The sequence below is a fragment of the Melanotaenia boesemani genome, chromosome 16 (assembly GCF_017639745.1).
Source record: "Melanotaenia boesemani isolate fMelBoe1 chromosome 16, fMelBoe1.pri, whole genome shotgun sequence".
Classification (NCBI taxonomy): domain Eukaryota; kingdom Metazoa; phylum Chordata; class Actinopteri; order Atheriniformes; family Melanotaeniidae; genus Melanotaenia; species Melanotaenia boesemani.
The window spans coordinates 21,127,513-21,257,581 of NC_055697.1; the positions used below are offsets into that span (position 1 = coordinate 21,127,513).

The window sequence follows — 130,069 nt, forward strand, 5'->3', positions numbered from 1 at the left end:
GAAATAAAAAAGTGGACTCACAATGGTGTTTCAGAGAAAACACTTTGCCAAGTTTATAACCTCTGTCTCCACAATGTCTGGAGTCTCCACCCATCCTATGCATGCAAGGTTATAACATTCTCCGCCCACACTCTTTTAATCAAGCTCTTAGCCCTGCGCACTCATACACACACCTCTACTGTATGTCATTATGTTGTAATCAGTGGTGTAATGATCATATTTATGGTTTTCTTTTGATATCTTGCCTCTGGAGGTTGGTGTTGGGTCACGAGGCATCACCTATAGATTGTTGCCATGTTGTGCAGAAGCATCCTTTTTTGGAAAGATTGAAATCAGAAAAACACTTTAATCAACGCGTCACTTTTTTTTAGGGGTCGGGGGGGGTGGGGGTACATATTTATTTGTCAAGAAAAATGAGCTGATTCCAGATGATTTAGAATGATTAACCACAGACTTTGTGTGTCTTTTTTTTTCCTCTCACCCTGGCTGCTGCCCTGTTGCAACACTGCTACATGTGCCTGGAAGGGAATTGTTTAAAAAATGTCAACCACTTATTTTGAAATGAAATATGATATCACCAACGAGGTCATTGGGCCTAAAGAGAGAGGCCTGGACAGATAAGGCTGCTGGACTTTTGACACAGACTAATTAGGCCTTTCTAATAACGTTCTTCTTTGCACAAAGGTGTTGAGAAACTCTCTGCTGGCTGCATGTAGTCGTTTTCCAGTCAGGTGGCATGAGTGTGTGTGAGGGGATCTCACAGTTAGCTGTCATATTTCCTGCTTGCTCCCTTATGACTCACTACGTCTTCTTTTTGCAAGTTCATTTTTATAGATAGATGTTTTTTCATTGAAACAATGGCGCCCAGCTGTAGTGCGTTTTATGTGTGTTTGTGTGGGTATGTGTGTGCTGAGGGAGCCTCTTTTCTCCCACTCAGGTCACATTTAAACAACAGAACAGGGTCAAGACTGTACAGATTAAACCATTATGATGTTAGTAGGACTACAGGGTGGAATCATGAGCAACAGTTATGAACACCAGGTTTCACTGAAAATACTTCAAATGACGCACAGCTGCCAAAGAAGAAAAAGAAGAGAAAAAGAGGGTAAGAGGGGGCTGAGAGGTAGAGGATGTGTGATTTTCAGCTTCTCCACACAAGTGTGTGAGTGTGTGTGTGTCTGAGCCATATGTTCAGAGACTGTGTGTAGGTGTTAGGGGATATTTAGGCAGCAGCAGGGGGATTTAAGCATGTGAGAGGCCCTCATCATATAATGGGATAATCTTTTATCACATCGGAAGTAAGAAGGGGGAAGAGGGTAATGAGAGGGGCTGCAGTTGTCCACCCACAGACCTTAATAACCTTTGTGGATGTGTCTACTGCTCACACACTTATACATGCACATTATGCCGACAGGGTAGTATCTGGTCAGACAGGTTAAGACAAGCTATAGAAACGTCTTTTCATTACGTAACAACAATTCACATAGAGAATTATGAGCTTATCCTTTAGCTGCACGAAACTGCATGTCTGTGTGTGTGTGTTGAGCATGCTACCACTTACACACTTTTGAACAATGTTTGTATAATTTTAGCTTAATTGACTTCATAAAACTGAGTTAAACATTTGTACTATTTTGCACCAGTACATTCTCTTCCTGGACCAATGGTCCCAGTAGAACACTGGACACACCCTCTCATAGCAAACACTTTGGGCCAAGACTGAAAATAATTGTGGGTAAACTGGTCTAGTTAATGAAAGCCTTTTAAAGGTAGGTTTAGTTAATAGAAAACATGTTTGTATTAAATCCTCTTTTGTGTGTTTATCCTATAACAAACATTGCCAAATTTTTCTGGTTTTACACGTGACACCAACAAATGCTGTGCAGTCAAAACAACAACAAAAAAGAGAGGAGATTAAAAAAGTATTTAACCGAACACAAAAACATTTAATGAAACACAGAAACAACAAATGAAAAAATTAGGATTTCTTAAGAAAACACATTTTTACTGTTATGCTTTCTGTTATGACAGAAAATCATTTTCTGTTTTTTTTTTTTTTTTTGTGACAGTTTAAAATATTTTCTGTTTACTTGTTTATGTTGTGTTGTATTGTACACTTGTAGAAGAGATGCATATAGACAGACCTGAATTAGGTAACGTTGTCCATAACAGTAGTGGTAATAGCAGATGGTAAGATGGAAAAAAATATGGCCGAGAGGTGAAATTAACTGTGAAAGTGTTAAAGAAGTGCAGGTTTCAGCACTACTGTCAATACAACTTTTGCCCTTCGGTGGAAACAACCGTTCTCTCCTTGTGCCATGACTACATTTCCTGAGCAGCTCAAATGGATTAACATTTCTTATCATGGAGGTTATCATAGAGCTAACGACATAGAACAATTACATCAACTCCTACATGTATTTGAATAGTGGGAGGAAACCAGTCAGAATATTTCCGGAGTAAAAACTTACAAAACCTCCATATGATTTAAGTTTTTTAGTGTATTTCTATCATGCATTAAGGTTTTAGTAATATCTTGCAAGCACAAGTAAAGCTAAAAAAGAGATTAAAATGTCATGTAATTTTTTTTTTTAAATCATCATAAAACCTAAAGTTTGTGGCATTTAAAGTAAACTAAAGCAGTTTTCCCACCAAGAGCAAATTATTTGATGAAACAGCCTGCATCAATTCCTTTAAATTGTCACAACTTTCTGCTTCTCATGGTTGAAGCCTCTCATCAGTTTTCCCATTTATCTCGTAAGTGCACCATCAGGAATAACAGTTGATTTGTTCTCTGCCTGAGCATATGTTTTAAGTAAAATTCATCAAATTATAAATGTCAAGTACTCTCAACAATACTCCCTTGTAGAGGCTTTAAATTTTGAAATTGAGTTAGTCTAAGATGAAAGGTGTTTTTCTAAAGACTTAAGAATGGCAGTATTTCTTACTGTCTGATTGTTATTATGATAAAAACTTGGTGCCTCCTTTCCAGATTTACGGTGAAAGAGGACCAATTATTTCTGGACTCTGAAACCATAAGCACAATAATGTGCTTAAAATGCAGAATTATATCATCTTCAAACATAATTATGATCATGCTGACAAGTCACTGACCTTTTATTTTACTTACACCCTTATGAATAATCTTTTAAGCATTGAGTACCTGAAATATATGATTACATGTTCATGACTAATCAGATACAAAGCATACACCGCATGCGCTGTAAAGGTTCAAATTAGTTTAAATTCTCAGATTGAGATAATTTGGTATAAACTGCGGAAAATCATTATTTTATTCTTACTGATCACCTTAAATGGTAACTAGATTTTACACTTGTGTTTCTACCACTTAAATTTGAAGTGGCTGAAAAGATCTCTTTACAGTGTTAGCGTTACTTTCAAGTTGAACAGACAGCTGTTTGGGACTTTTTTCAAGATAAAAACTAAAAATGAAATCTTATCATGTCAGAATGGAAAAGTTGGAAAACCTTTCAAGATTTTTCAAGATATTTTTATCCACATTTATTTTGTCTGCCATTAGGTCATCTTGTCACATATTGTCTGATATATCCACATAGCATGGGATTCTAACTCTTTTAAAACTCAGTCATGCAACATGAAACTCCCACCTCCATGCTTTACTATCTATATGCTGCTATTTTTTTTTTCTAACATATGGAATGCAAATATTGATATTCCTTTTCACTGTCTGAGCTGTCACACAAATTAAATTTCCATTGACAACCTCTGTGCTGTGTCTAGGGCAGCTGCCTTGTCTGATTTTCAGAACCAGACTGTAGAATCAGTACACTGAAGTCATTTTGGAAGGGGTAATTACTTATTCCTTGTTTACTAAAGTGTTTTGTACTTCTGCAGCTGTGGAACAATTTATTTTTAACTGGTTACAATCTTTCTTTTGTAATTTTCTGACTGTAAGTCTCACAATATTTTTTGTCACACATGCAAATAGACACTGTATCTATGGCCTGAAAAAGGAGAATGCCAACTATCAAGGTTAAATGATATATTACAGCAGTCATTTTAGCCATCTTATAAGCTCCTAAAGCTGGATTAATACTCGTGTGGTGTCTTACTGGAGATGCGTAGTTCCTCTACTATTTCTTTCCATGTCGTGTCCATCTGGACACAGTTATGGAATGAGCTGGAGGACACATTGGACACAACTTATGCCGCCACAAACTTAACCAAATGTTCATCTTTGTTTGAATCCCAAGTGACATGTTTAACTCATTTTGGCTTTTACACTTTTTATGTTTGTAAAGTCCTCCCATTGATCATCATGTCCTTCTATGCTATCTTCCCATTGGTTGGCTAAGGACAGCATTCACACAGAAATTTCACACTAGTTATTTTTGGTCACAAAACTATGACAATAGTAGTCCTGTAGTCCCTGAAACTCTCTCACTGTTTGATGTAGAAGAACAGTTTTTAACCACAATCTGTTATTTCACTATGATTCTATCATATTAGCCATCTTAAATCTGAAATGAAGAATTGCAGTGTGTATGGGCTTTACACAAGAATGTCTGAGTATTTATTCTTATTGTGAAGATTAGCAATTGTAAGAAGCTTACGAAATCTGAAAATAGAAACTATGTTTATAGCCATAGCTGTAAAGACAAATTTGTCTTATTTCCTGTTTTATTTTGTAGAGTTTTTTTTGTTTTGTTTTGTTCCTGTTGCCTGCTCTGGTCATCATTTTTACACCTGCTTCTCGTTTTTTGTAATCAGTCCCTCAGTGTATAAATGCTCCAGGTTTTCCTTTGTCCTGTGCCTGTGTGTGTTAGTTGTAGGTGTGTTGGTGGTTACAGGGTCAGTTTTCCTAGTTTGTCCTTTGGTTAGTTTTGTTCCTGCCTCTGCAGTGTTATATATTTTGTTAGATCATTTGAACTAATTTCAACATCCACCTGTGTCTCTGCGAGTCCTGCATGAGTCCTTCCTCTTCGTCTCCTGTTTCTATGATCCATGACACCAACAAGTAAAACTAGTCAGTTCACTGTCATTTTTTAGTGTAATCTTCTTGGCGTCCTTTGGTAACACTTCCTCTGTTCTTTTAGCATTTGTCGTGATGCATTGAAGAAAATGCATCTAGTTTGGTTTTAGTGCTAGGTATAAGCGCTACTTTTGTTCAGCAAGATAATGTACCCCTCCACCAAAACTGCCATCAGAATTACTTTGAATCTATTTTTACCATGCAAAATGTCCAAGTACCTATTGTGCAGTATATGGATTACTTCACAGTACTATGCTTTCATTTATTTTAAATTGACTGTTTACATAACGATATTTGTATCTGCCAAGTGACTAGAAACCAAGACTATCAAATATGTTGTGAAGCTATATTTTTCTATTGGATTAGGAGGAACAAAAGTAAAAAAAAAAAAATCTAAGTAGTTACATTCCACTATTGAAGCTGATCTGACATTTTGAACTAAACCAATGAGCTTTCAGCTATGTAAAAGTATGACTAACCAAATGGTGACCACATGTGCTTCATCATCTAAATCTATGAAGACATAAAGCATGTGAGAAAACAAGAGGCTGCCATTAGTTGTTTAGTCAGGGAGGTGTTCAGTACAGTTCAACAGTTTACAGTGAGCAAACAGCTATGATTAAGATGTAGACCTCGTAGACACCTTTCTTTCTTCATGAATCATTAGAAGAACTCACAGAAAGGCCTTTGCATCCGCACATGAAGTGTGAAAGAAAAAGGTTTTTGTTGTATCCACTGAAGGCCCACTCATGTCACCATGAGTGCTTTCCAGGCACAAAATTATTTCTGCGTGATACAAAGAAACTGTTTTGTCCTCTGATGCAATTTATATGTAATGGGGAGTATCTGTAATGTTGTGACTCAATGTTGTGATAAATCTATCTGAACAGATAAGTCACCAGAATTTTTTGACCGGACAATCATTTACAAGAAACTGTGATCCATGAGTATCATGCTGATTTATGGTATCTAGATTTGTCATCTTATTCTTATTATGATGAATTATGTTAGAACTCCCTGACAACTGATACAACACTTATGTTTATATATCAAACAGAGAGACATGGGGGGCAAATACAAAACTGAAGAACTAAATCAAAAAAACTGTGCGAATGAAGCAAGTCTTCAGCAGCAGCTGAAACATCTTTGAATAATTTGCTCGTGAGGTATTTTATTTCAGAATGAGAGATTATAAAGTTACTACAGTCATAAAAAATAACTGCTTTGCCAAGAATATATTTCATTTACTGTACAGTCTGCTGACCCATGTTATCCTATATAATATGGTTAATGTCAGAGATAGATAAATCCTTCTCTGACATAAAAAAAAGGGAAAAAAAGAGTTTACAAAGTGCTATAGACCCCTTCTGTGAGGTCTAAATTGCAATTTGGATTCACTGCTTTGTCCAGCCGTACTGTGCCTTTTATGTTTGGCCGGGTTGTTCGTTTGTCCTAATCGATCTCTAACAACTCTCACGTTCATCCTGGCATATACACACCGTTTACACTCAATGCTGGAGAGGTAAGTGCTAGGAGCAATTTCTCATGTAATTGAAGGGAGTATGCACTTTAGAGAATTCTTTCTGTATCTTTGAATACAGCAAACTAGTTCTTTTAATCATTTTTTTATCTCCCAGCCTTTTCATCTATATCGTTTTTTTTTTTTTTTTTGTGGAAAAAATCTGTTAAAACACTGAGGTTAAGATCCAGGAAAACTTCCCATCCCAGCATATCCTGTTGCTTTAAAGTGCCCATCAGGTACAGAGCACATTGTAGACTTCAGCACAGTGCAGCTTCTTTTTAGTTTGCCTTTAGCGTCACAGATCAAACAGTTATGCCCTGGTAGAGTTTAACTTGGCCGAGTGAGGACTGCTTTGTGGTCATTCCAATACAAATATAGTAATATGAACCATGTGAGGACAACAACAGGTAGGAAAATACACTTTTGTCTTATTGCTGCTCTGATGTTGGCAAAATCTGCTCATTCCACCCTTTCTGACAGTATCAAGATTAAAGCTTAATAAATACATGATAACAGTTTGGTCTCATTGCATAAACAGGCAAAGTAAAATGTTCCCATCTTGCAATTTCTGCTCCTGTGTTGTGACACTACATTTTTTTTTTTTACGTGAGCAGCAGTGTCCCTCTTACATGGTTTCTTGTAACCCTGGGCTGTTCTAAGAAAATGTCATGGGTTGGGTGCCTGACCTTGCCATTAAAATGACAATAATTTTCTTTCTTTTATTTCCCCACTGAATGACGTATATGTGAAATCGCCAACAGTTTCACAGAACTGGTGTTGTCCTCATTGACATCTGGGGCAGAACTCATTAACATTGTAGCCAGCACGTTGGAGGAGGAGCCTGTTTACCTTTTGCAGTGGTAGCTGGTAATTTTAACGCAACACACGCCTCCCGAACAGAACAGCGAGAAACTCAACAGCAAGGAAAAATGCACAACTCGACAAGGCTCAAATGTGTCATTTAACATGACGTGTAACAACTGTGGATCTCCTCCTAAATTAAAAAGTTGTGTGATGTGAATCAAACAATCACAATAAATTATCCAGCTTGGAAAAAAAGGAAAGCAAACAGCTTAAGTTTGTCATGAATAGTCCAGTCCTGGTTCTGGCCTCAATAGGAATTTGGTAGGATGGCCCGTTTTAAAAGATGAGGCAAAACCTCAGAAGCCATTGTGGAGAATTTATCATTTTACTACATCTACTGTCTAACTTAAGACTAATCAACTCTGGTCCTTGATGGCCCCGTATCTAGCCGGTTTTTGATGTTTCTCTGATTCAACATACTTGACTCAAATTAATGGGTCATTGTGTAGAACTTGACAAAGCTGGTGGATCCAGTTCACTTTAATTAGGTGTGTTGAAGCAGGGAAGCATCTAAAACCTGCAGAACAGTGGCCTCGGTGGCCTTAACAAGCCCTGGTCTAACAAATCAATAGGATCCAAGGCTGGGATCCAGGTCTCCTTGCCTGTAGATGAACCTAATGCTTCCCACACAGACAAGCATTGATGGCAGGGAGGCACCATGCAAGATGCTGGGCAGTACTGGCAGTTTTGATCTTGGAGCTCAGGCTGCACCTTCAGAATGACAGCTACTCTCCAAAAATGGTTTCCTGTGTGGGGCATAGAGTAGTCCTCATCCAAAGAACCACTACAGCTTATATTAGTAGCCACGGCGATGCTCTGATATTTGATTTCAAACCTCTAACATTTTTAAACTACTGAGTAGTTCACCTGAGGCAACATATTTTAAAACAAATGTAATATCTTGCAGTGAAATCCTCCTCACTTTCTGATATTATCTTTGAGTCAGCATGTCAGCTGTTACGGTATCTTTTCAATCTCTGATAACAACATGTTCTATTCTGAGAATATTGGGAAGAGTTGATTTTGGATGGAGCTGCATATATGTGTTTAAGTGTGTGCGTGTGTGTGTGTGTATCTGGTCTCCCCGTGGTCACTCTATTGGTCTTCTGAGTGGGTGGTCTGTTCCAAGAGAGGTGCACTGGAAACGTTATACCAACATGCACAAACATACTTGCACACACACAAAGGGAAACTGGGAATCACACCAGCGCAGCACAGCAGAGGGTGGAGCAGGCAGCAGCCTTCTTCCAGATGTGTGACATTAATTTAGTTGATCCAAAACATGAACCGGTAGCTCCCACTCACTCATCACCACTGTGTATGTGTAAGTATGTGTGTCTGTATATGTGACAGTGATTCTACTATTTTTAATCCTGCAGACTCAAAAAAACACCCATAAGTCTTCATTTTCTGTACACTCAAAAGACTTAGCAAAACAAGGAACAAAGAAGAAGACAACTGAAATCAAATTTCTTCTCATGAGTTTTAGTTCAAGGTAAAGAAGAGGCCTTAAGATAAAAAAAAAGGTGCATGATTTAAAAGGGGGGAAACAATGAGGAGTGGAGCAGGTTATGAGAACAGTCTTCTCTCTGACCTACAGAGCAGCGCCCCTGGACTTTCATACAATACTTTCCACCGGGAATCAGAGGGGGATACGGTGCATGGAAAGACTAAGAAAGAAAAAAATTAAATCAAATAAGAAGAGCGGAGGAGGAGACGGAGAAGAGATGTAGGAGGACGGAAGTGGTTGATTGGTTCCCCCAAGAGATTCTTTTGTTTAGATTGTTCTGCATTTCACTTCTTTCACTCTCTTCCCTCCGCCTCCTTCTTTTCTGACATCTGAGGTAGATTACAACAGAGACCCCAGGTCACATTTATGACTTAAACCAAGAACATATGGTGTTGTGTGCATGTTTGAACGTCCATTTCAGTACAGTGGGATTCCCCTCCGGTCCCCGAGTGGTGGTCAGATTTATTTTCTTGTCCATTGTCTCTTGCTGGGATATCAAAGGACCATTGTTTGTTGATCAGCAAGGGTGCTGCAGGTTACTTGCAGATCCTGGATGAGAACTCTTTGCCTCTCCTCCACATCTTTCCCTCTTATCTCTCATTACTTGTACTGACTTTTTAGTTATGTCAGCTCTATCACAGAAAATCCCCGACACAGGATATACACTTCAATGGAAAACTTGTTTTGATTTTAAAAGAATTAAGTGTGGTTATGTGTCGTTTGTTTTACCTAAGCCTTGACAAGGCTTGTTTTAATGTCCCTGAGGCTCCTCACTTTCTATCTGCACAGTATGCCTTCACTTTGATGTGAAAACTTGTCAAAAAAACCACTAATGGTAGCATGTTTGCATCACTGTTGCATGTTAGCAGGTGAAAGAAGGAATCTCATCTCGCAGTCATTTCAGTATAAACGCACATCTGTAAAAGTGTCAATTGATTTTATTAGCATCAGCTTCACTCAGTTGAAGAAAAACAACTTTTGTCTTTGGAACGTTTATCATGGAAGAAAAAAAATCTACAAAAGAAGTAGGAAGAACAATATATAAAACAATGGCATCAAAATAGTCTTGACAAAAAAAAAAGGCTCAAATATTTTTGGATGCAGGGCGCACTCTCATTTTTTGCCCTTTTGTTTACAAAATAACAAAGGGGGGGGGGGGGGGGGGGGGTATTTACAGTGCATATATTTACATTAAGGCTTTTTTGCTGAGGGAAAAAGACAATTGATCTGATACAACCCCCGCTTCTACACAATCAAATAAATAGTCAGATTTACCATGTTACATTACAGTGCTATATTGTCTTTATGCTACCTGCAGTGAATGAACAAACACAGTAAGAATAGCAGGGTAAAGGAAAAAAAAAAAATCACACCATCAAATGGACACCTTATGTATTAAAAGACAGGTACACACTTTTTTCCCCTCATGGCACTCATATTCTGTATGCAACATAAACCAATTAAGACCAGTGGTAACAAAGGTTGTAGGTCACATTCAATCTTGATGAGGTGTGAGCACCTTTAAAGGGCACAAGGGAAGCCAAATATACAGAAATGAGGGCTGGTGCTAGACTTCTGCACACTATTGTAAACCCTTGGATGGATTTGAATGGAAGTGATAGGATAGGGAACAGAATTCATGTTCTGTGTAAAAACAAACTTTGAGTTAAACTAAAGTTACAAAAAGCTAATGATAAAACCACGTGTACCTCCAATTTATTTATTTTCTAAAGGTGAACCTGTCCTTTAACAGAGAAAGTTTGACTGATAAAGCCAAGTGGCAAGTTACCTGTGTACAGTCAGAGAATTAAACACCCTTGGAGAAAGGACTGTCACTCTTGGACAAAAGCTCCACACAATGTCAGGATGTCTAGAGTGGCTGTTTCATTACAATGATGAGAAACATCAGAATTTAGTAAATTAAAACAGCACCATATATATTTAAAAGAACCACCCACATCCATCACAGCTGTTACCACAAAACAGAAACATATGAACCAGAGGCACTTAATAAAGGTATCAGTGATGATGATGAAGATACTTTGGTTAAAACATTTAAAAAAGTAAATCGTTTAATGGCACATCTGTTCAGAAATATTATTTTGATCAAATCAGTTGCTTTTGTTTTAACTGAGATTTCTAAAATGGGTCCTGCTTACATTTGTCTGGTTGGAAATCCATCAAAAAGAGAACGTAAATAATTAATCACCTAATTGCTGCTCTTTAGTATCCATCCACGTCCCTCCATCAGTCTATAAAATCAGAAATCTTTCTCTCTCCATCTCCATCTTTTTTTTCCTGCTCTATCATCCACATCTCCAGAGAACAAAGTCTTCAATTTTTAATATCTGATCGCTACACAAGTCCTTGCTGTTCGAAGATCCAGTCCAGTAGTGATAATGATTGTTCCAGTGGTGTTTGAGAGACATAAAGGCTGAGAGATAATCACGTCTAGTGCAAACCTAAGGAATTGGACTGAAAAAATTAAAAAATAAAATACAAATCAAATCTGGATATTCCAGTTATATAAACAAACCACCGAGTAAACAAAGATTTTGCTTGGCTAGCTTTCATAAACTTATATATTACAATAAAGACAATATTTTAATGTTTTTGTTTTTGTTTTTTCCAGTCACAAAAATAAAGAGTCCAAATGGACTGGAAACACATTTAGGAGCTACCATTTTCTTTTTGTTTTCAGGTGTCTTCTTCGTCATTGTCCAGATAAATCTAAACCAAGTAGATGTGGAGGCTGGAGTAGTGGCATGTGGCCACTTTCTTCCTACTTTAAAGCCTCCTACTTGTCCTGCTCCAGGTCAAGAGCATGTTTGTTTGCTATCGTACTGTTGTGACACAGGACTGCAGCACCAGGAGGAAAAGTGATGTCAGTGAAACCGCTCCGCAACACACGGCGTGTAACGCTGCAGCTGTGGGAGACGGAGTGAGTGCTTTACGTGTTATGATAGTGCTTGTACAGTATAACTTTTAGTGTGTGTGCAAATGCTGCTAGTTCTGGTGTCTCTTCATGTGAAGGGCGAGGTGGTCGGAGCGAGAGAAGGAGCGGGAGCAGACGGCACACTGGAAGGGTTTGGCGCCCGTGTGTTTCCGGTAGTGACGTGTCAGCTCGTCGGAACGAGCAAAGCGCCAGTCACAGCTGTCCCACGTGCACCTGTATGGCTTCTCACCTGCAGGACAGGAGACAGGAGTCAGTCTTCGTAAGTACAGCTAAGAAAACAGTGAGACTACTTTGAATGTCTTGCATAATCACAACACCTTCAACACTTGATGACAGTTGGCTCATTATACACATCTTAATGACAGCTATTTTCGTGAAAATACAAGATAATTCCCTGACTTAAAAGAGTCATACAGTTGGGTGGAGAAACTGGGAAAACAGGCTTTACTGAAAACTCCAGTTGTCTGGCTGCATATATAGTCACAACGCTGTCACTCACAGGCATTCATCAAGCACTCCAACTTTAACACTGCACAAGTTTCTCACAGCGTTATCGTCTGTATTGTCTGCCTTTGCTTCTGGCATGACTCTTTGATTGGTTTATCCTGTTACACAATCATACCACGCCTACAGCTGCTGGCATCTTCTGGCATTTTCTGGATGACTACTGTCTAACTTAACAGTGCATCTTTCTAGAAACATCACTTTGGGAAGAGGAATTGGGAAAGCTAAACAAAAGTAAGAACAGGTTGTTTCCAACTAAATCCAATTAATAAAAAAATTCTTACCCGACCTTTGGTAAAAAAAACCCAGCAGGGCTTAACATTGCTAAATGCAAAACCAAACAGAGAAAAGAAGCCTGTTACGCATTAAGGTCGGATAAGGTGAACAAAAACATATTTAGTTCTGATGTGGTCCAGCAGGTTTATGGTGAACCTACCCAAAACAACTGCCAAGAGTGCACTGGTCTGACAGTAAAGCAAGGAGGTGGGAGTGTGATAATGTGGAGCTGCATAAATCTACAAGTTGGTGCAGAGTGGATTGATATTTGTAGCTAGCACGATAAGGGCTTTGTCTCTTTTGTAAAATAGCATGCTGGTTGACAAGATTATTCGTAGGATGCCAAAACCACAGAGGACCTACTTTACATAGCAAAAGTGTGAGTATGTCACCTAACTTGAATATAACAGGCGCCTTGGTGGCATTTTACAAAGAGAGAGAAAGAGCAACACAACCCCTCCCGCAAAAGAACAGCTAAACAAATTAAAGAAAAACCTCTGAAGAATGACAGAACCTGTCTTCATGAGTTTACGCAAAACTGATATCTTCCTTCCAAGAAGGATTGAATTTGTCGTGAAAAATGAGCTCTGCAACGCTGCTACAACAGCTGAAATAAAGCTGTTATAAATTAATAAATTTATAAATTAAACTAAGAAACACAAACACCTAAAACTGAACACAATAAGAAAAGACAATGAAAGGACACTGAGGGGACTAAATAAAAAAAATAAAAAAAAAGAGGGAACTGAATACACTTTCAAACACATCCACACACATACCAACCAACACACTTACAATCAGGGTAATGGATGTTGATGGAGATTAGAGTGGGAACTCCCACTGGGACCCAAACGCATTAAGAATCATCTCATACAGATTACTGACAGGTGTGTGAGTGAGGACGCACGTTTGTGTGTGTGCTCAGCGCGAGTGTGTCAGCGTGCATTCAAGCAGCTGAATAAGAGAAGCAGAATGAGTAACAGGCAAAGATAGAAATAAATGAGAGGAGGGGCATCCAAGGGAGGGTTGAAGGTGGCAGCATAGCACAAAAACAGAGAGGATGATTAGATGAATGAAAGGGAGTAAAAAAGAAAAAAAGATAACTGAGCAAGGAAGACAAAAACAGAGAGGACATGTAGTTGCCGCTACACAACCATTTACGTGTTGTGTTCTCATCTTGTGGTCTATAATAACTGCAATAACTACGATCAGCCTGCAGCATGAATGACGCCAGATCTAATTGTCGTGTCATGTTCCCAGTATAAAATGCAAGGCACTCACACCCACAACGATGTTCTGAACAAGTAGTCCAGATTCATAAACGGAACACATTCTGCGTGAGAGTGAGTTTTGTTCGTGCTTCCAGATGAGCGAGGAATGTGTAGATATCAACAGAAGCTTTGTTTTGTTAGCTGGAGTAAGGTGGGGCCCAACACCTAAGCACTTGTTTGGTGACTTTACTCATCCAAAACTAAATGGTTCAAAAGTAAATGTGAAAGAAAGAGATTGACCAAAATAAAGGCAGGGAAACTATGGATAGGTTGAGAAAAATGGTCTGTAACGTGCACAGATGAGCAGATTAAACAGATACGTTCATATACTTTTTGTATCTGGACATACACATCTTGTATGTGTTTATAGTGGAAAAGAAAAAGACAAACTAGTTTCATAAAAGTGAATTTGAAAAATTTCTGATTTGGTAACATGAATCTGAAAAAGATGGCACCAAATGTCTAGCACTGAGCACATATTATGAGAGTCATCCACTGGCAGAAGTGTGTCACTTCCACCTGTTTTGATGGAATAGTATATTGGGCAGAGGATGGGAATGGGGAAGGATACATTTACACACACATGCCAAGAACACAACACTCTGCCTAGCAACTCAGTGCCAGTGCAGATACTGAAATCTGATTCCTGTTGGCTGATTCATTTTTTGATGGGTCTCTTTTTTTTTAAAACGCTAATTTAATTTGAGGAACATCTTACCCGTGTGAGTCCTGAGGTGGGCTTTGAGGTGGGATGACTTGGTGTAGACCTTCTTGCAACCTGACGACAGACACGGAGATAAACACAGACTGTTTAGGCCAAATAATCTGCATGTGTCTGATATGTATTTACCCAATAAACTGAGCTGTGGTATGCAAGAAATTTAAACTAATGAAGAGCAGAAGCTGTTTGGAATGAAATATGGTGCATATTTCGCAGAAACTCAAAACAGGACTTTCCTATATCTTGCTCAAAAACATGTGCGTTCCCCTGGTTTAGTATTAAAACTTTTAAAGTCACTTCTCAACAGAATACTGTAACAAAATTTAATTGATTTTTTTTTTACATTACATGAATTAAACTGAGCAGCTGCAGCAATGTAACTACTAGGAACTTGAAATGCGGGTCTGTGGAAATGATGGATTTGCTTCATCTGACTTTTAAAGAAGTTAGGCGTGTGCCGACATGCTCAGTGGAGCTCTGCTTAAGCTTATTTTACATGCTACCACAGGCCAGTTGACAATGATTGTCCTACAAGTACCTGCACATCTTACAGCCCGAGTTTGTGCATTTTATATACTACGTGCAAGCCAGTTAGAAAAAAATACTTTAACCTGAGTGAGCAATCTCAAGTATGCATGCAAATGTGTGTGTGGGAAAAAAGTTCAAATGACTAAAGAACAACATCTATGTAATTAACACACCCACACACACAGGCTCTTTCCACAATCATTCCTGTGATGATTTAGAAGCCGCAACAGTGTGGGAGCCCCTGGTTGACACTGACACAATAGTTTAAGGTGCAATAAAAATGCAAAGTACTTCTCAGACCTTACACTTAAGTGAAAGGCATTGACATATCATCTATTTTGCCGTAATATTTGTTATTTCAGTAGAGTGCGAAGAGGGCACCATGACCAAAAGGGAAAGTCAACATATAATTTAAAAAAAATGCATGGTAGTCTTAAAATGAATTTGGTTGCCATAATGCTGACCTTTGTGAGTGACCTCACATTTACCTGACCACACTGCAGCACAAAAACAAAAACACACACACACACCACAGAAGTAACAATCAGAATGTGTATACAGTGGTGGGCATGTGCTATTTTTCTAACCTGGGTAATCACAATGGTGGATCCGTCTTTTCTCCAAGTCTGGATTGTTCCTCCGGTTGTAGCGGACAGGCATGGGGTTCTGTGTTGGGGTTGGAGTTGCTGTGGGGACTTGGGGAAGGACTGCACCCGGGCCTTGGACTGGTGTGGGACCTGCAGTCAGGGACAAGGCTAGACTACCGGGTCCCGGGCCAGGTCCAAGTCCAGGACTGCCTCCTGCAAGCTTGGAGGCAATAGTGGCTGCATATGAAGGAGGAGGGGACATAGTGTGGAGCAGCTCCTTCTGCCTGTCAGGGCTACCCGGTTCTGAGTTTGGCGGGGAGGGCGGCAGGTAGAGCACCTGCTGCTGCAGGAAATGGGGGTGTGCCTGAGTGTGAGGGTGTGTGTATACACTGCCGCCCAGGCTATGGTAGGCAGGCTTGGCAGTTTGATCTTGTTGGGTGGCAGAAGCAACTGGCAAATCGTGGAAAGGCGTGTGGATTGTGGTGGTGGAATTGTGTTGCATCTGCTGCTGCTGATGATGCTGCTGAGCCTCCATACCATTGCCGTGGTGATGATCCAAGCCAGAGTTTAGGAGCTGGAACAGCGAGCTGCTGCCATCATGGTGGAGTCCATGCTGCTCAAACTGTGATGTCATTTCCTGTTTGACAAACACTTCTGGCAAAGAATCACCCCCGCGGTTGCCTCCCGACTGGTTGAAAACACTGAAATCTGGTAACCCTGTTAATGTCATACTTATGGCTGAGGTTTCCATGGCAATATTGCCGGGGCCATGCCCAGATGTGCTGCAGCTACTTGTGGGTGTAGTGTTGGGGCAGTGAGGCTGTAGGTTAGAGGAAAAACACGAAGAGGCAGTTTCAGTTTTGATTTGTGTGAGACCTTGATGGTTCTGGTGCTGAGGGAGCCGCAGATGCTGACTCGAGCCCATTCTCAGGTAAGTCACATCAGGCAGGTAAAGATTCATGTTGAGGGTGTAGGGAGCCCCAGTGTCATCATCAGTGAAGAACTGATCCACTGCAGATGTACTGTCTCTGTGTGACTTCTGCTGGCTGTCTGTGTGAGTTGGGAAGGGTAGGGGCTGAGGGGAGAGATATCGGTCCATCTCACATGTTGCCTGTGGATAGAAAGGTAAACACACACATAAAAAAGGTGGTCTTACAAATTGTAAATTTATATTTATATACCAGGACTATCCAGCCCAAACTTTAGCAAATGCTTCTCATGTACTTCCATTAACTATTCTGAGGCACTATTTTGAGAAAACAAAGGTTTGATAGGACAGTCACTGCTAAAACATTTATCAAGTAGTCATCAATAGGTGGCTGCAACATTCCCCCTCTGCCTGCAAAGCTGAACTCAAAAACCTACCTACCCTCTGTGAGGCCAACAATTAAGGATCTCACCATCTAAAGAATCAGATATTTTATATAAACAGCAAAAAAATCTGCACATGTGCACTTATGATAGGTTTAAAGAAGCAGCCAAACTAGAACTTTAGGTGAGCAACTTCAGGTCTCCTTTAGACTGTGCCTTATGGTCTAACTCCTGTGGATCTGATCTGAATAAAACTTAGCTTTGCAGCAGAGGATGAAACAGCAACATGAAAGGGAATGGGGAAACACCCATGCCTCCCTGTCCGCTGCAGCAGCAGCAGCAGTCTGGGGATGGGCTGCTATTTGAGGCTCCTGATCCAACCAGCTGTTATATAGACTTCTCGCTCCTGCTGCACAAGTTTCCTACTATGTGGGGACAGACTTGCGGGGACATTTCTGCCGAAGCTGGAGTCAGTTGTCAGCGTGGTATGATGGTGTGAGCGGGCGCCAAGGGGAGACCAACAACTGGTGACCAACTGGCTGGCTGGCATAGAAAACATGCGGTGAATGCGTTTGCAGACGGAGCGCTTCTGTCGCACGCTCAGCTGGTCGCTTACTCCCGAAAATAGTGCAAAATAAAGTGATGATTAACACAAACCAGCGAGGCCCAGTTAAAATTTACAGGCTAGCACAGAAACAACCTGAGCTCACAACCCCTCTGCCACGCCCATTCAAAGACACATAACATTTAAAGTCGGTGGGATTTCTAACCGGTTTACCTGTGCGAAGTCATTTTGTGCAGCCTTGTCCGTTCCGGGGATTTTGCAGTCCAAGCCGAACAACGCCGAGTCCTCAAGAGGGAATCCAGCGGGTAGAGTCGCCTTCTGCAGCGTATAGAAAGGGTCCTCCTGCACGCCGCCGCTCATCGTGAGTGTTGCGGCCATGAAGCTCCGACGCAGCAGCGCAAAATGCTCGTTCGTCCTGTTACGCAGAAAAGAGGATGCTACCGCGTACAGAGAAAGGAGCTGAACCGACTAGGTGTAGTGCGTGAGGTGGAGTAATTACTGTGTGCCTGTCGGCAACATCTCCTTCCACTTGTTCCATCCCTCCGGCCCACAGACAGTTTTCTATGTTTCTCGCTGCAGGGCGGAGCGGCGCAGAGTAAATACAGAGCACGCACCGCCCACTAAGCCCCTTGAAAACGCTTTGATCATCCATTCACCAGCCACCGCCCTACGCTCCATCTAAATGCATTAACAACCGCGTCGTAAAGTGTGCGGGACCGGCCAGACAGCAGAAAGGTGGGGAAGGATAAACTCCAGCCTTATTAAAATACATTTTTTTAAATCTTTTTATTCAGCTATTGTTTTTCCCCTTCTTCTGTTGTTTAAAGCTACTGCAGCCTCAAAACCAACTAATAAATATTTCTATTTGATTATAGGGACACCTTCATGTGCATTTTTAATTGCAGCTTGTAAATGTTAATTGTGGGTACGTGATGTACCCGTGTGTTGCATAATCCAAAAACTACATAAAATATTTATGAATTGTGTTTTCATTATAAAATAAGACGGAAATAAGTAGAATTAAACTGTATATATTAAAGCCTCAGCTCAGGCGACATACCCTTAGTAAAATCACACACTTGTGAAAGTGCAACAAATTCTGTTCAACTTTCAGAGGTTTATGATGAAACTTTGCTAGTGTCGATTTTTAAGAATGTTCAAAGTTTGCTTCTTCTAGTGACAAGTCAGCTAAACTCAATATGTGCAAGTGGTTAAATTCAGTTTTACTTTAATAGTCAGTGGTTTTAAATCAACATGACATCATCATACTCAGTTTGATTGTGATTAAAACTGGGCACATAAGTAAAAAAGAGGAAAGGGATAAAATACCATTCATGTATTTATTATGTTTTTAGCTGCAAAAAAATGATCAGAAAAAAAGGGACAACCCAACTTTGCAGCAGCCGTGTGGCTGAGTTTAATATGACACCAATAAGAACATGGTCTGAAATAATAAAGGTATGCCTACTATGTCTATATTTAAAGCCAAAGGAGCTTCAGCTCATGCAAATCAAAGGCTAAGGTTCCTGCAGTGTTGTTTGTCTGTAGCAACGGTATGTTCAAGCCAAGAACAGATGAGGAAATAATGATAGACAGACCTAATAAAATAGAGCTCTGCCAAGAATTTTTGGGCATTCAGTTAGCAAGGAATGTGTACCTTCTGGAAGGTAATACCTCTGATTTTAGACCAACTTGCAAGGAATTTATCTTCTGAACAATATTCAAGTGAGGATGGGAAAAAAAAAACCATTCAGACAATGGAAACAGTTTGTGCTTTTGTATTTGAAAAATTGTTGAGACATGAAAATAAGTGTAATTTGCAAGTTTAAAATACACAAGCCTGAATTAAACTTACATTTAAATCATTTAAAACCTGAGTAAGCACCAGTAGTAAATATTTATTTTGGTTTCTGCTTCAGCTTTTGGTACCAACCAGGAACTTCTTTATTGGTCTGCCAATGAGAAAGAGAAGAAACGTGTGAGTTGCAGACAGCAGAAGCATTTGTTTGTTGTTTTGTGAGATATCCACACCTGATTGATTTGCCATGAATTAACATATTCTGCTGTATATCTGCGCTCTGCTGACTCCAGTAAAAAGCTCAGATAAAACTAAATGGTGAAAAGGCAATAATTTCTCTTCAATGTCTTATGTTTTTTTTTTTATCTTAACCTCTGTCCGAGCAGGTTGAGGTGGTGTGACTCAGAAAAGGGTGTTGCCAAATCAGACACTCACAAACACAGTGGGTTTGGGCTTGGTTGGCGACTCTTCTTCTGTGGTCTTGTTGATATGTTTGGACTGAAGTTTTCTTGAACCAGCAGTCCTGAAAGTAGATTTATCAGTTTCCAACAGGTTCAGAGCGTCACCCTGTCTGGACCGCATGCTGATCAGGACCTGCTTCATCATCGCCAACTCCTGGTGAATCCCACATTTCATAAAAATGAAGATGTAAAAACAAGGATAAAACAATAAATAGCCAAGTATAAGAAATAACTTAGTTTAGTGTCCAAATTCTGTTGTAAGAGTTTAAACAAGATACTTATAAATTCGTATAATAAATAAATCTGCACTGTTATGAGATTTTCTTTTTCAACAAGCTGAAAGGTTTACAGGGGTGGCAGCAGCAGCAGGACAGAGGGGAGGACTGTGGGTCATTTCATGGTTCTATTTATCACCTCTGAGGACATGAGCCCTGGCATGTCACACACACACACGAGCACACACTCACACACACAAATACACACGCAACCTAATGGAATCCCAAACAGCCGAGCTGAGGAACAGCTGTCTATGACAGCGCACATACTTCATATGGGGACATGTTTCTACAACCCCTGGCAAAAATGATGGAATCACCACTTTCAGGATGTTCATTCAGTCTTTCATTTAAAAATAAAATAAAATAAATATGACAAAAAAAATCACGTAACAACTAATATTATTTATTATTTATATATTTATTATGTGTAAATTACATACTTGGTTCACATATACTGATGAATGAAATGAATAATGTTTGAGGCACATACATCACTTATAAAAATATTCCAGGTCATTTCTGTTACAGCTTTCTCATACAGCATCTAACAGATCAGCTTTGCAGTATTGAGGCTTTTCATGGAATAGATTTTTTAAATTTCCATCCTAAATCTGAACTAAGATTGATACATAGACTGTTTACTGGCTATGTCCTCAAATTGAAGTATCTTTCCTGAAGAAAAGTTTTAATGTGCTTTGCTTGCTGAGAAGCTGCATGATCATTCTAAAAAATTACCACACCTACATGCAATCGTACGGAAGCCGAGGGCGGCCGGGCTCACATGTTTATTTTTAATACTGTTATCTCGTTATCTCGAGAGAAGGATCATTCAAATGCAGGGTCACAAGGGGACTGGAGCTGTTCCTAGTCCATCACAGAACCAACACAGAGAGACAAACATTCAGTTAGAAACGTGCTCACCTCTAGCTCACTCCAGACTCCTCTAGTGACTCAAATCAGCCTAACATGGATGTCTTTGAACATTAATAGATTATATTGGTTTTCATTGAGTGTGTTTGTGGTCTACTGGGAGCAGTGCTGGTTTCCATGCTTTGGGTGCAGCAGTCTGTCACTGAAGGAGCTCTGCAGGGCTGTCAGTGTTCGGAAGGGGTGTGAGGAGAGGGAATGTCCAAATGGATAAGACTTAAGGCTGTTACTTACTCCACGAGAAGCAAGAACATTTTTCTTGTGACATAATTTTTCTCTCGCGGAAGAGACTGGGAACAGCTTGCGGCTTGTACTTGACACATCAGCTTAAGCAGAACTTTTGTCTGGTGGAGCTCCGAGAAGTATTGTGGGATTGGTCGGACATATGAGGTGGGCGTGGTTAACGTGGAAAAGAATGAAGAGGAAAGCTGTGGCTTCCGCATTTCCCCTGATGCGAGGCTGAACAGATAGTTTTAATAAACAGGGGATTTAATACAACACGTGGAATTTAAAGACACAGGCACTGCCGCATGGTCAACATCGCCCTGTTTCTTGTTACATATTAAATAACCCGGTCAGTTGTTTATTGCACCTAAAAACACAGACACCCCAAGAGAGTTTTTGTCTGTTGGAGACCCCACACATGAAGATAAAAAAAATCAGGCATTGGTGTGCTCCAATAATCTCAGCACAGAACAACACCCACATAATGATTCTGTCCCGCAACCGATCTAGAATCTAGTCCTCCAAGCCAGAAATCTTGTGTGTTCAAATGTGATCAAACAAAAATGAAGAAGAAAAACCATGGCAACAACCAGAAAACACAACACCCAGCATGGAAAAGGACATTCATGACGAAGTAATGATGGTGATCTTGCAACTATTGTTAACAGAAAAATCCAGAACTGAAAAAAATCTAAAAACCAACCGACTGGAGACAGCGTGAACTCAGACTTTATATCCTTTCTTGCTCCTCAGTCAGCTCACTCTCTGATTGGCTACATTCTGTGTCATAATTCAGGAGTTGTCGGCTTTCCACACAAGTGAAGATTTTATAAGAAAATGCTTGCAGTTTGGTAACAAACATCGCTTCCTATTTCCACCCATTTGTTTTTGTTTTTTATTTTGTTGTGCATTCAATTTTTAAGGCATACTGATTTGTGTACATTGTGCTGATTTCTTTGTGTAACTGTATGTTCAGTAACTTCCTGTTTTGTTTGCACTTGTTCCAAGTTTTAGACACAGTTAACTGGAAACAACTAACATGTTTTGACGCACTCCGAGTTGAATTACCCTCCAAAAGGAGTTTTATAATCCCTTCTAATTGTTTTAACTGAACTGGTTTTGTTGGGGCTGTGAACACAGCTCTCTCAACTACGTTTCACCTTTGGTGTTAATATCAAATAGCTAGTATTAATACAGCTTCCATAAGTAGTCACTAAATTAATTAATGGATGCTTTGTTAAGTAATATATCATTTAAGACTATTAAAAAATAAATACTTACTATTGTAGCTTATCAAATGTGACCAATTTGTATTTTTCTTCTTGTCTGATGTTAGGTTAAAGGAAGTTTACCTGCTGCCCAATACTAATTAAGGAAATAATCAACAGATTATTTCCACATCATCATCACACATACCTCTCTGTGGTTGAGAAGTCGCTCCAAGTCAGCAGCCATGTCATTCTTTACATGTTGTAGAGAATCACGTTCTTTCCTGAGGGAGCTGGAGTCACATTACAAAACACATCATCAGAGAAAAAAAATTACATGAATACACTTTCAAGTTTTTTATGCAGTTTTATATGTATTTAAAGAAAGCTGATGTTCTGAATGGCTGCTCAATGGTTTCCATGATTATTTAAGTTATGTGCTTGATGCAGTGGATGTCCACTATTAATCAACAAACTGTATTTCAATAAGTCAGGTCTTTCTTTTGTTATAGTATTGACTATAAATTACTTGTAGACATTTATCAACAGCTAATAATAAATTAAAAACACTTAAGTCATGATTTTCTAAAACATACAGCAGAATTGTTAAAATTAACTATCCCTGTGACTGTGAAACACACAAGTTGGAACCTGTAATATGGGACCTAAAATCATCCTGAATTGATCTTAAAATAACAGCTTCAACATGGTTCAATGAGAAATCTGGGGGGAAATTTTTTTTACTTATTTTAACATGAAGACGAAACCTCCTGTGAACTGTGTCTCTTGCTGCTAAAACAGCTCTGCACAGCCGCAGGGAAACTTCAGTTTATCTGACAGACAGAAGAGGGAGGCTAGAGAGAAGCTTGACAGCATTTTAAAAGGATTTTTCCCATTCTGCTTGCCCCAGGTGAGCGCTCAGTGGTAGTTAGCAGCAAGAGAAAACCTGCAGTCTGTCAGTATGCATATTTGTCAAACTGAAATACAGGGGGTGACAACAAGGATTTAGGTCAGTGCCAGGTAGCTGTAGATGTGTTGATGTGAGCCAGTTACTGGGAATACATATGCTCCTGCACAGGTGCACAGACAGGATAAGAGAGAGACGGAAGATGACAAGGATAAAGGATACGCCCAAGAGTACAGATATATGGCGAGTAGACGACAAGAGATAAAACAAATGATATTAACAGGAAGAGACTGATAAGCAAGATTGTGTGTGTACCTGACATCATCCTCAAGAGAGGAGACACGTTCCTTCAGCATGTTGATCTGTGCATCCCTTTGTCTCACTGTCTCAATCAGGTAGCTATACGGCTGCTGCGTCTGCTGCAACAGTTGGTTGGCTGCAGACAACTAAGGACCAAAACACATGTCATGTAAAAGAAAATAAATCTACACTGAATTCTCGTGTTATATTTAGCAGGACACAAGGAGAGAAAAAAACCCCACCTGATCCTTATTAGAGAGGCACATCACAAGTTTTATTACGATACAGCTTTATATCTACTGAATGGACAATGAATTCAAAGCCATCAACTGATATGAGAAAATACCACATGTTTTGTCTTTAGGTGCCTTGTAAGGTTTCTCTGAGCACTGCTTGATCTGACCTTGGGATGAATATACTGGTGCATCCTCACCAAGGAAAGACTGGAGGCAGTCTTGAATGCTTTCAACTTGTGAATGTTTCTCACTGTAGAATGATAGAAATGCCCAAAAAGTAAGGACATTTCTGTTTGGTCAGCTATGTCTTTGTTGCAACAGTGCTTCTTGGCAATAAATCTCATACCATCGAAAAGTCTGTTTTTTTCTTCTCTTTAATGGTGCCACAATTAAAAGAAAAATGCACTTGTGGGATGAGCAACAGGACTCAGTATGTGGGTTGCACCCATGAAAAAATGACCAAATCTCTGTAGCTTATTCTGCTATTAGCTTTAACTTATTGTTGGTTTTGGATGATTGGAGTCAGAATAAGTGAGACATAGTTAATATTTATTATTTTATGGTAGAGCTTTAGTCAGGTCTATGAGACAGGAAACTGGTGGTCTGTTCCAGACTGTCTGGACAGAGAGCTTTCAGCCCTATTGTCCTGCAAGAGATGTCAGTGTGAGGAAATGGTCTTCTTGTGGCCTGTCTGACTCTCCTCATTGTATTGGACATGGCCTTTAATTTGGAGATACAACAGGTGCTCACTCCATATAATGCTCCAGCTTGGTTTTGTGGAACTGAAGACCTGCTTGAAGTTGCCCTATCCAGATCAGTCAAAGGTGCATGGTTGAAGCAGACACCATCGACTGCTGTCGCAGAGTACATGCTTACAGGTGATAAACACCTTATTATCAACAGTCAGCTACCAGAGGCACAAAACAAGAGTCAATAGCAGACCAAGTTCTTTGGCTTTGATGAAAACATTTTGCACATTTTTCATGCCCACATACTCAACTCTGCTGATGCTGTTGCTCATCCCACAAATATATTTTTCTTACAAATGTGGCACCACTTAAAATAGAAAATAAAGTCTTTCCAACAACATATTGCCAATGAGCATTGTTATAACAAAGAAATTACATTTTTGTGACAAGTTTATATTGTTTTGTTTGGTTTTAATTGTCCTAATAGATAAAACGTCTAAATTGAAATAGGTGCATTTTCATTTTTTTACATGACTACATGTTGAGGAATCAAGCTACTCAATATTAATGTGGATAAAACTTTTGGCATTCACTGCAGTTAAGTAATACTAAGTTAAAACTAGTTTTACATGCAGATAATACTGCATTAAATATCTAAATCTGTTGAACATTTGTAGATGACCCCCTTCTTCAACAACTGTAGCCTGTGAATCCTTATCTTTGATGTCATCAAGGGTATTTTGAGGGCCTATAAATGTGAGTTTCTATTGAAGGCATATCTCAGTTGGATCTTTTTATTAAAACGCAGTACAGCATTGCTCAGCCAGTATCATGCTTAAAATCAGCCAACAATAGATAAAGTTAGGGTGTTACACATTAAACTAGTTTTACTGCCAGCCAGTAGTGAGTAGAACTGGGTGGGAGGGTATGGACAATAGTGAGTTAGTCAGGTCGTTTGTGTGGGTGGTTAAGTGGTTAACACCCAAGCTCTTTCTAGTGAGAAGGAAGCATAATTTTTCACTCTTTTCTTTCACACCTGTTGAATCATGAGGAATTCCAGACAAATGCCAGTCAATCACAACTGACAGCTGAAAGGCTGGTTTATTTAGTCTCAAATCTGCCTACCCACTTTATTCTGTCTTGCACAAGTTCTCCTCTCAATGAGATTATAATAAACAGTGGAGAAAAGACAAGCACACAGGCCGCCTGAGATGTCACTCGTGTGATTTCAAGTTTTAGACAGTGCACGAGTGGTGGACATGTGACTTAGCACAGTCACATATAGACAAAATAAACACACCCAATATTAAAGTCTCATTGTTGCACGCACATGCACATGCTGTGCTAAACACAACAAAAAACTCAGTGATTGGTGTCGAGCGTTGTTTGGAGAGTGAGCAGCATGGCCGTCATGGTTTTTGGCTCCACTACTCACTGTGTCAACAAGTATGACAGATAACAAGACTAACTTTGTGCTCTTCTCACACAAATTCGGTGGTGTCTACTGTCTGCTGTTAAATAACCTGTCATTTTTCTGGCATGACTTTCAAAGTAGAATCAGAGATTTTGCAGAGCCTTTGTTAGAGACAAATGGCTAGAGAAACTTTTAGTTTCTTAAGATGAGTAATGGCATCCAGGGCTATGTATGGGAATACCTTTTGAAAGATAAGCCGTGAGTAGTTTTTATTTCTGCTGAGTTTAAACAAACTGAAAAATCTGTTCCAATGGCTGTTCCAATGATCTTGGAGAATTAGCCACAGTTCTGTGAATTTACATTTTTTTTATTGCTTTTGCCCCTTCATGTAATTCCAGACTGACACGTGGAAAATATGACAGTGGCTTTGTTGTAGACATACCATCTGTTGCAGGATTTGCTGTTCTTCTGGTCTCTCAAGATGTTTGGGGTCACTGTCATACTACAAGTTGTAAAGTGCATAAAACTTTAGTAAACTCCTGTTTGGCATTATTATTATTTTTATTTATTTAGTTCTTAATATTATTATTATAGGCATGGTTTAGTTTCACAGGTGCGTCAGCAGTTTGTCACAGAGTGATTAGAAGAGCATCGTTATGAGACAAGAAGGTAGATTGTGGGCAATGAGAAAGGAGCCATCGAGCTTTGCTCTGTGATAAAGAATTTCGTGAGTGAGGTAAAGGCTGGTTGTAATAAATCATTTTGACTTTGATAGAAGCTGAGGAACAACAATAATTTGAATTGCTGTGGGGGATTTGAGGTGGTGGGAAAACAAGCATTTGCATGTAGAGACCTGCAGTGTTTTTCTGAAAATTAACATTAAATTAAACTTCATTCAATTAATGAGGATCTCCAGGCAAACACACAGCTGATTACTGTGTGTTAATGTGTGTGTACCTCCTCTGATATCTGTCCTGTTTGTGACTGGTGTCTCTCCAGCTCTCTCCTCAGTGATGTGTTCTGCCTCTCAAGCTGCAGCACCCTGCGGGCCAAGTGAACGCTACACAACAGCCAAATAAAAAATGTTATGGAAAAGCAAAAACATGACAACACTGACAAGATTGCACATGTGTGTATTGCCAGTTTATGTAACCATAACAGTGGGATTGGGGATTTTGGCTGCACACACAAGTTTCAAACTAAAGATTTGGCATTAGCCTGATGTCACAGATTTAAAAGAAAAAAAACAAAACAAACACACACACACAAATATATATTTATTTAGTTATAAATATTATTATTCTAGGCATGCTACATATATATATATATATATATATATATATATATATATATATATATATATATATATATATATATATATATATATATATATATATATATATATATATATATAATGTGGGATGAGGTTTAGAAATGTCTTGCTGAAATATGCAAAGCCCAATTGAGACATATTGTAAAAACTTTTTGTGATCCCAGAATAATTTGTTTGGTGACATCACTCAGTGTTTTATGTACTCTACCTCTGTTTTAGTCTTCTTTTGGCTGTTGTAGGAACATTGGCTCCATAGCCGTATGAGAACAGAACTCTCTCTGCCTCCTCCTCATTCTCAACTGGCATCAAATAGAAACAAACATGCATCAATATCCTGAGGTCTATTATTACAAAAGCATGATGGAGTTTACTTTATCTGCTCATATCTCTTGGAAAAACATAGTAAATTTCTGTCATTTTCTTTATTTAATTAAACTCTTTACATCTTAATTCAATAAAATGACCCATAATTTTAGAAACTCTGGTCCCAGGCTTCAGTTCAGTGCACTTGAAATTTGTCAGTGTCAACTTGTTTATCTCTTTCTGACTTCACAGTCATGTGCATAAGTTACTGGCTAGCACAGAACTAATGCTATGATCTTACTTTCAGCAGCCTGCATGGTGACCTGGTCCAACTCTTGCTCGAGCTTCTCATACGTCTCCAGTCGAGATGCCTGCTCGGCATTCTGAGCTTGCAGCTCCGCCAGCCGCTTCTCAGATGACGTTTGTAGCCTGTAAAACTCCTGAGTGAGGAGCTGAGGGACGGGCAAAGTGGAGTTAGACTTGAAAATTAAAACTTTGACCAGCCGTGTAATTTCCAATTAAATGAGTATAAAACCCAATGTAATAATGTTTCATCACTGTGATTAAAAAAGGGACTGTCGATGGGTTTTTTTCTATACTAACTTCCAAAACATGATTACATTCATTTTATTTGTGTACGTTATTTACCAGAAATTCAGCATTTTTTTCTACATTTGTTGGTTAAAAGGTAAAAATGTCAGAAAGAGAAAAAAGGTTTAAAGAACTCCATCAAAATGGAAACTTAACTATTTCTTTCTATGTTTTTTTTTTTTTATATATTATGGTTCAGGTTTCAGACAGACTTTTTAACAGAGCCTTAGGTCTCACTTAATTTATTCACTAAATATATGCAATCTTTTATTGATTTTTTTAATGAGTAAAAATTGCTTCCTGAGTAACTGTGAATATCTGCAGTGTTGTGCTAGTTACTGAAAAAAGTAACTAGTTACTAAAAGTAACATTCCAAAAGTAACTTAGTTACTTTGATCAGTTACATCAAAAAGTAATGCGTTACTTTTAAAAGTAACTTTTTAGATATTTTTGTAAAACATTCCTAAAAATTCTCCCATTAATATCTTTACAACTTAATTACAATGTCATACGAATTATAATAAAACCTCAAACACAAATTTTTCAACACTAATTTACCTTAGACCAGCAGAAACAGGGCTGTGGACACTATATCCTGCAATAAAAGACTTTTGAGTTCATTTTTCCGCAAACAGAGGAACCCTCAACCCGTGAATGATGGTATTTACAAGCAACTTCACAGAAAAACAAGCACAACAAGCGGTCTTTGCAACACTGTCCATGTTGTGCTGCACCACTGCTGTAAACAGGAAGAAGCTCATACCTGCTGGCCAAAATGTGCTGGTTTAGATAGTAACGGAAAAATGCACCATAAGGTAACGGTAACTAAGTTACTTCATTTAAAGAGTAATGCATTAGAGTATTAGTTACTGACAAAAGTAACGCTGTGACAGTATCGCGGTACTAGAAAATGCATTACGACCCAACACTGCCAGTCAGTGCATAAAGAAGGAAAGAAAGATAATCTACAAATGGACATATGATTATCTTTTTAAAACAAAGACAAAAATTCTTTCCACGCATCTCTCATACACACTTTCCACTACAGTATATGCATGTATGAAAATGGTATATTTTAAGTAAAAAATAACAAGTTAATGGCAGTAACTAATTTATGTAATTAATTGCATTAAAATTTTTAACATCGCCAACACTTTTCATAGTGAGGGGGTTCAATAACAATTTTAATGCATCAAAAAAAAGGTTTCCTACAGTTTTTTTACAAACACCGCTGCTCTAGTCTTCTGTGTCTGTGCTGCCTCCTCCTTTCCTGTTATTCCATGAATCATCACACCAGCTGTCGGTGATCAGCTGATCAGCTTTTCTGACGCAAGTGCCGTCTCTCCTGTTTCGTTCGTTAATAGTTCAGCTGAGAAGTAGAAAACTAGCAATTCATGGTTCACACTGCCACATATTTAACCCAAAGTATTGTTTTTAGACATGCTGGCTAAAGTAGGTAACATTTATTAGTCTCATGTCAATCAGATCCATGTCACTACCACGTGAAACGAAAGGATGAAAGATGTTGGTAAAAACAGCCTATATCAATTAGATATTGTTTGCATTTATTGCATATTATTTTTCAGTATTGATGTTTGCTAGTGACATCTGTAAAATCTATTAGTCATAGCACAGCCATGCATACATCTATGAAGATAGATCAGGTTCAGATATGTAGTGAGAGTGAACCCCAGTTATAGTCAGTTAACACTGGATATTTGTAAGCATTGGCTTGCTCTTTCTGTTGATACAATATAGTAAAAATGGGCATATTTGCATAGTTATGAATTAATTTGTAAACTGTGATTAATATGATTTAAAATCTTAATAATTTTTATTTTTTAGCCTTTTCAGTAGACACCAGTGAGACATCAATACACTGTTACTCACTCTAAAATATTACTATAAATAAAGAGTAAAATGGGACTTACAAAATAAAAAAGCATCATTGTACATGTGTGTAGAAGTAAAACATTACATCTAAAAATCATGTAATTTTTTTTTAAAAGGGCTAAATCAAATGGAACATAAATGATGTCTAAAGCAGATATACATGATTGCCATCAACTCCACTTGTAGAATCTCGTCCAATCACACTGCTATTCACAATACTGTGCTATTTTCTCTAATACATGAATGTGCAATCAACAGCAGGTCACAGTATGATTGGAGACAAAACCTGATCATGTTGCAACTGTTTTTTTTTCTTCTTTTTAAATTATACTGACTACATCTGGCTGATTTAAGAGAAGTTAAGGATGGATTTCTCTATCAACAGAACATATGAGTAAAATATGTTTTATCTCTTGTTATCTAATAAATTATCTTAATGCTGTATCATGCAACCTTCAAACTAAGGAGTAATGCTAACTCACAGAGGAGCATACACAAGGAATTTCTCTTTTTCATAGTACCTCCAGTTTCTTCTGCTGTTTCTCACACTCCACCTGGCATTGGGCCAGGGCCTTAGCCGTCTCTTCCTTGAGCATCTGAGCACGCTCAGCTTCGAAGGAGTGTAGCTTGGCCTGGTTGGACAGTTCTGCTACCCGGTTATCAGTGCCCAGCTGGAGCTGACGAAACCTAAAAGATAAATGGATGTGGAAACGCATGTATTCAAATTTCCCAAATATGTGGATTGAAAAAGTGAGATCATATGTCTTTCTGCAGAAACGTTATGTGGACATAGCTGAGTAATAAAGCAACCTAATATGCAGTGGAGGCCAAACAAATTTCAGGCTACGGTGGTTTCAAATAGATGCTGCAATGTTTTCCTTCATATAATTTGAATAAACTATTTTTGGAGATTGTTTGATGTTTGTTTGGAAATTGGAAAGCAATCAATTATTTCATGTCCCTTGCTCAATGAGTAGTTCATGGGAACTGTTGAAGAGTCATTTAACAGTTTGGCAACTGTGATTTTACAGCAAATCAACAAAGCAGGAGAGCCAAGTCTTTAATTAGTCTAGTATTTCTCAACAGCACTCAAAACAATGGTTAATGTAATATTATTTTCAGTCTTTCAAGTTGGCTGCAACATAAGTATTTTTCTGAGGAAAAAGATTGAAGATATCCTTGCTTTCAGTTTTGAAATCATGCATAAATAATATAAAGACAGCTGGAGACACCCTGCATTCACGAAAAAAAAAACAAAAACAATTCTTCTCTAACCTTTTATACACATATTACAACCCCAATGCCAAAAAAGGTGGGACATTGAATCACAATTTTAAATTCTTTTTGAAAACCATGGATGTAATAATAATAATAATCCAGTCAAGGCACCCAAAGCGCTTTACATTGTATCCGTTAGTTATTCACTCCTCATTCATACTTGGCGATGGTGAGCTACGTGTGTCGCCACAGCTACTCTTGGGCAGACTCTACCACCTGAGCCACTGCCAAATAAAGGGTAATAAAGGGTTACTAAAGAGAGAGACCATTCAGATTATCAATAGACCATTTAAAAGTCTGCATCTGTAAAGGAATTATCAATGCTGAAAAGTACATAGAGGTTTTAGAGCAACGTCTGCTGATGATCCACTCAACATTTTCATATTTCAGCAAGACATTGCTAAACTACATCCTGCACCATCATTAGATCTTTTGTTTATCTACAAATTACAAGCACCCCGACTTTCAGTTATTAGAGACAAAAAGTCTTCACCTTCTAAAATGAGAAAATATTCTTTTTTGTTGGGTTTCATAACCTCCTAAAACTGAATTGCTGTATTTTGGTTTATTTGTCTGATTGACAAGACAGTCTGAAGATTTCACAAACAATAAATGTTATATGTTTCTTCCTTTTTTTGTATATTTTTATAAACAGAACAATTAACTAATATAAAACAGAATGCACTGATTAACATAAAAGAACTTAAAAAATGGAATAATCTGCTATAGTTTTAAAAACAAAAGATCATAAAATTATTTTTAAGCTCGATGCTCCTCCTTAGGCAGTTTTCAAGCATGCACACACAAGCTACATCAAGCCATGGAGGTTGGCTGGATAATATTAATAACTCTCGATTACAGCTGACCTGATAAGATTTCATCATCCATAGTGTGCAGGCCTGAGCTATGCACTCACAGTGACAGACATGTACACATGGTTGACATTTTATGCCTTCTTTTATAAATGGCAGCTACCACCTAGAAGCAAGGAGGCAACGTTTTTCTTAAGAAAAGAAAAAGAAAACCTACTTCTAAAGGGGTGTAGTCGGCTGTGTTTCTTCTGTCCTTTTAAAATTTAATGACAGTATTTGCAGATATATTTTTGCCTGAAGCGATTTTGTTATACTAACTTTCAGTTTGCTCTGATTGTGAAAGCAAAAACCACACTCAACATTTTGCTTTGTTTGGACAATCTTATCACATTAAACGGTTTGTTAGCCTGCAGTCTGAAATAAGAGCGCAGAGATTCAAGCTGGCCCTCGATGCCTCAATCATCCGATGCCATTTCAAGCTTGTCCCCCTCATTCTTTACCCCAAATATAGGGGCATTCATGGGGTTAGGGGTTAAGGGCTTGAGGCAAGCATCTGTCATTGCTGGCTTGCGATGTGACGCAGAAATGGAATGTGATCGCGGCAGAGAGAGTGTGTAAGGGGGAGAGTAAAGTGTGTGAGTGGGTATGGAAAGACTAACAGCTGGTGGTTTGGATTTAGAGAAATGATGGGTATGTAGTAGTAACCCAGCACAGGACCAGTGCTGCTGCTCCTGCTGCTGCTGTGTGTTTGCATGTGTGCGTATGCCTCTCTGGTTCAGCTAGTAACCCTATAAATTAATTTAAGGTTTAAATGAAAACTGTTCATAATGACAGAATATAAGATGTCATGGAGGGATTTTTTTTAATAATTAATTTCTACAGTTAAATCATTCCTTTTGAAAAAGATGTGTGCAAGAAATAAAAAAAAGAAACAGGAAGCTGGCTGATATCCCTAAAATGTTAAAGTAAAGGCTTAAAATATTTGGGTGCTTCTGTTGGTGAGTGTAGGGGGGATCATGGTATATGTTGCAATGTCTGTGCAAGATCTGAAACTTCCTTAACGGCCACCACCAGAGGCCCCTTTCAAAGCTCTACCGACATGGACATTGCTGCCTGAAGCAGTGATAGACATAAATCACTTTCACTGCAATATCAACTTTAAATGCTGGATTTGAAAAATTTTTAAACATTAAAATTATATTTTAAAAAATTGCATTAGCTCTAAAATAATCATTTAAAATGATAAGCCACCGTTTAAGAGGTATCCAGTCTGTTTTGTTTTCAACCAGCAGTAAAGATATTTAACTTCTAAACGGTAGACACTCCTGTCAGGGATACCCGTTGCTAAGCAGTCTTTCAGTAAACTCTGACTTCAGTGTGACCTTCTGATCCGCCGGTTACAACAAAGTGTTCATGTCATCTTCAGAAAGACACGGAAAACCACAGCAACCTCTGCGCTACCGCGCCTACAGCTTTCACTGGTGACAGACTGCAGCAGGCTCACACTTTAACGTCGGAGCAAGAACAAGCTCGCAGCTTACAGGGAAACAGTGGAATTCAAGCTGAATGCAAGCTTGCATTAGTAATGATGCACATCTATCAATCACACTAGTTTGATGATTATGAGAAATGCGATAGTTAGCTGGCCCCATATGCCCTTAGGTTTATTTTCTTTGCTTTCCTTAAGGGGGGATGCTACATTTAATTGCAGTACTTATAGTTGGAATTTTATCCTCCCAGGCTAGTAGAGTTGTTCAAAATAGATAAATGCAACACAGTCTTATTCACTTCATGACATAATCTTTCTCTTAAAAATAAATGCAATAACTAATATACAGTAAATAAATAGGAGTTCTCATTAGTTGAACACAGTCATACTTCAGTCATAACTCCTTCAGGCTTAGGCAGTTCCAGGGATGGCTGGAGCCAGCAAACCAGCTCTCAGCCAGGGAAACTGGTTCCAGAGTTGCACCAAAGCTTTGCTGGCCTACAACCATTACTTCATATGTCAAACCAACTAAAATATCGTAACCACTTAACAGAGTTCATATGGACTTGTAATCGAAGCAGGAGCATAAAGCTGATTGCTGCACTGACTGCTGTTTATGAGACCATAAATGCAGACTTGTGAAATTAAAACATATGAACAATGTAAAAACTGGGCCTGTGAATGCTGCTGTGTTGGAAAATAACAGTGACCTCAACAGCTGTCTGTGTCAATTATTACATAATCAAATCACAGTCATTTGCAATAATCATGCTCATTTCAGATGATCATAAAAGTTTAGTTTATTTCACCAATGTGTATAAAACACATTGTGAAACTAACAGAAACTCCATATTTGCAACATGTTTTGAACTGTTTCAAAACTATTTTTTGCCCATGCACCAATATAAAGACACTGAGAACTTTCATTCAGCATGAATAAAACCTCATTTATCTGCATGGCTGTACCTTTCATATCAAGGTTATGATGTAAAGAAAATATGCACCTGTTGTTTTATTTTTTTCTACACGACTAATGTTAAAACTTACTGTTCCAGCAGTTGGTCATATCTGGACTGAGCGTCTCTCTCAGCAGACACTGCTCTGTCTCTCTCCAGCACAGCATTGTCTCTGGCCTCACGCAAGTTCCTGGTTGAACACACACATACAAACACACTTAGAAGAAGTCACGCTATTATATTTTATTTAACAAAAAATACTTTAGTCCTTAAAAATATCTATATATTTTATGAAGTTTGTATTGTATGTATTTTATCTTGAGTCTGTTATGAAGTAGTACAACGTTATATTGTGCATGTGCATTATTACGTTCCTTAGATGACTTGTATTGTGATTTTGACTAGATGAGTGAATGAATACAGCTTGGAAAAATCATGCCAACCCATTCAAAACACATCATTTAAAAAAGTGTTTGAGCCTAGTCTGAAAAGTCAGGTTGATAATCTTTAAAAAATAATAATAATAAAAACTTTGTGTTTGAATGGCACCCATTATATTTTTTCATAGTTTTTCTAGACACATATTTAAAAAAAGACTGATACCTGTTCTCTCTCTCGTACATCTCTCTGGAGCTTCTCTGTAGGTTCTCTATCTCCTGACTGGTTTTCAGTCTGATGTTCTCCAACTCTTCTCTCAACCTCTTTTCATACTCTGATTTATAGTGGTCTCTGAAGAAAAAAGAAGATGACAAAATATGGAAAAAAATCGTGGAAATTTCATTTTCTTAAAAGTGTCTGCCTATAGGTCAGATCAGAGCAGGATTATGATCAGAACTAAGAAATTGGTATGTATATTTCAAAGTCACAATTTAGTCATTTTACTGGTGTTGTTTAGTATCTCAGTGATGAACATTTGGTGACTGTTCAAGCAGAAACGCACCTGGATGCTACATATTTTTCATAAGTATCCTCCCTGGCTTTCTTTGTGTCTTCTAGTTGTATCTGGAAAACAAAACAAGAAGTACCAACTTATCATGTGACTTCATGTTACTTAATGGATGACGTATTAAATGAGCTGCTTCCACAAAGTCTAAGGACCTGCAGCCTCTCCAGGCGGTCTTCCTGATGTGCATAGCGGACACTGAGCTCCATGTTTTGCCTGTGTAGGTAGTCCTTGTCCTTCTGCAGGAGAGTTACTGATTGCTGCAATGTTGCCACCTGCAGGGCAAGAAGGACACAGTTAACCCAGGAAAATTCACTGAGTATCAAAAGAATAAAATAAGTGGGTAAGGAGGTGGGTATCTGAGATGAACCTCATTGCTGAGAGTGTCCTTTTCTCTGATCAGTGCAGCGTGAGCAAAGTCCACTGTTTCAAATCTCCTCTTTAACTCCTTCAACTCTGCTTCTAAGTTGTCCCGCTCACTACAAACCACAGTAAAAAAAAAAAAAATAATAATATACATTTAGACTTCGAAGTTATAAATGCAGTATTGAAATATAAGGGAAAATTATTCGAGTTTTTCTCATGTACTGTTCAATACTCATGTTTCTGCCTTCTTCAGATCACTTAACTGCAGTCTACAAGAAAAGGCTCAGAAGTCAACCGTCTTTTTCTATCACACGTGCACAAACCATTTGATGTTTGGGTAATTTTCTCGACGATAGTCTCCTTCCTGGATCTGCTGTTTGGTATCAGCCAGCTCTAGCGTCAGTCTCTGGCTCCTCAGCTCTAGCTCCGTACGTATCCGGCGCTCCTCCTCATAGCTCTGTGGATACACATGCCCATTAGGTACAGAGAATAATATCAGATGCTGCACATATAGCTTAAACATTTATGAGTCATTCATTAAGTTTCACTAAGTAGATCTCTTGGTGCTTGTGGTTTTTCAAGAGCCATAAAGCACCTCCACATTCTCACATGGGAAAATCCTGCCTTATTTCAGCATCTTACTGTGGTTGCTGGGCAACCTTCACCAGTTCATCATCAAAGTTTACATGTTCTGGGTATTCAGAAAACGAGGTTACAACATTTATTAAATGACTGTGTTTTTCACTGTGTTTTTATGTGACTTATTTGTTTAAAGATAAATTTTAGGAGAAGGCCGTTTTGGCAAATATCTCCACTCTACAGTGTCCATAACCTAAAAAAGTTTGAGTGCCTTGACTTTGTGGCATTTAAACAACACTCATTTAGTCTCAAAGTATCTTCCACTGGGAAAATATTCCCTTTTTTGATACACTAGCAGCAGCCTTCTTTGTAATTCACACTATTATCATTCTAAACACAACATGCTGTGAAAATGACCATTTCAGAAAGGCTGCAGCAGACATGTTTTTGATGGCTTAAATAATCCAACCTACTTCACGATGTTACCTATAGTTTTAAAGTAAGTGAATCTCTTGACCCTGGCTTGACGCTGTATTCTCCATGTCCCGGCATTTAAATATATTATTCAGTAAAGAGTGTTTGTTCATGTGTGTTTGGAGTGATAGCTGCGTTTCTCCCATTTAGCCAGTATCTATGTGTGTTTATAACACAGGGAAGTGTTTAGTAGTGCCATTTTCATACGTTACACAAACATGTTTTAACTTTGAACACTTTAACAAGAAATAAACAGAGATGAATGTGGAAATACAAAAAAAGGTGGTAAAAGATGAATATTGTGAAATAAAAAGTGACATTACTGTGAAAAATCAATGATAATAACATGGAGGTGTAAAAAAAAACTTGTGTAAGTGTTGTACCTCCATCAAAGCTTTAATCTTGCTTCTGTGCAAGTCCAGCTCTTCAGTCAAATATTCTTTCTGCACACTGTGTTGAGTCAGTTGTGTCCGTAGAGGGGTCACAGTCTCATAGAAACGCATCTAAAAACCCAACACAAAGACAAAAAAGTCAGCATGTTCCTTGACAGTTTCAACATGCAAATACCTTGTCTTTGTGGTGGCCATCAGCAGGATGGATAACAGAGGAGTGTAGACATTAGAGAGTGCTCCGACATACTCACAGCTACATATTCCTGTATAGAGATGTTGTCCTCAGGGAGGCTGCAGAGCTCCTGGTACCGTTCCTGGGAGATCTCCAGATCCCTAAGAGACCTCCGTAGCTCTCCAGCCTTCTGACAGAGCTGTCGGTTTGTCTCCTCCAGCTGCTGCTGTCTGAGCAGGATGGTCTCCATCTCCTGTTTACGCAGAGTCTGCTGCTTCCTGAAGAGGATAATCTTAATTTATAGTTTTATACTATAGTCTAGCACATTTATAGCATTTAAAACTTTTTTTTCAGTATTTCTTGTAAGCTCACTTTTACACTCCTTTTACTTTTAGATTTTCAAAAGGAAGAAAAGAAAGGGTGTGGACTTCAAGCTAAAATGTGGGCACCCTGCAAGGTCAGTAGTTATTATTTAGTTGTAACCTTCACAGCCTTTAAACACATTTTTTCATAGCCAGACTGTAAAAATTCAGCCGGTGGTTACACAGGTGACAAATGTTACCATCTACATCACAAGACTGTGAAGCTCGAGTCCATCCATCTGGTGACAGACTCACTGCATGAGCAGTAGAAAGACAGCAACCCAGTGGCTTCTTCTTTTAACCAATGCCAGCATGGTGGATAAAGAATATTGGATTTTGGACAAACACCTTAAAAAAAGCTGCAAATCTTATTTGTGATCAGAACATTTTGGGGGGAAAACTCAAAGCAAAAGCAGATACTAAAGATTTATGAGTTTGGCTTTTAGCTTTTAGTTAAAGTAACGGGATTTGTATCCAAGCAGCCATATGAACAAGTCCTGTCATAAGAATTCAACTAAATCCGTGGGGAGAGTGTGATAAAAACTTTTGGTCTGGTCACCCAAAACTGGTTGCAATATTTTCTTCCAGAGATAGTTGGTATTTAATTGAATCCATTCTTCTTTCTAAAATTTTACTCATTCTTGACTGGGAAGCAGTCTAAATCCATTGGTCCAAAAGAATTGTTTTAAAAATCCTTCAGGCTTGTTTAGATGTTATTATGCAAACTTTTGGCATTTACTTTTATAGAGCAGGAAAGGGGAGGGGTTCATCTTAAAACTGCAGATTTTGCTGCACAGTAGAAAATTACACCACCACTCCAGAGTCTGCCAAATCATCCTGGAGGTCTTTTGAGTTCAAATGGGATTTTGATATACCTTTCTACAAACATCAACATGTTGATGTAAGCAGGGGTGTTATTCATTGCATTTTGTGTTCAGCTGCATGTACTAATAGTTGCAGACAAAAAGGATGAAAAATTTTAAAAAATAAAAAATATTTCCAGTAACGGATTAGTATTTGTTGTTCAATTTGTGCACACAACAATCCTATGAAGACCTATTATGGGATAGGAATAATAAATTTATCTAGTTTATTTTTCACCTGTGCTCCTCCTGAGCAAGTTTCAACTGGCTGTCCAGTCTCAGGTTCAGTACTTGTTTTTGATGCAGGGTGTCATTCAGCTTCTCCTCCAGTTCCTCGACCTGAAACATGACATAATCCATATTAACATGCACACTGACAGAAACGGTTATGAATGTTGGAACAATGGTTTTACTGAAGATGACTGTCTTATCCTCTACATCTAACAGACACAACCTAGGTGTAAATTAAAGCCACATATCCACAACAACACTTTTCATAATCACTCATAGATGTTGGAGCATCCCTTCAATGTACCTTTGACATGTGGTCGGCTTTCATGTTGTCTATGATGAGATTTTTTTGAGAAAGCTCGATTTTCAGCAGCTGGACCGCATGCAGCAGCTCCTTCCTCTCGATGAGCTGACGGGTCACCTTCTGAGAGCCACCCCGCTGCTCGTCAGACGAAGAAACATCCTCAGTGGTGGGCACCGTCGTCTCCAGACTGATGTCCTCAGACTCCAGGTCCAATGAACTGGAGACGTTGGCTGTTGTTGGCTTTTGGTGCTGCTTTTTCGGAGGCATTTTGTAGTGTTTTTGGTAACGACTTTCAGTCTCTTTGTTGACTTTTAACGTACGCTGTCCAGTCACCGACTGAGATTATTGCGATTAGAACGTTAATTTAGATTTCAAAGACATCGCGATAACTGTGGAACGTTAGTTTCCAGCAAGAACCTATACCCAACCATGCACTATCCTAGCTACATTGTTAAAATCAGATTACCTACGTACGTATTTTATAACAAATATAATATAAAATATGAACGATATCCCGGGGCTGACAAGACCACACGGTTTCTTGTTTCTATTTTCAAGGGTCCCGCCCCGAGCCGCCTGCTAACCGCCAATAGCTTGACTATTATGTTGCGTCAACAACAACGCCCTCTGTGGTAAAGCACGTGCAGTACAGTAAACGCTCATTCGTCTGCTGCTGGTTACGCCGCACAGCTAATGCAGTACCCACTCCAAACACGTGAGTCGCTATAACATTCAGTTCTCAACCAATCAGTCTCTCTTGTGTCTTCCTCGGCTTTATTTTCATTGATTAACACAATGTACAACAAAAATGTTACCGGAGATATTATTATTATTTTAGCCAACACGTGAAAATATCACCCAGCTTTTAAGCATACGCTGTTAAATTCTTTTGTTTTTTTTAATAGCTTCTAAATCTGAGCTATAGGAAAATGATAATTTAAGAACACCTTAAATAGGACTTCTGAGGTTTATCATAGTCCTTGGAAAGTTTTGTCGGCCCACTGTGTTAGTTTACACATGGATAGCAAAACCCTTGGCAACATCTGGTGGTGCGATAATTACATTAGGATTTAACATTCTTTAGGATACTATCATCATCATGTTGAAGTCCAAAACCTTCGTTAAGAAGACCCGGTCGGGTGGGGTGATGAAGGTTGTGCGTGAACATTACTTGAGGGATGATATTTGGTGCGGAAGTGAAATTTGCGCAGAATGCAAACAGGACTCCACGGTACTGCAGAAAGACGCGTGCATAGAGAGCGGTCTGTGCTCTTATTCGCACTATGTGGTCCCTGACACGAATGTGGTGCTCCATCAGGTAAATTCACAAGTCATACAATTGGACTGTTTGTATTGACAGCAGTTTCGTGGCACTTTTTCCGATCGTTTTGACTGAATGTATTTCCATTCAGATTTGTCATACCAGTTTTTGCCTTAAATAGTGATATTTCAGGGTAATGTGTCATGTAGAACTATTGTTACATCACACAAACAGCAAAGTGTTGGTGCTTGCAAAGAAAGGCTGTTTGTGTAACCTATATTTGAATGCACGTATTTGGTTCCTTTCGCATATCTACATATTCTGCTTTGTGTTATTTTTTTCCTTCTTTTGTGACTAGTATTCTGTTTATTGTTTATTTGCTTGAGACAAATACCTTAACATGAAAATACATACTTATTCAATGCAGTGCATCACAGCAGATGATGATGATGATCCTTGATTCATGGAACTTTTCCATTAAATCAAATGCAATTGTGTACACTTTGAACCTCATCCTCATGTTTACACTTCGTCCTGCAGATTGATGTGTTGGAAGACCCTGTGATACGTAATGTGATCATCCTTCAGACTGTTCTGCAGGAGGTACGCCACCGCAGTGCACCAGTCTATAAACGCCTGAAGGACATCATACATGAGAAAGAAAAACATTTCTACACTTTTACCAATGAACACCACAGGTATGTGCGTCTTAGAATGCTACTTGCACAATACTGATATGTAAAAGATAAATGAAAAAAAAAACACTAAAATCTGGCAACTTAGAACATAAATAGAGACTATATAGCTGTGTCACAAAATTCTGCCTCATTTCCCAAAAAGTTAGGTAGCCACATAAAATGCAATGAGTCTTTTAGAATGAAAGAAAGTGAGTAGTCATCTCCTCTGAAAGAATATGGGCAAGTAGTTCAACAATTTGAAGGCTATGTGTCTAAATTGGTGATTCCATTGTCTGTCACAAATTATGAAAATATTCAGGGAAATCTTCGTATCCAATGGTTAAATTCAAAAAGCAATTCTGAATGATGTGGTTTTTTTTTACTGGAAATCACTGCATGGGCTCATGAAGGCTTCTGGAAACAGTTTGTGAGTATAACTGTAGATTGCATCGACACATGCAAGTTAAATTCCAGAAACAGCTGCTTTCTCTGGACTTGGGTTCTTTTAAGATACAATGAGGAGTACTGGAAATTTTAAGTATGTAATCTGTCATGTTTTCAAAATTCAAAAGTTTTGAAAACATGGATTACATAGAGATGACACCTGCAAAGGCACCCTCAATGCTGAACACTATAGTCAGGCTTTGGAGCATTACATGTTGCCATTCTCATGGGAGCTTATGAGCTCCTGTACATACAGTAACATAAGGATGTTTGGAGCATCGTGATATCAAAAGAGCAAAGCCTGCTGAGCAGCCGTAGTCCTAGATCAAATAAGAATAGAAAAACATTTTGCTCATGGCAAAACAACAGCTGGTCAAAATTATATTATGAAAAACATGTAGAAATATTTAGTTTTAATGCCTATCCTTATGATTTCTGTTCTTCCAGGGAGACATTCATAGAACGTGAACCAGGGGAGAGCGCCAATGACCGTAATGATCGCGCAATCCGCGTGGCAGTTAAATGGTACAGCCAGCATCTGAAAACATCCGAATCCGACTCAGATGGCGTCAAAGTGGTCCTCCTCACCAATGATCAAGGGAACAAGCAGAAGGCACAAGAGAATGGCTTAGTGGTGTACAAATGTAATGCTTTCTTCAAGTAAATGAATACAAGCTTGCTTTTAAATGGCATAATATAATCTCTGTTACATGCATTTATTCTTTTATATTCCAGTTGAGGAATACGTCAAGAGTCTCATAGCAAACCCTGAGCTTGTGGATCGTCTAGCTTTGTCCAACGATGATAAGGTAAAAACTTTTGTTGTAGCTGTGAAGAAATATCCTATTCTTTCCTTTTGATTGTTGGGTTATAACTATCATTTCTTCTTTCTTCCTTGATTTTTTTCTTTCAGAATGAGATCACAAGCAGTAAAGTGTTATTTCCAGAGCACCTTCCTCTGTCCAGGATCCAAGCTGGAATTAAGAGTGGCTCCTTTCTTCAGGGCACCTTCAGAGCCAGCAGAGACAACTATCTGGAGGCCACAGTCTTTGTCCAGGGAGAAGGTGAAGACAGCACAGAGGTGTGTGAGGGTGATGAGGTGTTTTAAGTTTTCTGTTTGAAGAATTACAGCAAGTAAATCAACATGTGTTACAATTTCTGTATTGTGATTTTTTTAAAACTTCCTGCTAGATCCTACTCCAGGGTCTTCAGAATATTAACAGAGCGGTCCACCAGGATGTGGTTGCCGTGCAGCTGCTTCCACGGAATCAGTGGGTGGCACCCTCTTCGGTTGTGCTGCAGGATGACGGTGCAGCAAAGGATGATAATGTTGAGGAGGATGAAGATGAAGAAGAGAAAGTGGTGAGCTTTGCTTTTACATCACAGAAGAGCACTTGGCAGCTTTTATTAATACTTAAAATTTAAAGGAAATTCAGCAGGATGGTTACTGATTACAGTGTATAATGTGTATCTTTAGTCTGTGACACAGAGAAAGCTTGCACTTTTAAAAAACAGTATAACTAAATCGCAACCTGTGTAGTTACAGTGGAATAAAGACTTAAATGTTCCTGTCTATCTGAGTAGTTGAAGATATCAGCAGCCGAAGCAGCTAAAAAACCCACAGGGAAAGTGTTGGGAATCATCAAAAGGAACTGGAGGCCCTTCTGCGGCATGCTGAATATCTCTCAAATCAAAGAGGTGAGTCTAGATTACCCAGTATTATTAATGTGACTGTATAAAGCTGAAGATGTATACTTTACACAGCTTGTGTTATAAGCAATTACAGTCCCTTTCCTCTTCTTTTTCCTTTCATCCAGTCAACCCGCCATCTTTTTACCCCAGCAGACCGTCGAATCCCACGCATTCGCGTTGAAACGCGACAGGCCTCCACACTGGCAGGTCAGAGGATCATGGTGGCCATTGATGGATGGCCCAAACATTCCAGATATCCAAATGTGAGTTTGAATCTGTTCAGACTAACTTTACAAATTTTAGCAAGAAATAAATTTACTCATGTTTCCCAAATTTGTCTTTGATGTTAGGGTCACTTTGTCCGCAGTCTGGGAAGTGCAGGGGAAAAGAACACAGAGGAGGAAGTGCTGCTGCTGGAGCACGATGTTCCACATCAGGCCTTCTCTCAGGCTGTGCTTAGTTTCCTCCCCAAGATGCCATGGGCCATCACACCAGAGGTCACTTTTTCTTGAGACAGACTAAATGCTGTTATAGTTTGGCTTTGTATTTATGAATGAGTGTTTGTATTTGAATGTGGATGTGTTGTGCAGGACATGGAGAAGAGAGAGGACCTGAGGCATTTGACTGTGTGCAGTGTGGATCCTCCAGGATGCACAGATATAGATGATGCCTTACACTGCAGAGAGCTCGAAAATGGGAATCTTGAGGTGAGCGTGCTGTACACAGACACCATCAGTAACAGCAGTGAGTTCTTTGTGTTAGTTGTATATGTGAGTTTCTTTCTATCTGTAATAGGTTGGGGTCCACATTGCTGATGTCAGTCACTTCATCAGACCCGGCAATGCACTCGACAAAGAGGCAGCAAGCCGTGGTACAACTGTGTACTTGTGTGGAAAGGTAAGATCAGATTTCCACAGTTATAACCTTATGGATTTAAGTTTGAAATTCACAGATTAACAGCATTATGAGAAAACACTCTTGGCTGCAAAATGCATATAAAGGCTCTGATACTTGTCAAAATTGACTTAATGCACTAATCAAACGTAGGCTTTAGCCTCTTTCTGATTTTTTTCCTCTTTTAAAAACGGAAAGAAAGTTATTATACCAAGAATACATCTTGGTATAATAACAGAGACATTTTACAGCTTCAAAATAATGTCTTTTGAAAAGTTGTCTTCACTGTTGTATTTATTGAATGTAGTATTAATTCTAACTCAAACTTCTAAATATGTAATGATCTAACCCTTGGCAACCGTTTTAACTTTTCATATTATTAATATTAGTAATGAATGTTTACATTTTTAACTTGGTGTCCAACAGAGGATAGACATGGTTCCTGAACTGCTCAGCTCCAATCTTTGCTCTTTGCGCTCCAATGTGGAGAGGTGAGAACTGAAAATACACCCCCCACACACACCTTCTTAATAGTCAACTTTGTCATTTGTTTCTACTGAATGAACAGAACAGTTATTTGTGTTTGTATTATACTTCAACATCTGGGTAAACAATCTATGGCCAGCCAGAATGCTTCTTTTTTTCTGTTCTAGGAGATGAGATTGACACAGACTTTGTCTCTCATTTGGTTTGCTTTTCCCTTAACAGGTTGGCGTTTTCATGTGTTTGGGAAATGAACCACAAAGCAGAAATTCTAAAGACCCGGTTCACCAAAAGTGTCATCAACTCCAAGGTAAAGTACAACACACAAGCACAAAAACACTAATAGTTTTCTTTGTTTTTTTGTTTTTTTTAAATCAGTATAAATTAACATTGTGGGGTCCAGATATTTTAAAGCATGATTTCTCCCGTTTTCTTCTTTGCTTTTGCTTTTGTTCCAGGCATCTCTGACTTATGCTGAGGCTCAGCTGAGGATCGACGACACCAGCAAGAATGATGATATCACCAAGAGCTTGCGAGGTCTTAACAAGCTGGCCAAAATCCTCAAGAGGCAGAGGATAGAGAAAGGGTAAGGAGTAGTAATTAGTGAGTAATAGAGGATTAGATTTGCAAAATGCTGGACAAAAGATTGGAACACAACTGAAAAAGCAGATGAAAGGTAGGAGTATGGCTGGGCAATATATTGAGATTTTCAAATATATCAAGACTTTATCAGACGCAATATAGAAGGAGGGAATCGTTTATATCGAGTTAGCTCGTTTTGAGTTAAAAGCATCTTTTCTTTTGCATTTTGCACAGCTGTATTTTTATAATGGTCATTGAAAAGTATTTTTATTTTGTTTTAGGAGTATTTCATTTAATATAAAGCTACTTTAATTTCAGTCAGCTTTAATGCACATGTGCTGCTGATCCTTAATAAAAATGTTTTTAGCACTGAAGGCTGTAAATTAGAATTGTCTCTTTGGTTACTTGACAAAATGATATATAAATATCGAGATATATATCGCATATCGTGATTCAGGTAAAAAATATCAAGATATAAGATTTGGTTCATATCGCCCAGCCCTAGGTAGGAGGGAGAAAATGATCAAGAATGATGTTAGAAACCTTTTTTATTCTATTAGTGACATGGATTGTGTTTTTGTGACACCCTTCAGGGCATTGACGCTGTCATCCTTAGAGGTTCGGTTCCACATGGACAGTGAAACCCATGACCCCATAGATCTCCAAACCAAAGAGCTCAAGTGAGTAACTTCAGCAGATACATAAAAATGGTATTATTTTTTTCAGTGTATGTGTGCTATACTGTCTTCCTAGTTTTATAAAAGTGTCTGTTTGTATTTTTAGGGAGACCAACTCTATGGTGGAGGAGTTCATGTTACTGGCTAATATTTCAGTTGCACAGAAGATTTATGATGAATTTTCAGAGTGTGCGCTGCTGAGGAAACATCCAGCACCACCCCCCTCTAACTATGACATCCTGCTCAAAGCTGCAAAATCCAAGGTGAATTCTGATTTTCATGCTTTGTTGATGTGGACTTTTATGCTGAGCCCATTTACTTATTTATTCGTTTAATAACTAGAGATATTGTGCTTATTAATAAGCAGTAACTCCATATATCTTAAGTTGTAGTTGTAGGGTGTGATGTACCTGTTTTCATATTCTTTAAACTGCTCCTTAAAAACACTAGTACCATAAAATGTTTTTTTTTTTTTTTTTTTTTAAGAGAGATAACCATACTCTAGTTTTTCACTTAAATTTTTTGTTTCCATCTTTTATCAGCATGTGGAGATCCACACAGATACAGCCAAGGCACTGGCTGACTCTCTTGATGTAGCTAAAGTGGATGACTTCCCATACTTTAACACGCTGCTGCGCATCTTGGCCACTCGCTGCATGATGCAAGCAGTCTATTTTTGTTCCGGCATGGACAGTGATTTCCACCATTACGGTCTTGCCTCACCCATTTATACCCACTTCACATCCCCAATTAGGAGGTATGAAAAGAGATACTCTACATATTTTGCCTAAATAGGTTGAATCTGGCTTTAATAAAGGGAATGTGCACAAGTGACCATGTTGATCCTTTTTAAATCCTTATATAAACCTACTTCCTGCTCTCCTTTCTTCACAGGTATGCAGATATCATAGTGCACCGTCTCTTGGCAGTGGCTATAGGAGCAGACAGCACCTACCCAGATTTGATGGACAAACATAAACAGTCGGCCCTCTGCAACAACCTCAACTACAGACACAAAATGGCTCAATATGCACAAAGGGCTTCTGTAGCCTTCCACACACAGGTAAAGATGTATCAGACACACTACTCTACACTGACTACTGTAGATAATCACTTAAAAAACAAAACAAACATTTTATAATCATATACCATTTAAGTGTTGAATTTTATAATTCTGAGAATGCCTGAATCATGCTTTCTAAACATATTGTGTCTTTCAGTTGTTCTTTAGGAGCCGAGGCATCCTGAACGAAGATGGATTTGTGCTGTTTGTGAGGAAGAACGCCATCATTGTTCTCATCCCAAAGTTTGGTCTGGAGGGAACAGTCTTCTTTGACACCAAAAACAAAGTTTCCCCCAACATTGTTTTTGATGAAGAGGTATAAACACTTTTATTTTCCATTTTACTAGTTTTTAATTGGAGTCTCACAAATATCAGTTTTTGCATTTTCATTATTTGTGAAGGCACAACTGCTTTTAAATATCTACTCTGCATGTGTGTAGGGTCCCTCTTTGAAGGTGGAGCAGCACACATTCCACATATTTGATCGGGTGAAGGTCACCATCAGCCTGGATGACTCCAACATTCAGCACCAGAAGATCCGCATGGCTTTAACTGAACCTGTGGTACGGAGAGACTAGACTTTGAGTTCATCCAAAATGAATTTCCTTAATGTTCTTTAACTCTAGATGTGCAGTATTTAGATTTAGAAATATTACCATATTAATGTTATTAGGTTCTGATAAGAAAACTAGTTTATTTTACTTAAATATAGCAGCATTGTCCTGAAATAAATGTACTTTATTTCAGATCCCTGGTGTTAGTGTTCCTGCTTCTGATGCTGAACCACAGGCCAAGAAACCAAAACTGGACCGCTGACACAAAAGGAGCTCTGGAAATGACCCAGACCACATGAGTGTTCCAGTTCTCAAACCAGATTGGATTATTTGAACTCATGAAAGTGTTAATGTTTGGAGCAACAGTAAGAGTAATTTTTCTAAATCTGCCACAGCAAAGACTTGCTCGTACTGGTCTTATAGTTATTTTATTATTTGAAACATATGTTAGTGCAAACTATGAATGCAATATAACTAAAATTTGTAACAGTTATTAAACAATTTTAACCTCACAGCTCTGAATTATTTTGATAAAATTTTAATTTGAGCAGTTGGGAACCACAACATGACTGACAAATGGTACTAGTAATGGACCCACAACTCTGAACAGGAAAAGCAAGTACAGACAATGGCTGTGGGCCATGCCAGAATAATCAGCACAAGTAAACATAGAACAGAGTAACTCAAATGTCTCAGACCAAAGACAAAGAATTCAAGTTAATTTAATGTGACAAAGAGCCAGTCAATGTTTAATGTATATATGTTTAAAAAAAAGTATATGCTCAGCTTTTAATTAATTAGTGGCATTATTTAGTGTGTATTGTAGAACTTAATTCCTATAACACAGATGAAACCTGAATTGGAAATATTCTTCCTCATTCAATAAAAAAAAAGCTTAAAGAAAACATGATACAGTTTCATAAAAACTTAAATACAGTGCAGATCTGATGCAAACATCAGAATCTATCAGGTCAGTTGTGTCTGCACAAAATTCACTTTTAAATACAGCAAATTTAAGTCAAGAAAGTTGCTGTTGTGCAAATTTTATACAGAATTGTTTATCTTCCCTTTTTCTCACACCAATATATGGGATCTAAAATTATAGCCGACAACAGAATTGTCGTGTTACAGTAGGGGTAAGTGAGACTTACCTTTTGATAAAATATACAATAAAGATTTTGATTTAGTCAGGAAACTACCCTTAAAAGATCAAATAACCAGCTTTACTTCTTTGCACACCAACTTAAACAGATGACTTTTCAGTCTTACTTTATCATAAAAGTGTCAAACGTGTAAACGTTTTTTTTGTATTTGATTGCAAAGTAATCATCTTGAGCTTTCACTGGAAGAGGGGTCCCTTTTAAATCAGGTGGGTCAGTGGTGAGGATAAAATCCCTGGAAGAACAAAAAGAAAGACTTGCAGTTAGTAAAATATCAAGCCTTACAGCACACAGTGTTCATATAGTCTCCAAAGCCACATTTTAACCAAGAGACTTCAACTTCAGGAACTGTTTTTCATTCAACTAAAACATTACTTCAAGTTGCCATTCTCGATGGAGAACTCAACTAAAAGCGACGTTTAACATGGCCCAAAAATAGCTGTTGTTGAGAGTAAAGTATCTCCCTGGCTTTTTATATAAAAACTGGTGCTAGTATTGGTAATGCAACAGACCAGAGAAAGGAGACTCCAAATGTTCCTGGGGAGATTTCCTAGCATTAAAATACCTTCAGTAATGCATCTTAATTATTACATTTTCTTATTTTCTTAGCTCAAAACGCAAAAGTTAAAACTAAAACCTTGTTATGCATGTTAAGGGTTGACCTTACCTTAACTTTAATGTGTCGAGTGAAGGGGAAGGCATCTTCAAGGTTAGAGCTGAGGGACTCTTTGCTTTGACTATCTATCCCGAGGGCATCGATTAGGCTAGCAGTGCCCGCTGAGGTAGTGTTATAGCCGCTATCCACCTGAAGACACAAACAGTTTCACATAATTAGGTAGAAAAATGTATGGATGTAAAATTACCATAGAGGAGACATTCATACAAAAAAATGCAATGAAATACAAAATCAAAATAGCTTTTAGTTGGGGTGAAATTTCTTTCACCAACCTGCATGCTGGAGTCATATCGGATGCTGCTTCCCTCTGTTAGAAGAGACAGAAACATCTGAGAGCTTTCTGCTGCTGACACATTGCCCATACGAGAGCTGGTCATCCGTTCTGAAGGTCCTCCACTTTCCTCCAACACCTCCTCTTCCTCAACATCCAGCCTGTTTTCTATTGCCTTCTCCTTGCCCTCTTCCATTTTCACAGGATCCAGGCTAACTCGCTCAGTGACAGCAGGGTGAATGACCAGGGCCAAAGGAGATGATGGGTCAAGTTCCATAGAGGGGGGAGAAGAAGATGTGGAGGCAGAAGGGGGGTCTTCCTCAGCCACCTGATTTTCTTGGAGTTTGGGGTTAAGGATTGGGGAAATGAGGGGAGGTGAAGCCCAACAGTGGAATTTAGATCTGGGCTTGTGTCTAGAGATGTGCTGGGGCTCATTTGGGTGATGTGCTTGGTGGGGAGAGCAGCTACGAATGGGAGAGCAACCTTCAACAAATGGGCTGTCGTTGCAAGAAGTGACATCTGTGTCTAGCGGACCACCATAAGGGGTCAAACTGTTTGGCTGCTTCCTCTCTGCCAAGAGACAAACACATGCAGGTTAAAGATAAAAATGTTACATGTTGTATAAAGTGTTGTATGAGTTAACCAGCAAATGGCATACCGGAGCCTATGGGAGACCGTATCGCATGAGCTAGAATAGGAGAAATAGTAGGAGAAACACGTCCAGCAGGCGATGACCTATCAGGAAACAGAGGACTGTTGATGCTGCCAAGGCTACAGTCTCTGAAGCAGCCATGCTGGATGGGACTGGATGAGAATTGACCCTATGATTAAGAGAATTGTAAATTATTTTTTAATTATTGCTATACTGCTAATCTTACAACAATATAACTACAAAAGTCCTGTAATCCTTTGGCTAAAATAACTTTAGAAGGATTAAAATTTTGCACTGCACTCGTGCTTACAACTAACTCGTTACTCAACACTTTATTGCTCACCGTAGAGGGAGTCTTGGCTGACATGCCACAGGACAAAGGGGATGAAAAGACAGGTGATGTAGCTTCTCCCTCAGCAGGTTCGCCTCTCACTACAGCTCCTTTTCCGTTGGGAAACAGCCTCTCCTGTGTGCCATGGACTCTCTCTGGACTTGGTGGGGTAGAGCTGTCAGAACTGCTATAACTGAACTGGCCATCAAGGAAGAGTTTTCGTCTCAAGGACGATGAACTAAGGCTCTCCGTCACTGCATCACATGCTTCCTCGCAGCGGTAATATTCTCCTGAGATGGACAAACATGGTGACTTGAAAATAAAATACTCTGGCATAAGAGATTATCTCACTTTCATTTTGCTGTCTTTCAATGGAGGCTTACCTAGTATTTTCTCCAAATCAAAAGCCAAAGGTAGTGAAAGGGTTGTTTGGCAACCAACTGTAAATAAAAGAAAAACTAATCAGAACATGTACAAGTGTTAAAGTAACTGGGAAATGTTCAAACCAATTCAGTTAATACATCAGAGGGCCTCCCAAGTTATATCAGGCTGGCATTTGAGACATTTGAGCTGTTAGGAGCACATGGGTCAAGCTGTGAATGGTGACAAATGGTGTACTGGATCATCTGCTCTGTTTTTTTTGAGTGATGGCAACTCCATCTTTGTGTTTCTTTATATTCTCTTTCAAATGAATAAGCTATGGGGCATAATCTATATAGTATGATTAGTGGATGTTTCATAATATGAAGTTGAATGTTACTGAATATTATTCAACTTCACACCATTTGTTCTACACACTGCACATGTAGACCAAGTTATATGAAGCTTTGTTGGACATGTTGTGTGGAGCATGTACAAGCTTTTTGAAGACAGGTCTCCCTCTGGGATGATAGAGATTTTCTATATATATTTTGTAACATTGTCTCACACTAACCTGATATTTTTTCAGTTTCCTCTGCAATCATTGGACCTACAAGTTGAAATACAATCAAATGAAGATACAAAGCTTAAAAGTGAAGATAACATGTGAACCTTTGGAGACTTAAAAGTAATACAAACAATGAAATCGCCTACTTTTTTTATAGAGCTGAGGGGCTCTGCGGGTTTCTGGCGCTGCCCACGGGGAAGGTACAATAGCTCCTTTGGTGAAAAACTTTACAGGGAAAGACAAAAGACATAAATAAACACAAAATAAAGCAGCAAATCATCAATGGAGTGACTTCTCTGTGATTATACTGTAAACACAGACCTGATTCCTTACCTGTTCAATAGCATTCTGACATTTTTCCTCAACATCTGAATCCATCCTAAAATAAAGAATAAACAAAAGGTGGGTCACTTAAATTATATACAATCATAAATTTAACCCCACACATTTGAGATGGCCTTACTTTAGTCAGCCAACTGGTTTCCCTCTAGAAATTTTCAGTCAGCCTTTCGTGTTTTCTGTTTACTATCTGCAGTTTGTTAGTACACACCTTGTTTGACTTAAGTAAAAAGACTGTAGCTGGATTTCCTCTGCGTCTATGTGTACTGGTAGAAGACTAGCCATTTCATCAATTGACCAGTTAAACTTAGATGGAGTCTGGGGAAAAGACAAGTAAGGAAGTGCATAAAGAACAGCACGTACCATTCTCTTCATTATACATGCCATTACAAAATATCATATTTTGGTTAATCAAGAAGTTATAAGGGGGATAGGTGTAAGGTGTGTTCAGACTTACAGCTTTACATGGCTTGGATTTGAACACTGATGGGCTCGGAACCAGGGGCTCACGCAAGTGGTGATGGTCATTAGGACTCTCGAATGGGTTTCTTATGGAAGGCCTGCCTGGAGTTTCTGGAGTGATTTGTAGCTCGATATGATCCTCCATCTAAGTTCAGAGTAAAAAAAAACAGTCAGGATAAAAGAAAGTTACATGTTACTAGAAAAGGCTAGAGGCAACGGAATTGTGGTTTTAATGTCGTTGTTAGATGTTTTCTAATTCGGTACGTTAGCGACATTACATTCCCCTGTAGCACTGAAAAGACTTCGAAGCAAACAGCAAAGAAATAAATAGAATCTGTTACATTACACACATGATAAAACATACATTTTACCGTTTATACTTACAACTGTTAATCGGCCAGGACTTTGACCTCGACGCCAAACAGCAATCTTTTTAAAGAGTCAGCAGCACAAAACCAGATCAGGAACAGTTAACGTTCATTTCAATTTCGCCGACAAGCCCATCCAGCCAATAGAAATCTACCGGAAAATCACGGACACCAATCAAGACATTCGTGTCGTCACTTCCTCCGCCAGTTTCAGTGGCTACTTCTAGAGGCACTGTATTTATCTAGCCGTAACTGTTATTTGTCGGTTATTGTGCAAAGTTAACTATGTAATTGTCTGTTTAAAAACAATTCGACACTCTCAAAGTATTACTAAAATCTCATAAAAACGTATTACGATCAATTTATTATCGTGGCATCAAAGACTTCTTCTAGTCAGTTAGCCAGCCCCTAGCAAGCTTTGGCTAACTACATTCATTGATCACTATGGCCAGTGCACCAAATGCAAACCTAAACGCAGTCCGCGAGACAATGGACGGTGAATATTTGTTTGATAAACTTAAGCAGTTTGATTTTTACACTTGTAGTTTCTTCAGACTTATTTTTCAATGGCTGTAATTTTCTGCTAACTGTAGTGTGTTATTAGTATGAAATTAACTTAGTCATTTTCCTCCTTCAACAGTCCTGCTGGAGATCTCAAGGTTGCTAAACACTGGTTTGGATATGGAGTCTCTGTCCATATGTGTGAGACTGTGTGAGCAAGGCATCAACCCTGAAGCTTTGTCTGCTGTAATCAAAGAGCTTCGTAAAGCTTCCGAGTCCCTCAAGGTATGTGAACAAGTGTTTTTTGTTGTTGTTTTGTTTTAAGGATTGTAATGGAAAGTAAGTCGTTGCATTGCCCCCAGCACTGTTTACTGTTTATTAGTTGTTGCTATCAGAAACTAAGCACTAAGAATGTAGAATAAAAAAGAAAATTAAATCTTAAAATGTAATTACCTGCAGGATAATCAGTAAACAATAATGTAATCATCCTTCTTTTGTACTGACATAATGAAGCTTTTGGATTTAGATTTGGAAGTTCTCACCATTATAACGACAACTGTTTTGCGATGCAATTCATACAGAATACACAGTTTAAATTTGATTACAGACCACTCAAACGTTTGGACATACATATTCATTAAATGTCAGTGAGTAGATATGTCTGAACCTTTGATTAGTGCTGTACATGTTTTTGTCAGCAAATCCATTAACCGGCTGTCCGAAAGCTTATGATCTTATTCCATGAATAGCTTATACAATCACTGAGAATTGGAAGTGTTAGATTGTAAGGTGAGATGCCTGCAGCCACAATTGTTTTGAAATCTAAAATCTATTAACAAAGGCTCTATTATCAAAGTTGTGTGGATGAGCTCTGAGTGTTTACAGTGTACTAGTTTGAGGTTGAGTCTTTTAGTAATATACTGTATTCAACAAGATGGGCAAACAGTGAGACTTACTATTGTCTTCCTTAAGTACTGAGTACAAAGTTTTATGTTTTTGCACATATTTGATGAACTACATTGACAAGTATAAAAAATTGGTCTGGTATTAATTATGCACTTGAATATTGTTTGGGGGAAAAAACATACTCTGGTCCATCTACCCAATTATTGGAAACCATATTTAAAACAGCCCATGTCATAAGCAGCTACAGAAAATTAATTTATCAGCGCAGGCCTTGGTATATTATGTTACCATAGCCTCCTGTAAAGACTATATGTACTGTAATATGTACACTGTTCCACCTCAGCCACTGCTACCCTGATCCAAATAAATTATAAATTGTAAAAGAAAAAATCTTCTTTGTCTTCTATCAGGTTACTGAGAATTGCACAAACTGAAGATGGAGTCAGATCACCTCAGTTCAGGACCTGTAATGGGATCGTTCACATTTCCTGTGTCTGTACCTGTCATTCGGTTTCCAGCCCAGATTTGTTTGGGCGCTCCACCTTCTGTGCCTCCTCTGTGACTACTGTGCTTCTGCTTTGTCTTCTTCTGCACTTTGATTTGTGATTGGGTTTCTGTAAAAGAGTACCAGCATCTGTTTTTTTTTTTTTTTTTTTATGCAACTCTTCTCCTGAAGTTTGGGCATACACACCAACTCTGTGTCAAGTTTCATGTTGAACTTTTTCTGAGTTTTACCTTCTGAAACAGTAGATTCAACTTATGTTGCACTTGTCATGTGAAAAGATTTTTATGCTTCATGTGTTATTTGTCATGCATTGTTGAATTTTATATTTAGGTCATCTTTCTTTCATTGTTTTTTTTTTTTTTTTTTACAAACAACCCATTTGCCATTTCACTTGTTCTTGTGACTGTCAAGAATGGCATAGTTTAAAATAAAAAGTTACCATGAGTGACCACAAGGTGGTGGTGTGTCTTTCTTATTTCAAACTGAGGTATACTTCTTAAATAACAGGAAATTTGCAAAGTTAAAATGATTTAGTTTTCCTGATGAATTACAAATTGTCATTTAAATCAGATATGTTGTTCTCTCATTTAGTTTTGTTTATATATCTAAGCCCAAGTTTTTCAGTTTCAGTTTCACAGGTCCCACTTTATTATTAAATCTTTCCAAAGGATTTTACCAAGGAAACCATCTTTCCTGTCAGACTAGGTGAAAGGGACAACAGACCGTTAGAACATTGCACAATACAATAGAAAATCAGACAATAGAGAGGGGATTGCATCCACAGCCAACAACATACTTCACAACAAAGAAGACATGAGTAAAGGTCAGTCTTTACAGCAGGATGTCCTGTTGATCTGAAGTCCTTGCTCCTTTATGTCTGTAATCCATCCACAAAAAGTATTTCAGACATTTTGCAAACTTGACAAAAATATGTCTTTGATCTACCAGAAATGAAGCCCCTACATCACACATCTAACCATACAGCATTGTTTTGTTTCTCCGCTGTCTGTAAAATAACTCTATTCATCTTCTAGACGAGGGAAAATGCTGAGAGCACAGAACATTTTTCCACAGGCCAAAATACCGGGCTAGGAGCAACTTCTTATCCACACAGGCTTGTATCAGTTTCTTGAGTGTGTGTGTGTGTGTGTGTGTGTGTGTGTTCCTCAATGTGTGAGAGTTAAGTTGTTCCTGCAGCGCTGTAGATGTCTACAAATGAGCAGCCCCTAAGCCATCTGACAGTAATGCCTCACCCCTGACAAACACACCATGGAAAGCCAGCAAGTGTGCAGGAGTGTGTGTGTAAGCATTTCTGTCTTCTTCTGCTTTGTCTCGCCATCTTGAGTGACAGGCTGCGAATTTAAATCTCTGCACTGCTGCTTTGATCTCTTGACACAGTATCTCTCAGTTCCTCAATACCAGCATCATGTCAGCCAAGCATGAGAGACATACAGATTTTGTGCAGTGGTTCTTCTTAATAGTCCATAAGCCCAAGCAACCCCTGGTCTCAGCAGGGGGTGAGGTGCATGAGATGTTGATGGAAGTAGATGCACAACAAGAATGCTTTTCTTTTAGGAAAAGTTATGCATGGCTTGATTGGCTACTAAGGGCGTGGGATTTAGGATGCATTGCCGCCTGTTTGATCTGTTTGGAGGGTTTCTCCTTATCCAGGCAAGTTACTTTGATCTCTGTTAAACAAAATATTCCCAAATCCCACAGTCCTAACAGAGATTAGCGTCCACATATGCATAAACATCTAAGAGGTGTTCAACTAGGGCACTGGTCAGGTCACATGACTGTATCAACTTAACAGGCAAGCAGGTCTTTACATCTAAACTTCTAAAGGTGTTTATATTTGTGTGTCTGATAATTATCCAGGCCGAGGATTCTTTTTCTGATAAACGAGGGCAGTCTCATTTAAGAGTGAAAGATCTATGTGCAGCAATTACAGTTCAGGTGTGTGCAGTGGATATTAGGGTAATAATTAGACTGGACTGATTAGTGGTCCCTTATGTATAAGAAAAGATGTGTGTTTATGTTTTTCCAAACACAAATTACAACCATATTGTCTCATCAAAACAAATACAGTGTAGGGCTTAATTTGAGGCAGCATTAAACCAAAAGTCAAAGATCTCCGTGTGTACACGTACGTACAGGTCACTAATTAGTTAGTTAGCAATAAACAGGTAGTTGTAATGGTCTCCCTGCAGAGATGAGGCTTTGTTTGTCCATTTCATGTTTTGTATCTCATTATTTGATCATTTCAGGGGTAGACTTTGTGGGTTTGATGAGTTCTTCTAGTTATATTATCATTAAAAAAAAAATTAAAAAGTATATGCATGCTGTGAAGAGAGGAAATTTTTTTCATGTTATAATGTTTTTCAACCAGACACAAAGTTTATTCTAAGTTAGTTATCATAAATATAAGTGTATTCATAAGTATTTGATACAAGTGTTAGTAGAAAGTAAGAGGATATTTTCTTCCAGTTAATTTTATCAGTGTTATTCAGTCCTGTTCAAAATATAAATGTAATTTGATTCAATCTTTTGGTTTCCTTAGCTTGGCTATTACTTTTTTTATGAATTGGCTTGTATGAATACTGATTAGATCACAATGAATTGGCTTGAACTGATTTGTCAGTAAAGTGCTTTGAGATGACTTTGTTCTGAACTGGTGCTACACAAATAAAGTTGAATTAAATTAAAAATAGAGTCACTATAAGATGTAACTGAACCAATTAAACTAAAAACTTGTATTGTAAACAGCTGTTTTTGTCATTAACTCATATTTGGTCTCACAACTTGGCAACAATTTCAGCCTCTGAAAGTTTCTTTCATCTGCTGTTAGTTTCAACCACGTCTTCAGTATTATATTCAACTCATTTGATTCTTTTGAAATCCTTTATACAACAGAAGATTTCTACTTTCTTCAACTTTTTCCAGAGGGATTAAGTTTTGAATTTGTTGCTACCTGGTGGAAAACACTCCATCTTTTCATGTTAAAACATTCTTCTTTGCTTATCTGTGCATTAGCTCGTTGATAGGGAAGAACCTTTGCGACAAACTTTCAAACCAACAAAATATGCCATCTAGCGTTTCAAACACTGGATTACATGATTTCAGTAAACCCCTCTGTAATCGGATTTCATCATTCATGTGACTCATTTAACACCTTCAGCACCCGGAATAGTAAAAGAGACCTACTGCTAGACATACTCTTTATTATGTTTTATTGTAGGTGAGCTGTTTTTTATAAAAATATGGGTTTCATTTATGATAAATACAGAGAATGATGCATTGAACTTCTTAAGGATTCCATGTTTAGTTTATCAGTCCATAGAACATTATCCCAAAAACGTCATTTCTGTGGAATTCATTGGAAACTTCTGTTCCACTACACTTACCTGATGGTCACAGTTTTTATTAGTTTTTGAAAACTAATAAGTGCACACAGGCAATAATCAGTTAGTAGACATGTTTATCCTTAGTTGCTTCCAAGTGCCCATTGGGTGGCATAACCAGGCTCATTATCTTGCTCAAGGAAACTTCCACATGTAGACTGGAAACAATGGGGATCAAACTAGCAATCTTCTAAAAGACCACTGGTGAGCTGTTATTCTTGAGTATTTATTGCTAAAACATTTTAAAGATAAAAGTACTGCTAAAATAAGTAAAAATAATCATCAACACACCAAAGGATTCAAAATATTTTCATACACAATTATTTATTACAACTAGTGTTACAGTACCTGCTGTCACTGTGAGTTAAAATGTTTCCATCACCCAGAGCTAAAGGCACAGACAATTACTTTCCTCATTACTGTCTGGCAATGGCTGAATGAATAAAACCAGTATATTAGTTTACATTAACCACGCTTTTGAGCTACTAGTAATACTAGTGAGGTAGAGCTTTAAGTTTTAATGGAATTAATATTTAATTTCTAAATCAAAAATTGAGTATTGTTTGAACTAATATGACAAAAGCTATAATTTCTCTTTTATCTGTTTTTTTATTCTTATAAATGGGAAAGAAAAGCAGCAACTCTTCCACCATTGTGAAAAATGACTTAAATCACATCTTAGAAAGCAATAGGTTGTTAATCCCTGACATTCAATTATTGAAAAGCTACAGCAGTGTATATTATGGGGGGCTGTGTTTAAAGGTGTGCCTCTTACCAGTTAAATGATTGATCTATTGCATTCCTGTAACTGCTCAAGCCTCTCTGACCCTCATTCTTCAAAAACGTGAAGCTTCAGGGTCTGTTTTTGCCCTACGAAGAGTTCTGTGACCTTGTTAGAGTCTTCCCCAATACATCACTGCTGATTAAATACGGGCACACTTTTACTCAGTAAGATTCTATTTAGGTCTCAATTAAATTCATAGCAAGGAAATTGGATCATAAACTCCTAAAAGGATCGTTAACAATCATTAGACAGGATAATAGAATGGCAATCAAAATATGTAAAAAGAAAAAGAAACTTTCAAAGTCTTTTAGTGACTTTGTTGTTTTTGGACATTTTCCAACCTGATTAATGTGGAATTGATTGATTTACAGTTGCAATTAGCTGCACTCTGCATAGATGCATAATAATCATATATGTCCCTGCTTGTTTTTAATGTATTAATTGGTTTCATTAACAAAAGCAGTTAATTGAATAACAATTAAAAAAAAGTTGATAATGGTATCAACACAGCGTATGCAAACTCCCTTGTGTTTTCCCCTATGATAATAAACAAACCACCTTTTTATCAGATTGAAAATTTGTGTGTTGGACTATGTAATGACTAATATGATATTAGGCTGGCTTATTAGTTTATTTGAGTGACTCACTGAGGCGTTAAGCTGCTTCTGAACACACTGTGTTTAACAGGTAGGCACCATATGCTGCCTTAATCAGACATTGGAATCACATTTGGTTGTTAAATTGTGTCCTAATAAAAGCAGGTAGTAAAACAACTTGAGCTAATTCAATTCCAGGCGAGTTTGGGTGAAGTGAACAGCTGTTCATATTTGTGGAAATGTTTTAACAATCCCCCTTCTGCTCACTCTTTTTTTTTCTTTTTCTTCTTATTTTTAAAGGTTTAACTTCAACGGCCTGTTCAACTTTTCTCGAAGAAAATAGAGATGGAGGGTGGACGAGCTGTCCACTCTCCTTAAAAGAAGACAATACCAAACATATTGTAATGACAGCTCACATTGTGTGTGAGAGAGTGTGTGTGTGTGCATCTAAGAGTGAAAAGAGAAGGAAGAAAGAAGATATGTGTATGTTAGGAAAACAGAAAAATAGAGAGGATGCGTGTGCATGAGAATGTCTGTGCATGTGTGTTACACTGACAGCTTGTATTCTCCGTGATTAATGATGTGCTGTGTGACTTGATAAGTGCTTCGGAGGACCAACGCTTGTTTCAATTAGACCTTGTGAAGGTCGCGACGCCGCGCCGGCCTCTCATTATCATATCCATAATCAATCCACATTATCATAGGGGAATACAGGATGGATGTGTGATATCTTGGTCATGCACACACACACACACATGCAGACACCTAATCACATACCAAAACACAATGACACACTCTCTCAGTCAGACGAGCACACACACACACCCTTCACTCCAAGTTGATTTGAATCATAACAGAGGCTGTCGGAACGGATTGTCTGTTCAGATTAAGAGTTTGTTTCTGAGAATTAAGCAGCATTGATGGTGGTGGCATTTCAGATCCCCACAGCAGACACAAATGCCAAAACATCATTTTGCCACCACTACCCCCCTCCCCCCAATTCTCTTTCACACAATCACATATATGAGCACACTCGCGTGCATACACAGACACACACACTTAACTAGGACCCTGGGGCATTCTTAATAGAGGCGAAGTGATTCGTATGTTTTTGCTCCTCTAATGAGAACAGATTGAGTGGTATTTACACTTCATCGCCTGATCTAACCACCTACACATTTCCCTCATGCTGCTCTTCTTTGGCCAAAACAGACATGTGGAAAGGACCAAAGCTTGGCTTTCAAACACTTACACAACATGAGCATTTTCTTTGTCTCTTTGGCTCATGATGCCACCACGGCAACATAAATATGAACAGTTAAAAAGAGAGAAAACTGCAGCCAGTTTTATTTTCTTTAAGCATGCCGCAGTTGGTTATCTTTTGGACAGTTGAATAAAAAGTTTTCTGAATCCAGATTTCGATGCCTGGCGGGCACGCTTGCGGTAAGAATCTGACTGATGCTTCTTTGTTATCAATAAGGCTACCTGAAATCAGAACATGCAAAAAGATGCTAAAAGATGGTAACCACAGGTCACCTATTTCCTCCAGATACCTTTAAACAACCCGCTAATTAGGACAATCATACTTATCCGTGGAAAAAAAAAAGAAACAAAAGGAAAGGAAAGGAAAGGAAAGGAAAGGGGAAAAAAAGAGGAAGAAACAAGGCAAATGTTGGAGGTTAAAACTTAATCTTACAGTACTAGAGCAATCAGAGGAATCGAAGGAGATATAAAACATTAATTAACTCAGTGAAAGGGGAATCTTCCGGCGGTAAAGATAGATAGGCTTGCACTGTCTCAGGAACTTAAAGCACTTCAAAGACAGAATATTCCACCAATTTAGAACTGAACTCCAATGGCAAGATGATAAAGGAAGATAAAAAAATCAATGCAGCAAAGTTGTTCCCCTTTATTCCACACATTTCTGCCTGTCAAAGCTGGTGCCTGCATACATGTAGGCCACAACACAGCACTTGTCTGGATATTTATGCCAACAAGGCCTTAAACAAACTTGAGAAGAGATGACAAGACCTCAAAGCCAGCATTCAATTTGATTCAAATTTAGATGAATTATCAGTTTTTTCTCTTCTTTATTTTTTTTTTTTACCTGTCCAACTGAAGACATTTTGCATTAGTCCATTGTTTTCTGTTGGAGGAGTGGTTGCTGTTTAAATTCCACCTGTGACCTTCCTGTGGTGATGCGAAGTCATTTCCCATCAGGGCACCTTACAACCCACCAGTAGCAGTAATCTCCTCAAGACTGGGCTTGCTTGAAAGATTGTGGATGGATGACCTAAAGTGCAAAATATAATTAAGTAAAGACCTAACATTCAAGGTTATAAACGCAGTTTTCTTTAAGGTGGCATATTATTCATCATCTCCTTGTTATGCCACTGTTGTTAAGTTAACTGAGTTCATCGTATATCATTATCAGAAAGTGCCACAAGCCTTAAAAGTTACAAAGCGCTGGCCTGAGAGGTTAAAACTGAACATTTTACCACTTATTAAAGACTTTAAGGTGGGAATTTACAACATGAATCAACTCTGCTTAACACTGACGGCTTTATCTGTGTGTTTTCTACAGATGGAGAAAGAGAGTCTTGACATTTCTTTTTGGCGAGGAAAAGGCCATACTCAGCAGGAGTTATCAAAGGCAAAAAGTAAAAAGTTCGCGTTAGCTATCTCTCTCTCTGTCTCCCCCTCTCTCTTCCCCTGGAGATACTCATGTTAAGCATAATTAAGCAGATTTGATTAGCATCAAGCCTGGCTTCCTCTCTTGACTTTTAATGAATGTAAATCTACCATCTACATCCTAAAGATTAATTTCTGCCAATTAAAAAACACAAGAGGGCTTATTCGAGAGAGAGGGGGGGTTGGGAGGTAAAAGAGTGTTAGAGTCCTTTGAGTTGGAGTACAGCTGGAGTTTTATCCTCTCCCCCTTGTCTTTTGGTGAGATGGTCTCTGGAGATCTGTGTCCCTCTCCCTCAAGATCATTATCAACACAATGTTCCGTGAAAGCCACTTTGAAAGGACTGCAAGCTCTATGTAAATGATGGGAGCCTGTGTGTGTATGAGTACAAGCGGAGTGGATGAGGAAGCGGTGCAGGGAGCAGGTAAAGGGGTCAATTTGTCAAAACAAGGTTAGTGGCCCTCGTTTGAGCTTGTGTGACGTCTCATTCTTCAGAATCAGATTTAAAAACAAAGCAATATAACAGACAGCAGGTGCAACATAAATTTAATGTAAAATATTTCTTTAAAAAAAAGCACCTGCTGTAAATGTTGTGATTTTTGCACCTGTAATGATAGAATTGGACGTAGGCTATAATTTCCCTATAATTCATTATAGTATTGCTGCTCTCAGGCAAAAAAAACAAAAAAAACAACAGTCATTTGGAAAAAAAATGCCGACTCCTCTATTATTGCAAAAACCTTTATTAATAACATTCAGTTTACATAAAGGTCAAACACTAATTGGAAACTCAGATCCATTGCTTATAAACTGATGAATATCATCATAACCTCGGTGGTATTTCCCCCCCGCCCTTAGCTCAAAGATCTATGTCCAAGACTGTTCCTGTTTTTTCGGGCTGTAATAAAAAGCCTTGTTGGCATTTATCCCTGATTATATCCTTGGCAACTAATGTGTAAAAATGGAAACTATTTGCTCTCAGGAAAAACACCTCAGCAATCAAATCATAATTTGACTTCAAAGGATAATACATTTATTAATCCCTAACAATGATTAAAGTAATATGGAGATTTAGAAACGCTGTAAATACCCCCAGATTGCGTGCAACAGACATGCGATCAGAGGCGTTGATGTGAAGGTGTCTTTACGTAAAGCGTTAATAAATAAGCTTATCCAAACTTTATGTAGGCTAATCTTTGCTCTCTCCCCCACTCGCCTCGTGTCTCAATCTCTAAGAATATGCCCAGGCTCCTCCTCTTTATGATAATGTGACAGTAGCATCTCCTCTCCGAGACAAGACTCCGCTCATTCTGATTCAACTATGTGATCTGTTTTTCCATGCACGGACCCTGTCTCCCGTCCTCTCTTCTTGCATCCCCCTCTCCTCCTCCGCAAACTCAATGCGTACTTTTCACACTTGCAAAGCATTCGCGCGTGTTCTGCGAAGTTACTTTCTAAAAATAGTTTGACTTCGAAGTTTACTTTCGCACTTATATCCTCCGACATGACCACTATGGCAACCCCTGCTACTCCGACTCTGCTCCCGGCCGCTCCACTCGGACACCACCCGACACCGAGTTCCGTCTCTCCGGTCACCAACTCTCCGCCACCTGCGGCCACCTCTGCCGCTTCTTCCCCGGCTCCTCCGGTGGCGCACCCGGCTCTGCTTCACCAGTTCAGGGCGGATCTCTTACTATCCAACGGGACCCCGCTGAAGAGCGGAGGAGCTCCAGTGTCCAGCAGCGCTAAGCCAGTGTATGCCACCGCGTCGCCCGTGGAAAGCACGCCGCAGAACAACGAGTGCAAACTGGTGGATGTGAAAGGTGCCAAGCTGGCCTCGTTCACGGTGAAAGACACGGAGCTCATCTGCCTGCCCCAGGCTTTCGACGTGTTTCTTAAGCACTTGGTCGGCGGGCTTCACACTGTCTACACCAAGCTGAAACGCCTGGACATTGCTCCAGTGGTGTGCAACGTGGAGCAGGTCCGGGTGCTGCGGGGTTTGGGGGCCATCCAGCCCGGTGTGAACCGGTGCAAACTTATCTCCAGGCAGGACTTTGAGACGCTTTACAACGACTGTACCAATGCGAGGTGAGTCGGGTGTTAGGAAGATGGTAGGCAGGGGTGACAGTGTGGCCGATGGGGGGGGGGGGTTGCCAGGTAATGTTTGATTGAGGGGTGGGGGGCTGGTGCAGCAGGTGGGGTTGCCAGGTAAGTTACAAAAAGAGCCAGTACAAAACACAGGGATTTGTTTTTCTCTCTTCTTTTTAAATTACTTGCAGGTCTAGCATTCATACTTTTAACTTGAGTATCAGTCAGCAGATCCTGATGAAGGAATATTCTAATCTCAATAATCACCTGTTAATGATGACCTCATCTCTCCTACTAAATTAAATTAACATAGCCCTCTGAAAACTACTGAAAGCAAAAAATATTCCATAGTCTAATTAAAACTTTCAGATAACATGATTTGTTTTTGTTTATATCACAGATAAATTTGATCATGGCTGACTGTTGGGCCAGTTAACCTCCTTTTACTTAACCACATTACTGCTGGTAGGCCTGTAACTAATTACCATTTTAATGGATGATAAACGTTATGATGGTGTTGATGATAATGAATTTTAGTAATCCTAATAGAGAAACACTCTTAAAAGTTTGTCATATTATCATGGGCTATAATCTCTGTCTCCCTCTGATGTGCATACACACACACACCCACACACACATCGTCTCATCGTCTCTGACACACTCACACTTGCACACATTGAATCTGACACTGTCATTCTGAGAAATTGATTCTTCACAGAAATTAATTAATTTTCATTTGGCCCCAAGCGGCAGCTTAAATCAGGACAAGCTCACTCACTCACTTGCTGATCCCTTTGCTTTCTCTCCTTCTCCGTTCCTCCCTGCCTCCCTCTTGCTCCTTAATAACTTGCTGTCTTATCATATCAACACTCTTTAGCCCTAAGCATCAGAACAGAGGAGATGATTAAATGAATTCTCGCTATTTATGATGCGATTATGTAAATTAGCTGTTTTGCAGAACTCCGATGGTGACCAACTGCATGGGTCATCAATCCAGTGCAGCGCAGAGATGTTAGGATAAAGGAGCTAAATTGGCTGGGATTTGTGGTTTCCTAGTGCCTCAGTATGCTGTTGTGCAGACCACATGCTCATAACAGCATGAGTTGAATCCAGAGGAGTGTGGATTAGCTTGAGATTTGGGAATTTATATTGTTTGATGGTTAATCCGTGCTTCTTGGAGCATAAATGATCCAATTTACACCTGCCATTAACTGCAGATACAGGATACATCAAGATGTGCACAGATAAACCACCACAAAAACAGATTTTGCAATGTGTGAACAACTTCTTAGCACTTCTCCTTGTGTCTGAAATCACTGCTTTTCTTGAATATTCACCTGTTTACTTATCTTTATTTACTTTTTGCACACATTTTAGCAGCATTTTGTTTTTAATGCCCATTGAGAGGTTTTAAGATGAGCTTTGACTTGTTGAGCAGACCCAGAAAACACCCCAAAACAACACAAACTGCTGTGAGAATCACCTTCCAGCTCCATGTGCATGGATTAACACCTGCGCTTAAGCTTTTGCGGCCCTCCAACCAAGACAAAATCCAGATGCATCTTCTGGCTGCTTTGGGATTTCTCCTATGTCTGGTGTTAATGGGAACGAGGTTATACAACCCTTGAAAATACACAGCCTCTGTCGTCTCTAATTATCCACACAACACTCAAACAGCCTTTAGTTAATGAGATCTGAAAACATCACCCGTCTGAAATCTTCAAACAACTTGCCCGATTCTTTGTCTGAGGGCTTCAAATGTGCTGCGGTAGCCATTAGTATCAGCCCCCTGCATTAGAAGTTTTTAAGTAATCCCTTGTGTAGATGAAGCAGCGTACAGTAGCTGGTAAAAAAAAATGGGACTAAAGATGGTTCTTGTTATAGCAGGAAGGCTGGTTGACTTAACCTAAAAGTTTTAAGAACATCTCCAAAGAAAATGATGATGTGGCTTTCTGACAATGTCAAGGCTCACTAAGGTTTCTGTTACTGATTAAGACAGCCATCACTTATTATTTTCCAGTTGAGTACAGTCAGACATGCTCTAGGACAAATAACAGACCTGTCTGATAGTTTAACATGACTAACAGAAAGATTAACATGGATTCCTCCTGCTGGATTTTTTTTCCTTTGCCCTCTTGTCTATTCATTTCTAAGATTAAAAGGAAGCATTTTGAAACTGCAGTTCTTAAAATGTCCCCAGTTTTTCCATTGTCTTTCTTCTCTTCTTTGTCTCACTCTTTCTTTCCTGCTGTGCACACACACACACACACAAACACACACGCTAACCACTGACTCATCAAACCATGAAGAAGGCCGACTTCATCCTCACTCACAGCCTTACAATTCATGGCATAGGTGGCACATAAACACACACACCCTCTGTCATCTGTGAACACACACAAACGGGCATGGTCACGCCTGTGTGTTTGCTGGCTTTGCTGCTAAATGACATTAGTTCCACAGAGAGAACATGGCGTGTAGGAGGCAACCTGATCCACCGTCCTTTTCTTTCTCCCTCACAAAGGAACAGTTTCATTCTCCGCTGGTAACTCACATCAAACAGCTCGCTCAGGTCAAACAGTGTGTGTGCATTACACTTACATGTATACATTATGTAGAGTCTAAAATTGCTACCTCTCCCACATGTTGCATAAAAGTGGTGTAACATGGCGAGGAACAAGATCTCGCTTTTGCCAAAGAATGTGTTAATTACAACATGTGCTTTTTCTATTTGCGCTTGTCAATCTTTTACACGCAGAGCCTAAAAAGGGCCAGGAGATAGGTGTAAAAGGGTTGTTTTGCTACCTGATATGTTTTGTACAGTTTGGTTTGCTCACATATAAAACTCCTGCTATAAAAGGTGAATTGTTCATTGCACAAGAGAAGTTCATGCCACTTGATATCATCTGACTGATTTTCAGACCTGCATTCATTCAAAGCATTTCCTCCTGTTTAATAGTTTTAGTGGTGTTGAAATATATCGTAATGTCCTCGCTCAGAGTAAGAGATGTAAAAGGAGATATTTTTGTCATTTAAATTCACTTTATTTCTCTTTCAGCTCAGAAATATTTTCAACAGCAGATTCAAACATATAGCAGGTGGAAGCATTGCAGAAAAAAAGTGAGCTAAATCAAACGATGAATGATAAATGAGTCAAAGTTGCCTGCTGGGTACAACAAAAGCCTTCTTTTTGTGTTTCTTAGTGGCAAGGTTCAGCCTTGCAAGTTGGCAGTCGGTGCTAAATGTGTGTGCCTGTACAAGTGTGTGTGTGTGCATGGGAAGGTGGACTCCTAAAAGCTGAGCCCCACTGCCACACCATAACTCACTGTCAAAGTCAGCAGAGTTAGGATGAAGAGAAGGAGGAGGGCTGTGTGTTCAAATGTGTTCAAGTCCGTTCAAGTATGTTGGAGTGTGTGTGTGTTATGGTGGGGATGGTTAGCTCAACTTTAACCTCCGAACTCTTTTGATGTTTTATAGAGACGAGCACGATGAGATAGAGAGGGCCTCCGAATCTTCCACTGTGACAGGTTTTAATGGAAAGCGCGCACATACTTTTACAGACACACACAGTCTTGACATCGTCCTGACCCTGGAATGTGGGAGAGGAATGCAGGACGGTATCAGTTTAGGAGATCAGATTTTTTGCCATGATCAAACGTCCTATATGTGTGTGTGTGTGTGTGCATTGTCCTGCCTGCCTCTTTCATGACATCACCACACAGGCTTTCCTAATAACAATAGTGCATAAAGCTTTTTCAGGCCCCCGATTTGAGAGGAAAATCACGACATCAATCTTTCCCTGCCTCCTCTAACCAGCAACATAAGTCTTCCTGCGTTCAGCGACGACGTTATGATTAATCAAACCGGACCGTGACAGCGAATACAAACCCCATGCCGTAAACACAGATAGAAAGGACGGAAGCCGTAAACCGCTGATAGTTTATTCCAAACAAAATCTTGTTTGAGCAAGTTCTCTCTTTTTCTTTTTTCTCTCCATCTCCTGCACACACTCATATAAACACACACACACACACACACACACACACAGCTGCTACCTATCAGCACCTCAGTCCCTCCAAGCCAGTAGCTGTTCCACTGTTTTGACTGTAACACTTCCTCTTCTTTCATTACTTTTCTCTGTACCCCCGTGTGTGTGTGTGTGTTTATGTGAGGAGGAGAGAGATCTGTCATCTTTGTTGTGTTTTGTTTCTGTTCCACCTGTGCTAAGCTCCAGCTGCCATGTTTGCCGTTTCATGTTTCAGGTAACATACACTCACTGAGCTTAGAGGGCAGAACTCAATGTACAGAGTACCTTTCTAAAGAAAATATGTGTGTTTTTGTGTGTGTGTGGTGAGAGTGTTGGCATGAGGGAGGACGTCTGGGTGAGATTTTAATTAAAGTTTGAGACAAAGAGGTCATAAGCCATACACCCCCTCCTCGTACACACACACACACACACACACACAGACACATAGACAATGAACTGTTTTCTCTCTTCTCCCCCTCCTCTCCCTCATTCCATCCCCTCAGCTTGATGACTTTTCCATGAAAGGCTTTTTCATTAATCCTACCTCAGGGAACCGGTGCTCTCCAACCTCACGCACACACACACACAAAAACACTTGCTTGCACAACACACACATAGACCTCCCTCTGCGGGTCACTTTGATGTATCAACGCATTTGCAGACTAAACACAAAATTAGGTCCCAAATTTTTTATGCCCCCTAAAATGCAACATACACAAAGCCACACAAAATGCACCCACCCACCAACACAACCCCCCCCTCCCCACCGCACACACACAGTGAGGCCATTAATTAGTGAGCGCAAATAAACAGTAGTAAGGGAAAGGGAAGCGGCTGCAGTAAAAACCAACCACAGTCTTTGGTCTCTGTGTATTTAATTTTCTCCCGCTGATGTTCACTCCTACGTGTGTGTGTGTGTGTGTGTGTGTGTTTGTGTTCATTTAAGGTGTTTCAGCATCAGTAGTTGTTGAACTGTGTTTCTCTACCTTCAAACTTGAAATCTAAAAATACATTTCCTGCTTTTGTTAAGCTCAGTGTGTTGCTTGATGTGTGGTGCAACAAATATTGTGTGCAATCTGAATGAACCTCCACCTCCACTAAAACACCACACACACTCCCAAACACACGCATGTTCGCAACTTTATACCTCTTGCACATTCCCGATGTCTGCCTCTCATGCTGAGTGTGTGTGCTGACAACTTGTGTGCGTGTGTCGCTCACTGTATGTGCATGTGCGTGCGTGCGTGATATCTGATGTCAGCTGTCACATCCCAGTCGGTCTGGGCCCATAATAAGAGACAATAATAACAACTCATTAAAACCGAGGGCAGGAACTGTGGAGCTCATCGGCTCATCAAATTAACCTTTGAACACTTCATACAGACACACACACACGCACACACACACAACCCAGACACGACCCCACACATTCACACACAGCCATACGCACACCCACGCACACAATCTACCTGTTTGTCTCCCACAGTAAGTGACTACACAATCTTTCTCTCTGTCTTTTTGTCTCTCTTCACCCCCCCTCTCAGCCAGTGGGTGTGTCAACAGGGGATTGGTCCTTTCTGCTGGGTAATTGATGAATTATATGCAATATGCAAATGAGGCGCCATTAATCTCCTGACTGACAGCTTCGTTTATGGGGCCTTAATGACGGCTGGATTAGATTCTAATTAAAATCTGCTCAAAGACACCCCACGCTAGGAAGCTGCTGCTCCTAGTCTATCTCTCTCCACTTTTTTCCCCTCTTTCCCACCTTTTTTTTTTCTTTCTTTACTCTCAGGCACTCACCCTCTATATCATCTTTTCTTCTCACTTTACACCCCCTCATCTTTCCCTCCATCTTCTTTTTTAACTTTATTGTTCTTGCAGTTTCTTTTGCGTGCTGTCACACCTTCTCTGTGTCTTCCTCCTCCCTCTTTCCCCTCTTTCACTCACTGTCTTTTAATATCACGTATACAGACAGACACACATTTGCCCACAGACTCGTGTTATGTCAAGCTGCTATGAAAGGAGATGAGGTACGCTGCTTGTCATTAAGCCTGATGTGGCCCGTGTCATTTCCACTGTCAGACATTCACACCGTTTAGTCAGAGCCGAAGTGATGTCTGACAGCTTTTCACATACTTCCTCCAGGATTGATTGAGCATGCCCAGTTCAATCAAACTTACACAAGCACACACATCCAAAAGTACTCATGTGAATCTTCTCACAGCGTTTATTTAGGAAATATTTTTGACATGGCGGTAAAAAGGATATGAATGGCCAAATGAGAGGAGGATTAAGAGGGAAAGAGGCAAGCGAACACATTTAATAAGCAAACAAATGAATGAGTAAGCTGAACAGTAATGAGGTGCTTTATTGATGCCATAGGGAAACTCCTTTTTTGCTTGCTCGTATCCACAGGGAGGTCAGATTTGCAGTGCAGCAGCCTTCCTGGATCCGGTCAGGTTTCAGTGTTTTGCTTGTTGACACTTCAGCAGGTTCAGAGGTTTACAGACTTGAAGGACACTTTGTCTAAGCAGGCCACCCATCTCAGTCTCAGCATGGAAAATTTCCTAATAACTAACGTTAGTCTGTTTTCTGCCTGCAGTTCGAGGCCTGGACGACCGCCCAAGAGGCTGCAGAGTGTGACAGAGGGCGGGACTCACCACATGCTGTCTCACAGTGGGCTGATGCACGCTGGGATCATGCCTCCTGCAGGTGACCACCCAGGCCTTATCTCACAAAAACAGCGTATACATATGTTGTAAAAAAAAAAAAAAAAAGTATTGACTTTTGTTGACTTTTTTGTTTCTATTCTGTAGGTTTTCAACAATGAGTTTTCTTCATTGTTTTTTTCATTTGCCACATGTGACTAGACATAACTTGCAATTTTGAAATATTTTTCACTACATTCGGCCTCTTTTCCCTCCATTTTTTTGTTTGTCAACAGTACAACCATTCAGCCTTGAGAATCAATCCTCACCAGGATTCCTTATCAGTCCCTTCAGTCTGCATATAAATGAAAAAGTTACAAACGCCTGGCTGAAAAGTAAGCTTTTGTTTTCCTTTACTTAAGTAAGCCAGGCATAGAATCAACTCACTTGTCAAAAACGTTCATTACTGATTATGAATCCGTCAGCTTTTGATCCAAACATATGGCATTTTAGGAACATTAAGTTGTAATTAGGGGAAAATGGAAAGGAATGCAGATAATTAAATGCATTTGCAGTTACTGCTAAACATGTGGTTGGACATAATACTTCAGCAAAATAAATTAAACATGTCATATTGTACTATCATTTGAGACTACTAAATACAGTAACTACCAAAAAGTAACTTGAACCTGAAAAATGTAACACAAAATATATTCAGTGTGAGGTTATTTATTGTAACAATTTTAAGAATTAAAACCCAGAAACCTTGTTTAATTAAAATTTAGATCCCTACAAATATCTCTTCTTATGTCAAGGTTTGTGATTTATGCTGTAACGTACCTAAGTCACAGTAGAAAGCCCTCTAATGGCTCCATGAGCTGATTTACACATTTCAATAGTGTCTTTGCTGTCAGCAAAGTTCGTAATTAGTTCTCTTTCCAGCTATGAGAACGTGACAGAAATGATGTTTCAACCAGCTGAGCTGAGTTATCGCATCAGTTTGAAGAGAGACCAGGTTGCTTATGCAGAACAGACACAGGATGGGGCGGTGTTCACTACCTTTTCTGCAGCGCCCTGTAATGAAACATTTTTTATCCATCATCAATAGTATGAAGAGGTGGGGATCTGGGAGGTGACCGGTCTGTTGATTAATAAAATTAGCATACACACTGCTGACACATGAGAAACAGCTCATAACTTGCAAGCTTGGTCTTTTTTTTTTTTTTTTTTTGACTTAAAAGTACACAAAGTCCTCTGTTGAGTAAGCATTATAATCTTTAGACCTCTGAATTATGACTATGAATATGTTTAATGTTTGACTGTAAAACTTGCTGCTCTTCAAATGCATTGCACTTAGATGTAGGATAATTAGATGTTTTAAAAAAGGTAGTCGTGGATAATGTTTGTTGTTCGTATATCAGAATCTTTAGAAATGTTTGTTTTTAGTGATGTTTTGTCCTCTAAGAGTAGTCTAGTCAGCTGCTTGCTGAAGGCCATAATGCTGCTTGTTTTCTAACAAACAGTTCTGTGTTTGAGTGTCTATTGAAGTGTGTTTTTATGAGTAGGTGTGTGTGTGTGTGTGTGTGTGTGTGTGTGTGTGTGTGTGTGTGTGTGTGTGTGTGTGTGTGTGTGTGTGTGTGTGTGTGTGTAAAGCACAGAGAAAAGGAGAAAAGTAATTGTTAGCACCTTACTGCTCTCAAAGTTGCCCTTGGCTTTGTGCTCTTCACTGCAACCTGATCTTTTCATTCCCTGCCTCAAAAGAAGCCATTTTCTATTAGCCTCCGCTTCCTCTCACTGTTCAAAGGTGCTTGAGTATGTGTGTTGTGTCTGTGTGAGCGTTCAAGAGCATCTTTCTCAGTGGGAAAAGAGTCTTTTTCCACCAAAGGAGAGGGCACGGCGGCAATGTCAGCACCACTGATTAGAACTGGCCACATGAGAGAAGAGACGGAGACAGAGAGAGGGAGGACATTTGAACGTAAAAGGCAGGAAAGATCTTTGATGTGATCCTCCTTAGTCGCCTTTTCTCGCCTTCATGTGCTCGCACATACACACAGGCAACACAGTGGCTTATGTCCTGCTGTGATGCTGACATTTGAAAAGGTAAAGTAAGGAGAGGGGATGGGAGGAGAGGGCAGGAAAGAGAGGAAGAGAAGATGAGAAGAAAATGAACAATTTGTTGTGGTTGTCAACGTCTTTGGCCAACAAAGTATTCACCGCAGACTTCCATTGTCTGAGGACAAAAAAGCACTCTGCAACTGAGTTTGTTGCAAATGTTTAGATGTATTGGAGATCAGGAAATTAAGACTTACAGCTTGTTTGTTTTTTCTCAGTTGTGTTTGCACAGTTGTGTGGTTTGTCTCAACTTTAATAAATCAGCATGTTTGTATGAGTGCAAGAGACATTTAATTTTCTATTTTCAAGTCTGCTCTGTAGGTCAAACAACCGTCTAAGGTTCAAGACGCAAATTAAAGCACCACCACATTTAGTCACTTTCCATTACATATTATCTAAAAGTGCACAACCTCTATTAAGAGTTATCGTCAGTATTTGTCTCATGTCCCTTTTTCTTTTATCCTTATAAAGATAGACTTTTCTGTTAAAAGGTGGACCGGCCTTTGGTTTGTCATCCTGTGTGCTGTGGGATGTGATATCCCTGTGTGGGTGAGATGAATGTCTTGGCTTGTTCCTATCACTGCTGATTCCCTGGCAGACTAAATGGCCAGTGCAACGGTGCAGTCAGAATGAATGGCTGGCCTCTGTCTTCCCATGACAACCTCCTGCCTACCCACTGCTCTAATCCTCCACCAGGGGCCATTGATCTGGCTCTTATTGATTCCTTTTCTTTTCTCCTTCTCTGTATCTGTTTCTCTCTCAGATCTCTCTGCCCTGGCCAAAAAGATCAAGCTGGAGGCGATGGCCAGTTACCACAGCAACCAACAACATGGCGGACCAAACGGAGAGAATGGTGACCACAACCCTGGAATGGGTGAGTCTCTTCCATTTTTTGCATCCATGCATGCAAAACGTTTAGTTGCAGTGATATTACACGATTGTTGTCTGATTACATTTGGAAAGCCAAGTCAATACAACTTGAGGACCTGTGGTGCTGTTGAATTAAGCCTGGATGTGACACAACCTTTGTTCTTTTCTTTGAAAGCTAAAAAATTAGCTATGAATCTGTTCTTCAGATTAATTTAGCACTATACATCTGGGTTAGGTCATCCAAATAATAAAAAAATAGTGTACACAGCAGGCTTTTCTTATATTCTCACAGATGACAATAAAGCTTAGATTTGTTTGCATATTTGGGCAATTTAGTGAAATTAAAGAAACACTTAATTAAAATGCTCAGGCATCACTACTTCTTTTGCATAGTAACATTAAAACATACATACATATCACATTAAAAACATTTTTAAAAAGTTGCTCATTACTGGAGGGGACTTAAATATAGTTGTGATGGTTGTCTCGTGCAAAAAAAAATTAAATCATGTCTTTGTTTTTTTTACAATTGAGCAAGTAGTGTGTCCTCATTTTGTCCCTGGAACATACAGAATTACCTCATTTTGAAAACGAATCCATTTGGCTGCTCATTACGTGTGCAGGTACACTTTTTAGTAAGCTGTTATTAAAACCTGCTTCCATTACTGCTCCCTGGATCTCTGGCTTTGCAGTGAAGGAGAGCAAAACTGGAGCATCAGTGGACAAGAGTAAGCACACTGGGATGATAGAGAGATGAATAAGATGAGAGGCTGAAGCCAAATCAATAGTCTTCTCTCTAATTCACTATCCTGAATGCAAACGACAAATGCTGGAAAATCGATGGCGGGATGGGCGCATGCACACACATGCATGCACGTGAACACAAATGGATACACACAAACAAATCGGGCACAACGCCCCCACTGTTATCGACAGGTTAAAGTGACATCAGTGTGTTTAGACAGATGACAGGGCTTATGGAGGTCTGTGTGGAATACACTATCAACCTGAGACACACACTTAACATGTGGAGTGCACTGCAAGGCTTTAAAGATAGAAATGGGGAATTGTCCTTGTGTTTTTCAAATATTACAAGGAGATACAAGTAAAATCTCTTCTTTGAAGTCTTTGGTTTTGTGTGTTTTTCTCTGTGCTCATGCCAGTAAACACCACGAGCATTAGGCATTGTTTACTATTGTATACTCTCAGTTACAACTGCAGGCATCTGTGTGCATTTAGGTGGCCTGGTTACCACCAGCCATTATAAACCTGTAAAGTTTAATCACTGTTAATGATAGAGTCAAGTGGAAACACACATACACACACACAAACACAGTGCAAGCATACAGTAAATATATAAGCACAATGTGTTTTTTCCATACGCCACCCACGGCCTTATGGGAAGGACAGGCCCCTACCAGAACTTTAACCACTACAAAGGCAGTCTCAGATTACACACACGCACACACTCATAAATGCTGAGTGTGACACCTTATGGGCTGTGGAAGAGTGGGGAGCAGCCATTTCTGCATTTAACAAGATCTTCTGGGAAATTTACAGTAACTGTTTGTTTACAGTAATGGTTTGTTTGGATAAACATAAGAGAGGCACTTTGACTTTTGATGTTTTTTAATGAAACACAACAGAAAGTGATGGAAGGGCAGAGAAAGTGAAGGTAGGAGTAAGGCGGGGGTAAGAACAGGGAGAGAATAAGCACAATAATAATATTAAAATGGAAGGTGGGGTTAGACGGAGGGGCAAAAATGGAACACTGGTTTCCAACCAAAGTTTAATATTTGGCTGCTGGTTGATTGTTGGAGCATCTGGTTATTCAACTCCATTCAGTCAGATCTTTTGTTTGGTTTGGTTTCTGCTCTGGACAAGTGACAGACTAATCTGCCAAAATGCAAAAAGCACTGCACATATGTCCAGCGAGCCCAACTCATAAAGTTAACGCCTCACCCTTTATTTCTTATTTTGCCTTCTCCTTTTCTTTCATCCAAAGCCCCCCCTCCTTATTCGTTCTATTTCATCTTACTTCTTTGGATCGCCTTTTTTGTTTAGCTTCCTCTCGTTCTATTATTTGTGACAATTGTGCGGAATAGAGTCCAAGATTTTTTCTTTTGTGTTTATAATTACCCAGCGTGCATTGCTGGCCCAGCACCAGGACTGCCATCAGCTTCTTTTGTTCCACTTCCTCCCTGTGTTTCTTTTGTTTTTGTTTTTCCTTTTATTAAATGATAAATATTTATGTCATTTTCTCCCCCCCAAAAGGATTGTTTGTTTCATGAATAGAAGGACTGCAACGGCCCACTAGGGTGCTGTTAAGAGGAAGGGTTTTCTTCATAGATAGATTATTGTTGTCTTAAAGAGACGAGTGTGAACAACAGATTGGCCAAGATAATGAGTTTAGTTTCAAGTTCAAAAATGGTTTTGGATTGAAATAAAGAACAATCACTTAAAGAAAAAGGAACTATTTTATCTTAAATTCAGTGTGGCTGAATTTGCATTTTTGCAGCTGACATCTTAAGAACATCACAATCTTTATGTCTTTGAGACACTACATGCATACCTTATCATACTTCGATGGCCATTAAACAGTGCTGTTGGCAATGTAGGAAGCAACGCTACTAACTGGAACTTAATTTACTGTGGTCTTGCTCTTTCTATTCTCTTCTGCTCCAGTTCTGGATCAGTTGCCCTTCATGATGATGTCACATCCTCTGATCCCTGCCAGCCTGGCGCCGGCTTCCGTTTCCATGGCGATGGGCCAGATGAACCGACTGAGCACACTGGCCAGCATGGCCAATGTGGCACAGCTCCACGCCAATCCCCCTGCCAGGGCTCCCACCTCAGTCATTAAGGTGAACTCAGAGGCCCATCAGCCTCGCGGGTCTGACTATCAGCCAATAACCATCTATGTCTGTCTAACTTATCAACTCTGGGAAAAAGTAGAGTTTTACAGAAAAAAAAAAGAAAAGAAAAGATTGCTCTACAATATGTTCTTTTTTTTAGCCAGTTTCATACCCAGAGATTGGCTACACTGATTATCAAAATGAATTATTATTCCATCTTATATGCAAAATTTACAGTCAAGTTTTGGCCCAAAACCAGGATATATCTTCAAAAAATATCTGAGTTCTGGATCGCTACCAAAGTGTAATCAGTTGGTTTCAGGCCAATCCCAAATCTTTTTTATACATTTTTGAGATATGTTCTTATCATTAACAGAAAGCCGCATGGTCTATGGACAATTCAGACCAATGTTATAAGACACTTTACTGGTCTTATAATTATCTTCTGATGATTTAGTAAATTTTCCATTTTTTTTAAACCTATGTATATAATTTTCTTAAGTAATTTATGTATTAATATATAAGTCCTGTAATATGGTGGAGTCGTGGTCCAAGAAGTGACTTCAGCATTCGCTAGCCAGCACTTGGAACAGCTGGTGATGAACGGATGGTACTGCAAAAACAAAATACAGCTAGGCCACAAAAAAACATACACACACAAAAAAATGTGTTTAATATCTTGCATCAAACTCTCCAGATACAGATACAATTCTCCAGATACAAACATACACCTAGCAAAAAACCTACAAGCTTACTACAAGCTAACTTCAGCTAAAGCTAAAATTTTCACTTTTTGCTCCAACTTCTCTTTATACATGAAAAATAACCCCCATAATTATGAAAATAAGTATTTTCAATTCTAAACAAAATTACTTAAGAAAAGAACTAGAAATTTCAAATAACTAAAGTTTGCTTTGCCTAGCAAATTAGCAGTGATATTTGTGTATGACTGATGCTAGAATGGATTAGCCAGCTAAAATATGCTATCTCAGGACCGGTTGTTGCACACTTTGCATTATCTGACAAAACTCTGGTGCTACCATCTGCAGCCAGTTCTTAGTAGATTTATTTCTCTGGCTGTTCTATTTAGATGTAATTTAATTAGTAAAACGTAAAGACTTGGTAAATGTTGAGAAAATTACAGATACAGAAGAGAAAACATATATTTTATTCATAAACCATGGTTCTATTACTTGTCAAATCATCAAATTCAAATTATCAACACATTTAAGATTATACATATCAATTTTGACTATTTAATCCCCCCCCTGGCATTCATTAGAAAAGAATCCCTTGAACAATTTAAAGATATGTTTGATTTGTGGCATTAATTTTTTTGGTTGGCAAAATTAGCATAAAGGTACGAAATGGTGTATCCTGAAATTTCCATGTTGTTAATGAACTTAAAACATTTATTATTTATTTTTTACATGTGAGCTTAGTACATTTTATGTAACATATGCCATTGAATTTTTTGTTAGGAGCGAATGCGGGACAGGTTATCTCCTTCTCCTTCACTGGAAGAAGCTCAGATGTCATCAAATCACAGCAGTAGTGTGTCAAGTTCGCCGTCACACACCGAACGCACTGCAGAAACCACACGTATGTATTCATATGTGTTTACACCCTGACAGGTGGCATAGACACGCTCTTACAAACATAAAGGATGCTTCAGTATCACATCTTGTTAAGAATTTATGAGTTGCATTCTTTTTAACTTTATTTTCTCTCTAGATTCACTACATGATGGCCTGTCGTCGAGTCACAACCTGCTGGGACACTCTCCTGGTATTATGCCTAGAGAGACAGATGTGACTTCAGTGGAATACAATAAGGAGAACAAGAGGAGACACACTGACAGAGGTAGGACTCATTAATATGTGATGTAACACAGCTCAGACTAAAATAATTTGAGAAAAATCACAAATTTTAATATTTCATTTTCTATTTAGTTGTTTTGCATGACTCAGATGTATTGAACGAAAGTGTTAACCTCGCTTCAAAGGGCAACTTCTTGCTGTTTTCTGAGAATTTCTTGTTGCAGTCATTAATCATTTAGTAATAATAATGAGTAATGATCACTTCTCAGAAAAATCAATGGTCTTTGAACAAAAGCTGTCAATACTAAACAAGTATGCCATTTCCATACAATCCATCCATCTCTGTCATCATTTATGCTCTCTGGATTTAAACACCTGTAGAAAACGTGATATTTTTTTAATTATTTATTCCAAGAGAAAGGATCTGCAGTGGTTTAATAGGACAGAAATACCAGTAAATGGTCGATAAGTATTCACTGTCTTACCCTTTCGCTTCAACTCCACTCCTTCTCGCTTCTCGCTGTCAGAGCGCCCCCCAACCCCCCAACCTCCCGCGGTGAGCAAAGACAAATAATTCTGCAAAACAGGACTCCATTAGACCAGGAAGCAGTGTTACATTAGTGAGCCATTTGCCGGGCCGCGGCCTAACGAGCCAGGCGGCCTACCGCACTCTCAGCTGGACCTCATCTGCATAACGACTGCCTCCCTGTCGTTAGGGCCTGCGTTGCCACGGCGCTGCAACGTCAGTTGTTTGGTTCTCTCTGTCAGGGAGGTTTGCATTAGCTTAATGAGGACTGCTCAAGGACAAACAGTCAGCAGAAATCTACAGCTACAGAAGGAGTGAGGGAGACGGTGAGATGTTTGCATGTGGGTTTTTATGTGCGTGCACACGCCTGTGCAGATGTATTCTAATATTGCATCGCATTATTCAGTAATCAAATCTAAAAATCACAAAGGCCTCCCAGGTAAAGTTTCAGATGCTGTCAGGTATCTGTGAGCCTATTGACAAAGCCGTGATGGCACCAGCAACGTGAATGCCATGCATCACACATCTCATTTATGCAATTGATTTTCAATTGATTTTCCTGCATGCAAATGAAACATGTACATTTACTGGATTGCAAGCTTTTGTATTTGACCTAGAACATCCCAAGATAGGTTTATCGTGGAGTGAACAGAGTTTCAAAGAGCTCTCCAGCGCTGTCATTCTGTCAATCTATTGTATGATAATCTGTGCATGTGTGAGAGACAGTTTTGGCTGTGTGTGCTCTTTTTAGTGGTCTTTGAACAACGTATCCATGCAGCAGAGATCAGAGGCCATCCCTGACACCTCACTCCCATTAACTAAACATCAGCAGAATTTTATTCTCTCTCTGTCTCTCTTTCACCCCCCCTCCTCGCCTTTCCGTTCTCTTCCGCTGACTGGCAGTCTTCACATGGTGAAGTTCATTAGCCCTGGGGACGGGTGGGAGAGGAATAAGAGAGGGGAAAAAGAGAGATGAAGTTGGGAAGAAAAGAGAAAAACAGACAGTGACCTTGGTTAGAAAGATGGGTAAATGATCAAACAAGCTGGCAGCTGTGTGTGTGTGTATGTGTGTGTGTATTTATGCCAAACGGTATGTGTGAGAGTGAGGTAAAGTAGGCGTAAAACAGTAACTCAATAAAGGATCAGTCACATCCAAGGAGCCTGGGGAGCCCACGCTGCTGACTGCGCACTTCAGCGGCTATGAATGTGTGTGCGTTTATGTGTGTCTGTGTGAGAGCCACAGGAGTGTAGTTGGATGCCCTCCGCTGAGTTCGCCAGCACCTGCTAATTACCTTTCTCTACAGAGCAATGCTTTTAGCAAGAAAGAGGGAGAAAGGGGAGGAGTGTGGAGGGGGGGTGTATTGCTTCTCATCTGTGAAACACCTTGAATGTGACAGTTGCCAAGACGTGAGGCCGAGGCAGAGAAGGGGAGGTGGGTGGATTTGGAGCAGAAGATGCTGTGGTCAGCTAAGTAGAGAAAACACCATCATTTGTCACAGACAGAGAAAAGTGCCAGATATCACATCACACGTTCGCACTCATCTCTGCTCCAGTAACCGCCGGACTCCCAAGACGTCTCCGTCCTCGGTGGCTCAGATGACAGTCGGCGCTTAAAGTGAGCAACTGCCTCATACAGGGAGAAAAAATGCAGAAAATGGCAAATCTTCATCTCCCTGATTGTCACGAATAGGGAACATGCAGTTCTCAGGTTTACAAACAGATGGTCATCCATAATGCAGGTTCTTAACTGCTTTTATGGGAGATGTCAAGCTGTGATGCATTATCAATAGGCAGGCTGCCATCTAATAAAGGGTAACCACAATTTTAAAACCCCAAACCAGAACTCTTGCGTGTGTCTGCATACACTTGCACGCAGTAATTAAGCACCTATTGTTCTGTTAAGCTTGATATGTTTACACAACATTAAGCAAATTTACCAGAAAGCTAAGAATTTGCATCACACTTTTATTACATACTCGTGTGAGATTATTGATCTCTTTGCAGAATTTTAAATGAATATATCACCTGAATGCTTGGAAACAATATGTTATTCTAGTCATGAAAATTTGTAAAGAGAAAGAAGAGACTGATCACAGAAGGAGTTTAGTGATGGTTATCAGAAAAAGCCAGATAAATATTTTTGTCAATCTAATGTGCAAAGGATGAGAAATTAATTCAAATACACATTTTGGTGTTATAGTAACATTGCATTACTACCAAGTTGTTATTTTTTTCTACAATTTTGTACAATGTGTTTTTTTTTACATAATTGCTTTGTTAAAAAAGTGAGAAAGACAATGATGGAAGACTAATGAAATTATTATGTATTTGTTAATCTTTTAAAAACTCAGCTATGTTGTTCAAAATTGTTTATCTGAATATTTTTGCCAGGAAAACTCTCTTATTATCTTGGCTTTAAAAGAGCTTGGGGTATGACTTTACATTTTAGCTTATTCAGTGAATGGGAATCTCTGAATATGTAGTCCTTTGGATATTCTAATGGATGATTGTAGCTAATAAGTTAAGTCTCTGGAGTGATCCTGAACTGTTCCAGTTCACAAGCTCAATAAAATAATCTGCTAAATATAATGTCCCACCCATATCTTCCTGTCCTATTTACTGTAAACCTCCACTACACAGTGGCCATTGGAGGTCATTCAGCCATACTTGTTTTAATCAGACAGTGAATCGGTGCTCACTGTGTTAAACTGATTCAGTCAGGAGTGTATCAGCCTTACTGACTAGACATCAAACTGTCTCTCTGCCCTCCAGATAACAGCTCCTTGGCTGCTCAGACAACCAGGGAGAGTTGTGATAGACAAGTCTACCAGAAACCCCCATCAGGCAGGGAGACCTGTGAGAGGGTATCTTACCCTGCAGGACAGAAGCTCACAGCAGGTCTCCACCACGCTCCCTTCATCTTCCCGGAAGGCTTGTCCTCCATAGAGACCCTGCTCACGAACATCCAGGTGAGGCTCTGCTGGGGCTTTATTATTATCGTATTCTAAGATGAATAGGAAGGATGAGACACTCTCTGGGATTTCCTGAAATGGTAAATAGCAGACAAGGCAGACATTTAGGATATGTAGTAATTGAGTTGGGCGTGCGCTGACCTGCTTCTCAGAGTTTATGTCTTTGTTATAGTGCAGTCACAAAAGAGATCATTTTCTGGCTGGGTTTTCACAGCAAGGGAAAAACAACCTCCCCTGACCCTGATGAGGCAGTTTCACTTTTCCAAAAGTATTTAAGTGGTTTAAAAACAAATTTTTTTTTTTCCTGCCTGAGTAATTTTAGGAATTATGCACGAATCAAACAATAGAATAAAAGATTTCCTTATGAAGAGACAAAAACCTTTACAATGAGGTCATTGGCATGCATTAACCACAATAACATAAATAAAAAAAAAATGCCTTTGTTTAAGTTTTGCATAATCTTGTGAAGCTGTTGCCCCTTTATGAGGTATTTAAAACACTTGTAGAAGACAGACATCTTCTTTGGCTCTTGCTCAGTGTGTAACCTGTTGGTGCGTGCCTGTGTGTCTCCAAGCAGGGTCTGCTGAGGGTCGCTATAGAGAATGCCCGGGCACAGGAAAAGCAGGATCAGCTGGAGAGAACAGAGCTGAAGATGGAGCTTGTCCGAGAGAGGGAGCTCAGGGAGACACTGGAGAGACAGCTGAGCATGGAGCAGAAAAACAGAGGTACGACTGTCAATGTTGACTTTATATTTTCCCTTCTATCAGCATGGGTTGCCAGTGTTGATTAGAGTTCTATGTTTCCCTTTAAGAAAACTTATCTGTGTGTATTTTACCACTTAAACACTGATGATTTTGCTGTGCAGTGAAAGAAGGTTGGTTTAATCCACTTCAGAGCTGACAGGGCGTCCATTAACTGGAAAATCAGATAAGGAAGTGAGGACACCTACAGTACATTACCCCTCAAAGCAGCTGCAGAGGTGAATTAGACTGAGATTGGCAGTGTACTATAAACTAAATCAAGTTTAGCAACTTTGCAAAAGCTGTCATCTGCAGCAAAAGTCAAAGTAAATTCCAGCCAAGGACATTTGGTTTGATGAGAAGAGATGAAACATAAAACGTAAACTTCAAACAACAGGTTCCATGATGTCACATACCTGTTGAATGTAATGTTGTATGGAGCTGCTGTGAATTGGAATTTTTGATCATTCAATCCAGTTTTATGATATGTTGTTACAAACTTTTTCCAATTCCAAGTTAAGAAACACTTGAAAGTACCTCAGCATGTCTCAGAGCAGTCTCACTAGAGATATCAAATACTAACTCTTGCTCTAAAGGTCAAGTGTAAGAAAATTGGAAGTAATTTGATTGCAAAACAAGTTTACATATAGGGGTATATTTATGTCATCCTTTCTCATATTTTCCCATCTCCTCTTCAGTTCTGATTCAGAAGCGCCTGAAGAAAGAAAAGAGAAGTAAGAGGAGACTTCAGGAGGCCCTGGAGGAGGAGGTCAAACTCCGCGATCAGGCAGAACACAGCGTGCTGCATACTGCCAACACACACAGAGGTACTGAGACTGAGTCTTATTTTAAAATATTATTTGTTATATTTCTGTTTTTGCTGAAAACTTAAGCTTAAAGTTACCTTGCTAATCCTCATTTTTATATTTGGTGTTTCTAAACTTTCAGTGCAACTTAGCCATGACTGTTCATTAGCCTAATTAAGTGTCTTTATTAATTAATGACCAAACCACAGGCCATCAATCATCGGCAGCCCCTCCTCACACAGAATCTGTGACCCAAGACGTGGATGGGAGCAGCCACGATGACAACAGGCTGGACACCAAGGCGACAGTACAAGGTGCAGCTGTCCAGATAACAAACACTGCTGTCTCAGCGTGTCGCTGTGAAAACAGCCTCATATTTTCATCAGTAAATATTTGACTTCTGTTTTTGTAAAAGAGCTGTCAATGCTAAAACAGTCTGTCACAATGAGAGTTTGCTTTTTGGTTTTTGTTCCATTGTTGCCTCATATCAGGAAGTAAGAAATGCTCACACTGTAAGAATAGTGGTATACCTGCTGGTTGGGATTTATTGAGCTCCCGTCGACTGAGCTAAGACAACAGATTTCGTTATTTCACCTACTCACAGCTTTTTGATGCTTAACTGACCAGTCTAGTGGAAGAGCTTTGAAAGATTTCACAGGGAGGCCGCTCCTGAGAAATTGAGCAAAATGAAATGAAGCATGAGACAGTTCACTGGGGCTACCATTTTAATGGAGACAGGCCTTTTAATATATTTATTTTGTCTACATTATTGTCTTCACAGGGACAGATTAATGAGAAAATCCCACGTGTAACATCTTAAACAGACAGAAAAAGAAACGGCCATGATCTCTAGCTCGGCCTCATCAAAAGGGTGCATGGTTTCAGCCCACCTCTGCTCCGCACTGTGCCAAGACCGCCAAACCAGACAGCATGCTTGTTCAAAAGCAATTTTTAATTGAATGTCAGTGAAGCAAGAAGAGAACTGGCCACTAATTAATGGCTGTCTTTAATTGTCCTCATGACGAGTTTGTTTGGACATCATTTGCATAATTAACACCCAGTAATAAATCATTTAAAGGGGAATTGTCTGTCAGACAGCAGGGCAGGATGTGATTCCTTTGTGCCAGGAAGTTTTATCACCAAAAATGAGGATCAGGGGCAGAAAAGGGCTTTGAACTTAATAATGTTTCTTTGTTAATGGTCTTTGGTTATGGCTTTGCAAGAGATACTTTAGTATTTATATGAACCCATTATTTCTCCTTCACGTATTCGAAGAGTTCAGTTATCCGGTTTTTATGCATCTTAAATGCTTGGAATAACCTGAATTTATTTTGGATTCCAGAGGGCAGAGTCTTCCTTCAAGCCACCGGGATCTACTGAGTCCGAGGTGGAAGGATGGATGGATGGATGAATGAATGAACGGATGACAGAGCAGAGTGATGAAGATTCTTCATTTATGACAAACACAATCGACAGGCACGCTCATGCCTGCAGTGGCATCTGGGACCCAAATCTCCACCTTCGCTACATCTCAAGAGTGACATCAGAACTTTCTCATTGCTCTCTTGTTTAATTTATTGCATTTATCATCAAATCTCAGCTGTGGTGGGAAGGATACTTTATTCTGATGTTGTGTTTGACTGTGTTTCTTTCAATCAAGGTTTTTAGATCCTAGATGAAGATGACCATAGATGTTTTTTGTCAGTGCTGTTTATTTGGACACAAGTGATAAATATAACTTGCAACAGAGTTGTGTACATATATATAGTCATCATTTTTATTATTATTATGAGGAATACAAACATAATGGCATGTTGTACAGTCAGTAAATGACTTGTATTGTGTATGTTACGCATTAGTGCAGTTTGACAATACAAACAATACAAATCCTTTTTATTAAACTGTGTCATTGCTTCTTTATTTATTTCACGTACGCTTTCAAATCCAGTTATTCCTTTAATCTTTTTTTAAACATATATTTTAAGAGATTTTTAAATGTGAGTGTATGAAAGCATCTTTATTTTTACTGCAAAGCGCCCAGTGTGACTTGGACTGAGTGTGGAGGAAAAGTAAGTCTGTGTGCCTGCGACGTCTGCATCTGTAGGTGTGGTGAATGATGTGGGATCGATTCTTGCAAAATCTCCAAAAACGTTCACGTAAGTATTGACAGATGGACATGAAAGGTGGTGAGCAGGGTCATGTGTAAGCTGTCCATCAGTGAATCATGTTGACAACACACCCACTGAGGACACGCTTCTTTTTGCTTTGTTTTTTTCCCCCTCAGAATAAAAAAGACTGTGGGATTTAACAGAATAAACTGAGGTCAACAAGTTATTTAGAGTAGATTTTTTTTCTTTTTGTGAATATATAGCAAGAAGTACACAAATTATTGTTAAAAAAAGTGCCAATTTATCTGCCATGTGAAAACGTAAGGGCTATTTTATAATCTTTGTTTTCCAAACAATGTTATTACTGATAATAGATTCATACATAATTTAACTAATTGTAAATGCATGCTTTTTTTTTTTTTATCAAATTTAGCTTATTTTTAGTTAAAAATTTGAAAAGAAGCTCTGTATAAACATGACCAAGAAATCGACAAAGTCTACAAAAAATATTTTGCAACTGAAACTGTGTGTGTTTCTTGTTTAGAGACAAACTAAGTAATTTACTCATTTAATGTGATATTTTTGAATTACTAAGGAATACATTTAATCATTTTTAGTGCCGAAGAAACTTTTGCAGTCAGCCAGGTTTTCCTCATGCAGCTTTGCAGACACGTGCAGGGTGCTATTTCCTGGACAAAGGAAGATAAGCGGTGACTAAAACTAAATACCACCGTTACAAGCTTTTCTTCCTGAGTACACAGCAGCTGACAAGTGAAGAGCTATGATTCATAGAAATGAATGTGTGAATGAGTCATCAGCTTTTTAAATGTCCACCTCAGAGGCTGTCTTGACTAAAAAGGTTTGTGACTTCATTCAGCGCTGCTCTACTCTCTCATGCTTCCTTGTGTCTCCTTTTGTCTCTCACACAAATCAGCACACACACACTAACACATCCCTCATAATTCACCAAGTAGCATTGTCCTGCCGAGAGATGTGTAATGGAAAAGATAAATGGAGGATAAAGCTAAGGTGACAGGCCTGAGCATGCATGTGCGTTTGTGTATTTGCCTATGTGTGTGTGTGTGTGTGTGTGTGTGTGTGTGTGTGTGTGTGTGTGTGTCCCCGCATGTGTGCGCTGCACAACAGACCAGCAAACCATCTGCTCATCTCCTCTTAATGAACAAAGCAAACAGCAGGAGTCAAGGCTGTCTCCAAATCTGGAGTCTTTTTATTGGTAAGCACACACAAACATACACACATCTCTGTGCTGTTTAATCTGATTATCTTTGATTGAGAACAGGGTCAAAGCAACCTTTTCAGACCTCACTCCCACATCAGTGACAGAGAAGGTCTGAAACACAATTAGCAAGCTGTTACTGAGCTCTGCTTTGCAGTCACATCTGACCACTGGCAGCCAAATAGATCTAATGGGCGGGAACTAACCAATGGGAACTAACACAACTGCATCTGTGGATGATGGGGAAATGCAACCCTATTAGACAGCTGTTCACCATATCTTTTCAAATGTACTTGGACAAAGCATAAGCAGTGGATCAAATGTCTTAGGAGCAAGCACAGCTAGGCGTGCTGTTTGATGTGAGCAATACTGGCAGCTATTGGAGTATAAGACAAAGCGAGACCTCTGCAAAGGAAGTCTGGACCTTTACTAGGTATGACACGGTGCACATAGAGCCAGGGTCCATAAAAAAGGCATTAATCTGTACTTTGTATAGTCATGTCTTTCTCAAAGCCCCAAGGATGATTAACAGTGTAACCACTTTGAGATAGCAAATCATATGGCCTCAAGACATCAAATGTCAAACAACATCCCTGTGATGCTTGGATGAATAGCCAACCAGAAATAAAAGTTACACTGTATTGAAATGGTCATAGATGACACGCCTGAAGATAAAGCATGATAAGATCTCTGTTGCAGGGCACTGAGATGATGTGTGAGGTTCTTAAGTAATAGCAGGGTGGTATCCTGAGTCAGAAGACCCCTCATAAGGGGGATAATTTGACTACATGGTCTGCCCTATGAAATGCTTATGAACCCCACTCTAAGTCCCAGCTGGGAGGAAGCAACAGTTGTTAGATCAGTGGCGATCAGCCTAAGGGTGCAGACCTCCTGATGGTAACTAAACAGACAAAAGGCTACAGATGGAGATGACCCTGTTCTTATTGTGATATGAATGCACTGTATTGTAGTGGGCAGAAACAACATTATTATTATTTTTATTTCTTACACAGATTCAGATTTTACTTTCACATAAGCCACAGGTTTCTTTTTGTGAGATTTTTATCAGACAAAACTTTGAAAATTTACATTAATTTAAAAAAAAACTTTTTATTTTGTTTTATTGAAACTGTGCATAAAAATACATTATAAATATTCTATCAAGTATCAAATATTTGGGATTTTATTATTATTATTATTATCATCAATAATAATAATAATAATAGCTTTTACCACATTTGTGCTGTACTCTTGCAACTGTATTTGTTTAAACTCAGTTTTGAACATTCCAATGCATTATTGCATTATTAGTTTTTTTTTTAGACAACTAATTAAATTAGTTTGTTCAGACATTTATTTCAGAAATAACTTATCAGTATTTTATATTTGTTTTCTGATTATTATAACAAACGTTTCATGCAGCCAGGACCAACTGGAAAAAACATGTGTCCTGGTAAAATCCTGAACCCAGAACAACAGCGCTCCCTACAGGCCTATTGTTTTCTAACTTTGACAGACCACCTTTTGTCCTACTCGGTCTTCCGTAAATCCCTTCTATGGTAACAGCATGGATCCTCTATCCAACTTTAGTTCGGTGTTTTTCCGTTAGTTTCCTTACGTGTTTGGCTAAGGACCTTCCTTTGGACTTTGGTACTTTCCTTGACAGCATGTTTACCACCACTGGTTCCCGGGGCCTTTGTAAGTATCCGGGGTCAACTGTTAAACCATAGCGGGACTGTCATAGTTCACTCACCACTCCTTCTTTCAATTTCAATGCTAACGCCTAGCTTAGCCGACGGACGTTAGCATGTTGCTGTCATTCATTTACTCGAAGCTGTGCTGCCATTTAAAACTAGGTTTTGTTATTTGTCAATACAAATTACGCTTGTGTTATTAACTTGTCCATTCAGTTAAGCTCTAATTGATTAAATAATGTGGCTAAATGGTATTGTCTGCACTGTATTCATTTACAAATGGTCGGTGTAACTTTTACGTTGAGCAAAGTCCAGATTCATACAGAATCAGCTTTTTATATAAGGCTACAGCATTCGTCGTAAACTCTGTTGTGTGTTTGTGTTTCACAGACAAGGCTCCTCTGTCTAAAAGCCTTCTGTTGATTCTCAATGGTCTGACTGTGATGCTGACCCTGCTGCCACAGTACCAAGAAATGTTCATATACAACCTACAGGCTGTCATACAGCAGCATCAGGTATGTCTCCAGGATCAGTAAGCCCCAGCAGGGTGAGGATCATCAAATAGTGATTTTCCCCTTTGGTGACACGACTGGTTGTTAGTACCTATAGAAACTAAATTTCTTTTAGGAAGTTGATTCATTCATCATCAGGACAAGAGTTGATTGATTCACAGTTGCTCAAATCCAGATGGAAAATTTATACTAACTGAGCTTTCACACACGTCAGTCTTAACCATCAATTGGTTGATTAAATCATAAATGACCTCATCATAAATCACATGACTGCAGGAGAAATCAGTGCATTGTAGTGTAAATTACACTTTTGAAGTGGCAAGGACCCTTGGCAAGAGACACTGAGCTGTCACAAAGTTGTGAAACCACCATTCAAGTTTTTGTTTTGTTTTATGCAATACTCATTAACAATCAAAGAAGCCTCTCCTCAGAAAATGAATTTGGTGTAATGTTTTTTCTCTCTCTCTCTCTCTCCCCCTACAATAATACCATGGATTAAACTTAATTCAAATACATAATTACTATTTTCCCTGGTCATTCATGTCCCCTCACTTGGAGTGGCACTGTGACCTGCCTCCCAGTTTTGAAACCGCTGGTGTGAAAATACTGGGTGTTACCAAATACTTTGAGGAAATGTAATATTTCCAGTCAGATAATGAGATATTCAGTCACAGTTGTTAGGAAACATTAGCTGATGGATATCACCAGACCAAACAGACTGACTCTTCCTCTGTCTTGGCTGTGACCAAAAGCTATTGATCTATAAAAACGTATGGTGGGACCAGAATTTAAGAAATATGTTTTACACCTACATTTACACTGATATTACAAAACCAGAACTACACATTTGGGTCATGTGATGATGTTTGAGAAAGAAAAAAATTCACAAATACCTCAAGAGGAAGTTCTGTTCTCTCTGAGTTTGGAGTTTTTGTAAATGATTTGACATAAAATTTTGGGTGAGTTTGAAATGTCAGAGTACAAAACATGTGAGTAATGGCATCCTGTTACTTATCAAACTGTGCTATGATGTTTTCTGTGTTAACAGGTGCATTAGGATTGTGTGTGTATTTTAACTGTGCTTCCCTGTGTGCTGTAGGTATGGAGGTTGCTGTGTGGCAGGCTGGTCTGTCTAGATGTCAAGGACTCCTTCTGCAGTAGCCTGCTAATTTACAACTTTCGAATCTTTGAGAGGAGATTTGGCACAAGGAAATTTGCTGTAAGTTTTAAAATTATGGCTGGGTATTGTCACCAATTTCATTAAACAGAGTTCTAACTCACAAGGTTTCAGTGTGATTGTTTTTTCCGATTTAATCTATTGTCAAGATATCTCGAAGATGGTACCAGTTTTGGCTATGAAAGAAGAAGCAAGTGTTTGCCTCGTCACACTGATCAAAGAGGGAAAAAAAATTAACAGGAAAATTAATTAATTATATTAAAAAGTTGATTTCTGGATTTTATGAATCAATAATACATAGTTTAAATGAAGATTTAATTTGAAATAGGAAATCATTTATGTAGATCCAGCATCAATCAACATTACAGTAGTGTTATATTAGAATATTATGGAAAGAAATGGAAAAATGTGTGGCTATAATTTCATAAAAATATTTGTATTGGTGAGTTACAATGTGTTTTCTCTGAGTTTGCTTGCAGGTTATTACTACTTTACTTACTCCCATATACAGAAACCAACATATTCAGGTGTTTTAAACTAAGATTATACAATAAGTAAAATATGACCATCGGTCATCAGAGCTTCAACTGTGATGCAATTTCTCTTTTTAGGGAAGAACATCCAGCTTCCTCATGGGCCCAACTTTAAATTTGTAGTGAAATATTTGAAGGAATACATAAGCTTTGTTTTCTAGATTTGTATTGACTTTATTCTCACATTTGCTGCTATTCTTATTTTCAGTCCTTCCTATTGGGGACTTGGTGTCTCTCTGCACTGATGGACTTCCTGTTGGCCCAAGCTTTCCAGTTTCTGTTTGATCATGAAGTAGAAGAGCTGCCTGCAGGACTGTGAGTAGCTTGTAGTTGTAATTAACATCTCTGAGAGGAAATATTTCCTCTTTTGTCACTTTTATGTCCACCGGAGGACTGCGATTACAATTTAAGCATCTTTATATTAAGTCATGTTTATGGTGGAAAATTATGTGTCAGTTTAGTGGGAAAATCTTTTATTTTCACAGCCACATACAGTTAATCCATGCAGGCCGTGGGCTGTGTTTATTTGGTAATTTCTTAATCCTCTTTCTGTGTCCACCTTCACCAAAGGCAGGAATTAAAAATGTCTTAACAGACTTCGATGGGTTATCCGTTATTATTCAGTTAAAAAAAATACTGAGTTAATAATCCACAATAGCTCAACACAGTCTTTCTCAAATAGCCTTATGTATCAACAGAACTCATTTATGTTATGACTGAATTATCTTTTTTTTCATCTCCAGTCTTTTTGATGTTTCCATCTCTTTTTCCACAGGCTTGCTCCTGTTTTTTCTCTGTTTGTGCCTTTCTACCTGTCAGTCCCTAGTATGCCAGTCACACAGGTACTGGGCCACATCCACATCACCAACAAATCTCTGGTTTACATAATAGGCTTGCAGGTAAGCCCGTATTCTGTGCTTGTTTTGCTTTGTCTCCTACTTTTCTTGAACTCTCGAGAGTCTCAGCTTATCACCTTCATTTCATCTCTCCATCTCTTATCCTCCAGCTGTTGACTTCCAGCCCTTTCATGTGGCTCCTTGCACTCAGTGGACTGGTGAGTAGCCAAAATGTTGTTGTGCTGGTGATCTACTGCTCCTAGATGCAAAAACTGTAACATCAATTACAGATGCAGTGTTTGCTCTACTGGGATGTGTGTTGGTGTTAACACTTTCATCATATTTTACATCATTAAATGCTAAAAGGATAGTAAATGAGATGAGCAAGAAGAAAATTAACTTGTATCTGTGCTGATCTTCTTGTTTCTTTTAATATTTATGTTAGTGGAAGCTGCAAGATCTTGTTGCCATACCTCCTCAGCCCCTTCATTACCTAGTAAAGCTTGTAAAACCCTTACTACATGCACATATAATTTCCAAAATGTGCCTTTCAGATCTCAGGTGGACTGTACTACTCCAATGTTCTCTGGCTACAGAAGATCCTCTTTGTTCCTATGTGGATGTCTTGGATTGGACGGTATACAGTGGAGCCAATCTTTTCAAGTGAGTCCAGCTGCTAATATTCATAAACACAAATCTTGTGTAAACCTTGCAACATGACCAGTGTTGCTGCACCTGACATGGGGTTGTCTGGTAAAAAGAATGACTCTGTGTTAACCTTTGACAGATAAAAAAAGGCTAATGATCACTTTAACCCATAGGCTATCAGCTGTGTCTGCTGGTTAGCTTAATTTTCTAAATTAAATCCAGCCAATAATTAACTGAATGATTAATTTTGAGTATGTGCTTGTTTCTGCTGGCCTGTACATTGCACTCCATTTTTTAATTGACAATGTGGATAAGTTGTAGTATACTCACACAAAGCAGCCATCGCTGATAAGTAGAAAGGCTTATCTACTGTCATATGTTTCCACATTAACAAAGATCACACTAAGAGTAAGGTATGTAATAGTGAGATCACAGAGGCACTCGCAGTAACCTCTACGCAGCTGAACACTATACAACAATCGTGGATGAAAGGCCTTCAAAGAAAAATCCTCTGTTCTCCAAAAACAACACTTGCATGTATGCATATTAGCATATTGTTAAAGGTCATGTGGACAAGTCACAAAGCTAAGAAAAGGCAAAGATGACATGCATTAGTTCAAATAACAGGTGTTATGTCTGGATAAAGGGAAAAACATTGCATTGCAGCATTAAAAAATATATATCTTCATGATGATGACTGATCCATTACTGGAAATGTTTAGCTAAAGGTATTGTTGCACAAGAGGGGGTCCCACCACATATTAACAGTAAAGTTTTATATATTCAGGTCCCTCACTGACCTGAAATGTAGAGTGTTTCTTTATTAACAAATAAATAAATTAAATATTTTTGTCTGTTTTTGTACATTTCAATATAATCCTTTAGGCTATTTTTGTGCAAAAATTAAGAAAATGTCACAGGGCTCACCATAGTCATCTAAAATCTTATAGTAGAGATTTATGAATTAAAGCAGGTGGCTACTTTTTTATTTTATTGGACACATTAGTTGTTTTGTTCAAAGCCTTTCCTTAAAAGGTTGTCTACATTTAATGCTGTGCCTTAAATAGCTGCTGATCTCTAATCCCTGATGTCTTGAATTTTAAGCCATTTAGCTGTGAAAGTCTGCTTATTTTCTTTAAAATAGCCACATCACATGCTTACTTTTGTAACTGAAGTGAAGCATGGTAACGGTTTAATGTATTTGTGGAACTGCTGTGTTTCTGGATCCAGATGATACCCACTGGTATGGTAATCAGTATACAGATAAATGTCTTTACAGGTAAGTGTACCAACATAGAAATAACTTGAAATCTGCGATTTTTTAGCATTATAGTTTTTCTACTATTTTTACCTAGTATTAGAAGTTTTTTGTTTGTCTGCTAATAATATGCAAATGTATGTTATTCTCAAGGCTCCCAACCAAACAATGAGACACCTCTGGGGATGGGTGCCACTTTGGATATTCAAAGGCAGCAAAGAATGGATATGCTAGACCAGCAGCTGCTATTGGCCCAATACAACGAGTCCAGGAGGAATGCTAGACACCAACCACAGGTAGAGACTTTTTACAGACTGAAGTGCACGAATGCGCACATAAGGTCACAACTTGAACGACTTTGAACACCAGATCTCGGTCGTTACAACTGTATTATCTCTACAGTCTTCACACATACATGGCACTTGATTATGTCTTGTGTGTGCAGGCTGGGTTGTTACAGTGGACCAGGTTGTTCCCATCCCTTAGACACAGAGGACAGAACCGACCCCCAGTGCAGCCCCACCCCCAGGCTCAAACACACCCATCTACTCGGCCACCATTACTGGACAACTCTCCCATTGCAGAGGAACAGGTGGGGGTTGCTTGTAGGCACCTTTCTTTTTTCCTTTGCAGTAGGGCTGCACAAAATCAGGAAAATATTCAAATATAGGAAAACACTGTTGAAAGTTGCAATGACAACATGATCTGTAATAAATAAAATTTGATGCTGCTTTTGATGTTTTGATGTTCACATAACTCTCATACGAAAATCTGTTGAATTTGATAGTTTTTGTTATATTAACATTAGTAGTGTTAGCTAACACTAAATTTTAGTAACTCTTAATAAAATCCTTCAGTCAATTACACCAACAGATCATGTACAGTGGTGTCTTTCAGCCTAAAGACTAGAGATATAATAGAAAATTGACAGCCCTTTTGATTTGAAGCTATTTCTTTACAAACTTTTATTAAATTAACTAGATTTGTGTTTTATATTCCAATCTGGACTGTCAGTTATTAAAAGCAGTTACTGTCAGATGAAGCGTATGTCTAACGACGCTTGTCATAATAACAAATTTTGCTGTGTGATTAATTTTCTCAGAAATTATTGCGATAAGTGATAACATTGCGCAAAGCCATAATGTTGTCATTTTAAGACCATTTTCAACTAATATAATGACAATGCCATAATAATGTAAGTACACCCTTTCAAAGATCAATAAACTTTAATTTCTAAAGAACATGTTACACTGGAACTGGAAGAAATTTTAAATAACAAAACAAAAACAATAAATAGAAGGACTCTAAGTCTCATTAACAATGAATGAAAACACAACAAAAAACAATAAGTATGAATGATAATGAAGTCTCTGTTCTGTAAACAAAACTGCCGTTCAAAAATATATTAAAAAAAAAATTAAACATGGGGCTCAGACAGGGAAAACCAGTAAAACTGCCAGTTAGTACCATTGTATTAAAAGAAAAATACTGCACATCGTTGCTGTTTGTGAAGCTGAAATATCTTCCCTCATCACCGCTTCAGACTGATCTATGAGCAGTGAGTGAACCGCACACTGCTGTGGCGCCACGCTGTGCCTTTTTTTCACATATACCGGGACACTGGCTCAAAAGTAATGCAGCCCACTGGGAATCCTCCTGAACCTCTCGATTAGCCAGCATTGCTCTTGATGTGTATTTCAGCATGAGAAATCGGAGGTTTAGCGTGAGAACGTGAGAAGCCACTCAAATGCGTGAGTCTCACGGCCAATGCGTGAGAGTTGGCAACCCTGTAAAACAAATGCAGCTCGCAGGTTCACCACGGTCTCGTGCTGCAACATGCTCCTGTCAAGTATGACACGAAAGAAATCACTCCACAAGAAACAAGAGCATTCAGTTGAGATACTCCATAGTGAAACCTATCAACTTACAGTCTATGGTAAAGTAAGATTAAAAAAAAAAAAAAGAAACGAAAGCAAATTATTGCGGCCGGCAAACTCATCACGCTCATTTTTTCTTACCGTGCAATTTATTGAGTTATTGCTTATCGTGACAGGCCCATGTCTAACTAATATGAAATACAAATTACCTTTGAGCTCACCAGATAAGATACCCTCATCAGTAACTGGACCACTGTCTAACATTGTCAGTCCAGATAAAGATGCCGATGTCCATATCAGCAGATATGAGGTAATTAGAACACGCAGGATTCACGGTTCTGTACTGTAGGTGACAACGAAGCTTCAACGTGTTTCCCCTGGTTTCAGCATGTCTTGCAGAGTATCTGTGTTTGTAGTGTGTCATCGCTCTTGTAATAAAAAACAATCCAAATAGCTGACATGCTGTTCTTTTTAGTCACGAGTTCTCTCAACCATATTTTTGTCGCTCTTCTTTTCGCCCATCAACCATCAAAATGCTTACTCCGTGTATTCTGTTGCCATTAGCATCTACATGTAGCAAGCATCCAGGAAGAGTGGTTCGACTTCGACGGACACAGAGCATGAATTCACAGCGTTTGGAACAGCATCACATCCCTTCATTAAATATGCGAACAGGGACTATTATTTATTGTAGTTTAAGCAGTTGCTACAATGTTGTTGTATATCATGCAGACTAATATCACGATGAAGGTAAATTTTCAATGCATTGTGAAGCCCGATTTTGCAGTTTATTTTATGAGAATCTTTGACAAACATACTGCTCACTTTTGCACACCAAAACTTGATTTTCCAGCACATCTGTGTCACACTTAATGCAGATCACTCCCGATACATATGTTATGACTTTTACAGCCAAGTGACTATGTTTTTGTCCCACAGGTTGCACTGTTAGTGGAAATGGGCTTCTCCAGAACTGACGCCCTAGAGGCCCTCAGAGCTTCAAATAACGACATTAATATGGCCACCAACTTCCTCCTGCAACACTGATGGGAAGATGAGTGAGAGGGAAAAAAGAGGCGATGGAGACTGAAAAATCAGTTAAAGAAGCAACCAAAGCACAGAAGTAAAAAGCAAAACAGTTAAACAGTTGGTAAATGTTGCAGAGAATTAAAGGGGTGAACAGTGGTGAATAGGAGAGGGGACAAATTAAATTTGTACAGGCAATTTGAAGGAGGCAGTGCCACTGCTTGCTAAGGCACTGTTACGCTAACACACCCAGACTTGAGGCAGAGATCAGGCTTGTTAATGGACAAGTGTAAAGCACAAAGTGAAAGACATCGTCATATTGTCTGATGGCCATCATAGTGTGAAATGGGCGATGTATTAGAAGAGTTAGAACTCTGACTCCAAGGGATGCCCTGTGAAATATATATGATGCAGAAGTAAAACCGGTTTCAGGTGTCCACCTGTCAAGTCTTACAAAACACTATTCTTTAGTCTAGTAAAGGAAACATACTGTGCTGTGGGTTATTCCTTTTAAAGGAACAGATCTGCAGATGTTTCTCAGACCCACCATATAAACATTAAGTTCTCACTATGTAAAATTCACTTTGATCCATCCAAAATGCCTCCAATGTAACCAAAATTTTAGGTCATGATTAAAGATGGATAGATCTATACCCAAAGCGTTTTGAAACGATGGCTCACAGAACATTATTCCATCTGTGTGTTTAATTGTTTTATCTTACCGGATAAACTAAAGTACTTTTAGTTATAGACATACCCCTATGGGTGGGTTTATGCACCTGCTACAACAGAAGGTTGTATCCTGCTCTGGGAGATGAAGGAATCTGAGACACATAACCTATATAACCTAATTCAACAGGGTTTTTTTTTTATTTTTTATTTTTTTACCATGCAGTTCTTTGTTGGGAGGGTTTCATAGAAGCTGCAGAGCTTAGTCTTTCAATGCATGAGAAGTTAGCCTGACTGACACAGACTCAGTGAGCCACGCTTTGGAGTGGACTGGTTGGACCCATTTTAGTTTTGGAAGTACATTTTGGACTGGAAGGATGGTGGGTAGATGGGATATTTCAGGGTCAGGTGACATCCTTTGTCAGTAATGTCATTTTTACAGACAACAGTGCACATAGATAGATGAAGTATGTGTGCAGATTCAAAGCAACTGGTTGGGAGGTAGGGTTAAGGTTATATTTATTCCATCTTAGCAGAGTTTTTTTGGCTGTCAGCACTCTAGTCTGAACTGTCAAAGTCTTAAAGGCCTGTTAATATTTATTATGCAATTTCATGACAAGAAATTTATGGAAACTATGCACTGCATAGTAACTTTTTTGTGTATATAAACATACATGCAAGAGAAATAATATTGCCACCACTGTGTATTGATGTCAAAAACAGATGCTAGTTTTATATTTTGTGCATATTGTTGATAATATGGCCACTGAAATGAGTCATTTGTGTGTAAGTATTTTTGAGAAGTAATACTATAATTTATGGGTGTGATGAGGGAGTTGTTGCATGGACAACTTTCAAATAAACTAATGAATCGTATCAGATCTGTGGAATAAATCTCTCTTGACTGAACTACTTGTGTTGAGTTTGTGTTTCAATGGTATTCTATAAAATGTATTTATGACCATTAATTTATATTTAATCTTGACTAGTTTAAAAAGCTTCAGATACTAACCAACAATTTTTCTGAACTTATTTTCTTATTTGGTTTATTTACTGTATTTGATTTTTGGTTTCATTTTCATAGGCTTTTAAATTTTGTTTTTAATATCCATAATACTTCATTCCTTCATGCTAACATCTTAGATTATTGCCTATTTCTTGCATTTGCAGCCTATGCCAGAATAAATATTTAAAAGTTTGTGAACCTTATGAACTTTATTATTTTGCATTAAAAACGATCTCCTAGATCCTCCTTAGATTTTTGCTCATTAAACAAAAAAAATCAAATCCCTGATAATCCATGCCTATGAAAGTATATAAATTGGACAAATAGTTATTTCTGAAGCTAGAAGGTTACAAAAACTCCTTAGCAAAGTTTGGACTTCCACAGTTTGGAGTCAGATTGTGTGCAAATGAAGAATTATGGCCTATTGTTAAAAATAATAATAATAAAAAAATCACTTGTTACCCTGTCCAGGACTACAAGGATGAGTCCAAGAGTAAGGCCAGACCTGAATGCTAGAAAAGGGAGAGAAAAAAATGGGGTAAGAAAATGAAGTGAGGGGCAGCAGCTTCTTTTTTTTTAAAAAAAAAATCTTAGAGAAGAGAGATGAGCAGCACCTGAACTAAGACACAGTTTGAGCTGATATCAGCAGCAGTTGTCTGTGGGCAACATGTTAGGGTTCATTTGGGGACAACGCGCATTTATTACCATCAGAAATTCATCAAATTTGTTACCACAAATCAGTAACTTTTACAGACCTTGAAATATAAACAGTTCCACTTTGTATTTATATTTTAGGCCTTTCTCAGTGATGAACCATGAAATTTGGTGTCAGTGGGTTCCTTGTAATTTCAGGATTCTGAGGATGACACTGGCATAATTTTATCTGAAAACTGAATGCACCAGACCCCAAAGTCTGTAATGTTGATAAGAAAATATTACTACTTATTACTAATTATTGTTACTATAATTTTTTTATTCATAAAGTAAACGGAAGGAGAAATTCCCAACTTTAAGGCCATAAGAAATGACTAATAAGTCGGACTGATTATGATAACCACTACTGTTGGTGCTTTTGAGTCAGATTTAATACCTTATAAAAAATGTCTAACCTGGAAAAAGAGCTGTCTAATAATTACTACTCAATTACTTTAATGAGTACATTAACTATAAAATAAGGGAGTGACATAAATTAGAAAGCTGTCCAGCCTGCTTGTTATAAGATGCAGAGTAGAATACGCTCACAGTGAGAGAGGAGGTAGAATACAAAACATGACTCATGTGTTTGTTGGTTTATTGCATAACAATCATATATATTGAACCTTTCCAGTACTGCTTTAACACTGTAACATCAGTATTAGCAAAGCCTAACATCATGAACCACGTGGCTCTCTGTTTCAGAAACCACAACAGCAGCAGGTCCATCATCCTGTCCAGATGATCCCTGATGATATGAGACAAGATGAGCTCATGCAGACAGTTAAGTTTTCCATTTACAATCACCTGCAGCTGATTCAAATTGAATCTTCTAACACTTAAATCAAGTTTTATTCTGTCGTCTGCCATGCTACAAGTAGGTTAAGATAATCTTGTATCTGTCTAGCTTGTGTGTGGTGTGTCCTTGTAAGAGAGAGCGAGAGAAGATGCAAGTGAAAAAACAGGAAGTGAAGATTGCTCTGAAGGTAGTGAGGAGGTTGAGGAGAGGAAAGAAGAGGAACGGGAAGCCAGTGAGAGGCTGAGCTGTCTGCCAGACACTATGACTATGGCCAGAGAAGCCATTTTGCCATTTCGAGGTTAAACTATAATCATATTATTATCTTTTTCTTATACCATGGGAAAAGTATGCATGAGAGCTACTGATCAAGTCCACATAAGGGCCCGCCAAGCTGGTTTGTACATAGGATCCAGAATTCTGTGCTATGCCCCTGCCTGTGCTGCATGGAGAATGCACTGTTTCTCCAGGGCTAGGATAAAGTTAGGGTTACTTGACTGTGGCTTACTAAAGATGACATGAACTCACAGAGAAATGCTCTGGGGGAAAAAATCAGCCAAAGTAAAGCCCTTCTATTGTGTCTTTAAGAAAGAGATTAAAGCATTTTAACATAAGAATGGTACTGTCATTATTTGTGAGGATTTAATACTTATAGGCCAGGATTGCATATCATTATTCATTTGATAGTTAATTGTGGATGAACAAATCCAGTTCTGGATAAGTTGTAAAGGGCATTTGCCTATAAATTTAATCTCAGCAGAAAGTTAGAGATGCAGCAAGATAACAGCATTTCTAATACAGAATGTTTTACAAAACATTCTGTATTAGAACATTAGAACATCAAGACAAAGAAAAAATAATAAGCAAATAAAATTAAATAGTGTGTAGTTGAAACAAAAAACAAAAATCACTAGAGGCCTATTTAAAAACCTACCTTAAAGAACAATGAAATTTTAATCTCAACATTTAGAAAAAGAAAACTAAGCAGAACAAAAGTGTGTTGAAGCGGTAGCAAACATAACAGAATTCTTGTGGGAAAATCATTGTAATTTATTAACCTTAAAGTCCCCCAGTGTGCTGTAGCTTTGTAACAAATCACCAGTTTTTGTGCTGCTCTACTACGTTTGAACACACGATGGCAATCTTACACTAAGAAGACTGGTTCATTTGCATCAAAGGAAAACAGTGCAGATCATTTGCACTGCTCTAAGGGCTCATCCATTTGTTTTTTCTTAAGTGATAAATGAATTGTCACAAATCAGTCTTAATTGTGTTTAAAAAAAAAAAAAAAACAAAACAAAAAAACTATAAGACCTAACATTATATTATCTTTTTCATTTTGTTAGACATTTTCACCACCTGGTTATTAAATTTTAAACTAAATAAGTAGAGAGGTTGGCATTTTTGACAAAAGTTATCAAAATGGGGTGCACACATTTATGGAGAAATTGGGTTTGGGGGTTTGACTGAAAGAGTTGCATAATTTCCTCACTGTTTTCCCCTGAGAGACACTGTCACAGATTTGTGAAAAAGCTTTTTAAGTCGTGACATAACTACTGAGAAAAAAAAAGTCCACCTTTTCATTTAAGGCTTCTTTTAGTCACTAGATGGAAGCATTGAGTTAAAGCCAAGGTTTTGTTTTTTCAAGCTAATCCTCTGCCACACCCACCAGCGCCCATTATTCCACTAAGCAGACAGCTCCAGCAGACAGTCTCGCTCCAGGCTGGCTGAATATCACTGCAGACGATTTATGCATATCTTCAAACCAAAGAGTTCCTGAAATTACCACCCATTCCAAGGAAACAAAAAGCACATATTTCTCTTTGAGCAGCCCAGAAGAGCTCATCTGAACCCCTAGTCACGTTATTATCAAAAGGCTTCCTGAGTTCACAGTAGCATCTTTTCATCCAACCTCAGCTGATGCTGAAACCAGCCACGCATGGCAACTTTTATTGGCTGCTGAATTGAAAAGCTTAAACCAGAGTGATCAATATCTCTGTGTCACTGTTTCAGTTTTTAATTAAAAACAGTGATTTAAAAAAAATCGTCACTGGCAACCAACCACTGGATTCTTGTGTGAAAAGCTCACTTAATGTGCAGCATTAATCATCTTCTGTTTGGTGGCTTGATTTAGATTTTGGGAGTGATCAATGGATGAAGTCTCCTGGAATTAATTTTTAAACATGTGGTAAAACCTACTTGAGTTCACATTAGGAAACCTGTATTTGTGTCAAAACTGCAGTGAGGATAATTTTGTCGTATGCTCCCAATTTTAACTGGGGTCATGAGAAATGTGATGTATGATGTTCTGAGGTTTCACCTTGTCCCAGAAGAAAACCATTATCACTTACAGTACAGCCAGCTTAAGCCTTGATGCATCAGCAGTTGTGTTGCGTTATTTGTCATTTCAGGTTACTCGGCTGTGACTCTATTAACCAAGGCCTACTGCACCATAACATGACATACTGCTGCTGTAAAGACACACAGGTGTGCTACTGCTTTCAGTGGAAGCAGATTTAGCTCTTAATTTGAGGGAACTTAACTTCTGGTATGTTTGCAACTGATTCAATAATACACAAAATGAATAAAAAAAATAAAAAAAACCACACATTTAAGTGTTTCAATACTTTTTAAACATGAAAAAGACATGCTGGATTTTGAGATCTGTTTCATGAGATTCACTTTATTTTTTTTAAACAATGATCTTACTTTAAGGGTCATTGCATTGCTTTTAACCTGATCTATGCATAAAAAAGGCTGTCAGTTTTTCAATAGACTGTTTACAAAAGGTGGATGTAGCTATTCAGGGACATTAGATGATGCCTTTAAAACATATCTTGCTTTATTAGACTACCATTCAAAAATATCTACTTCACCCACACTTTTTTTTTCAATGTAACTCAGTGTAAGTAGGACTCATTTCATAAGGCATAATAAACAGTTTCCCTCAAACCAGTGGGTGACATTTTGTTGGCTACATCCATTTCCTATAAACACTCAGTATCTGTTATGAATCAAGTCATTCCAGTTGCACAAAGACTTACAGGTCAAATATACTAAATAAGAAGCTAAAATACCTATGTGTGACACTGGATTTTAAATCCAAAACAAACCAAATCTTATATATAATTTAAAGCTCTTCTAGAAATTTGGGAAGCTTACAGTCTCAGAAAAAGAAGAGCAAGGCTGATTCTGTCTTATCCTCTCTTTGTGGGAAGCTCTTGAATGGAGAGCAAGGATTTTACTCATTGGAAGAAAATCTGGAATTTGTTCTGCTCCGACTGCACAGCACTACCAAACATGAACAAACATGCACACCTGGCCGCTGCCACAACATGGAAGTAATGATTAAAATCCGCTCAGACGGGGTTCACTGTTCTCTCTAGTGGCGATACTGATATACCTGTATATAACAAATAGTTGTTTGCTTTTCTATTACAATTAAAGTGATTGAATATTTAGCTTTTAAAATATTAGGCTACAGATAGTCTGTCTCTCTAAAGAGATAATGAACTTTGCCAAAAATGAGTACAAAGCTGACGGAGACAAAAAAAAAAAAAAAAAAAAGAAAAACCCTGGAGGATGCTAAAATGTCAGACTGAACTGTTTGACATTATAAACTTGATTCACAGTAGATGTAATATACAGCCATGAGTTTAAAATAGTTTAAAATCTAACAGAATCTGGCATGTTTTATAATGTGTACCTGCCATACATAAAGATAAGTATTTCCCATGTTGAACAGAATTTGTTTGTGTTTTTATGATTGGATTATTTGCTGATACATTGATGCTGCTGGTTCATGTATCACTTCAAACATCCAGGGGTCATCACCAGCTCCAGTGCTGTGTCCGCGACATTCTCTCACCCGTTCTGTTGCTATGGTGAGTGCATGCCGTTTTGTGTGGTTGCCATGGAAACCCTGTATTACAGCTTGCCGCCTGCTCTCATCATGTTTCTGCATGATCATTTGTATGCCTCCTGTATGCTGATGCTTTAAAAAAACATTAGCGGCACAGAGAACGGCCCTCAGGGATTGCCTTTCTATAAAAACACACCCCGATGTTTCTGTTGCTGTTTCAGAACTAAATGTCTTCTTCACTGTGACTTTGCATGTTTTACATAAAAAAAGACAAATGTACATCTTATTAAGAACAATACAGTCTCTAATTCTTTTTTTCTTCTCACTACTGAGTCCACAAATAAGGAGAGCAAGAATGCCAAATACCTCCCACTGAGAATGGTAGTAAAAATTCAAGCTTGTGCGCTTTGTTATCTTGACTCATTTTAACAACTGTAGACTGTACTTGTCTTTCACACTGGCTACTGTGCCACCGCACGTGCACCATATGTATGGATGTTATGTTTATAAGTGCATTGTGCACCACATGTTGGCATCTCCTTCTTAGGACCTAGAGCAAAGAAAAAGCCACTGTTGTTTTCTGCAAGTCTTCCATGCATCAATTTTCTATATCTGCTCTTATCTAATTCAGGGTTTCAAGGGGGCTGAAGCCTATCCAAATTGCTATTGGGTATGAGGTGGGGCACACACTGGGCAGGAACTTTGTACCTGCCTTCAGGCCTTTCAGAGGTCTGGCATTTCGCTTCCATTGTCTGTTAGCTCCTGGATGCTGATTGTGGTATGTGTGCTTAGTCTGTGCTTGCTCCTGTTATATAAAGCAAGAGCAATATTCTTCAATCATTAAGGCTTGGCTGAGTTCATTTTAGCACTTTTTGTACCAGGGTTTCTATAACCTGATTTTCCAGCATCTGTAATGACTATTTGTGGCTGAGCAACTGTATTTTTTTCCTATGGGAATTTTTCCTCCCTTCTTTGTTTGTGTGTTGATGTATCTCGATCTGTCAGCACCAGGACCTACCTTAACCACGTAATTAGAAACCCACAATTCCACAGGATGCTCCACTGAAAAAACAGTCATTTGCGAGCACAGTTTTTCTTGAAAACCACTTGCTACTTCAATCCGTTATCATCTCTGTCCAATGATAACAAAAACTGTCACTTATGTTGCTTACATATCCATTTAGGGGTACTCCTAAATAAGTGCAGGTACTAATTATACAACCAGGAGAGATTTAAAAAGGCCATTTATGAACAAACTGATTGGTTTTGGAGTTCAACTGAGCTTTTTTGTCCCTTTTATACTCTCTCTCTCTCTCTCTCTCTCTCTCTCTCTCTCTCTCTCTCTCTCTCTCTCTCTCTCTAAGCCTCTTTTCTATACACCCTGTTTCGTGCTGGCCTGCACGATGAAAGTCTGATACACCACAGACACTCTCAGTAAAACCTTCATGTCCGGATTGTTGACAGGAATTCAGGCAGTCAGTGTTGCTCGCTTCCTCTTCTATAAACCATACCTTGCACTTTCCTTGCCCCTGTATTGCACTTAATACACTCTCAGGAGTCTCTCTATGTCCTCTGACCTTTAATAAGGTTGACTTCCTCTGTAATTGAACACACACAAGGTATGGCATGGACGCATGCTTTGTGAGTGGGGAGTGGGGGGGGCAGGTGTATTTTTATGCATCTGTATGCACACTTGTGTCTATAAATGTAATGAACACACGGTACCCATTGAGACCTCTAGTTAAGGTGAAGGCGTTAAGCCGATGAAAGTTTTCTCTTCCACTCCTCTGTCTAAACTCTGCACACATACACAAATGCTGCAACAGATCCATTACATCCGCTCTAAAACCGACTTTGCTAAATGCTTTCGACATTGTCCTGACTGTGGAAGTGTCCGGCTGTTAGCGCATTTATCATGGAGGTTTGGAGCTGATTCTGGTTGTCTTGCACTACTGACACAGCAGGGAGATGTTTCCTTGACTCAACAGCCATTAGAAAGGTTTCTTTTTTTTTTTTTTTTTTTTTTTAGCAGACTAGTCTTCTTTTGACACGCCTGTGCTTTCTGTCTACTTGATTTTCTTACTCCACCTGTTTTGGTGCTCTGTTAGTCTCTCTAAGTGGTGCTTATTGGCAATTCTGTTTTTTGCAATTCATGAAGTAATCATCCTGTTTAAGCTAGCAGCCACTGAGAATATTAGCTACTTTTCCAGTCAGGTGTTCTTACGTTCCTCAGATATCTTAACAAAATAGTCATATTACATGTTGTAAGGTTAAACCATAAAGAGACTTTGCTTTTTAATGAGATAGATATCTTTATTAAAAATACACGAACAAATGCAGACTCCAAGCTGCAGGGACAGTGAAACATACAGAAAGCTTGACCAGATCCTGCAGAACGCTCTGCAGGCGGGGTCTGAGCATGTCCCAGTGAGAAGTTCTGAGTCTTCTGGTGGAAAGTGGAGACAGAGTGGCAGTTGGTCCCTAAGCAAGAAGAACAATACAGAAAAGTAGCATTTTGAATGCATGCAGTAATTGAATGAATCAAAAAGAATGGGAAGCAGGAGAATAGAGGAATGAAGACTCTAAAATGACAGAGATCCATCTTAACTTTCAACCAGAAGCAACTTTTAGCTTTGGGAGGGTTTAATTCCACAGGTCTCTCTCTGATATTGCTTTCAGTGAGGAACTTATTCACAAATAGACCTTCATGTATACAGCATGTGTCATATGTACAGCATTTATTTTTGCCATATATCCACTGGGGATCATGTCTTAGTCCCAACAAAAAGGTCAAGATAAGGTGACAGTGGGCCATAATGGAAAATGATGCTTCTCAGGTGTTGAAATTAAGATATTTGAAGACCCAGCTGCAGATCAACATTGCCGTTTTCAAAGCCATGTTGCTCCTTTATTGAAAAACAGTGATACATGATTGCTGCAATGGACTGGCAACCTGTCCAGGGTTTACCTTACCTCTCACCTGCTAACTGCTAGGATAGGCTCCAGCTTCCCTGTGATCCTGAATTGGACTAAGCAGTATAGAAAACTAGAGAATATTAAGACTAAAGAATATTTACTCATAGTTTGATGTAAGGTGCTGAATATACAAGATATAGAGAAAACTGAAAGTACCCCAAAATGAATAGAAAGGATGAACAGAATAATTGAAATAACATTCATTAGTTGTGGGTGTATAAATGGAAGCGTTATCTAAAGATGTGGAAATATTTACCATACAGTAAGCACAGAAAGATGAAGTCATCTGTAACATGTGAAACCTCAAATTCAACCATTTGTCTGAATTTGAGTTTAAATTTGGAATTTCAGTTTCCTTTGGAAGACACTTTGATCACCTGATTGTCAGGACTAAGATAACACAGAGCTCACAGCCATTTTTCAGTCATTTTTAAACACAAAAAGACCCCCCCCTCCCCACTTCTTCCCTTTTTAGTCTGTGCTGATTCACAACGGTCTGGAGCCAGCCAGCTCTGGATGCTTGTCTCCATGGAGACAAGGGTGGGAAGGAGAGTGATGATGTTGCTGGCAGAATAGCAGTCCCGAATCATGTGTTTCGCTGTGTGTTTGTGTGAATGTGTGAGTATACAGGACACAAACAGAGACAGAGATTAGGTTTATTTTCCTCTAAAAAAAATCTGTAATTTGGTTGTCTTGTGCTGTACACAAGGCAGCTTTTGAGGATCATGACGTGACCAGTGAAATCCGTGCAGAGAGGCAAATAGCTTGTATTGATAAGCAGTGCTAAGTTCAACTGTGATTGATGGTACAGGTTGTGACAGAGTGTGACCAATTTCCTGTGACATGCATAGCCTCAGATATTCGGATTATAGATAGCAACACAAAAAAAGCTATTTTTTTCAAATGTCTCTCAAACTGACGTGTCAATATGATTGTCATATCATTCAACCCTTAATACTGATGTTGATAGAGTGAGAAAAATATCTGCTACTACTTTTAAATCCTGTTTTTAGGTCCTGATTTTAGAGCAATTAAACCATTACACAATATGACAAAAGTTGTATCTGGTTTTAAAGTTGTTACTACTGCTCAGATATTTATATATCATCTGAGAAATAGATTGACAATCTACATAACTGGGATTTCCAAAAGCAGATTTGATTCAGAAGTTTGAAGGAAATCTGTGATTTGTCAGAAAATCAGTGGCAAATAATGGCATCCAAAGTTTTGAATAAGGTCAATTTAATTTCTCTTCTTAATTATTAAAAGATCATTACTTTTAATATCAAATGCCATGAGTTTACACACACAGTGTGTGTCATCACTCAGTTCCAAGTGATGACAGTAATGCACTTGCAAACAGCTTTTACACTGGGAAAAAAATTGTTTTGTTGAACTGCTGTGAACCTGCCTCACTAAAATTAAGCTCAAAGCTTTGATGCCATGGTAATGGATAGGTGTAAATGGCAATTTTGCAGGGGATGGAGGTGGAAAGTGAGGGGAGGAGCAGTTAGTCATCGTTTGGATGAGATGTGTGTTTGTGAAATGTCTAAAGCCCCAAGGGCCTGAATTTCCCATGCATTATATGTTATGTGACTCCAAAGATGGCTTCTAATTTACAGTTTCACATTCAAAGGTTAAACACAAAGCAAATTATTACATGTATCACTTTTAGTTTTGAAAATGGCTTGTGGGAGTTTTAAAATCTTAGATTTGTGAAATGTTACTTTTATTGGTGAAAACAGAAAAATTGACAAATTTGACAGTGTTGACTCAGCATTGATGAGATAAATAAGCAAATAAATGAATAAATTAAAGAATAAACTACCCCAACTTGTAAATTATTGATTTAATTTAGACACCCAGACCACAATTACCACAAAGACATTATGTTAGAGGAAGTAAAGATACTTCAAGCTTAGTTATATGTTTGGATGGGAGTGTTATCATGAGGAATATTATCCTGTTATGTGCACACCTACCACTGTTGTTGCCTGTTTAGTTTTGGTTTAGTCTGGTTAAAAAGTCAGTCAAAATGTTTCCATTTGGGTTAGAAGGGGAGATTAAATAGACTTTACAGAGTCTGAGTTGATTAGTTTTAACCAAAAGTGTCCTAAATATGGTTTCCAGTCTTCTAAGGTAACATGCAAGCTGTGCAAGGTGCATTGCTGTTTTTTCATCAGTGTCCTGTTATGCTTATACTAACTCTAAACTGGAGCTGATAAAATTTCTAGTAAAATCCTGACAAACATTATTAACGTAATTATTAAGCCTTTAACCTACTGCATCTATACTCTCTGGAGTTGTGCCACAAACATGACAAATGTCATGAATTCCACCACTTTTTAAATCTGGTGAAAGGAATGATTTGATCAACTATCATCCAATCTCCATTTTGCCTACTCTGTCTAAGGTTTTGGAAAGATTAGTTCACAATAGACTTAGCTGCTATCTTAACAAGCTAAACGTTGTAGTCCCATCCCAATATGGCTTCAGAAAGAAAATCACAACTGAGATGGCTGTACTTGACATAACCTGAAAGGATCAAGTGATGCACTTGAACTAGGCAGCTATGGCACAGGCATCTTTCTGGATCTAAAGCATTTTATACTATCAAACCAGACATCTTAATTGATAAATTGCAACACTATGGTATCAGAGACCTAGCACTCAACTTATTTAATAGTTGTTTGTCTGAAAGATACCAATGTGTTTTTGTAAATAACCACACATCATCATTTAATCCCATCAAACATGGGGTCCCCCAGGGCTCCATCCAGGGCCACTTCTCTTCACTTTATATATTAATGACATTGTGAATTCTTCATGTATATTAAATAATATATTATTTGCTGATGACACAAACTTGGTTATTGCTCATTAAAAGCCAAAAGAACTTGAACAAATCCTAAATTGTGAATTTGTAAAAACAGACATTTGGCTTCAGTGCAATAACCTCTCTCTTAATGTTAAAAAAACACACTATGCTGTTTTCTGTTCCTTAAGAAAACCTGATGCAAAGCTAATTAGTCTTACAATTAATGGACAGTAAATTACAAGATTCAGCTCTTCCTAGGGTTCCTTATTAATGAATTTCTAAGTTTTAAAAGTCATATTGATGACTTGACCAAAAAAATTATCTAAATACACTTAATTTCCGCACTTCTCAAACCATATAAAACTATGTTTGAGCCTCATATAAATTACTGCAATAGCATCTGGTGTAATAAATTTCCAACCCACTTAAAAAAGCTGGAAATCCTTAAGAAGGAAGTTATATATGTCTTGTCATGGTCCAAGTTTAATTCTCAAACGAGACCCCCGTTTCATCATTTTAATCTTCTATGGCTTGCTGAGTGTACTTATCTTCAAAATGCTTGTTTAATGTACCAGTTTATCCATAACCTTAATCATAAATTTTGCAACCTAATTCCAATCTTTTTTCCTATATACATCTATGCCACCAAGAAAAAACTCAATTACCGGGAAAAAATGAAAACTAAAATGTTGCAGCTTTAGCATTGGGTGCATGGGACCGCAAATTTGGAATTAGCTTGATGAGAAATTGAAAATGTTTAACTCCATCTCCATCTTCAAGAAAAAAAACTAAAAATGCAACTTTTATCATAATACAATTAATCTTAGACTAATTCTTTATTTATTAAGAACGTGTCTATAGATTTCTCCTAAATAATGTGCATTATGTTACATTTGACTTGCAAAAGCATGAAAGCCCCCAGGGTCACAAGTAATAATGGCTGGTAATTGTACTTGTTCTTTTCATGCTCTGACAGGTCAAAGTGCTGTGGCTTGATCCATTATCTTATAAAGAAACAAACAAAGAAAGCAGTAGAGTGAGTCACGACTGTGAAATATCATAACAGATTAAGGACATGGTGACACAGCCAAATGAAACAACCTAAACATGCTCAGCCAGAAAATTTCATTTAATTAACAGTGTTCTTGTTATTGGTGATTACTTGTTATTCACTCTGAGTTTACAAGCACAAGTGTTGGGTGCTCACAGGAATGTTGGACATATGAAAAAGAATAATAGACTGGACAATAAACATTCAACAACTCCCACATCCCCAACTAGTGTTTTTGTTTTGAGCGATGATTATTTGTTTATTTATCTGACACACAGCATGCTTGCTCACAACAATAACTGTAATTCTCTTGGACACTTTATGGTTTGGATGAGTAAAATTTGCTCAGGCACTTTGGAAAGCTGAGAGGTCCTTAATGGTAAGAGACATGCAAGTGTCATTCAGCAGACCCCAACAGCCTGCAGTATTCACTTACATTGTGCTGATGTACATGTGTTTCTGTGTTTCCAGGAAAACAAAAGCAAAGGAAGAATGTAAAAAGGTAGAATTACATGTGTCTAATAAGTGTGTTTGATTACAAGACCAACTGTGAGGCAACTGTGACCTTGACAAGAGAGTTTTGCAAGTTAAAATTCTATATGCTCAATGCAACAGTGCTTCGACTGGCTATTCATTCATCAGAAAATCCTGGGTGTAAGCACCAGTTGTCTGCTAGGATCAGAGTTGTGTGAGTGTATTTTCTTACATGCAAACTCAGAGGTAAGAGATGTGCTAATGTCATTCTGCAAATTCAAATAGCCCTTAGTATACAGTAATGTTGTGCTGGTGTGCTTGTGTTTTCCTATCCACCCTACCCGGGAACCCTGCAGAGAAAACTCATTTCAGACGCTTGTATTCACAAACTCGTTCTTGTGGTCGCTACCCACAGCTCGTGACCATAGGTGAGGGTAGGAACTGGTAAATTGAGAACTTTGCCTTTTGGCTCAGCTCCTTCTTTGCTACAACAGACTGATACAGAATCTGCATCACTGCAGACACCACACTGATCAGCCTGTAGATGTCCTGCTCCATCCTTCCCTCACTCATGAACTCGTGAAGTCCCTGAGATACTTTAACTCCTCCACTTGGAGCAGGACCTCATTCCTGACCTGGAGAGAACACTCCACCGTTTTTTGGCTGAAGACCATGGTCTCTGATTTGGAGATGCCGATTCTTATCCCAACTGCTTCACTCTTGGTTTTGAATCATTCCATCAAGCGTTGGAGATCACAGCCCAATGAAGCCAACAGAACCACATCATCTGCAAAAAGCAGATATCCAATACTTAGGCCACATAGCTGGATCCTCTCAACACCTTGGCTGCACCTATAAATTCTGTCCATAAGAGTTATGAATAGAAATATTGACAAGGGACAGGCTTGGTGGAGTCCAACCTTCACCAGAAATAAATCTTACTTACTGTCAGCAATGCGGACCAAGCTCTGACACCAGTCGTACAGGGACCAGACAGCTCGTACAAGGTGACCCGGCACTCCATATTCCCAGAGCACCCCCCACAGGAGTCCAAGGGGGACACAGTTGAACGTCTTATCCAAGTCCTGTCTCAGTTTTCCACAGGGACAGAGTCTACCATTGAGTTCCAGACACTGTCACTTGACTTCACCTGCATATACAAGGGACAGTTGTGGCTCAGGGGAAGAGTGGTTATCTGTCAATTGGTAGGTTGGTGATTCGATCCCGGCTTCCCCAGACTACTCATCCAAGTCTCCGTGGGCAAGAAATTGAACCTCATATTGCCTCTGTGCTCATTGTTGTGTGAATGTGTGTGACTGTGAAAAACGACAACAACAACAAAAAAAACCCCTTCATAGTTACCTCCCAGGGAGTGCTATATGAGTGTATATGAATGGGTGAATGTGACTTGCAGTGTAAACGTGCTTTGAGTGGTCAAAATGACTAAAAACATGCTATATAAGTACATTTTCAATGTATTATCAATACTCCTGAGTGTGAAGCATACAGCCTTCATTTACTCTCATCTTCCATCTAAAACTACACAGATTTTGTATAATATTTAAATATATTTAGCAGATACCTTTGGTGATTTGTTCTTACAGAGCTGTGTGGCAGAGTGAGCATGTTTGGAGGGCTTAGCACAGCAAAAGAACTCCTTTGCCAACGGTTGCTTAGATAGAAAGATAACACAGCAAAATAAATTATGACAATATTAACTGGGACAACAATGACTGATGTTTAGAGCTGGAGGGGTAACAGACCTCTAACATAATCAGATTTCTCAACACATCACTTCAACATCAAAACATATCGATGCCATTGTATTGCCTCAGGGAATATTAAATGAAAATTAAGTATGCTACAGAAAGTCTATCTTGCATTTATTACACATAAAAAGAAGTAACCCGTGTTGATAATTGTGTCCGAGTCTACTTTTTAACCTTAAAGCTTTAAAATTTCATATTGTGCATTCTTTTACAAGGCTTGTCTCATGTTACTCTCATCACCTAACTCGTTTCATTCTTTCTGCCCCCCAAAACAAATGCTCTCACAATCTGGTTCTCCATCTTCTGGGAATGCTGTCCTGACATTAATGGTCCCTTTAAGCAGGTAAATGTGATTTAATATGGTTTCAAACAACCCTATGCCAGAATTTAATAGCAGGTAATGGTGTGCTGAGTCATGGGAATACTGATTCCCAGCACAGAAAGGTAGCATCCATATGCTGTCTCATTCAATCATAGCTTGTCTCTATTATTCTAACCATAGTAAACAAACAAGCTGATAAACAACATTGATTTTGATTGCTGTTTACAACCAGAACTGTGATTAGCATTGCTGTTAGGGAGGTAGAGAACTTCAGAGGACAGAAACTGCCAAAATAAAAATAAACAGAAAAAATGGCTCAACAAAAAAATTGATATGCAAATAAATTATAAAAAAAAGTTTAGCCATTAAGAAAACCTATAAAACATGACATAAACTTTATATTATTTTGCCCTTTAAAACTGTTTTAATTTAACTGTGTGTTATTACTCATATTTATTTACTTTTCCATCTCATTTTCAGTTTATTTTATTTGTTTGGGAATTTTTTTTTTTTTACATTTTTTTTGCTCATTTATTTTTATGCCTGTATTTGTTTCTGTATTATTTTCCTGTTACACTTTCTTATCTCCAAAATTATTAATTTATGCATTTTATTTTTATTTAACATTTTATTTATTTATTGACACTTTTACGTCTTCATTATTAGGCCCGAGCACCGAAGGCGGTGCGAAGGCCTATTGTAATTGCTCCGTTTCTTCCTTATTAGGCCCGAGCACCGAAGGCGGTGCGAAGGCCTGTTGTAATTGCTCCGTTTCTTCCTTATTAGGCCCGAGCACCGAAGGCGGTGCGAAGGCCTATTGTAATTGCTCCGTTTCTTCCTTATTCTTCTTCTTCTTGTCAAAAGTAAATTGCATTTTAGGGGACCTGAACATGCGCGAAAACGCGCCTAATTTTGCGTACCCCCCCAAGGGAATGTGTAAATTTACGTATTTTGTGGTGCTCGGGACTGTTCGGGCAAAATTGAATGAGAGCGCCACCTATTTATGATGCCCTGCCACTGCACCTCATCAATCTTTATGAAAATCGCTACATGTATTCCAAATGTTTGGGCGAACAAAAAATCCTCTTGGAGTAACAGCCTAAAACCAACAGGAAGTCGGCCATTTTGGGTCAAAGTCGCCATTTTGGCGTTTTACTGACATTTTCAAAATCTATCTCCTCCCAGAGATTTCTTCGTACCGCTACCAAAATAGCTCAGGATGTCCAGAAGACATGTCTCTTTAAAAGTTATTGAAAGTTTTCTAATAGGAGAAAGGGCATGGAGGGGGTGGGGCCTCAAAGTTTGACTTCTCGCCGTGAAGAACGAAAGTGATATAACTTCCACATAAAACAATGTATCTGAACCAAAATGGCCATGTATGATGCCAGTCCGATCCTGAACACATCTACACGTCAATATTTGGGTTATGAATTGGCCACGCCCCCTGGTGACAGAAAGTCATGGTTTTTACTTGGAGACCGATTTATCTGAAGTTTTGGACACAACCAGGTCCAAACTGGGTCAGACAGCAGAAAACAAGTTGGTGATGATATCCAGTGAAAACTGTTGCTCTACGCTGCAGGGCGAGACCGTTGCGCCATGGCGAACTTCGATAAGACGCCATGACATCATAAATCACTATAAATCCCTCAATTCTGATCCAATCCCCATCAGACTTGCAGGGATTAATCAGGGTCCGGCCCTGAACAGATTCATATCACCAATTCTGGTCTAGCTCTAAGCCCCGCCCACTTTCAACAGGAAGTGCTTTTTTTCAGACGCCGGGGTCCATCCCCTCAGGAATGAAACTTACACCCTTGAAACTGCTTCACAACAGGTCAAACCCTTTCATGATACCACAATAAAAATCTCAAGCTCCTTCGCCAAACGTAACCATGGCGAATAGTGGTCCGACGCCATCAAACAGGAAGTACTTGTGACTGAACCATTGTAACGTTGATCTCCACCAAACTTGGCAGGAAGGAACGCGGTCAGGCCTTGAACTCAGCCACATTGACATATGCTGGAAAAATTGCAATATGGCTCTATAGCGCCCCCTACAAATATTTAATTGATCATAACTGCCCACTACATTGACCGATATGGCTGAAATCCAGAATATTGATAGAACTTGGGAAGATGTACAAAAAAGCCTCTTGGACCTATATGATAACTTCAACAGGAAGTCGGCCATTTTGAAAAAAGTGTCATTTTTGGGGTCATTTTTGCATGTTTCTTTGCCTTGCATTTGAACGAACTCCTCCTACAGATTTTAGCGTATTTACCTCAAACTCAGTCTGAACACTCCAGAGGCATGTGTGGTTAAAAGTTATTGAAAATTTTCTAATAGGAGGTGGTGTTCAGCGGCGGCGCCTCATCAAGTTTTGATGTTTCGCCATCATGCACAGAATCGATTATGTCTGACATACAACACTCAGCCTCCACCAAACTGCCCATGTTTCACTTCAGTTCCATGCCGACCACATCTACATGTCCAGATGTTGTCATCTGGACATTGCTCAACGCTGCACGGTGACACCGTGGCGCCATTACAAGCTTGGATAAGACGCCATGACATCATTAATCAGTATAAATCCCTCAATTTTCATCCAATCAATATGACACTTACAGTGATTCATCAGGGTCAGCTACTGAACAGATACATGCTACTACTTTTGGTCTTGGCCTAAGCCCCGACCATTTGAAACAGGAAGTGCCTTTTTCAGACACCGGGGTCCCTCTTTTTAGGAATGAATCTCACACACTCAAAAGTGCTTCAGATCAGGTCAAACCCTTTCATGATACTACAGAAAAAAACCTCAAGTTCCCTCGCCAAGCAAAACCATGGCGAATGGCATCCACCGCCATTAAACAGGAAGTACTTCTAACTGACCCAATGTACTCCTGATCTCCACCAAACTTGGCAGGGAGGACACTGGTCAGGCCTGGAACTGATTCAAATAGATATATGCTGGTAATATGGCTCTATAGCGCCCCCTATAAATATTTAATCTATCAGCTCCAACCACTGCTTTGAACGACATGATAAAATGTGGCATATTTATGTAACATGACAGGACAAACAAAAATGCCTCTTCATGTCCTTATGTTCTCAACACCATAGCCCCGCCCCCTGGGAAAAGGAAGTCCCACCATTTTAACCTTTATCATCTGTATAACTAATTCTAACTCATTAATATCATCCTTCATGAACTTATGGTTGAAAATATGACTGACGTCTTACAGCATCATTAAAATGGCTTTCTGTGATGGTTTAAATCATTCGCCATTATACAGGAAGTGGCACTAACCCTGCTGTCAGTTGACCAATTGAGCTAATATTTTCCTGTTCTCAATAGAGTTCCAACCTGAACATGGTCCTACATTACAACAACTTTACCACCACCTAGTGGCCACGTGGAATTTTCCTCTTGATAAAATCATGCTCCAGTTTGTGGGAATTCAACACAGTTTGTAAGAAACAAGGTCATGAATGCTTCAGATGTCATCACTGGAAAGGCTGAGGTGCAAGCTGATCCTCTCATGAGGAAAATCACCTCTTGATGGAGATAAACTCTGGAAGAATGGGTATATGGCTGTGGGCGATAGCGGCTGTGCTGCTGGAGGGAGGTTGCGGGGTGATGGGGCGGTGCAATAGGCCGAAGCGGCGCCAGAGGTGCGAGGGCCTCCAACGCTGCTTGCAGCTTTAATTAGGCCCGAGCACCGAAGGCGGTGCGAAGGCCTATTGTAATTGCTCCGTTTCTTCCTTATTCTTCTTCTTCTTGTCAAAAGTAAATTGCATTTTAGGGGACCTGAACATGCGCGAAAACGCGCCTAATTTTGCGTACCCCCCCAAGGGAATGTGTAAATTTACGTATTTTGTGGTGCTCGGGACTGTTCGGGCAAAATTGAATGAGAGCGCCACCTATTTATGATGCCCTGCCACTGCACCTCATCAATCTTTATGAAAATCGCTACATGTATTCCAAATGTTTGGGCGAACAAAAAATCCTCTTGGAGTAACAGCCTAAAACCAACAGGAAGTCGGCCATTTTGGGTCAAAGTCGCCATTTTGGCGTTTTACTGACATTTTCAAAATCTATCTCCTCCCAGAGATTTCTTCGTACCTGCTACCAAAATAGCTCAGGATGTCCAGAAGACATGTCTCTTTAAAAGTTATTGAAAGTTTTCTAATAGGAGAAAGGGCATGGAGGGGGTGGGGCCTCAAAGTTTGACTTCTCGCCGTGAAGAACGAAAGTGATATAACTTCCACATAAAACAATGTATCTGAACCAAAATGGCCATGTATGATGCCAGTCCGATCCTGAACACATCTACACGTCAATATTTGGGTTATGAATTGGCCACGCCCCCTGGTGACAGAAAGTCATGGTTTTTACTTGGAGACCGATTTATCTGAAGTTTTGGACACAACCAGGTCCAAACTGGGTCAGACAGCAGAAAACAAGTTGGTGATGATATCCAGTGAAAACTGTTGCTCTACTGCTGCAGGGCGAGACGTTGCGCCATGGCGAACTTCGATAAGACGCCATGACATCATAAATCACTATAAATCCCTCAATTCTGATCCAATCCCCATCAGACTTGCAGGGATTAATCAGGGTCCGGCCCTGAACAGATTCATATCACCAATTCCTGGTCTAGCCCTAAGCCCCGCCCACTTCCAACAGGAAGTGCTTTTTTTCAGACGCAGGGGTCCATCTCCCTCAGGAATGAAACGTACACACTTGAAACTGACTTCACAACAGGTCAAACCCTTTCATGATACCACAATAAAAATCTCAAGCTCCTTCGCCAAACGTAACCATGGCGAATAGTGGTCCGACGCCATCAAACAGGAAGTACTTGTGACTGAACCCATTGTAACGTTGATCTCCACCAAACCTTGGCAGGAAGGAACGCGGTCAGGCCTTGAACTCAGCCACATTGACATATGCTGGAAAAATTGCAATATGGCTCTATAGCGCCACCTACAAATATTTAATTGATCATAATCTGCCCACTACATTGACCTGATATGGCTGAAATCCAGTATATTGATAGAACTTGGGAGGATGTACAAAAAAGCCTCTTGGACCTATATGATAACTTCAACAGGAAGTCGGCCATTTTGAAAAAAGTGTCATTTTTGGGGTCATTTTTGCATGTTTCTTTGCCTTGCATTTGAACGAACTCCTCCTACAGATTTTAGCGTATTTACCTCAAACTCAGTCTGAACACTCCAGAGGCATGTGTGGTTAAAAGTTATTGAAAATTTTCTAATAGGAGGTGGCGTTCAGCGGCGGCGCCTCATCAAGTTTTGATGTTTCGCCAACAAGCACGGAATCTATTATTTCTGCAATACAACACTCATTCTGTACCAAACTGCATATATTTCTCTTCACTTCCATGCCGACCACATCTACAAGTCCTGATGTTGTCATCTGGACATTGCTCAACGCTGCATGGCGAGACCGTGGCGCCATGACAAGGTTGGATAAAACGCCATGACATCATTATTGAGTATAAATCCCTCAATTTTCATCCAATCAGCATCACACTTGCACTGATTAATCAGAGTCTGCTTCTTAACAGATATATGTAATTACTTCTGGTCTTGGCCTAAGCCCCGCCCACTTGAAACAGGAAGTGCCTTTTTCCTGCAGCAGGGTCCCTCTCGTCAGGGATTAACCTCACACACTCTACAGTGCTTCAGATCAGGTCAAACCCTTTCATGATATAAGAGAAAAAAAAACCTCAAGTTCCTTCCTCAAGCAAAACATGGCAAATGGCGTCCACCGCCATGAAACAGGAAGTACTTGTAACTGACCCAATGTACTCCTGATCTCCACCAAACTTGGCAGGGAGGACACGTGGTCAGGCCTGGAACTGATTCAAATAGATATATGCTGGTAATATGGCTCTATAGCGCCCCCTATAAATATTTAATCTATCAGCTCCAACCACTGCTTTGAACGACATGATAAAATGTGGCATATTTATGTAACATGACAGGACAAACAAAAATGCCTCTTCATTTCCTTATGTTCTCAACACCATAGCCCCGCCCCCCTGGGAAAAGGAAGTCCCACCATTTTAACCTTTATCATCTGTATAACTAGTTCTAACTCATTAATATCATCCTTCATGAACTTATGGTTGAAAATGTGACTGACTTCTTACAGCATCATGATTAAAATGGCTTTCCTGTGATGGTTTAAATCATTCGCCATTATACAGGAAGTGGCACTAACCCTGCTGTCAGTTGACCAATTGAGCTAATATATTCCTGTTCTCAATAGAGTTCAAATCTGAACATGGTTGTACATTAAAAGAACTTTACCACCACCTAGTGGCCACGTGGAATTTTCCTCTTGATGAAATCATGCTCCAGATTGTGGGAATTCAACACAGTTTGTAAGAAACAAGGTCATGAATGCTTCAGATGTCATCACTGGACAGGCTGACGTGCAAGTTGATCTTCTGATGAGGAAAATCACCTCTTGATGGAGATAAACTCTGGAAGAATGGGTATATGGCTGTGGGCAAGAGAGGCTGTGTTGCTGGAGGGAGGCTCTTGGCCGATGGGGCGGTGCAATAGGCCGAAGCGGCGCCAGAGGTGCGAGGGCCTCCAACGCTGCTTGCAGCTTTAATTTCTTTATGCATTGCTATGCCATTATGTAAATGAGAGAGGTGGCCTTTCATGGCATGTAATCTGGGGGCGATCCTTGCCTATTGGTCAGTTAACACTTGCAGGTCACAGGTTGTTAGTGCAGGGAGGACTGTACAGCCAATCCTTCCTGTCTATCTCTGCTGTGTGTGGCCTAAGGTCAGAAATGAAGGTTTTATTTGGGAATCACCGCAGTAAAGGTAGACTTTCAACAGGAGACTGTACAGGATCTTCGGCAAGTTGCTCTTTTAGTTGAAAAAAGAGGATGTACAGGTTGATTATTTCTAACCTTTGATGAAACCAGTTGTATTATTCTTTGTTGGAAATCCTGATTAGTCACCTTTACAGTGACGTATAACCTGTTAGGATTGTGCATTTTGTAGAATGAGAAAACCAGCAAACGTGTGTGTGGTGCTCCCCAAAAAGGAATAGTGTATTAATGGCCAATATGTGTTTGTTTTTGTTTATTCCTTATTACTGAGAGAGTTTTCAATCATCTTATCCACCAAGCAACCGAACATTTCAGGTCTCAGGTTGAATAACAGCTGATAAACTACATGTCTATATTTAAGAAATATGATTAAATCCTTTTTGAGCCAGAATATCCACAAGAGAATCTAGTATTATGTATTATGATTGATGTTTTGACACAATTAACAATGTTTTAATTCTTAATAATAAGCAGTATGGAACAGTTAAATAATTCACAGTCTTGAAAATGAATGGAAAGTGGAGTTTATTTAATAAATTACCAATAAATCATACATTCTAAACACAAGCAGCTAAAGCAGTAAAACAGCAACATCCTTGATACAATTTCTGATTACGTCAAACCTCTATGCCTTCATTTGTAATGCATTAAAGCACTATGTCACACCAACATACTTTCTCTGTTAACAGGGACATAATGTCAAGTGTACGCATGTGTTGTGTTGACTTATGTTAAAAGGAACAGATGCAGACCGGAAACACCTAAAATGAGCAAAGTGGCTTTAACAGGCTTTGTGCACTCTCGTGGCCGTGTAAGAACACTAAAATAAACATCTCCCCATGTTCCTTAGGGGTCTCTGTAGTATTCAGATGACATTTATAAAAAGGAAAACTATTCAAGGATTATATCAAAACTCAAATGATTAATTTAACATGTAAACATTTTTTTATTTAAATGAAAAACAAAAACAGCTGCTGCACCAACATAAGCAAAACTGCTGACTATTGTGTTAGATAATTGTAAAATTTAATGATTACAATTAATTAACTTATCTATACCTAATCGTTTTTTTGTTTTGTTTTTGCTGGCTTCAAAAAGGGGATTATTTGAATTGTAGCCAAAAAAACAAAAACAAAAACAAACAAACAAACAAACAAACAAACAAAAAAAACAATACATATTACAGTATAAATGACTAAATTGTAAGTAAAATTACTAAAAAAATAATCAAGTCCAAATCAAGCTCTTTCCCAACTTGATCATGTCATAATCTATATTAGTTACATTGGTCTACAGTGTAAAAGATGCAGCTTCCTCTTTGCAGATATTGTTACGGAGTTTTTTCTTTCTTATGTGGTTTCTAATGTCAGTGCATGTTCAGTATCTCATAATGTTTTGGCCACTTGCAGACTATCACCACATCTACATCTCACTACATGCCAATCTACATTTTTAACTGTTTATTTGGAAGCAAATTAAAAATAAAGAGGGGCGAAGGATGGCATTACTCTGTCTCCCATTCTAAAGACACATTCATTCTATGAAACATTTTACACAAGCATTTTTCTATGATCTCACTTGCAGTTCATGATTACAAATATTGCACAAGATGTAGATCAGGGGTTTCCAGCTCCTGTCCGAGGCCCACAGTCATGCAGGTTTTCAATGTTTCCCTGCTTCAACATACCTAACTCTAAAAATTAATTAGTCATTGAGCAGAACTTCATAGGCTGTTGAATCCATTTAATTTGAGTCGGGTGTGTTGAAGCAGGGAATCATTGAAAACCTGCAGGATTGCAGCACTTAAGGACCCAGTTTGGACACAGCAGATATAGATATTATAAAGTACAATGTCAGCGTAAGAAAAATATATGTTGTTATGGGTTACATGTATGACTTCTTCTATGTTGGCACTATCTTTATCAAAGTAACTTGTAGACAAAAACGGATCAACGCTTCCTGTTTAAAGTGAACGTGAATGCCAAAACCGAAGTTGTTGAAATGAACAGCTGACCCAGATCACCAAGTCACACAGTCACAGAGTTGCTTGAACTTTATTTTCTTAAAGCCGCCTGTCTTTGTGTAACATTAGTGATCTGTGGCTGACTTGATGTGGATTCTAACCTGAAGGACAAGTTTAATCAGATGTCAAAAGGAGCTGAAACCTGTTAACACTTTCTATTTACTGGAACTCTTAGGATGAATCTGCATTTCTGTGCCACATCCCTCCATAACTGCTCAGTTATTACTTTGCTTTGGGAGTGGCAGCTTTATCTAACAAGCAGCTATTTGGCAAAATATGAGTAATCAGGCAAAGGGAGTCGGCTGTCTGCTGCTCTGTAGCAGTTACTGCTCCACGAGACTGGATTGACCAGAGAGATCAGGCAATGTCTGTACATTGCAGTGTCAGCAACAGCAATAGGGCAAGTGCAAGACTCTCAGCATATCTCACGCTGTGCACATCAGATATGGGCAACTATTGAGAGGAATACTCATCTCAATACAGAGAAAGATGAATACAGATGTTAGTAAGTGCATACACTGCATATAAATATATGTAGAGACATGGGAGAAGCCACTGCTGCTACACTTCAACCATAAAAATGACTTAAGTCAGTAAAATCAAAAATCAATAATAGGCTTTTTGTCATGTTTGCATCACATGCTGCATTAATTTTCACTGAGGGCAGGCAGCTGTGATGGAAGTGCTCTGCATCAGGAACAATACAATGAATAATACAATATACGACAGCATTGATTTTCAACAACACCACACCCATGAAAGCAGAATGCATGTCTGCCAGTTAAAAGATTTTATGTTTATTTGTTCCATACCGATGTGTTTGCATAAGTTTTCCAATATTTACAGACCGGATTGAGTGGCCATGCTGAAGCAAATCTAGACTTTTCAAAATGGTCATTTCACACAATATATTGTTGCTGCAAATGCAATAAAGCTAATTTACAAAAAGACACTCAGAGTTTTCTCAGAGAGAAAACCTTTTAGACCTTAGTAAGAGGACTGTGTTCATGAGTTAATTCAGTTTTAAAATGATAGAGTTCTGTAATGAAATAGGAGGGACTGTAGGTAAAGCTTTCTAAATCTAAATAAATTCTTTTTAAGTTGCAAGGAAACAATTACCTGCTGAAGACTATCTTTTTGCCCAATGTTCTTATTTGGGTGCAAATGTTATTAATTAATTCAGACCGCTAAATGTTAAAATAACCTGTGAAAACAGGGTCCTTCATGCCCAAAGCTCTTTCAGTCAGGGAGCACCTGTCCAAACTTGACCTGATTACTGAGAGAAATGTGTCTGATTTTTAACCTGCAATGTTGTCTGATTACTCTAAAAGGACATGTCTAAAACAGAGCCTCTTTCTTTATGCCTGTACTGCTTTTTTTTCTTTTTTCTTTCTTTTTTTTACAATTACAGGGAGGCTGTGTATGATCCCGTACTTGAGAGATACAACATGTGAATGTTTCGTTTATTTATTTTGTTCTCTACTTTATTCACAGAGCTGGTGGAAAGTGCTTATCTGTGGATGATAATGAATGTCCTGCATGAATGTCTCAGAATCCCCCAGAAATGGTTAAGATGAGGTGTTTGAAGTGTAGGGTCTTTGGTGTGAAAAACACACATAGTTTTGACTACATTTTACTCATGGTTAGTAACACGAAACCTACATGGCCAACGTTTGCACATTTTAATAAATCATGCATATTCATGCATTACTACTACCCCGAATACAAAAAACAGCATAGGGATACATCCCACAATTTACAAGCTGCCACTGTAGCATTACAGCATTTTAAATATTTGAACAAATATACTCGTTACACCCTTTCTGCTGAGCTACATACTAACTGATCCTTTCAATTTCCTTTATTTTATCAGACCATTAGCTCCTGCCAACCTGACAGGCTACTAATTTAATAAATAAGAATCTGTACTGAATGATGTTCATTTAAAAAAGAAAATTGAAAATGTGCTTGATATGATCTTGAAATTAGATTTTTGTGGTGCAGATTGTGACCTAGCACATTATCTACCTATCATGGCACAAGAGTTGTTTTCATACACAGATTGATGGATTAATGATTATCCTTTGCAGTTATTGATTCCAGATAAACATACCATCTGCACTGAAAGACAAGCTGAGAGTTGCATCCACTTTTATTTTATTCACTAAGACCATCACTGAATTTATACTTAGATTACTGACTCATGAGATGGTTCAGGGAGCAGTGTTCATTTTATGTGATGACTGATGTCCAGTGAGGGGGGTGTTTGATTTGCATGGAGCCCATCCCATATGAGCCTAGGATGGGAATTCCCTGTAGAGCTGTCTGTTAGGCCTAATCTGGCTTCTGCGAGGAGCACTTTGATCAGAGATGTTCGATCACAAGTCTGATGGATGTGAGAAGACACTCTGTGGAGGCTTATAAGGTGGCTGTAGTCACAGTCTGAGTGTCTGACATGTCTGAGTTGTGGCTGTGTTCAAGATTCCAACCCAGATTTACATTTGCACATTAACAAAGCATAAGCCATGACAGGAAGGTATTTGTTGTAGGTGAAGCTGACAGGACTATTGTGAAGCAGCTGGGATATAAATCCCAGAGAAAATGCATTCAGTTTGCATTATCAATGTGCCTGTCAGGATAGGCTCACTAATGGCATGTGGTTGCAAAACATTGGCATATCAGTTTGTCCACCTCTTGAATCCAAATTAAAATTCCTCAACAGCTGTTGCTTAAGGTAAGATTTTTTACAGGCTTTCCTGATCCTCAAAGGACTAGATGAGTCTTAATTACAGTGTATAAGTAACCTCTGACATTACCTGCAGCTGCTTGAGATTTTTTGGATTTTTGTGAAACATCTTAAAAGTTTTTGGATGAATTGGATGGATTGATAAAACTATTTTCAGATGGTCATGGTTCTTAGATGACAAATCCTTTGAAGATTTAATAAATTCTGGATGAACATAAATTTAAAAATAATAAAGAGTCTCACCATGTTTGGTCTTGAACACAAATGAACACATGATGTAAATGATAATTAAACAATTATTCTGTTTCTATTAGACTCTTAGACCTTTTATGTTTCTCCTTTCACATAATCTCAAAATATAAATTACATTATTTTTTTTCCTTGAAAGGCTTTGAGAGCAGGATTAGATTTCTATGCATCACTTCATGTGTCTGACTGTGTTTGTGATCAAAGGCACACGAATGACAAATGCAACTGCAGCCAAAAGATCACAGACTCATCTTGTGACATTGTCTGGTAGTTGCTTCAAGGACTGCACACTTCTTTAAAGTATGTAATTTCTTCTTAAACATGGTTGGAACAGTAGCCACCCAAGTTTTGCAGCCTATTTAAGTGTCTTCTGATTAGCAATCAAGTTGTACCTTTGTTTGTCACTTTATCACAATATCATCCCCTGATTATGGTTCCTTTTCCTTTATTAAAATGTTACAATGCTTAGCATAATTATGAATCTCTCCTGCCCCAGATATTGCTGCTGTTTGTCAATACTTTATGCTTTATTTCAAACATCAAACAATGGGTAAGGCTTCCCATTTTTTCTGAGGCTACAATCACCGGCAGCTCATCAGAGTGGAGATGTTATGGCTTTTTGAAGGGAATCGGATATTGAGGAGCTGTTCCTTTCAAAGAACTGGCTCGTTCTTATTTTTTCATTTATTCATTTTTTAGAATTCAATCAGGGGTAAATAATTTTTATTAAGGAAATAATCACTGGTAACAATAATAAGGTAAGATTTGGTTCAGAATAATCCAAACTTACTCACCCCACCAATTTATACTCTGTTGGTGAGCATTAGTTTCAAATATTGGTCAGAATTTAATTTGGCTTGTGTTTTCAATGTAATCCTTCCATAAGGTGGCTCTATATCCCCATGCTTTGACAGTGAGATCACTATTTTGGATTCTCCCTCACCAAAAAACTTTGTGGCACAACGAAAACTAAGCAGGCTACAATTAACTTCCATGCAAAATAATTATATATAGAAAATGTAACTGTATATTTTGTATAGAAAAAGAGTGGCTGACAAATGAACAGCTCACAGCTGTGACTCTGTTCGCATTGTTCATTTAAAAGAGCCGTTCAAAGGAATGGATTCGTTCATGAATGTCATATCTCTACATCAGAGCTCTCCCAACAACAACCGTAACCCTGTTAACATGGTTTGGTAACCAGGAGTGATCAGAGTGACTGATGGCCTTGCAGATAACCTAGGTACTTTAAGATAACCTAGTGAGTGTCTCCTTACATGGAAAACCTTTTATCCCCAGCCTGAGGCAAGCAAACAGACCAAGCAGGTCAGAATCTGAAAGTAATCTGGTGTACGTGCATTGTCTAAATACCCACTCAAACACCACTAATGGTGTATACAGTGTTTTCTAATTCTTGTGAGGCTGAAACTCATTCAAATAAAAATTTTCCATGAGAAATTGAATGAAAAAAAAAAAAAAAAAAAAAAAAAGGGATTCTGACTTTGTCTCTTACATTTTATATAAGTTTGCAGATTAGTGGCTCCATCTTTTTATCTGTCCTGTTCCCTCCTTTATGCCCTCTCCTTCTGCCTGCTGACCTTTATTTGGAAAGTTGGGGTGATTTTAGAACAAAATATCGACCTGTTTGGTTTATTTACATCAAGACCAGAAATGCTCCTTTTGATAGAAAGTCAACATCACCACCAAAACCTAATAACGTGATTTCATTTTTCTTCAGGAGCTTTATTATAAGCAATATCAGCAGCATGAAGTTAAGAGCTGAAAAGGTAATTATCAGTTACTATCAAGCCATTACTGGCAAATGGTTAATCTTGTGTGCAAAATTCAATCAAAATATGTATCTTTTTGTCTACAACATTGGCAAAGATGTGCAAATTCACACAGTTTTTTATAACATGCTGGGGGGAATGGGTGGCCCATGGGCCTGTGGGGTGTCTGCCCTCCGCGGCACCCGGCACCTGCTGGACCTGCTCACCGTCGCCCTGTGCTGCCCGGTGGCCCTGCCCGGTGGCCCTGCCCCGTCATGCCGGGAGGCTCCAGTCTGGGGGCCCCTCTGCTCTGGTTTGAGTGAGCCGCTGCTCTGTCTGCTTTGGCTGTCCAGGGCTTGGTGCTCTGTGGACCTGCTGGGCCTTTGGGGCCTCGGGCTCCCCCCGTCCCCCACTGATGCTTCAGGGTGCGGCGTGATCACGGCCCCCTTGCAAGCACCATTTCTTCCTTGTTGCATGGCCACACACGTATGTATGCTTGCCTCTCCATCTGCTTCTGACTAGATGTTGCTGGTGTTTGTGTGTTGGGACGTTTCTCTGCAGGTACGTTTGATGACTACTGTACTTTTTCACATCATCATTATCCTATTTTTTTTATGTATCATCGTACTGTGGTAATTTATATTGCATATATTTTTGTGGTGTGTTTAAGGCAGCCTAGACAACTGTTATTACACATTCTAATCCTGTCCTTTTCTCCCTTTGTTTTCTTTTTTTTTCTTCACTCTTCCTTTATCTCCCTGTCAGGTTCGGCACTGACACATAAACACTAAAAAAATAAGATAACAATAAAAATAATAAAAACATCAAGGGCAGCCATGTATATAACATGTCTCCCTTGGTAGAGCAAATCTGTCAAGCAAAATATGGCACACAGACCATCGTTCTGTATGTTAGGATGCTGGACAGGACAGGGTAAATAAATAAATAAATAAATAAATAAATAAATAACATGCTGACCTAGATGTTAACATGACAGGGATCAATGCATAAATTATTTGATTAAATTTTTTAAGTATGAATAACTTTTTATATAAAGCAATTTTTTATTTTATTGTCACACCAACATATTTCACTGACTACACTGCTATCGTAACAAGGATGAATTAACTACCTGCTGAAGCTGCCTGACAGCAACACACATCAGTAGGTTGTCACTTAAAACTGCATTTTGTGTTTGTGATTTTCATTATTTGCTTTTATTGTAAATCTTCTGCTGAAGTTGTTGTTATAAAAACCTGTATAAAGAAAAAGTGTGCTGAAATTCATTATATTTCTCCTTGTATCCTGAAAGCATTTAGTGTTTTGGCATTTGAAAATGTTGCAAAAATGTAGGGATTTGCAGGTGGTGGGATAAAGATAAGACTATTACATAATGAATTTTGTAAAATGTTATCATTGAATCATTTAGTATGCAAACGATATATCAAAAAATTGGTCTGTATAAACTTCTAATTAATTTCCTCAGAGCAAATTCAATGTTGTCACTACAGAATGTCAAAAGGAAAAAAATACCACTATAAGCTATCTTCAAAATAATACATTTTTTTAATAAACTTTAAGAAAACTGATTTTTATGCAGGAAGGATCAAATGTAAGATTTCTGCATTAGACAGAAATAAGATAAGGTCAGGTGAAGCAACCAAAATCACAACTAAATCCGTTAATATTGCATTGCCTGTTTTTTAATGGAAAAGGAGCTTTTTTTATGGTTGTGGTAATATATTGCTTTACTCAGAGGCAAACACGTTGGAATGGCTTTAAATTTTGTATGAATGTACGGTGTTTTCCTTTGTGAAGTGTGGGGCTTATAAATCCTAATAAACGCCTCACTGATGGAGCTGCCTTCTGGCAATCAATAATAACCACTGCTGGCACAGATGCAGAACACACCCTGCAACACACATAAACTCACAAATGTGCACAGTGTTGGTTACATCAATCAAATGCAGCCTCAAACTCAAACGTGCACATATCAGCTCCACTGCAAGTTGAAAATGGAGTTAGGAGGACTTTCCCAACCACAGATTAATGTGTAAAACTGTGTGTAATCCCTCTCTACTCTCGCTCTCAAGGATGGGTGGTGTACAGGGGTAGGTAGCGTGAGGAGAAGATGACAGAGCAAGATGATGGTCTTTAGTGGAGGACATCATATGTCTCTGGTGCTGGAGCTTGTAATCTGTTGTGAGCTTTCAGAGAAGTGTTAAAGGTAACAGACATGGAAAGGTCAATCCTAACTCCAAATTCTGACTTGTTGACAAGTGTCTATACCATTTTTTAGGGGAAAGTATCAAGAAATAAAAGAAACATTTAATTTAAATGTATTTTAGTGGACGGCGGAATCAGTTAATAGACAGAGATTAATGTTGTAAACCCAAGCTCTAATAATGTCTGGAAAAATGCATTTCAATTCCAAACAGTGGAAAAAGAAACAGAAAGTATCCCTGGCCAAAAAGTAACAGACCTAAAGTTAAAGTGTGAGTTTAAGTCGTTTAAATAACAGCTCAAGCTGTTCTCTTACAGTACTTTTAACTTTTAAAATGTTTTACAACACAATCTTCATTAATAGGCATTAATATCTGGCAGGACCAGCCAGCTTTGAGCGTTTAGTTTTCATTCTGGTCATGTTGCTTACAGCTGCTCTGACTGCAGCTGTAAGCGCTAATGGACGGGGGAGGGGCTGCAGAAGCGCTGCTCATTGACAAGAAGTAAATACGTTAAGAAACAGCTTTCACTTTAGTTTCCAAAAGTCTCAAATAACACCAGAAAAAGTCACAAAATTTGTCTCTAGTCACTTTTTTTATGGTCACTAGATTGGTCTGAAAACTCACTAAATATAGCACTAATGTAGTTAAATTGTCAGCACTGTTTTAGCTGAGCTCTGAGGTGTCCATCAATTTAGGAAACTGTGCACTTACAAACGTTTCACGTTGTCTGACATGCAAACTGCGATTAAATGCCTTCATTTTTTTTAGCACGTTAATTTTTTGTAATTAATTAATTGTAATTAATGCATTAAAGTCCCACCCCTAATATATACATATATATAAAAAAAAAAAACTCTTCATCACCCAAACCCAACCTCCCATCGCTCCTGGGTAGGCTGGGTGGCTGTTCATCTCAAGCTCAGGCCCTCCCAGAGTCCTGGGAGCTTAAGGGTCCTACACAGTATCTTAGCTGTTCCTCAGACTGTGCTCTTTTGGATGGAGATGTCTGATGTTTCTCCAGGTATCTGTTGGAGCCACTTTTCCAGTGTGAGGGACAC

The 130,069-nt window shown here is 38.9% G+C and overlaps 7 protein-coding genes across 9 annotated transcripts; 4 read left to right on the top strand and 3 right to left on the bottom strand.

Annotated features, from left to right (window-relative positions):
* Positions 1-9,830: 9,830 nt before the first annotated feature.
* klf5a (Kruppel-like factor 5a) lies at positions 9,831-18,256 on the bottom strand. The gene is made up of 4 exons (XM_042011072.1): positions 17,843-18,256; positions 15,754-16,864; positions 14,636-14,695; positions 9,831-12,095 (listed from the first exon to the last, which is right to left on the bottom strand). Exons 1-4 carry the CDS (start codon positions 18,005-18,007, stop codon positions 11,917-11,919), a joined length of 1,515 nt encoding a protein of 504 aa, XP_041867006.1. The 5' UTR covers positions 18,008-18,256; the 3' UTR covers positions 9,831-11,916.
* A 1,135-nt stretch (positions 18,257-19,391) lies between these two features.
* On the bottom strand, positions 19,392-40,058 carry pibf1 (progesterone immunomodulatory binding factor 1). The gene is made up of 18 exons (XM_042011185.1): positions 39,414-40,058; positions 39,117-39,217; positions 37,733-37,931; positions 37,473-37,592; positions 36,360-36,493; positions 36,041-36,149; positions 35,826-35,945; positions 35,668-35,729; positions 35,331-35,456; positions 34,819-34,917; positions 30,714-30,879; positions 28,010-28,160; positions 27,614-27,704; positions 27,030-27,132; positions 23,749-23,879; positions 22,735-22,819; positions 19,863-20,042; positions 19,392-19,581 (listed from the first exon to the last, which is right to left on the bottom strand). The coding sequence occupies exons 1-18, from the start codon at positions 39,678-39,680 to the stop codon at positions 19,528-19,530; spliced, it is 2,298 nt and encodes a 765-aa protein (XP_041867119.1). The 5' UTR covers positions 39,681-40,058; the 3' UTR covers positions 19,392-19,527.
* Positions 40,059-40,417: 359 nt separating this feature from the next.
* On the top strand, positions 40,418-48,401 carry dis3 (DIS3 exosome endoribonuclease and 3'-5' exoribonuclease). Its single transcript, XM_042010022.1, has 21 exons — positions 40,418-40,731; positions 41,215-41,372; positions 42,243-42,439; positions 42,531-42,604; positions 42,709-42,876; positions 42,987-43,157; positions 43,380-43,493; positions 43,613-43,750; positions 43,838-43,984; positions 44,078-44,194; positions 44,283-44,384; positions 44,808-44,872; positions 45,090-45,174; positions 45,323-45,450; positions 46,040-46,126; positions 46,230-46,386; positions 46,666-46,880; positions 47,018-47,186; positions 47,344-47,502; positions 47,627-47,749; positions 47,934-48,401. Exons 1-21 carry the CDS (start codon positions 40,513-40,515, stop codon positions 48,000-48,002), a joined length of 2,862 nt encoding a protein of 953 aa, XP_041865956.1. The 5' UTR covers positions 40,418-40,512; the 3' UTR covers positions 48,003-48,401.
* A 45-nt stretch (positions 48,402-48,446) lies between these two features.
* Positions 48,447-53,056, bottom strand: bora (bora aurora kinase A activator). The gene is made up of 12 exons (XM_042010026.1): positions 52,944-53,056; positions 52,555-52,704; positions 52,309-52,415; positions 52,092-52,137; positions 51,905-51,983; positions 51,765-51,800; positions 51,214-51,270; positions 50,843-51,120; positions 50,506-50,668; positions 49,849-50,417; positions 49,568-49,705; positions 48,447-49,135 (listed from the first exon to the last, which is right to left on the bottom strand). The coding sequence occupies exons 2-12, from the start codon at positions 52,702-52,704 to the stop codon at positions 49,115-49,117; spliced, it is 1,644 nt and encodes a 547-aa protein (XP_041865960.1). The 5' UTR covers positions 52,944-53,056; the 3' UTR covers positions 48,447-49,114.
* A 93-nt stretch (positions 53,057-53,149) lies between these two features.
* On the top strand, positions 53,150-55,293 carry mzt1 (mitotic spindle organizing protein 1). Its single transcript, XM_042010028.1, has 3 exons — positions 53,150-53,423; positions 53,568-53,713; positions 54,745-55,293. The coding sequence occupies exons 1-3, from the start codon at positions 53,372-53,374 to the stop codon at positions 54,766-54,768; spliced, it is 222 nt and encodes a 73-aa protein (XP_041865962.1). The 5' UTR covers positions 53,150-53,371; the 3' UTR covers positions 54,769-55,293.
* An 8,151-nt stretch (positions 55,294-63,444) lies between these two features.
* dachc (dachshund c) lies at positions 63,445-85,677 on the top strand. Of its 3 annotated transcripts, none has more exons than XM_042010023.1 (12): positions 63,445-64,397; positions 71,030-71,139; positions 71,372-71,470; positions 73,951-74,061; positions 76,743-76,921; positions 78,394-78,514; positions 78,647-78,775; positions 82,031-82,227; positions 82,805-82,955; positions 83,669-83,797; positions 83,986-84,090; positions 85,119-85,677. In XM_042010023.1, the coding sequence occupies exons 1-12, from the start codon at positions 63,814-63,816 to the stop codon at positions 85,154-85,156; spliced, it is 1,953 nt and encodes a 650-aa protein (XP_041865957.1). In that variant the 5' UTR covers positions 63,445-63,813; the 3' UTR covers positions 85,157-85,677. The 3 variants fall into 3 exon arrangements, with proteins under 3 accessions (XP_041865957.1, XP_041865958.1, XP_041865959.1); XM_042010024.1 differs by having other exon boundaries at positions 63,446-64,397; positions 82,808-82,955; XM_042010025.1 differs by lacking the exon at positions 71,372-71,470 and having other exon boundaries at positions 63,448-64,397.
* A 2,965-nt stretch (positions 85,678-88,642) lies between these two features.
* Positions 88,643-98,260, top strand: ubac2 (UBA domain containing 2). The gene is made up of 10 exons (XM_042010027.1): positions 88,643-88,819; positions 89,206-89,330; positions 90,427-90,546; positions 91,246-91,352; positions 91,813-91,936; positions 92,044-92,091; positions 92,428-92,536; positions 93,933-94,075; positions 94,225-94,371; positions 96,596-98,260. Exons 1-10 carry the CDS (start codon positions 88,678-88,680, stop codon positions 96,701-96,703), a joined length of 1,173 nt encoding a protein of 390 aa, XP_041865961.1. The 5' UTR covers positions 88,643-88,677; the 3' UTR covers positions 96,704-98,260.
* Positions 98,261-130,069: the final 31,809 nt, after the last annotated feature.

Excerpts from the sequence above, each read along its gene's own strand:
- pibf1 (XM_042011185.1), bottom strand. The coding sequence starts at position 39,680 with ATGCCTCCGAAAAAGCAGCACCAAAAGCCAACAACAGCCAACGTCTCC. Across the intron at positions 36,150-36,359 it reads AATTACCCAAACATCAAATG|TGAGCGGGACAACTTAGAAG; the intron begins GTTTGTGCACGT and ends TGTGGTTTGTAG. Across the intron at positions 30,880-34,818 it reads TATGACCAACTGCTGGAACA|GTTTCGTCAGCTCCAGCTGG; the intron begins GTAAGTTTTAAC and ends TTTATCTTTTAG.
- dachc (XM_042010023.1), top strand. The coding sequence starts at position 63,814 with ATGACCACTATGGCAACCCCTGCTACTCCGACTCTGCTCCCGGCCGCT. Across the intron at positions 78,776-82,030 it reads GAGGAGACACACTGACAGAG|ATAACAGCTCCTTGGCTGCT; the intron begins GTAGGACTCATT and ends TCTGCCCTCCAG. Across the intron at positions 83,798-83,985 it reads TACTGCCAACACACACAGAG|GCCATCAATCATCGGCAGCC; the intron begins GTACTGAGACTG and ends ACCAAACCACAG.
- bora (XM_042010026.1), bottom strand. The coding sequence starts at position 52,704 with ATGGAGGATCATATCGAGCTACAAATCACTCCAGAAACTCCAGGCAGG. Across the intron at positions 52,138-52,308 it reads TTTTACTTAAGTCAAACAAG|GATGGATTCAGATGTTGAGG; the intron begins GTGTGTACTAAC and ends TCTTTATTTTAG. Across the intron at positions 49,706-49,848 it reads GATATGACTCCAGCATGCAG|GTGGATAGCGGCTATAACAC; the intron begins GTTGGTGAAAGA and ends TTGTGTCTTCAG.
- dis3 (XM_042010022.1), top strand. The coding sequence starts at position 40,513 with ATGTTGAAGTCCAAAACCTTCGTTAAGAAGACCCGGTCGGGTGGGGTG. Across the intron at positions 43,158-43,379 it reads AAGATGAAGAAGAGAAAGTG|TTGAAGATATCAGCAGCCGA; the intron begins GTGAGCTTTGCT and ends CTATCTGAGTAG. Across the intron at positions 43,985-44,077 it reads CATGGGCCATCACACCAGAG|GACATGGAGAAGAGAGAGGA; the intron begins GTCACTTTTTCT and ends TGTGTTGTGCAG.
- klf5a (XM_042011072.1), bottom strand. The coding sequence starts at position 18,007 with ATGGCCGCAACACTCACGATGAGCGGCGGCGTGCAGGAGGACCCTTTC. Across the intron at positions 16,865-17,842 it reads CACAAAATGACTTCGCACAG|GCAACATGTGAGATGGACCG; the intron begins GTAAACCGGTTA and ends TTCTATCCACAG. Across the intron at positions 12,096-14,635 it reads CCACCTCAGGACTCACACGG|GTGAGAAGCCATACAGGTGC; the intron begins GTAAGATGTTCC and ends CCTGTCCTGCAG.
- ubac2 (XM_042010027.1), top strand. The coding sequence starts at position 88,678 with ATGGTAACAGCATGGATCCTCTATCCAACTTTAGTTCGGTGTTTTTCC. Across the intron at positions 91,353-91,812 it reads GAAGAGCTGCCTGCAGGACT|GCTTGCTCCTGTTTTTTCTC; the intron begins GTGAGTAGCTTG and ends CTTTTTCCACAG. Across the intron at positions 94,076-94,224 it reads ATGCTAGACACCAACCACAG|GCTGGGTTGTTACAGTGGAC; the intron begins GTAGAGACTTTT and ends TTGTGTGTGCAG.
- mzt1 (XM_042010028.1), top strand. The coding sequence starts at position 53,372 with ATGGCCAGTGCACCAAATGCAAACCTAAACGCAGTCCGCGAGACAATG. Across the intron at positions 53,424-53,567 it reads AGTCCGCGAGACAATGGACG|TCCTGCTGGAGATCTCAAGG; the intron begins GTGAATATTTGT and ends CTCCTTCAACAG. Across the intron at positions 53,714-54,744 it reads AAGCTTCCGAGTCCCTCAAG|GTTACTGAGAATTGCACAAA; the intron begins GTATGTGAACAA and ends GTCTTCTATCAG.